At 29.9% G+C, this 109,531-nt stretch overlaps 11 protein-coding genes and 2 pseudogenes across 11 annotated transcripts; 6 read left to right on the forward strand and 7 right to left on the reverse strand.

Annotated features, from left to right (window-relative positions):
* Positions 1-23,816: 23,816 nt before the first annotated feature.
* On the reverse strand, positions 23,817-27,145 carry Eve (segmentation protein even-skipped). Its single transcript, XM_074241784.1, has 3 exons — positions 26,858-27,145; positions 26,438-26,622; positions 23,817-26,165 (listed from the first exon to the last, which is right to left on the reverse strand). The coding sequence occupies exons 1-3, from the start codon at positions 26,997-26,999 to the stop codon at positions 25,431-25,433; spliced, it is 1,062 nt and encodes a 353-aa protein (XP_074097885.1). The 5' UTR covers positions 27,000-27,145; the 3' UTR covers positions 23,817-25,430.
* Positions 27,146-38,885: 11,740 nt separating this feature from the next.
* On the forward strand, positions 38,886-40,673 carry LOC141526810 (uncharacterized). Its single transcript, XM_074241918.1, has 3 exons — positions 38,886-39,057; positions 39,132-39,211; positions 40,614-40,673. The coding sequence occupies exons 1-3, from the start codon at positions 38,886-38,888 to the stop codon at positions 40,671-40,673; spliced, it is 312 nt and encodes a 103-aa protein (XP_074098019.1).
* A 5,240-nt stretch (positions 40,674-45,913) lies between these two features.
* LOC141526683 (cyclin-dependent kinase 9 pseudogene) lies at positions 45,914-47,510 on the reverse strand (annotated as a pseudogene).
* Positions 47,511-50,828: 3,318 nt separating this feature from the next.
* Positions 50,829-52,599, forward strand: LOC141526678 (cyclin-dependent kinase 9 pseudogene; annotated as a pseudogene).
* Positions 52,600-60,302: 7,703 nt separating this feature from the next.
* LOC141526718 (histone H4) lies at positions 60,303-60,614 on the reverse strand. Its single transcript, XM_074241794.1, has one exon. The coding sequence runs from the start codon at positions 60,612-60,614 to the stop codon at positions 60,303-60,305; it is 312 nt and encodes a 103-aa protein (XP_074097895.1).
* A 282-nt stretch (positions 60,615-60,896) lies between these two features.
* On the forward strand, positions 60,897-61,371 carry LOC141526647 (histone H3). The gene has a single exon (XM_074241702.1). The coding sequence runs from the start codon at positions 60,897-60,899 to the stop codon at positions 61,305-61,307; it is 411 nt and encodes a 136-aa protein (XP_074097803.1). The 3' UTR covers positions 61,308-61,371.
* A 1,112-nt stretch (positions 61,372-62,483) lies between these two features.
* LOC141526671 (histone H2A-like) lies at positions 62,484-63,138 on the reverse strand. The gene has a single exon (XM_074241741.1). The coding sequence runs from the start codon at positions 62,879-62,881 to the stop codon at positions 62,504-62,506; it is 378 nt and encodes a 125-aa protein (XP_074097842.1). The 5' UTR covers positions 62,882-63,138; the 3' UTR covers positions 62,484-62,503.
* A 115-nt stretch (positions 63,139-63,253) lies between these two features.
* LOC141526682 (histone H2B) lies at positions 63,254-63,628 on the forward strand. The gene has a single exon (XM_074241751.1). It carries the CDS (start codon positions 63,254-63,256, stop codon positions 63,626-63,628), a length of 375 nt encoding a protein of 124 aa, XP_074097852.1.
* Positions 63,629-69,910: 6,282 nt separating this feature from the next.
* On the forward strand, positions 69,911-71,926 carry LOC141526723 (thrombomodulin-like). Its single transcript, XM_074241798.1, has 6 exons — positions 69,911-69,997; positions 70,084-70,348; positions 70,411-70,800; positions 70,872-71,126; positions 71,184-71,442; positions 71,524-71,926. The coding sequence occupies exons 2-5, from the start codon at positions 70,120-70,122 to the stop codon at positions 71,288-71,290; spliced, it is 981 nt and encodes a 326-aa protein (XP_074097899.1). The 5' UTR covers positions 69,911-69,997; positions 70,084-70,119; the 3' UTR covers positions 71,291-71,442; positions 71,524-71,926.
* Positions 71,927-72,082: 156 nt separating this feature from the next.
* Positions 72,083-76,388, reverse strand: LOC141526639 (protein Fer3-like). The gene is given in 5 exon segments (XM_074241689.1): positions 72,083-72,804; positions 74,119-74,278; positions 74,359-74,413; positions 74,416-74,518; positions 75,970-76,388. Coding segments are annotated over 5 exon segments (519 nt in total). The 5' UTR covers positions 76,018-76,388; the 3' UTR covers positions 72,083-72,651.
* Positions 76,389-81,407: 5,019 nt separating this feature from the next.
* On the reverse strand, positions 81,408-82,114 carry LOC141526640 (histone H2B). Its single transcript, XM_074241691.1, has one exon. It carries the CDS (start codon positions 81,997-81,999, stop codon positions 81,625-81,627), a length of 375 nt encoding a protein of 124 aa, XP_074097792.1. The 5' UTR covers positions 82,000-82,114; the 3' UTR covers positions 81,408-81,624.
* Positions 82,115-85,452: 3,338 nt separating this feature from the next.
* Positions 85,453-95,004, forward strand: Vps52 (vacuolar protein sorting 52). The gene is made up of 9 exons (XM_074241664.1): positions 85,453-85,921; positions 87,102-87,277; positions 87,349-87,733; positions 87,819-88,001; positions 88,118-88,243; positions 92,779-92,963; positions 93,054-93,138; positions 94,189-94,392; positions 94,471-95,004. The coding sequence occupies exons 1-9, from the start codon at positions 85,685-85,687 to the stop codon at positions 94,894-94,896; spliced, it is 2,007 nt and encodes a 668-aa protein (XP_074097765.1). The 5' UTR covers positions 85,453-85,684; the 3' UTR covers positions 94,897-95,004.
* Positions 95,005-96,169: 1,165 nt separating this feature from the next.
* On the reverse strand, positions 96,170-104,041 carry LOC141526811 (uncharacterized). Its single transcript, XM_074241919.1, is given in 9 exon segments — positions 96,170-96,925; positions 97,443-97,667; positions 97,746-97,947; positions 98,013-98,150; positions 99,253-99,368; positions 101,336-101,886; positions 101,962-103,561; positions 103,564-103,708; positions 104,000-104,041. Coding segments are annotated over 9 exon segments (3,111 nt in total). The 3' UTR covers positions 96,170-96,833.
* Between the last annotated feature and the right edge of the window lie 5,490 nt (positions 104,042-109,531).

A 109,531-nucleotide genomic window follows, 5' to 3' on the forward strand; every position in this document is an offset into this window, starting at 1 on the left:
CCGGGGTCCAGTTGCACGGTTGTGTACACTTATCTGCCTTCTCGTTGAAAATCCAATGGTACCAACAGATTCCTTGGGGACGAGGGCCGCGTGATCGTGTTCCTGATTGGGACTGGGACTGCGGCTTACTACGGTGCGGTGTCGGTGATCTGCCGCGTCTGCCTCCTGACGGTGAGTGCATTTTCCGCTAAATCTCTGTCATCGCCAGCTGAAGGTTTTGGAGCGCAGTGGCGATTGACGTGTCCTGGGATGCTGCAGTCTCGAATACGGCTCGACGTGCCGGTACCGTCTCGTGTATATTGTCTGCAACTTCAGCCATATTTTCGAGTGGCTGACCATGTTGCGCTGCCAACGTTATCCGGTAAACATCTGGAAGACCTCGTAACCAGATCGACTGCAACAGCGGGATCTCACCTTCCGGGATCTCATCTCCGATCTCTTGTAGCCGGCGTAGGTACCCTGAAGGTTTTTCGTCGCCCATCTTCTCGCCTTCTAGCAGCCTATTAGTTTTCTCCGCCTGACTGATGCCGAGCCTCTTGATTAGTTGTGCCCTTAATTCAACGTACAACGCGGGGGTTTGTTTTTTCATCACGATGTCGCGCATTTGTTTCGTGACTCGCGGAGGTAACGCTGGTATGACGTGAGTCAAGCAATCTTATTTGTCGGTTATATTATATCGCTGGAAGAGCGATTCTACCATAACGAACCACATTTCTGGGTCTTCGGCAATAAACTCTGGTAACCGTGTCAGAGCTACGGTCCGACCAATGCGCGCCTCACCCTCCGGAACTACACCACCGTTGTCAACTGGAGGATTTACCATGATTTTAAAATTATTTGAAAATACGACGCGAATTACTCACACTATTAACCACACTTCGCCAGAAGGAAAAAAAAAAAAAAAAAAAAGGAAACTGCGCGATATAAATTTACCGTAAGTCAAAATTTAAAACACGCGAATTACTATTATCACGTTGGGGTCACCACTTTGGGATTCGGGCTAGTGAGTGAGCGAATAGAAATATTTAATAAGTTTAAGTTTAATAATCATAAATGATAATGAATTAATATTAATAATTATAAATAATAATAATTGAGTTAAATTACAAAAGAGTGGTGGAAGATATGACCCCCACAAATTAAATTTTAGTGTATAAGTAGTACACTGAAAAAAAAATTATCTTGAATCAAGAGAAAAATTCTTGAACCAAGAAAATAATTTTGAAAAGTTTTATTGACTTGAATCAAGACGAAAAATTTACTTAAACCAAGAAAAATTTCTTAGTTTAAGAATTTTTCAAGTCAAATCAAGATAATGAAATTCTTTAAAATTATTTACTTGATTCAAGTAAATTTTTTTTCTATGTATGTAGCTTTTTTTTTTTAGTTATTGATCGAAAAATAAGCATATATAATATTTTTCAAAAATGTTTTTTTTTTGTGCTAGGGTTAGATTTCTTTCAATTATTCACTAATCTTAAAACTTCAAATACAATACTCAAACTGTTGTTGTTTTCAACACTAAATAAAAATTATTGTTTTCGAAGCTAGAGTTCCGGAATCAATACTTTTTTCAGAATTTTCCTTCTCTTAAAGGATCTTTTTTTCGATTTTTGATATCACTTACAGTTATTAAGTCATTTACAAAATATTCGGATTTTTATTTTATTTATGTTTTATGTTAATAACAAACTGGAATTTTTATCAAAAAAAAAAAAAAATCAAAAAACAACGTTATTTTAAGAATTCAATTCCGCATCGAATGAGTGATTGTTCATATTTTTATCAGCAAATTTACTCAAGATTCTTACAAAAATTTCCGTTACTATGAAACGTAATATTAGTTACCATTCTACATAGGAATAAGATTTATTCTTTTCTCTCCGTGAAGTCTTAATTCCCTTCCCTGCTGGGCTGTTGAAAATAAAACTTGTATAAGTTTAAATTTGATAATTAATCAGTAACAAGAAAATAGGTGTTAATTAAAATCAACTCAGCTTGAATAAATAGCATCTGTTAATTTGTTATAGTCTGAAGGTAAGTTATCACTTTATAAATTTCTCTTTCTCTCTCTTTCTCTGTGAATGTATATATGTATACGTTAACTGAATAAGCTTGGGTATCTATAAAATGTAGGGGTTGCGCTGAGAGTTCGCATAATTGGCTTTGAGCATCACCACCTGAGACCTGCTGTGTAGAATTCTCAAACAGATTGAAGCGTACCACTAACTCTGCTCGCTCTGTTACCACTTACTCTATAGATATATTATAATATATACGCTAAGCACATATATATAGCATAGTACAGTTCAATGGAATACAGTACATTTCGTATCAGGATAGCGTAATGTACTGATTTATAGATGGTGGCATTAATCTAGTGCCTTAGAACTATATCCTACAAAATATACTACTCTACTCGGGAAAAGAATGATAATAAATATTTATATGATAGAGAGGCATAAAAAAATTGATTAACTTTTTTTTCTAGTATCCTTCAAAAAACAGATAAAAAAAAAAATTTTTAGAAGCCGTTCAAAATTTTTAAAAATTTTCAAAATAATCAATAACTACTTTTCATTTTTCTTTTCACCATTTTATTATTTCATAGAATATTTTTAAGTGACTTTTAAGAATAAATTTCGACAAAATTTTTATTTTTATCTTTAAGTTGTCAATAGATAGAAATAGAAATAAAACACAAGACTCTAAAAAAAACGTAATAAAGTCAATTATTTACTGCTGTTTTTCAATAAAAAAATTTTTATCACATTGAATAAAAATTAGTTAAGTAAAAAAAATTTATTCTTAAAATCGGATCCGGAGCATCTCTACATAGAATTTCTCTAGAAAAAAAAGTCTCAGCGAGACATGTCTCAGAAATAAAAGCATTATATTTTGCTAAGTTCATGCGAGTTCTTTTATTTAAATAATAATTATCGTCTCAGCGTCTACAGAAATTTACTTATAAATTAAATTTAGGTGTGGGTCGTTCAGTGAATGATAGATCTTTTTTCGGCATTCCAAAAATACAGGAATTATTCTAAAATTCCTTGAGATTCTTTTACATAATAACTAATGCGACATACTTGGCAAAATATAATGCTTCTGTTTCTGAGAGATGTCTCGCTGAGTGATATTTCGCTGAGAATTTTTCTTTCTATTTTTCTGAGAGTTGTTTCGCTGCGAGATTCAAAATATAGAGAAGTTTATATGTAATAAAATATTTTCAGAGAGATTTTTAAATGAGGGATTTCTTAATGAGACTTGTTTTGTTTTTAGGAATTTATCTTGAAAGTTGTTTCACATAGAGATTTTTTCTGAGGCATTTTTAAATGTAGAGAAATTCTATGTAGAGATGCTTTGGACCCTTAAAATCTTACTTTTCTTCTAAAATTTTCAATTTTCTTAATTCACAAAATCGATTATGTAAAATAATGACGAAATTTTATGAGTTTATCATCTAATTCAAAAGTTAAACTGTTAATTTTTGGCGGTTTATCTTATAGTCGCTGAAATTATTTTGTCATTGATTTATAAAAGCTTATCTAGAAAACAAACCAACGAATAAAAAATTTTAAAATATTCAAACAGCTAGCCCATCATTATCCCTTCCAGAACTTTATCAAGGAAAATAACTTAATTTAAAAATATATTTCCAAGTTTCAGGTCAATAAAATTTTATTTATTCTCATTTAATAGTCGAGAAAAAGAGAAATAAGGAAACTTTTTATCAGAGCTATTATCGATAGCTGGCTGGAGACCAACATGGCAGGCAGCATGTACCGCCCTGACTACCCTTACCAGGATAAATTCCTCCTCCACCGGTTGCCAAGGCAACACAATAAAGATTGCCCTCACCACCCAGTAGCAAGGAGTCCCATCATACGTGCTATTATCGTGTTTCCTCATAAATAACAAAAGACGGTGTATACATGTATAGATACCGTACACGTATACTTATACCAGCTCATCTTTTAGCTAAATCAACTCGAAATATAATATTATATCTTAGAGCTCTTTTTATAAGTAAAGATTGCCAATAAAGTAAAAGGAGTATAAATATAATATAATATCTAGTCAACTCATCGAAGAGATAATAAGAAATGATAAGATGGGACGCAATAAATTGTCCGAAATCTCTATTTTTCTCAGCATAAATTGTGTACCATGGACTATACTATGCAATAGGGATTGTTTTATTGGCTTGCTGGCAACCCTAATCTTGTTCATCTCAATTGTATTATCGATGTTATTCTACACGCCCAGTAATACCTTTATAACATGGCGACTTTAGTTATTGAGTTTTATCACTTGTTTTATAACAATTATTTCTAACAAGCTTATTTTGTACTGACAAGTAATCCCCTTTGCTCTTATACGTCTTAATTTCTATTTTTCATTATAAGCGTGATAACTCCCTATTAAAAATTACTTTAATATGACCATAGTAGTTTTCTTGGTTCGTGTTACAGAAATTTGCTTCCCGATTGATCGATAATTGACGTAATAGTATAGTGTTTCATCCCGTGTCATATACTATATTTTTCATGTAATCTGCATTAATAGTGCGAGTTTTAATTCGTGGGTGATTTTCTGTAAGGATGTTTTTTGTTGTCCCGGGCATTTTTTTATTAGTGATTATTAATTTTTAACAGAAGATTTAGTTGAGCACTTCCGGCCAAAATTTGAAATTTCATCGGAAATGCCCAAACTAAACTCCTGTTAAAAAATTCTATGAAAATCAAATAAATCGTCTCACCCCAAAATATCTTAGGAAATGCCTAAATACAGCTTCTGCTAAAAGCGGAACTCAAAATTCTAATTTTAAAAGGTTCTTCATGGAAATTGAATTTTGGCACACCCTAATGTTTACTATTGGTGTTTTGTAACTTAAAAAAAAATTTATTATGAAAGTAAAAAAATATATCTATTTGGGGGATTGAAAACTAAAATGAAATAAATTTTGATTTTTTTGCTATAAATTTTTAAACCACCGAAATCTCAATCCTCTGGGCTGTCCCTTTCCCAAAATTGAAGCTTCAAGATTTAATTTCAAGTTATTCGTCTATAATATATAATTTTGTCCATAATATTTATGAACTTAATTAAGTAACAATTTTCTTCAATATTGTTAACCAAGCACAGTTGGATGTTTCAAAATTGTAACACAAATTATTTACTCAAATTTACTTAAAATTTGAACTTAAATCTGTTATTTTTCTCCGAAAACCTATTTAGTCCGATATTTGTCGATTTTTTATTTTAAAGAAGCAGTATTGTCTTTATAATGAAAGACACAGCGATTAAGTTTTATAATGAGTGAAAGTTTATTAACTGTTGTTACAATAATATAAATTGTTGTTTAAATAATAAGTTTAGTGGTTAAAGTAAATGATAAAGTTTATTAGTAAATTATATATACAGTTGCACGCGCTTCTACGATACATAAGTTTATACACAACTTCTAATTGTCAAGAGTACTTGATAACGAATGATTGTGAGTCATGTTCGTACATGCATTATTTTGGGACTCGTTTGATCATACGCATGTGTATCTTAGGTTTCCGTAAGGTTTATATGTGTGTCTCAACGACACACATATAAACCTTAATAAATGATATAAATGATTGAGAATACGTAATGTCCAGTATAGATCCCAATGTTATCACAAGGAAGAAATCCTTGAGACTAACTGTAGTAGCAGTGGCCCTCTGGCTTGGGTCCGATAGGGTCATAAACCCCTTCCACAATGCTAAGTACAGTATGGTGTGTGACTGTTACTGTGGGAGTGGATGCCGATATCGTTGCTATTCTAACAAGCAGTATCTATGACTGATAACCATCGTTACTCGATTCAAAAGTAAAAATTCAAAAGTTCCATTGTTTAGTGTCAAGCAAAACTATTCTAAAGTTAAGAAGTTTTTCTTAAGTCAAGAATTTTTCTCTTGAATTGAGAAAAAAAATTTTTTTTAGTGTAGCCTTAATGGCATTCTTTAAACAAGTTGTCAATATCTTAAGCCAACGTTACTGTGTAAATGAAAATCCAAGAGAAAGGAAATTCTTGGATACAGTATCTGTGCATGTATCTTTTTTGATAGCAGTAAAATAACTCGTTAGAACAACGTTTTTGCGAAAAACTTTCAATCGAGCTTTAATTTATTAATTTGTAACTAAATTATTAAATTAAGAAACATGAATATGTATTTTGAAACAAGAGAAAAATTTAGAAAAAAATTTTTTTCTTAAATCTTGCACAGAAAAAAAAATTAATTTGAATCAAATGAAAAATTCTTGAACCAAGAAAATAATTTTGAAAAGTTGAATTATATTGAATCAAGACGAAAAATTATTGAATCAAGTAAAATTTACTTAAATCAAGAAAAATCTTTTAGTTTAAGAATTTTTCTACTCAAATCAAGAAAATGAACTTCTTCCAAATTATTTACTTGATTCAAATTAATTTTTTTTTCTGTGTGTAATTTTTTAAAGTCTCCACTCTATTATCCGCTAATGCAAGTACATTATCATATCGCTGTGGAAAGTCCTTATAGCTCCGGTTAAAGCTACTAAACTCTACTGGTATAATCATTCATAGTTGAAAATTAGATTTGTACAAAAAGATAACACTAATCCCAAATTTGTGTACTACTGAAAGGAGATATAGATAAAAAAGATAAATTTAGTCACAGTTCGGCTTTGTTAGAAGTAAATAACAAGTTTATTGTAAAAAGAAGACGCCGATGGATGTTTATCCTTCTAACTATTAATGTTAATACCTTTTGACAACGACCTTGACACAATATTTTGACGTTTAAACTTGATTCGATACGCACTTACCATTAGCATCGTTTTTAGCTTAATAGTTCTCAGCGAGAAAGTATCTATCCTAGCCAGTAGAATGTTTAAGTATCGATGTAAAACACTATTGTAGAGATTTTCCTCAAAAAGAGGCTGGCTACTTCCTCTTCTTATACCTACAAAGTGTTAAAGATAATGATTTTAAGTGATTGCAAAGATTATTGTTAGCAATAATTTATTATAATTCAGAAGCCAGCTAGACAACAGTGGCTCTACAGAATAAAAACTAAATTCTAAACGTTGGGATAGGGTCACAAAAGAGTTGGGACATCCCTACGGGAAATTATTTATGTGACATTAATTTTGAATACTAATGAAAGAGGGTAAGATGGTTCTGCAGATCGAACCGATGAAGAGAGTTGATGAAACATTTAAATAAAATATGTTTTCAAATTCTATGAATGGATTTTTAGTCTTACACTGATAGAAGGATTTGTTTATAGTTAAAAATATTTGTTAATATTTAATAAATCATTTATTAGAGACCACTTTTTAGTATTAAATAAATATTTCTTAATATTTAAAATAATTTATTTGTATTTAATAAATCTGATATTCATTTATTAAATATTAATCTTTTTAAATACTAAGAAATATTTATTTAATACTAAAAAGTGGTCTCTAATAAATGATTTATTAAATATTAACAAATATTTTTAACTATAAACAAATCCTTCTATTAGTGTAACATACTTATTGTCATTTTAACTGATTTCATAGAAATCTAACTATTGCATTTGCCGTCATGATGGAACTTATGAAAAATTTTGCTATTTTTAAACTCAGCTAGTCAAGCTGATTTAGAAAGTGATTCAGAATATGGTTCAATAGTTTCTTTATGTTTGCATGCATTTATACATACACACAAGGTAAAGTGGATTGTAACAACGATAGCGTCTACAATTTTTATCGGATCCTAATAAAACCAAACATACTTATTCTTCGGACGATTCTCAGTTAACTTCGAAGAAGTGCAAAACCGGTCGGTTAGTTTAGAGATAACAGCAATTCAAAAATTTTGAAAATTTCAAAAAAATTGTATTTCTGTAGATTCTTTTGGAAATAGCTTTTCAATTCGATAACTTATCGAATTTCTGTAAAGTGCATTTAAAAGCTCGCAAAATAAGCTTTAATTTTCATAAGTTATTTTTTTACACGGAGAAAATAAAAAAGCAATGATTACTGTTTCGTAAAAATATTAGGAAAATTTTCATAGACAGTAGAGAGTGCTGTACGAGACACGACTGATGGTTAATGCCAGAACACGAGTCAGTAGTGTGCAGACAATAGTCAGTACTTTTTATATAGCGCTCTCTACTGTCTCAAACACTTTAACCTTATTTTCTTCCAAAACAGTACTGAGTACTGTAAAAAATAGTAATCAATGCTGTTTTTTTTTCTCCGGGTACCTACACTCCTATGTCTATTTGATTAAATTTTACCTTTGCACTCGTTTTCACGATTCTGAAACTTTTTGGTAACTTTAAGAAATCTACTTTTATTTCGTTTGCCAAATGGTCTTTTTGATTTTCTGACTACTCAAAAATATAAAATATAATAAAATCATCAATTTAATAGACTTATAGAATTCTAAAAAACTTTAAATTGTAAAATTCACAAAAGAGTATTTTTATTTTCAAATTACTTTTCGTGCTAATTTTCTATCTCAAGCTATATTTCGAAGCTTAAAAAAGTTTGTCAAACTCCTTCGATTGCAAAAAAATCGGTGCACTTCATGAAAAATATTACTATTAAAAAAAATTTTTAATGCACTGTTATTGTGTCTACTTGCCTCTAAGCTGCAAAAATTGAATTGTTAAACAAAAAAAATGCTGTTAATTATTCAACATAATTACTCTTTCTTCACAACTACTTCGTTAAAATGAAACGGAAGTAGAAACTATTGTGTAAAGAATCGGTCAAGGCTAACGTAAATAAAAAGACTTACAAGGTGAAAATGTGTATCAAAGCTTATTGTGATTTTTAAAAAATCTCCCATGGGGAGTGTTAGAAGGACTAGCGTGACACACGCCGCTCCAGCAGGGGGTTAAGCCTTGTGCTAAATATTTTGGAAATATTGACCGACTGGCCTACTAAGCTTACTCCTCCTTCTGCTAGAGAGATAGAAATTTATAAAGAAAAAAAAATAAAAAGACTTACACAAGTGTTCGCTCAAACCGGTAAGGCGTTTCAAGGACAGTTTTTCTTTTCCCTTTCTTTCTCTCCATGATTTCGTTGGCTTAACAATTGGACATCCTGTTAACGAATTGAACTCGGTCGTAGTCAAGGTGCTGGGCATAATCGGGAGGAGCTAAAAGCTGTAACTCCCATTTGTACGTCAATTTTAAGCTCAAAAGCAAGAGATAAGAATAAAAATTAGCTCCCGAATAGGGAAGGGCAGAAAATCCCAAAAGATGTCTTGTTATTGTGTTTATTTAAGGAAAAAGACGTATCTTCCTCATCTATTTTAAACAAAATTATTGACTTGTAAATTCTCGTTTCAGCACTTTCCAATTTTACGTTTAGTTAATACTTATGCGCTTTAAGTTATGTTGAATAATATTGGGTTTAGGTACAGGTTTGAACACTTTCTCTAATTTTTCAAGGTTATGTAACGTCTTTATTTCAGAGGGTTTTTGCCTCGAAATGTCATGTTATTATTCTACTTCTATTCAAAAGATAAAAAAAGAAGCTTTTGCGCTCCAAATACTCATAATTTTAAATTATTTAGATTATTGTACATTCCCGAGTCGAAATTTAAGTCGTAGATTCAACGAATTGAATGTTCAAATCGTAATTTGAACGTAATGGACGTTAAAAACGTATGTTGAACGTACACAACGTATTATAAATGTGAAGAGAACCAATAATGGGTGAAAATAGTAATATTAAAACTACTCACATAGCTACAGTGTATTTTTAATTTTCTTAGCGGGAACTTTAAAATTTTAATTTTTTTTTTTTTTTTTTTTTTTTAAATCCAGTGGTACAAAATTTTATAAAATTGTATAAAAAGTTATCATTTTATACGCAGATTTATGAGGCTATTTTTGGTATAAAATTATATGAATGATATTTCATAAAATTTTACATAATTTTGGAAACCATTCCGAGGGTAAAAAATTTCGATAAAGCATTTCCGTCAAAAAAAATGGTAAGTTTAAGCTAAGAAACGTAAAACCTCCCTAATAGAACTGAAAAATAATTTTTTTTGTCTATTTACGTTTCAAGCATGTGTAGTTATTTGAGTAGTTTTAATACTATTTACGTTTTTAACGTTCATTATGTTCAAATGACGATTTTAACGTTCAACGTTGATCCTAAGTTTGCAACGTCTAATACGCTCAACCTACGATTTGAACGTCAATACGTTAAATCTACGATTTAAATTTCGACTCGGGTTGTATTTTGTTATGTATAATATAATTTTTTTCAAACTATGATTGATGCGCCGAACATGAATCTTTATGCATTCATGAGTTCATATATATATCATTTTTGAACATTTTGGAACTTTCTAAAATCTGGAAGTTACTTCAATGAAAATTTTCAGATGTTAATATTTTTTTGAACCAATTGTTCGAATTTAATAAAGTTTGCTTCATTTCTTGCAATTTTTTGGGAAAAAAGTAGCATAAAGTCATCTGTACACTGATCGGCCACAAAATCTAGAAATTATTTAAAAGAGAGGAAATGATTTAATTTAAACCGCTCAAAGAATTCTATTTTTAACTTTGAAAATAATTTTTAACTTATAAAAATCAATGATGTTAAAAAATTGGGAAATTATTTGTTTCACCCCGATGTTCGAAAATCGAATTCTCAACAGATCTTTCCGTTGTGAGCTATTGATAAAAATTTCAAAAATGAGATTTCTTCCATCACTTCAAAATTTTAGGTCAGATCGTTATTTAAGCTCGAAGAGTTCGAAATTTATAAAAGTTGTATTTTTGAGCTCAGTGAGCTCAAAACTTCATGTTAAGATTTAAAGAAACATTCCGAGGGTTTTGAGTTCGAATGAAGCAGAAAGTTCCAGGGATGACCTGCATGCTTAACCATTTTCTAGACTCTTTTATTTCATAAATTGTTTGTAAAACTATTCAAAAATATATTACCACAATTTCAAATAAAAATCTCAACGCGTTCTTGTAATTTAAAAAATAAAAATAAATGATGTTAACGGAAAGTTCGAAACTTAGATTAAAAATATTCAAATTCTTTTTTCATATTTTTTAACGTGTTTATTGAATTATAAATTTAAAAAATTAGGAAAACGGTTGACCTTCAAGGCCATCCTTGCAACTTCCCGCTAATTCCATACCTACGCGCTTAAAATTGCACTTATGATGTTTATGAGCTCAAAGAGATAGCCGTTCTATATTTTTGAGCTCTTTGAGCTCAAAAGTCTGATAGAAGTTTGATAGAACACTATTTTTTGAATTTTCAAATTGCAATTACTTTAGAATGAATAAGCGATATCTCTCGAGCGAATCAACTGATTTCGACCGGCTTAGCGGCGATCGATGTGGTTTTTTAATGTTAAAAGCTTATTAGTTTTTGGAGTTGATTGATAGATACGTTTAAAAAATATTCCAAAAAAACCACATTCGAAAAAAAATTTTTTCGTGATTTTTTTGAGATTTCTCAAAATTTACCGGTCCGAATTGGTCTAAATAGAATTCAAAATCTAAGTTTGGCCAAACCCTTTTGAATGGCGTCAACCACTGAAATCATTCAAAAGTTATAAGCGGTTCATATACTGACACACAAACTCACACACATCGTGACAACATCCCAGGGGTAGTCAGGGAAGCTTCCTGTGACCTTAAAATGTCGAGATCTGATGAAAACTCGATTTTTGCCAAACGTGGTAAAACTAATGATTTCCCGATTTTTGAAAATCTTCGATTTATTTAGCGGGAAGTTGAAAAATTCGACAGGTTATTGGTTTCAGTGTGATTAAATAAAATCTAGTTTTGAATAAATATCGACATTTTAGTTAACAAGAAGTATTATTATTTTTAGTATAAGAAAAGCAATTCAATACTGCTATTTCAGTTTGAAAAATCTCCAAAATTACAACCGAGAATAATTTTTCTGTTCAGTAGTAACTTTTTCTCCATCATGATGAAACATGAAGAGTATACATTATAAGGAATTCAGTAAAAGTTGACCTTGAAGAGCAGTAGCGAAAATCAGTAACTTTTGGTGGAATTTTTGAAGGTCGAATATTTGGAAAATGAAGTATGAGGACCCAGTGAACGGACATAACCGAAGAAATGTAGCGGAGTAAAGATGAAGACAACACGAAAATTAACTTGAGGAAAAAGAATAATAAAATTTACGAAGGAAGGAAACGAAGATTAAAAAAGATCTATGGTTTGTCCGCATACAGCTACCGGGCTTGAAAAATTTCAAATGATTTACAATTCTTCTTATACTCACTTAAAAATGTCGACAGAGCCATAAGGAACATAAACAGTTTGAGTTCTAAGTTTGTCGAGACGTTTATAGGTAGTTATAGGTATGGCTGCTGCTAAGGTTCTAAATACAGTTAGAGGTATGGGTGTAGGTATAGATGTGTACATTCGAAATGTATGAAGAACTTCCATAAAATAATAAACCCGCTATTAGGGTTCTAAAGTTATAACGACCGAAGAATTTTTTAGCGTGAATTTTTTAACAGGGTACACCAAACGAATAGCTCATCGAATAATACTAAGGATTTCATCAAAATACTACCAACAAGTAGCTACAACGAAACCTTATGGGTTCCGCAACACCTCAAATATTTTTTATTTTTACTTTTCAGAGTTATTTATTACCACTGGAACGAATCTTTAAAAATTTAGCTTCTTTCGGTAAAAAAATATTATTTTTTTAATGAATTAATTACATGCTGGAAAAATTCTAAGCTTGTAGTAAATATAAAATAAGTTAATAAAGAACCTTGTAAAAAACTCACTAGGTGAGATAATTTATTGTATGGTGGAAAAATTTACGATGGACAATATTGGATCAAATGAATCAAGTCCTGATGGAATTAAAGCTGCTTTAGCCTGTATGTTGCGCTTTTTGCTGTTTATAAAGTGTTTGTATTATTATAAAGCTTCAAGGGGCAAATATTGTGCTATTAATTTTAAAAAGTAAATATTTAGATTCGATATTGAAATCTTTTGTTGTTTTATTGGTAAGAAAGAAAGGGAAAACGGAGTAAGTGCAAGAAGAATTTTAGGTTACTAAAACTTATGTATCACATGTAGCACACCGAAACCAAAAATTTTCTACAATGTACATTTGTGCATACATAAACAATTTTTATATATGACTTATTTTATCTCATAATAAAATTGAAACGAAATGTTCGTGAAGCCAATTTATTCGTTATGTGATTGATTGAAGATAACATAAGCATGAAAATGAATGTAATTCTACATTCAAGTACGTGCTTGCACGCTCACATTATTTCTAGTAGTACATATCAACCTTATGTATTTATTCTCATGTATGCTAAATATATATTAGATATGTTTGCAAAAATTAAAATTCTTTTTTTATATAAATAAATTATATATGAATAGATATATATTTAACACATATAGAAGAAATTTTCATACTGCAAAAGTTGCATTTAAGAAACATAAATTATTCTCATTTTGAAGATAAAATTGCATCTTTGAAGAAAAAAAAAATTGCAACATTATTTATTACACTTTTGATAAACAAAATTTGGCATTGATAAATTTTAGATGTCATAAATTTGTTATGTAAATAATTGGTTATAGTTTTTAGGAAAAATTTTAAGAAGGAAAAATTTCATTAAAGAAAACTGACTTCGTAAATACATATAATGGATTTAGAAATCTATTTTAGCGACAAAAGGACACCCATATAATTTTTTCATGGCTCATTTAAAATAAATAATATTTATGATTATGAATGCATAAAGTGACTTTTTCTACCCAATAAACACAATTCCATCAGTAATATTTTGAAGCCCCATATAATTAACCTTTAACTAACAGTTAAATATTTCTCTATTCAGCTATTTTTCGTTTAGTTTCTAACGCCATTAAGGTAAAATGGTGTGTTACGGTGCCAAACACAAATATTACCGGTAATGTTGACCTGCGTCTCCCTAAATGTCTTTTTTTCACTCATTCTTACCTACTCTATGGTAGATAATAAACCAAAATAAAACCATCAAAAGATTTACAACGACCAGGACTAGCCAACAGATCTTTTAAAATGCGAACAGGCTCTTGATTTGACACGACTTAAATATTCAAGCTCGTTTTTACTCTACCTCTAACCAAAACCATTTATTTTAACAGTAAAGTATCAGCATTTAATAAGGTCTAGCTAAGAGAGATTTTGAAAAATATCGAAAATATTGCATTTAATTATCGAAATATATAATTAATCTCTAATCTAATATGAATTGAAAAGTTTTTTTTTATCATTTTTTACGTTAACAATGTTGCACACTCCGAAATTTTCAATTCAATGTTTTAATTTCTAAATCTCACTTAAAATATAAAATCTAAAAAATAAAAATAAAAGTCCAAATTGAAAAAACATACACAACTATCGGTGTGCATTTGGCTACGATGAAGTTATGTGCTCTTAAAACTTATATAAAATTTACTAAAATGGGTAATTTATTATGAGATGACAAGAGTATCTGCGTAACGTTGAATACACATGTACACAATATTTTCGAACTGTCACGGTGGATGCTGTGCTATGTGTATTATCGTCACAAAAGTGTTTTTGTGTTGTGTAGTAGTCGGCGACGGTCGAAAAGATTTGAAAATAGTTTTACAGTAGACCAGCGGTATGGATAGATGCGTAACAAATATTGAGCAAGGTCGAATATCTATGCACATTCAAGTGGTTTACCTCTGTTGGCCAGATTTGTGGTAGACCTCTAACAGTTGTTGTTAAAACACCAAATGTAGTTGTCTTTTTAGATTTTTTTAATCTACTGTGTTTCCGGGTTTTACATAAACGATATTCAAGGACAAGCTGTACAATTTACAAGCTTTTACCTACTGAATATCATAAATACTGTCTTTAACTTTATCGAAGCACATATATTCTTATTTTACAGGTCTATTGTACTCAATTCTGTTAAATAGATATATACGTAATTCAATACAGCATATAATTAAAAAAAATTATAAAATCAATTGATACATCAGTAAATTATAAATATTTTCTTTCCACGACCGTAGTATTTTTAATAATTTAGTTTTTCTTCCTTTTGGCCTGCCTCGTGACATGTTATTCAAATAAATGTGAAGAAAAATATTTATATTACTAAACATCGAGACAATTCGTCTCTTCTCATAAGTTTATGCAATTTGTCCATACTAATAGGCTAGAAGTGTTGTAAATATTGGATCGAATATTATATGAATAATTGTATTGAAAATTCATTAAGAGCACAAAATTACTTAGCAACTAGATCCTTCACTTTTTAAAATTATGATTTAAGCTCGGGTTTTTATTTTTATAAAAATTTTTTTTTCCACACAGCTCAATAAAAGCGGTTGATAGATCAATAAAAAACTTAATATTTTATAAATAATCCAAGACCAAAATATATAAAAAAAAAGAAGCTATCAGGAAACGAGTGTTGATAACACCTGCCATTTTCACTATAAATAAAAATTAAATTAAGAAGTTTTTTTATTTAGTTTATTTAGACTTAAGAAAAAAATGTAAGATTATTACCAATAATAAATAAACTTTAGACAAAAAAAAAATCCTTCACTTTTTCATTTATTGTTAATTTTTATTAAGATTTACCCTAGTTCACAAAAAATTTAGTTATGGAATTGATTACAAGTCTTATAGTATGTGATCGATGTTTTTTGTAAAAAATATCATCTGACAGCTTGTGTGGATTAACTACCTTAAGCCACAAAATAAATATGTTTCTACGAAATTGGTCTAATTATCAATCCTTGAATTGATGTATTTTCGACTTCCTTGAAGAACTCGCTGATTTAAGGATGGAATAACCGTAGCAACTAACTAAAAATAAAGCTCGAAGAGCTCAAAAATTAGAAATAGATAATTTCGAGTTTTCCAGATTTTTTTCTTATGTGAAGAAATATAAAGTTGTGATAACAATACCGGCAAAATGGCGTGTTGAAACTGATGTCAAAATTGATTCTGAAAAAACACTATTGTCATTGAATTACAAAATTAGTTCATCCTTATAATGATAAACTTTTTCATCAGCTCATAATATTATCTATATACTACATAATATTTTCTCACAGTTGATAAGTTATGCTCAAATAATTTGAATAGATGGTATTGAATGGAAATAACAATCGATTTCATCTATATCTTCTACATAATATTAGTCATGGAGAATAATTTATTTCCAATCATAGATCGAAAGTCGAAAACTCCCAAGCAATTAAATCGATGTTATTTTTGTGATATACATAAGTTTATGATGTTTATATGATACAAATAATTCAAGTGATATGATATGCGAGGGGGGTGAAAATATTTATATCGAGTGACGAAAAACTCGGGGCATCACTATAGTCAATAGTAATTCTATTTATATAATAACAGGGTGATTCGATATGGACTAGCGTTTACGAGGGAAATATTGTCCCATAGGAGATCAAACGACCGATTAATTTAACAGGGATGCGTGTCTATGAAATTGATTTGAAATACTCACAGGTTTTATTGTCATCGATTCCAATCTACGATTTAATGGTTCCAAATTTTTCTCATCCTAAAATTTTTTCTGTTTTTATTTACAACTCTACTTTACAAATTTATAATTTTTACAATTCTTAAAAATCTGAGTAAATAACTTGCTGCTAGAAGCTAGTGTCATATTTTTTACTCCGTCATATAACTTTACAAATTTATCATTTTTACAGTTCTTAAAAAACTTAGTAAATTATATTTGCTACTAGAAATGAGTATCATATTTTTTACTACTTGATACAACAGAAGGGTTAAAAAATTTTGTAAAGAATGCGTTTTTTCTGAAAATATTGTATTAGTTTTTTATTTTTTAGAAAACATTTTTAACTCGAATTTTCTAGGTATAAAATACTGGTAACTGTTTTATTAGCCTTTTGATAGCTTACTCGACTAGTGCTTTCAGAAGAATTAAAAAAAAATTTCCTCCAAAATTGTTACGTTTGTTGCAAATAATTTGCTGAATTTCTATTTTTGCAAAATGATTGCGACATACGTCATTTTTTCGAATTATTAGCACTCCAGAAATTTTGAACTAAAGAAAATTGGATTGAAGTTATAACTAGAATTTTTTAAACTGATAAAAAATATTTATTTAATTCTATTCACTTTATAATGGAAGACATAGCGATAAGATTTAATAATGAGTGAGAGTTTATTAACTGTTGTTTACAATAGTATGAATAATATAAATGATTGAGAATAAGTAATATAAAGTATGGGTCACAATGTTATTACTAGGAAGGGATCCTTGGGACTAACTGTATAAGCAGTGGTCCTCTAGCTTGGGTCCGATAGGGTCATAAACCGTTTCCACAATGCTATGTACAGTATAACCTGTCACTATGGGGCTGGATGCCAGTATCATTGCTATTCCAACAAATTCAAACAAAAGTTCCCTTGCGACTTTCAAATCATTCTGAAATCAGTCTGAAAAAATTCTGGAAACGTTATGGAATCATGATGGTTCCAGAGTGGTTTTGTGCCTATTTTCCAGCATGAAACCAGAGTGAACTCAGACTAAAGCCAGAGTGGAATCAAAATAAACTCAGAATTAAATTAAAGTGGAACCAGAGTGAACCCAGACTAAAGCCACAGTGGAATCAAATAAAAAACAACTGTTACGCTCGGGAATCGAATCTGGGACCTGACGCTTGAAAGATTAATTCTTTACCAGTTTACCGATGAGAATTAATTGAATATCAGGGTTTTTAACAACTACAAGTAATGCAAATCGTATACATGATCAATGCGTAATGAACAAAATTTTTATTTCGTTTGTAAATTATTAATTATCAATATACACTGATAGAAAGATTTATTAACTATTAATAAATTTATTTATTCGAAAACAATTATTTAATTGGTTAAATTTTAATAATTTAAAATTAAAATAATTTAAAATTTAGCTCGATCAAATATTAAAAACAAATACGTGTAATGACATATAGTTATATATAAATTATATGTAATTATATGTAGTTATATAAAAATTATATATAATCTTAAAAACGAATGTATGTAGTGACGTACAGTTATATATAAATTATTTGCAATTATATATAGCTTTATATAATTACATATAATCTTAAAAACAAACATATGTAAAGACATATAGTTATATATAAATTATATGAAATCATATATAGATTATATATGGTTCTATAGAATTATATATAATTTTTTTTCAGGATCAAACTGATCCCTATGTGAATTTCTAGTATTTTCAAAATAAAATCTTTTTAAGTCATACAAAAATTCATAACATTTAAAAATTTTTAAATAGGGAACCAATTAATAATGTATAATACTAAATTCACCTGTTGACTTCATAATTTAATATAATAAAGATAAAAATAGACCTTTAACTAATTGAAAGTATTTTCAAATTACAAAATTTGTTATCTCTTATTTTGTAGAATGAAATGGTTGTTAATTATGTAGTCGAAAAATGCTATATGATTATCAATTTATTAACCATTTGTCGTCTAACTGTTAATATAATTAGGTAAATTATGAAAACTCAATACACTACACTCGTGTTAAAGTTATCATAAATATACTAAGGACAAAATTGAGAATTATTCGAATTTACTCTGAAAAGCGCTAAACCCACGTTGAAAACATTTTCAAGACATTCTGAAAACACTCTAGTTTCATTTTGAATTTACTTTAGTTTCATTTTGAATTCACTCTGAGATTACTCTGAATTCACTCTGAGATTACTCTGAATTCACTCTGGGATCACTGAATTCACTCTGGAATCACTCTGGATTCACTGTGATTTGACTCTGGAAAAAAGGCACAAAACCACTCTGGATCCACACTGGTTTCAATATGATTTCACTCTGACTCTGAATACAGAGTGATTCCAGAGTGAGGTGAAGGTTGCCAGGGTTATTAAGCTAAGAAAATCGTTTTATTAAAGATTTTAATGGTCCTAATAAATCAAGCAGAAAAGTTGGTTGGCTCAGAGATTTTATTGCTTTAAATAAATCGTACTTAATTCGAAAATTGTTCTACTTGATTTAGAACAAAACAATTCCCCAAAATGATTTTCTTGATTAAAGACTACTTCTTATGAATCAAGTAAATTTTTTTCATCAAAAATATTTTTTTTTTTTTGAGTATTTCGTCGTAACAGCTCGATTTTTGCAAATCGGAGTGAAACCGATAACTTCTCAATTTTTGAGAGATATGACGAAATATCAACAAATTGTAGTGAAGTCCCTATTGTATTCCCACCATTTTCCACTAAAAAATAGCGGAGGGGCCAGTTTACTGCCGTATATTCTCCAACTTCAATTTTTGGGACTTAGAATTCCTCTCAGTAGAAATTGGAGAGACATTACTGTAATCAAAAATTACAAAAATAAATAATAATTCAAGAGTATAAAGGGAATGTTTTGTATCCACTATTTTTAATCGTTTATTATCTTAATACATTATTGTATTAATATTTGATAAAGTTATTAATTTATTAACAAAAACAAGAAGCCAAGGTAATCAGTAAATATAATAAATAAAATAATTGACACATTAAAAACTATGCAGAAGAGATGGATGGTATGCATTGTTATTAATACGTTTAACAGCGTATTATTTTTCCGAAAAAGTAATTTTCAGTTACCGAAAATTCCTACTGAGTAAAGGTCCTCCCCTTCCCCCTTTATCCTTTATTTCCCCCAGTTCCCAAAAAAATTTGTCTTTAATGACAAATTTTTGGGAACTGGGGGAAATAAAGGATAAAGGGGGAAGGGGAGGACCTTTACTCAGTAGGAATTTTCGGTAACTGAAAAAGTAATTCGGACAGCCCAGACCGGGAATCGAACCCGGATCGTTTGGTTACGCGCCAAAGGCTCGTATATATAATATCTTATAGTAATAGAATATCTCAGTATACGCTGAGGTATATAGAATACCTCAGTAGGATTAATACGTTTAACAGCGGACTAGACTGGCAGTATGTTGGGTAGACAAACATCACAGGGGTTCTTATCGGTTATTGAAAGATGAGCACACCAAAAAAAGTAACCGTGGGCGGTCTGTTACTGTTGACTGCTGTGTTCCACGCTTTCACTAATATAATCTCTGAATGTCAGGCCATTTAGCTTCAGACTTTTATTTTTTTTTCCCTTGTTCCAGTAAGTTTTGACTTTTCAATTAGCCACAGACTCGCCTTCACCTAAATATTGTGCCCCCTGTCATGCTTCCATACTACTAACACTCTCACTACTACTGCTCGCTACACCTTTTAGGATGCATGTATATTTTTATTTATTGTTGCTTTACGTCCACTCTATACTTAAATATTTTACTCTCCACCAATAACCAAATCTAATACTACATTTTTTACGTTCAACCATTTTAACTTCATTGTTTACACTAACTCCTACTTCCGATGTTCAATTTTTTCCAGATTTTAGTTTTAAATAAATAAATAAAAATATCAACTTTTTTTTTTTGGCTTCGAATAAAGATAAAATCTTGTCGATTATTTTTTTATGTTTTGTAAATAATATAACGAATCATTTCATGTCGTATTTTTTTTTTTTTTTCAGGTATACTCGCAATAAAAAATTGTCAGGTAATTTTTTCATTGATGTAAGAAATTGTGTTTCAAGCTCTTATGATTTTATGAAGAAGTATGAATGTGAAATCCTTGAACAAACTGTTTTTTAACAATATTAAATAAACATTTTTTAGTTCCAAACAATTTCATTAATATATTATTATAATGATTACTGATAGTATTCATATTAAATTTTTTCCACTCCAACCTTTCCTTTTCCTCCACCCGTTTTGATAAAAAAACATCCGTGGATTAAATTTTCAGATTACTTGTGCCAAAATAATAATTTATAATAATAATTACGATAATTCTCTTCAACCATTCAGGTATTCAACTCAATTACCACGTACCAATCTTTAAAAACTTAAAAAATTTTTTCCTATATTGAACATGTGTCCAGCATATGTAAAAATCAAAATGATTTCCATATATAATGCATACAACCCCGATCAAAATATCTAGCTTCAATTAATTTTCATCATTGAACTCAAGTAAACCTCAATCCAGCCAAACCGAGTCGAAAAAGAATATTAAATTTATAATAAAGTTCAAAGAGCTTCAATAAACCCAATCGAGACTCTATGAGTCTCAAATAATACTAATCGAGCCTAAAATTCATATTATCGAAGTCATAAAATTATTTGTTGACTTTCGAATGGTTTGTACAAATTGATGAATGAGCCCATGACCATATAAGAATAAGAGGGTATTTTTCTATGCTCACATACCCGAATTTATTATTTTTTTTTTTTTTCAATACACATAAAATAGATATATTTTTAATATGTTTTCTGACATGTTAAAATTCTTGATTTTTCCGTAAAGGCTGCAGTAAATAGCTTCATCTTAGTTATCAAACTGAAACAAAGTGAATCAACAATTAGACTTACTTAATTTGAGAAACCGAAATATAAAAGAAAAAGTGATTTAAGTTTATAATTCGAAATCTCAACGATAATTTTTTACCAACTAGAAACTAATACCAAAGGTTCTCATAAAGGAAAAGCAAAAATGATTTTTGATCCGGATCATTTTCAACTGCTGTAAGCATAGTAGAGCACAATATCTACTCTAAACTATGCACGAATCGAACATACTGAATAATCCAGACCCAATTGTCTGGATCGTAAAACTAAGAGACATGTCATCTAAATTCTCTAACAGACTTTGGTTGATCGACATCAAACATCGAACGCTATAATCACTCTACTGCTTGTCAACTACTATTATCTCTTCCCCTTTTGCCTAAATGAGCCCAAGCTCGGTGTACCAAGCTTTGGCAAGCCTTTAGTTGTCATTATTTCGTACTACTTAGTCAATTCATGGCATATCGAACTTAGGCAATGCCAAAGCATGACGAGATTACATCCAAATGTGGAATTCTTTTCGCATACTAGTGTTCGGCTTGTCTAATTTAAAACAAGTAAGATATCCGAGTTGGGCTAGCCTAAGTTCGGAAAGCCAAGTTCGCCCCGAACTGATTCTTCGGTATGATTCACTAAAATTCTAGTCGGGTTGTGCTAAGTTCGAGAAAAAGAAGACATTATCCACCTTTGACTCGGAGTCCTTTTTATCCAAACATCGGGTCCTGATTTTGGGGTAAAAACATTCCATCCGACGATTTACTGGAAATAATACTGGGTACTCACCGTGTATCTGACTTGAAAAAAGTTTTCATTAATCTGAAATGGTGTCATAACTATAATAACATTTATAATTTAAATATTAACCTGATTAATCACTCTTCATGTTAACTATTACATTATTGCGACCTCTATTTATTTATTTGTTTGACGTTATCTGACAAACTCTAAAAATGCTAATTGTATTCAATTTAATCGATAAACAATATATATATATATATATATATATATATATATATATATATATATATATATATTTTTTTTTCTTGGAATAACAATGTCAACTCGAGTTTTAAGTCTCGGTTTAATATTTAAACTATGGCAGAAATTTGTGTTTAATTTGGTTTTTAATTACCATTGATGATTTATTTATCTGTTTTTGGTGAGTGAAATTTAAACCATTATGTAACTAATTAGCACACAAATTTTTTTTCCAAAAAAAACTCATTTACCTATCTAAAAAATTTATTTAAAGCAAATAAAAGTAGCTGTAAAAATGAAGAGGAAATTACTATAATCAACACAATAAACCCTCGGTATACAAAGGCGTTTATCCAGAATAATCTTGTTCCGAGGTTTGGAAATACTTCGCCCATATTCTCTCGTTCGCGCGTGCACCATTAAACACTAATAGGGTAAATATAATCCAGGGGTTCTCTCCACCCTTCAGCAAGCTATATATCTTCAAAATGGTCCCCAACTTGGACACGTACATAGAATAGAAAAAGAAAAAACCATACTGAGGGTTAATTGACTGGGACAGTTGGCTTATTTGGAAATCTCTCAGTATCATCCCCATTACTCTTCCATCATTTACTATCCATAACATCAACTGGTCTTAAATAAATCCCAAACGTTTCAAATTACTTAATTCTTACTGTCTGATAACTTATATACAATAATTTACCACCGAAACTTGTAAGATTAGGATTTGATTTACAAATTAATTAAAACAACATGATTCAGTTGATGGATATATGATTATTTTATTATATACAATGTCTTAAATTCTCTCATAATTATTTAGTTTATAATTTATAGAACTCTTATAGTTTTGGTTATTTTCTTGGAGTATTTAATAAATTTAAATTAAGTCTAGTATTTTTAAAACTCTTTTTAAATTTTAAGTTTAAAACTCACATTAAGTTCATCTTATATACCTAACAATAAATATTTATTTACAGGATTCAACTACTTTTAAACATTTATATTATTAAACAATAAATAAATAAATTATATAAATTACACGGAACAAAATTAATTTTGCATTGATAGAAAAATTTAATTGATTGAAGAGAATAATGTTTTTTAGCAATTTCTTACTCTTGAATGAAGCGAAAAAATTTTTTAATGAAGCAAAATTTACGTAACTAAAAATATTCAATTTAATGTTTTTTCTCTTGAGTCGAATTAATTTTTTTATCAGTATAGCTGAAGTAAAAATATTTTTAATTAAAAAAATATTTTTACCAAAAACTCTTTTTAAATAAAAAAAGTTCTTAAACCCCAAGAATTTTATTTTTTCCGTATATTACAAAGTAAAAAAAATAATATTCGTTAAATTACGTTAAACTTAAATAGCTTTCTAAGTGTCCGAGTCAAAATTTGAATCGAAGATTCAACGTATTATTGGACGTTCAAATTGTAGGTAGAGCGTATTCAACTCTTATAAATTAGATGAAAATATATCATGTAAGCAAACTATTCATAACGTGATTGGTCAAATATATCATAAACATGAAAATATATGCAAACTCTAAACTCAGACACGCGCTTGCGCGTGCAAATTTGAATTCTAGTAGACATTGAAAACGTAAGATCAACGTATTGAACGTTCAAATCATCATTTGAGCGTAATGAACGTTAAAAACGTATGTTGAACGTACCCAACGTATTATAAATGTGAAAAGAACTAATCATGGATGAAAATAGTAATATTAAAACTACTCAAATAACAACACATTTACGTTTAAACATATGTAGTTATTTGAGTAGTTTTAATAATACTTATTTGCACCCACTATTGGTTCTCTTCATATTTATAATACATTGAATACGTTCAACATACGTTTTTGACGTACATTACGTTTAAATGACGATTTTAACGTTCAATACGTTGATCCTACGTTTTCAACGTCTAATAAACTCAACCTACGATTTGAACGTTCAATACGTTGAATCTGCGATTTAAATTTCCACTCGGGTAGGGGTATGTACAAATGAGATATTTACAATATTTACAATATTTACAATATTGCATGCCTTAAGCGCGAAGCGCGCAGGTATGCTCTACTCTCGCCTAAAAATCGTGATTTCGATTAAAACGTGGTTTTCATAATTTAAACGAAAAAAATTATGGATAAAAAACATATTAAAATAAATAATAATAACTACAGAACACGTTAAAAAATTTTTCTTATCGATTAAATAAGATTTCTCAGAAAAAACGAGTTTTTTCTGATGAATTAAGTGAATAAGAGCGTGGTATTCACGGGTGCAATGGGCTTGACAACACTACAACTTTGTTAAAAACCACTTTCGCAATTTAATTTTTTTTTTTATTTATTCCTGGGGATGTTTGTCAAAACCCTTGTCAAAATTGCGTGTCAAAATAATTCCGTTTCGATACAGTTAATTTTTTTCGACTGTCAGTTCGGTGACTTTTTCTGCGATTTCGGCAGCCATTTATATTATCAACTCTTATAATCCCATAATAAAATTGAGATGAAATGTATGTGGCATCAAACTATTCGTAACGTGATTGGTCGAATATATCATAAGCATGAAAATATATGCAAATCCTAAATTCATGCGCGCGCAAATTTGAATTCTAGTATTTTTCATAAAACAGGATTGAAATAACTATAAACAAGCAGAAACTATACATACATGATGGTATAATTACTAACTGTTTTATCATCTGTTAAAATTTTTCTTTAGCTCGACCTACAAAGGGGATAATACTACTCGCGGGAAAATTCAAACAAAAAAAACGAATGATTTTTCTTACGATTTGAATAATTTGTGTATGACGTGAGCGCTTAAGGCGTGCTCATTTGGATTTTCCAAACTTTTTACATAATATCTTCTAAATAAATCTAAAAATATTCTCACGCTTTTTCCGAAACATCAGTTTTGTATGGCTGGAACAGTTTAGGTTGTTCGAGTTTAGTGGGACTCGGCGAAATATTATGAGATCCAAGAAATACGTTTTTATTTTCGAAAGCACTTTGTATCGATTGAATTTGGGACGGAATAGCATTCAAAGTTAAACCACTCGACAATTTCAACAGGGGTGATTCATCACGTCCATTAGAATTGTTATTAATATTAATGTTAGTACTTCCATGATGATGATGAATATCGCAGTCACTTGAAGTATCAGAATGAGCAGGGCTAAGCTCCGCGATGTGCGCAGGCCTGTACCCTGGAGGCGTGGGTATCTGGTGCTGAGTCGTGGGCGTACCAAAGTTGGGAGAACCAACACCAGGAACTCCAACGATTCCTGGTAGGTGCAGGGGAGAGAGTCCGTGTGGCTGGAGAAGATGAGGTTGAGCTGGGTACCCAGGTGACTGAGGATGCGGTCGAAGTCCGTTTGCACTAGGAGGGCTACTGACGGCATAAGTATTGTATCTAGCAGCACTAGCGTAAGCTGCGTAAGCACTAACTGGATAAGCTCCAGGAAATCCTCCAGGAAGGTGATAAGGTGGTTGCGGAGGTTGTGGAATTGCATTAACTGCTGCGAATATTGATGCAGCAAAATTAGGGTCGGTGTACATAGCGTAAGGCCAAGCTAAAGCTAATCTTTGACGTTTATCCTTCATTCGACGGTTTTGAAACCAGACCTAGAATTTAAAAAAGTATTATTAGTATGATATAGGTGTTTGTGTTGTTCATGCCGAAAGGCATCGCTAATTCATTTAATTGACACCTTCTGAGGTGATGAGAGGAAGTTTGTTTGCTTTCAGTGATTGTGCCAGCCGACGTTTACATACCGGCTGTGCTATAATCACCGATCAAACAAACCTGCTACTGGCTTGTGTGTTCAAACATTCATTCGTATATTTGTAGGTACACATCAATAGTTAGAATTAGTTAGATTAAAGATGATACATACCTTGATGGTTCCTTCTGGTAAATTTAATTGTGTGGCAAGTTCGCATCTACGTGGCCTACTGACGTAATTTTCCCTTAGGAATTCCTTTTCTAAACGAGAAAGCTGTTCTCGGGTAAATGCTGTTCTATAGCGGCGCATATTTGGGTCCATGTTTCCCATCGATGGCTGTTGTTTCGATGGAGAATCTGCCGGAAAGAAGATAGACATGAATGAGAAAAATGATACTTGTAAAGATCAAGAGAGTTGGAGTCAAAAGGTGACCACATGGAGACAACAAACGATTTCCGAATGTAATGGCACAAGGACAAAAGACTTTGATGGTGCCGACAATTGGTTGGAGATCAAAATCGGAATTTCAAAGGTAAAGAGAGAGAACGAGAGAGAGAGAGAGAGAGAGTTGAATTTTGAAAATCAACAAACCTTTTTCAGGAGATTTTTGCTCAGACGTCATCGGGCTATGTGGTGGAGATAGTTGGTATTGTGGAGGGACTATATCCACCACAATTGTATCATCTTTCTTATAGTGATCGTGTTCGTCAAAAGTTCGTTGGTAACTTTGCATATTTATTTCACTATTATTTTTGTTTAACTGAACAAGCACTTGCACTTAAAAACACATATGTACTGATAATTTCACTGCACATCTGACGAGCAATGAAACTGAAAGATGACTACAATCTGGAGTCTGACTAGACATCCTTGAAACTGAGGTTTGAGGCAGTTGAGGGGAATTTTATGGTTAAGAATTCGTAGTGGGGAGACAGTGGTTGGTTGAAAACTATTGGTCCAGTACCGAGAGTACTCGAGAATCATTGGTGGATTTTCGACACTCCCATTTGCTGGGTTGTATGTATAGGAAGTGGAAAATAAGTTGTTTTTTTATGCTGTTGCTGATACTAAATGGGTTATTGGATTGAAAGGCCAAACTGCTTAGTCGTGATTATTCGGAGGTGTAAATTTTTTGGAAGTAATTTAGGTAAAAGAAAATTTGATAGTTGAGATATTCTGCTGCGGAAGTCGGTTTTTTATGCTTGCAAATATTTACATGACTCAATAAGCTTGTAGAAAAATTAAAAGATTATCGGGAACGTATTTTTCAAGACGGCTTTTGTGAAAATATACCAATGGAATTTTCTAAAAATAATCGACATTCGAAAAATCATCAAATTTTTTCGATTTCCTGTTTCAAATATTGATATGAATTTTAACTCTGTAGAAATAAGCATTTCGGATCTTCTTATTCTAAGAATTGTATATTTTGTAACTTTTTATCAATTTTATTCTTAATTATAAAAAATCGTTTTTGATTATTTTTCTTCTTTATAATTATTAAATATTTTTTGTAAATGAAATTACTTCTAATAATCGCTTATCTTGGATAGAAGAGGCATTTTGACTTATTCTTAAGAATCCGACGGTAAAGACTTGGGACTATTTATCACAGATTGGTTTTCTCATTTAGGTGATTTGTATTTCTAATGATTAATTGTAATAATAGGGACAAATTTAAAGAGCATTAACTTATACTAATCACCTCATTAGTAATAATTTATCGTTTGAAAGAAATTACTGTCAGGCTTTTGAAGTGTGAATAGCTCATTATGTTTAAAATTCAATACAAAGGTTGGATTAATATACTTAATTCGATTAATTTATGAAATGGAAGAAAATTTATTTTTTCAGGTATGAAAGAAACTTTATTTTTAGTATAACTGACCTGTCTCTCATGATAAATATAGAAATGAATCATAAAATTATTATTCGTTAAAAGTGACTGAAGTAAATAACTAATATTCAAATTTTAATGTTCAAATTTTTTTTTTATAAAATATTCCAATTGACCAGACCGAAAACGTCTAAAAATCTTTAATACTATTGCGTATTTTCATTTATTCAAATTTTTTTTCTCATAAAAATGTAAGCAGAGAATTATAGTCCCTGTAGTAAAAATGTATATTTTTTTTTGGTAAAAGAATTTTGCTCTATTTTAGATATTTTTATGAGCGTCTATAAAACAGTAACTGCTAAAAATGTGTGTTTAAATATGATAACAAAGCTTCAAGGGCGAGGTTAAAAAATGTGATCCATTTTAGGTTTGCGGGCATTTTTACTAGGTTCGGGAGGCCAATAAAAATCGATAACTTAATATTTAGTTTCTAGAGTGAATTATGACGCTTTTTTCTTCTCAATACCGTTGCTCCAATTTGGTTTGACTTCTTTGGTTGGGCTGTATTTTTTGTTTGAATATCTGTGGCAGGTCATTTTTTTTACCTTTGAACCTTAAAATTTACCTAAAACATTTTTTTTTCATTTGCATAGTATAAAAGTAATTATAAGTGTGTATCCGTGAAGATGCTAACAAATTTTTTGTTTGCTTGTACATGTTTTTTTTTTTTTTTTTTTAATTGCAGTCATAGAGTACATTTTTGTCCCCAAAATACATCTCAACTGCAAAATGAAAATTTCAAAATGTTTTTATTTTAGTCTTGTTGTGTATGATTAATTAGAAAAAAATTAATTAAATTTTGTTCTTTGTCATTTTTGGGTTGAGTATTGAACTATTAAATTTTTTCGAGTTTAAAAATCTAATTTTTGAAAAATATCAAATAAATTACTGAATATAAATCATTTACAATACTACATAATATTTAGAAAAAAAATGCTCCTGAAAAAAAAAAATAAAAATTTTTAAATTCAACGATCATTTTTGGGATTAAAATAATAATGCTGACGAATGGATCTTTTTACATTCATCATTTGAAATATTTGGATATATTAAAAATTGAGAGAATTGAAAATTTAAATTCCACCAAAAAAAAAAAAATATTTTATTACTCCAAAAAAAATGCTTATAAGAATTAATACGACTCACAATTCTTAAACATCCTATCCCTTCAATAAAAATACATGAAAGTGTGAAGTTAGTTAATAGTCAAAACTCGCAAAAAAATGGGACCTGATTCCTTCTTGGTTAAAATTAACCCATACAAAGTTCGAAAACCGCCCCTCGGATGGCCCATCGACGGGCGAAGGATACTGATTGACGGCCGATCATTGGCGACTTTTAATGACCCACGGACCGCTGAATGTCCAAATGATAATTTGGATGATGATAAATGACAAAACCAAATGATGATAACAACGGCCCATTAACGGCAGTTGATTATCGGCCGATTGTAAAAAAAGTTATCGGGCCGTTAATGACTGATCATCGGCTTTAACATGAGTATGTTAAATAAAAAAAAAAAAAAAAAAAAAAACAAAAAATTTAGCCGATATGCCGCAGAATTTTTTATTCCTATAATCGTATTGGCGTTATTAAGTCAAGTAGTAGAAGATGTAGCACAGGAGCGTCGATCCTAGTCAGATATTCTGAACAAATTTTAAAGGTTAAGTCGAAGTGGGAATCGAACCTGGTTTGTTTGCGTGAAAGTCTCGATCATTACCGGCTGCGTTGCATGCTAAAATATAACTGAAAAATTCTACTTAGCTATTTGAATGATTGAAATATATTTTATTACTGCATATACAGATTATGAAATTTATTAGTACTCAGCGCGCTATTCAAATTTCTAGTATACTAAAACTGATGGTAGAATGAAGTTAGCTTCCCTGATAGCCAGCGCTTTCTCAGTAAGTGTTGACTTCCAGCAGTTACGGTTAATTTATACATCAAGTTGGCGGTAATTCTTCTCTCAACAACAGTTGTAAGCAAATTGACGGAAATCTACGGCCGCAACTTGAATACAAGTTAACAATCAAACTTGTAGTTAAATTTCTTTTCAACTTTACTACAATTTGAAGGAAATACTTGTACAGCAAGTTTTGACGTCTATTTGCAGAGTAAGTTATAGGTAACTAATAGGTAATCGCTCGCTTTGCCAACTCTTTCCGTCAAGTTTGCTTCAAATTGCGGACGTAGATTGACAGTAAGTTATAGGTAAGGTGGCTATCAGGGTAGTATCGAAATACGGAAGCCTAGTTGGCTCACCGTCCACTTACGAAAAAGTGGCGCTCCCCTGATAGCCACCTTACCTATAACTTACTGTCAATCTACGTCCGCAATTTGAAGCAAACTTGACGGAAAGAGTTGGCAAAGCGAGCGATTACCTATTAGTTACCTATAACTTACTCTGCAAATAGACGTCAAAACTTGCTGTACAAGTATTTCCTTCAAATTGTAGTCAAGTTGAAAGGAAATTTAACTACAAGTTTGATTGTTAACTTGTATTCAAGTTGCGGCCGTAGATTTCCGTCAATTTGCTTACAACTGTTGTTGAGAGAAGAATTACCGCCAACTTGATGTATAAATTATCCGTAACTGCTGGAAGTCAACACTTACTGAGAAAGCGCTGGCTATCAGGGTCCTTTCACCCACAAGTTAACTAGTGCACTTATGCACTTGGGGAGGCGACGCGACAGTATTAGAAGCGCGCTTTTCGAAGGTATCGCCATTTTGGCACGCGCAAATTAAAAAACAACGTCTTATTTTGTTATTGTTTACGCTACGCTACAACAGTGTAGACATTAATATTGGAAATTAAAATTTATTTTGACTAATTAATTGCTATTGCTGTAAAATCGCTCCACAAGTGCACGAGTCAACTAGAGCACTTGTGAACTTGTGGAGGCGATACGACAGTATTTGAAGAGCGATTTTACAGCAATAGCAATTCATAAATTAAAAAAATAAATTTAAATTTCCAATATTAATGTCTACACTGTTGTAGCGTAATGTAAACAATAACAAAATAAGACGTTGTTTTTGAATTTGCGCATGCCAAAATGGCGATATCTTCGAAAAGCGCGTTTCTAATACTGTCGCATCGCCTCCACAAGTGCATAAGTGCACTAGTTAACTTGCGGGTGAAAGGAGCGCCACTTTTTCGTAAGTGGGCGGTGAGCCAACCAGGCTTCCGTATCGAAAACATGGACCCTGATTCCTTATTAGTTAGAATTAAATCGAGCGCGTACGCGCGCAATTTGAATTCCGAGTAATTTGTTAAGAACCGTGTTTCTGTATCCGTGGATTAAAAGCAATGAAGATAAAATTGATAATACTCATGAAAATACTTATTTATTGAAAAATTCACATCGAATATTTTAAAAATCGTTTACATTGAAACATTGTGGTTTTTTGTATTGTGATCTTGCCAAAATTAAACAAGGACCGAAACAGCAATCATCTTCGGCTTCATTGCACTAGAAATAAACGTGGTACAAATAAATTTTTGATGTCAATAGTACAAGAATGTTTGAATTATGAATGATGTTCTTACAAAACCAAAAAGTTTACACTTTGATACACTAGATGAATCTGAAAGATTTTTATAATTACTTTCACTAGAATGTATGACATGATTTGTTGTAAATGTTATTTCATATATCATGATTAGAAAAAGTAATTGAGAAATTTTCTGCATATTTTCCCCAAAAAAATATTGCACAATTTTTCTAAACTAAATCTGATCGAAATGTTGATTATTTTGAACGATGTAAGTTAACCAATATTATAGTTACTATATACTGAGTGATAGCTTCATTCACTGCTCAAACACCCCACAGAATATTAGTTATTTATAGATTAGATTCCTTATATCGATATCGATAAGTTTCAATAATAGTATTTATGACATTGCTACCAAAGAATTGTGAGTAACTTTGGTCATACTTATTTTAGAAAAATATATATTGGATACATAAAATCTGAAATAAATTGAAATTATTTATTTATCCGTGAAAAAGTTTTTTGATAGGACCTGATATAGTCATTATGCCTGATATAGTATTGTACGTCTAATCGACTACTTTTGACTTTGACTCCTTTTGATTAGGCTGAAGTTGTATAATTTTTTCCTATTTCATAAAAAACATTTTTCAGAATTTTTTTACGCAACCAAAAATAAAAGTTATGAATTTATAAAAAATAAGGGATTTTATCTTAATATAAAATTGCGATGAAATGTATGTGGCATCAATTTATTCGTGATGTGATTGGTCGAATATATCACAAGTATGAAAATATATGCAAACCCTATATTCAGGCGCGCGCTTGCGCGCGCAAATTCAAATTCTAGTTTTTTAAATAACTCATTCCATTTCTGAAATCTAAAATTCACCACTCTGAATAAATTAGGGGATTTGCAGAAAATCTCAAGGTTTCATATAAAAAAAAAAAAAAAAATCAAAAATGGTAACCATCGAAATATTTTCGATTTCTTAAAAAATTTATGAAAGTTGGTTTAAATAATTTCTTTGTATTTTATTTACTTTTTATTTTTTTCAAAAAGTGCATTAAAAAACAAAAATTTTAAAATAAATTTAAATGAATTGATGATTAAACCACATCTGCTTAATCAGATCAAAAAATTAATAAAGTTCATAAAATGAAATGAGTTTGAAAGTATCCCAAATACATTTTTCTTCATCTTTCGAAAAGCCATTTACGATTTGAAAAGATTGTCATTGCTAAATTTATTTCTAGACGAAAGGATAAAAAAAAAACTACTTTTCACAAAATGTAAATCCACAATAAAGTAATATAAATAATACTTTAAAAAAAATTAACATTTTACGATGGTTTTTAAAAATTTTCGAATTTTCTAAAACCAAGACATTGAAAAAATAGAAAATAGAAGCATGGTATCGAACTGTAAAGATTACCAGATGGGAAAGGATTGAAAAAAAAGACCGCATATAAGATCAATATAATAAAAAAAAGTACAAAGGTACGTACAATGTTGTAATCTGTTACTAGTATATTTTCTGTTTAAAAGTATTACGGAAAAGGGGAAAGTTTTATAACTTTGCTTAGAGGCCTAAGTATCCCTTTTTAAGTTGGGTTCCGATTTAGAGATAGATTTTCCAGCAAGGGTTACTCGTCTTAAACATCAATAAAAGTACCCTTTTTTTTTTGCAACTGGATATCTACTGGAAAAAACCTATCCCTAATCCAAAAATATACAAGAATATTCTATAACTATAATCCTTGTTAATAACTAAACTTAGATCTTACTTAAAGCCTTATTTAGTTTCCACAAATCGACAATATATATACTTTCTAGTGTTGAGATAGGTCTTTTTCGAAGCATTAAGTTGTTTGCATTTTACGTGTAGGTACAAGCCTGATAATATATCTAAGACCATTAGCAGAGTAATCCTGTAACTTAAAACCTAAAGAGAAGTTATACCTTCATACCCGATAAATTATTTAATAGCTTATTAATAGCAGTGCCCATACTCGAAAATTTGTAGTATCTCTTGACAATATTCAACAAAAAAAAACAGGCAATTGGTTAATAAACTTAATAACGGTCGATAATCTTCTTCAATATTTTTCTTAGCTTTTCATTGCCTCTATGAGAGTGTTTACAGGTAAGATAATCATCTATGTGTACACGGACCAGACTTAGATTTTTTAAACACACAAAAAATACTCAGGAGTAGTTTGCATGAGTTTCGGAAAATTTTTAGTGAGTATTTTATTAGTGATCACTAAACACCGAATAAATTTTGATTTATATAATTTTATATGATTATATATAATTATTAAAAAAATTTTGCATCTAATTATATATTATTTTATATAATCATATGTAATTATATACAAAAATTTTTACCCGGGTAGTTTCGGCAAGTTTAAAAATTGTTACTCAGGCCTTCCAGCAATATATAGTTCCATATACTAAATAAATAATTCCATCAAAATTTTATCTCTTAATTCTGATTCTACCTCTATTATTTACTTAATTTTTAAATGATTATAAATACTAAAGCAACGGAGCACCTTCAAAATTTTGCAAAATCATTTTTGCGATTTTATGTATACATAGATAATTTCATAAATTTACATATAGATATAATTATTATATATACACTGATAGAAGGATTTTTTTACATTTAATAAGCTTTATTAATTGTTAACAAAAATTTTTTTAACATCATAGGATTGAACGAATATTTATTTACTGTTTACAAAGATTTATTTAACATAAAAAGCAAAAATACACTGAGAGACAATTTTATTCACAGCGAATAAAAACGCGTATTTGGATTTTTTTTTTATAAGTACTAATTGTCAATAAATATTAATTATATATAAATATTATTTGTTTTGCTGTAAATAAAATTTTATTAGTATTTAAAAAAATTTTGTTAGATACTAATATGTGTTTATTAAAACCACCGCCAGAGTCACTTTTGGACGGTAGCAATTTTTAATGCTTAACCCGAGGCGTAAAGTTCGGAGGTATTATTTATTTACAGCTGAATAGAAATCAACATAATTATTAAATAGTGCAGAAAGTGTAATAAATAATGGATATTTTGTTAAAAGAATGGGACTTGGAAGTATTGTGGCCAATTTTTCAACGTAAGTAAAAATAAAAATTTCTTTAAGTTATTCAATGGATATATGTGTATATTTATAACCTGTTTTTGGTTAGTCTCATTTAATTTTTTATTATTCTAATGTCAAACTTGTTAAACGTTTGAAACTTTTCCAATAAATAGATTTATTGTCGATAGACAATTCATATTATGATAAAATATTTTTCAATAATTGATCATTAGAATTTTTTCCGAGAGGACATATTAATCTAATTTAATGTTTAATGACTCTCCGGTTTTATTTTCCATTTAGGTCATTAAATAACCCAAGTTGAACATCTATCAAATTATTTAAGTAGTGGAGAAGAAATTAAAGACCTTATACCTAAGGCTGGATTAAGAACAAGATTATTGAAAAAATTTTCAGAGCAAGTGGGTTTTTTATTATTTTATCAATTTATATTCGATTGAAGTTTTTTTTTATCCAACTTGTATGTTTTTCAGTAATGTATTTAGATGTCACTTTAATAATATGTATTTAATGTCATTTTAATACTAATGAGATATTATTTTGAAGTCAACACTACCCTGATTAAAAAAATGAATTAAAAAGTATTGGAAATAACGAAATTTGAATTCTTTCCAATACTTCTGAATACTTTAAATACTTTTGAATTCTTTATCTTATGGAAAATTAACATTGTCAATCGGTTTGAATTCTTTTTTTTAATCAGGGTATTGTAAACTTGAGATAGCTTATTTTGATTGTAATTAGTGGACATAAATTAAAAATTCTTTGTCGATAAAAATCATTTTTATTTATGTTTTTACGAGTTAATTAATATTTGAAAAAAAAAAAGACAGATTATTCCCTTTTTAACCAGGCATAACTTTCCACGCTTAAAAAGCAAATTAATTTGTAACTCTGAACATTTTATTTGTAAAAAATTTATAAAATATGAATCAATATTTTCTAACGTAAATATTTTTATTTTAAATTTCAGAATACCATATCACAGTCAGGCAATTTTCCGCAATCGTCATCAGCTGCACTGACAAATTCAGTCCTGAATGTTGCTCCAGTAATTTTTTCTACGAGTGCGACTCATTCTCAGTCCGACGTGATACTTGGTGCCAACAAACAATCTCTATTACTTGATTTTATTGCTACACAAAATAAAATTAATAATTGCTCATCTCAAGAGCAATCATTGGATGATAGTGTTATTGATAATAATGTAACTGTGACCGAACCAAGTTTAAGTGACGGTCCACCAAAAAAAAAAAAAAAGTATTGACTTTTTTGAAATTTTTTTTCGCATATTGACCTCCAATATTGCTGTTGTTTTGTTTTCTTGATGTTTCGCATCATTTCTAATGGATGAAGTTTGTAAAATCAATCTATTTTTTTCCAAATATCCTTCGATAGTGGATAGTCATATGATATTTTGGAATCTCCTCACCAGGAAACAGTTCTTTTTTTTTATATTTATAGGTAGCTCGTTATGAATGAGCTCAAATAATTAGGACAACCTTTAGATACTTTTTTGCAAGCGATAATTTCAATTATAATTTTTAAATATTTTAAAAGGTTCCAATAGTAGTTTTCGTCAACAACAAAATCACCCAGAATTGTAGGAATATTGCGAGTAAAAACTATCATGATTTGTACGATTATTTAGATTGTACTCATTACTATCGGATTGATGGTAGAAAATTTTACCATAATTAGACAGTATTTTCCATTATTTAATTTTCTCTGGGTATGATATCAATATACTGAGTAATAGACAAAAATTAAAATTTTCCGATTTTTCATAATTAAAAACCATAACTTTAAAAAAATGATACCCCAATTATAATCAACTTTTAGTAATTCAAAAAAATAAACAGAACAACAAAAAGAAGCAGTGTTATTTATCTATCAACAACCTCCTATAAATGTCAAGAATGAATGGACGCTATTTGTCAAGTTAAATAAATGCTAAACATTGTTATATGTACATAAATAGATGCTACACATGTATAAACTACACTTAATTCGAATTGGTTGTAGGGACGAGGGTAAATAATTGGACGTTCACCGGCAGATGTGGTCGACGATCATGTCACTGATTAAGCGAGTTGATTAACCGTTTAATTAACTTACAGGTATATCTATACCCATCAACACAGCTATTAAAACAAAGCTCTCGCTTACGCTCTACTCTGTTTATGTAAAATCAATACTGTATTGACAATGACTATTTTATAACTTTTGCAAAATTATCATCGACGAAAAAAAGTCTTATTTACTTTTAAAAAATGCCATTTTCTTCTTGCTTTAGATTCCTTTAAGTATAGGTTCTAATGTGTCAAAATTTACTATTATCTAATAAATCTTTTTGCATCGTCACATTTAGAATTGTTAATTTAAACTTTTGTTCGTTTAAATGCATTTATACCTTCAATAGTAAATTTTAAAAATCAACATAGGAACAATAGAGATAATAAAATGAGGTATAAATTAGTCCAATTTGTAATTCAGGGGCCTATTTTTGAATTTTAACTTTAAAATTGATAAATGCAATGATTTTTTTCATTCCGTCTGTCAACAAAATTTATATTTCATCAATAAACAATGAATTCAGGTGTCCGTATGATATAAGGTGATAAAAATTCAAGCATACAGAAGAAATAAGAATTTCCTATTTTAAATGTAAAGGAAACATATATCTATAAGTTATGATTTACAAGCCAATTATCAACGTCATTACAAACAATACGAAAATTATGTTGTGCACACAAATGTCTGTGTACATATAATTTAGTGTACAAAAAAAGAAAAAAAAAATTTTGTAAGAAAATAAATACAAAAAAAAATTATGTTCGGCCATAAATTTTGGAGTTATTTGCATATGAAGGTGTTTGTATTTAAGTTAATTAGACACTAAGGCACAAATCCAAATAATTAACTTTGACAACAAAATAATATGTTTATAACTACCCTTCAGATAAATCACTGATAATTTACAATAAGTGTACTGTGTAGAAACCTTTATCTTTTGTTAGGGCAAGGATGTTTCCAGCATAAGTTTCTCAAATTTTGCCGAGAAAAATATGTGCCATATAATATATTGTATGATTATAATGTAACTAATATATTATATGGGGTATTCCATGCCAAATCGACCACTTTTGACCCCGACCCTTTTCGATTTGGCCGAAAGTTTTCCATCCTTTTCTACCCTATAAAAAACGGTTCTCAGAATTTTTTTGAATTTTTTTACCTAACTCCAAAAAGTTATGAATTTTTCAAAAAAATGGCTTTTTTATTTTCAAATAGCCATAACTTTTTCAAAACTAAACATTTAGGTACCTTTTTTTTTTTTTTAATTTTTGTTTTTAGATGTACTTTCCGATAAAAATATTAAAAAATTTTTGTAAGTCAATACATATGGAATTTTTCAGTTTTTTGACAAAAATCAATGATTTTTCGAAGTTCGACATTTTTTTAAATTTTTTTTTCTAAAATAAACTTTAATCAATTCCACAGTTATCCCTGTAGAACCCAGATTGGGCCGATTTCTCTTTCTATTTTTTTTATTCAATTGAAAAAATATTGTTAAATTTTCAAAAATGGAAAAAAATTTTTTTCATAAATTTTATTTATATAATGAGATAAATACAATTCAACGATTTCACGGCATTATATTCACAATTTAGAGGCTTCATCGATGACTGTATTTAGTAAGATTCAAATTTTAATATATCAATTAGATCGATAAACTAGGGATAACAATTATCGACTTACCTATAGCCAGTAAACTAGATGCTATAAGCTAGTATGTTTTGATTAAAAGTGCGGCTTTTTCATTTTGCGATCTAAAACATAACCTATAAATCTTTTGTGCAATCTAGTGTTTTATAAAAGATTGTCATTACATTTGTTGTATAAATAAATAATTTCTCTAGTTTATAAGCGCTTTTTTAATTTGTCTTTATGGCGTCAAAAAGGTATTTGATCGGTGTTGTAATCCTTTTGAGTTGGAATCTCATTTTAAAAAATTGGTTTACGTCCGGCGACTGATATTATGAAAGTAACGTTAGGATTAGATGATAATTATTTATTATGCAGTTCATGTCGAAAAAAGCTTCAGAGTTAGTGAAGCAACAAACAAATGCTCGTAATGATCCTAGTGCTGATGTAAGTGACCGTGAAGACAACTATAGTGACAATAATGACAACAATGATCAGGCTGATAATGATAGTAATACAACTGCCATGGATCTCCCATTATCCTTATCATTCCGTAAGTTTTTTTAATTATTTATACGTTACTTGAATACATTTCTAGTAGCTATATGTTTCACTATTATTTTTAAGGTTCCATGTCATTTGATAGCGAACCCAAAGCATCACAATCAAGCTCAGGATCCCAAGTTAGCGCTGCAACTCAATTACCCGTAATAAACCATGCATTAGAATTATTAAATCAATCACCGATTCCATCGAAGAAATTGAATGATAATCAATTTTTGAACAATAAAATAAATCGGGTATCCGACAGCTTGAAAAAAGTTTTGCTTTCTTCTTCAGATGAAGAATCGATTGATGACGATGGTGAAAATTTTCGCTCTCTAATTAAAATGTTGTATGATAAATTCAACGATAAAGAAACTGATAAGTCTTTGAAAATACAAATTTTAACATTATTACCTGTAAAATGGAGTGAGAGACGTATTTGTGAAACTATGAATACATCAAGACATACATTTTCATGCTTATGATATATTTGACCAATCACGTTACGAATAGTTTGCTTTCATGATATATTTTCATATTTTTCATATTTATACATGACTTATCTTTACAGTTAAGGAAGTTAACTATGCCTAGTTTATTAATTATTAATAATTTATTATATATCAGAGTTATTTGTTTAAAACGGCTATGTATTTTTTTGCTCCATTAACATGTGGCTCTATGCACAGTAAAATACACACACACACACACAGCATCGCGAGAAGTTAAAACTTTTTCCGCGAAATTTGAATAAGCTTTGAATTACTCGATTTACCGACCTAAAAACTATACGAAACAATAAAATCGCACCCAGAGTACAAAGGCAAATCCTAAATACTAAATATTTGAATTCTTCACTAAAACTGAATGTAGAAAATAAGTCATGTAGAAGCGGAAATTGTAACAGGAAGAAATTCTCGAAAAGAAATGTTCACTTTCAAGTACCGTGTCCTCTGGTTTAGTATTTTTTCTTTCTTTTCCTTTCCTCTCTTTTTTCTCATAGCTTATTTGAAAGTGAATAAATAAGAATTAAAAAAAAAGTAAAAAAAAAATTTGAGGAAACTTATTAAAATATTCATTCAGTAATCGAGTACTTATAGAACGGGTGTTATAAGAACGGAAATGAATGAAGATAAAGATAAAGTGCAGAAAAAATGGAGGTTATGACTCCCAAATGGAGCAAATTAAAAAAAAAGATGATGGCACATGTTCGAACTACTTGAGATTTTCGTTGCACTCTCACGTTTTTATTCAGTTTTATTTGTTCACTTTTTTTGTCATAAAAATATTAATAAGATTTACATTAACTGTGAAGTTGTTAGTGTAGAGAAAAAAGAGATCGAAATCTTTTTTGGTATGCAATAAGTATGCACTGATTTTCTAATACCTAACCGTTTACTCAAGAAATATGGTTGATTTCGGTTATAAGCACAAAATATGATGAAATGAAATGTGTCCGACCCTCAACGATACGTTCAAGGCAAATGCTCTAATGGTTTTATGCTTATACTGCATCCGTCCCATCTTCTGATGAGATCTTTCCGACGTTAAATACAATTCCAGACCCACAATAACCATAAATGGCTTAGTGGTACTGAAGAACTTATGACCAAAGCTTACTGAATTTTTTTACGCTCAAAAAATAATCAAAAAGAATATTACGTATGTAATTTGATCAACAAAGTTGTCGTTTTTGAAAAGGAAATGAATTATGGATTTACGATTTAATGACGTTTATGGAGTTAATGTTTGTTATAAGTATAAAACCCCGGCAAACAAAGTACACGATACAAAATAGATATTTATGTCATAAGGCCGTAAAGTGGCAGTTTTTTGACAGCGACGATATGAGCTTAAGGTTTGTGGCGGGAAGTTACGAAACGGGCGTAATTTTAATTTCCGTCCGAGGCATAGCCGAGGACGGAAATTTGTTCTTGTTTCCGAACATTCGGGTCACAATCATTAAAGCGAATATCGAAAAAAAGTCGTTGTCAAAATCGCCACTAAATGGCCGAATGACATACAATATTTTTTGTTACTATCGCTCCGTAAGTTTAACTTTTTAGGGATAGGAGGCAAACAATGGCATATTTAAATTTTATGAATTTTTACAAGGGCAAAAAAACTTAATTTTATATTAATTATCTTTTTATTGATATTTATTTATGGCGTGGTTGTTATTTTATTAACATTAGATCCGCTTCATAATAAACTGCCACCAGAGAAATACTTAGCGCCACTCAATATTAACTGTTTAAAATTTACTCACTATCCCCTGATAGCCACCTTACCTATAACTTACTGTCAATCTACGTCCGCAATTTGAAGCAAACTTGACGGAAAGAGTTGGCAAAGCGAGCGATTACCTATTAGTTACCTATAACTTATTCTGCAAATAGACGTCAAAACTTGCTGTACAAGTATTTCCTTCAAATTGTAGTAAAGTTGAAAGGAAATTTAACTACAAGTTTGATTGTTAACTTGTATTCAAGTTGCGGCCGTAGATTTCTGTCAATTTGCTTACAACTGTTGTTGAGTGAAGAATTACCGCCAACTTGATGTATAACTTAACCGTAACTGCTGGGAGTCAACACTTACTGAGAAAGCGCTGGCTATCAGGGTCATTGGTCGGTACACTAGAATGTGACTTTTTTTTTTACAATCTCTCTCAATTTCGTCTGGGTGTATTCGAAAAGTTCGTAAAAAAAAAGGAGAGGGTAAAAAAGACGGTATGTTAGAGTCTGTAAAAAAAAGTCCTTTTACGGACACCATCCAGCGCTCAAAAGTTGAATTTTTGGAGCGAGTATAACAAAAAGTATTTTTACACGCTTTTTTATTAGCTTCACTAGTATGTTTGTATGTTTGTTTGTAACCGACTTCTTTGGGCGCGATTTTGACCCACTTTGAACGACCAGATTTCGTTTAAACTTTGTAGATTTATCGAGGATCAATGATAATACACTAATTTGATAAAACTATTCCATTTTTCAATTTGCAAAATAAGATTTTTGTTAATTTATATAATTTTTATCTATATTCGATAAGACAAGAATTTTAATTTTAATTTTTTTTATAATTTTTCTCTATAGTCGATAAGGCAAAAATTTTAATTTCAAACCATTATCTTTAGTCGATTTATCTAATACTAAAAAATTTTCGAACATCAAAGAGAATTTTTAATTCAACAAAACAAATAATAGTTTTAAAAAACTAAAAAATCACGCTTTTATAAATAAACCAAACTAAAAAGTAAAAAATAAATAATAGTTTTAAAAAACTAAAAGACACGCTTTTTATAGAAAACCAAACTAAAAAATAGAAAATAAATTTAAATTAATAATAGTGTAAATAAAAAAAAAAAATTATTTCATTATAAAAAAAGCGTGGGGTGCATGGTGTCAATAGTTATAAATATTTTATTAACAGATATGAGTAGAATGATTATCATTTTAATAATATCTTAAAAAGCACCCGACGCTTTTTTTCAAATGAAATAATTTTTTTGTTATTTACACTATTATTAATTTATATTTATTAAAATTTTGAACACTATTCTTAATTTAAATTTATTTTCTATTTTTTAGTTTGGTTTTCTATAAAAAGCGTGTTTTTTAATTTTTTAAAACTATTATTTATTTTGGATTTGTATTTAGAATAAAAGTACTAAAAAGTATTTAGTTGGGATATAATAGTGTATTATCGATCGAGCTTGACAATATACTCAAATGTCTTTCTTCAAAACATCGATTGACGTTATCTTTGTCGTTATTATTCAATCGTTACTTGGTTGTCTAATTTAATAGCCAGATTTTCAAAATTCAAGCAACGAATGAACAAAGTTAACAAATAGAAGTATGTATCTCGCTAATGAAAATGATTTTTTAATATTATGGAATTAAAATTTTTATATACTGAAAATGAAAGTATAATGCAAACTCTAAACAGCGAAATTGGAGGGACCGTAAATCTAATTAGTCGATAAAGAGTTTTCATTACAAGGAAAAGTAGAAAAAACAAAAATATGTGTGCATACCAGAGTACACAAAAAAAAAGTAAAACTTCTTTACGACATATCATTTTTCTAATATTTACAACTCCACAAAAAGTGGGTAGATAAGGCTTGAGGAAAAAAAATTTTTCCTAATTAAATTAAAACTGTTTTATTATTATAGACATGCATACGAATAATATGAGTAATTCATTTTATAATTACATGTCTATCATGTTATTAATAATATCATATTATTTTTATACTATTTAACAGTTTTGATAATAAATCTATATAATATTTTTTCTTAAAATCGAAATTTAATAACAAAAATTTCAAAAAAACTATTCTTATCAGTCAAAATTTGGCAAATTTATCGATAGTTAAAAATCGAAAAAAATTAATTGGGTAAATAAATTGAAAAAATTTCGAGAAACATATTCAGTGGAAAAGAAAATAGACAAAAATAGAAAAAATCTAAAATTTTTTATATTTTCTTAAATAAATACGAAATTATATGACGACCTACCATCAACAATCATATCATGGTAAGCCAGCATGGTTAGTACTTGGATGAGTGACCGCTTAAGATAACCACGTATTTTTGGCATTGTTTTTTTTTTAATTTTTTTAATTTAAATTTTTTTTAAAATTAGAAAAAAATCTGTTCAAACTATTCAACAAGAAATGAACATTATATTTTCAATATTTAATCAACAATATCTCTTGAAGTTCAATAAAAAAAACATTTTTTTGAAAATTATTCGAACGATTATTCCTTAAAAAATTAAAAAAATAAATCAATTAATTCTAATCGGTTTACAGTAGTCAACCCAGACCTAATAAATAAACATAATTTGATTTTAGAATCGATTGGTACAGTATAACATCAAATTTATTTGAAGAAATCATTTTGTTAATGAAATTTAATTTTTTTGATCTATAGCAAAATCTATTGGACTAATTAAGTGTACCACAAAATATACTTCTGAACCTTGACCAATGATAAGAGGCGATTCCCTAAAAAACATATCAAAAAATTTTTTCTTAGTTTGAATTTATTTAATAATCACCACATAGAAAATTAAAAACTTTGAGAATTAAAAGGAAAAAATTAATTTTTCTCGTTGTATTAAAACGATTTTTTCTGTCTTTTAAACATGATATCATAAATCAATAAATAACATGAGTGAAAGATACTTTCTCTTAATAACTTAGTGAAGTTGATATTTGCGTTTAAATATATGAGATATAACAATAAATTCACTATTTAATAAAATCGAATCTTGCCAACGCCCATAAGAAGGGGAAGTTGAGTATCGATCCGCGACGCCGCCATTGTTTCCACTTGACTACTTTCTTTTCTTCTTTTTCTTTTCTTCTTTTTCTTTATTCTAACAATTAACTTTTGTTATTAAATCTCTCTATTTATTGAAATAATTAATTATCTCTAATAACAATTAATGATATACTTCAAATTTCTGAAGATAAAAAAAATAATACAATAATTATTTCATTATCAAAAATCATTCTTATAAGGTACTGGACTATTAGTTTTGATAAGCAAAAAAAAGTACTAGGTAGTCAGCAATAAATAAATAAAATATAAACTGGTATGATAAGAGTAGATGGAATAAGAAGAAAGTTTTACAGTGTAGTGTAAGTGAGACAGACGAAGTAGATCAGGGCTCGTAACTGCGAGGTAGCTAGACCTTATTGCCTGCCGGCTACTCCATTTTTCTCCTTAAAACTATTCTCACACAGAAGTACTTTAAACACAATATTTTACACTCCTAAACTTTTGTATATTACTTACTTCTATTGTTTTATGAGCTTGAAATTCATTTGAATATTCTAGTATTCATTTTAAGTGGATAATTTTTTATGAATTATATTAAAAATTAAAATTTAAATGGTATTAATTAAATTATTTATAAATTTATAAAACGAAATTTTTATCAAAAGATTTATTCCATAATCCATAACTCGATACAAAAAAAAATATTTTTACAACATATCAAAACCAATCAATTTTAGAAAAATATTAGATTTTTTAACATACAATTCTGCCAAGGTTGATAATCTTAATTTTAAGAAACATAAGTATTTTATGTAGCATAGAAAATCGAGTTGGAAACTCAAAATTTGACTAAAATTTTTAAAGTGATTGAAAAAAAGGTTTTTTTTTAATTTTTCTCAGAAATTCTGGTTATACTTTAAAACTGATCAATGCAATAGATGAAAGCAGGTTGAATTGCCATTCTAAATAATAATCAAAGTTTAAAATTTAAATGTCATGAAAGTTTTGAAAATGTTAATTACCCTTAAGCTTTTATGGTGAATAGTTTCTAATTTCATTTTTTTTTTATTTATTCAATAATTTAGACCCTGAAGCCAAAGCTCCCTAAGGGCCTTACAATATATATACATTTGATTAATCTATAAATTTTTTGTTTCTTAGACTCCTTTTTATAAACATACTCAAGAAGATAATGCTATAAAAGTTGATAAAATATTTTTGTTTAATTAATAATTAACTTTGGAAATGACAAAAAAATTTTTAATTTAAATAATGTATGTTAAATAATTTTTTTTTTTTTTTTTTTTAAGCTATTACTGATTTCATATTATTGTTAGGTATAGTTAGGTCAAGTAAAAGAAAGGAATGGGAACTGAAAATTGTATGTGTTGGAAAACTTGATGATTTTTTTACGTATTGAAAAATGTTGTGGTTCTGAAAAGAACCGTTTTTTTTTTTTTTTTTTTTTTTTTTTTAAAGATAGGTATTTACTAGATTTCCATTTTTGTTAAATTAAAAATATTTGTCGATATGATTTATAAAAATGTACAATAATTTATAATATATTTACACAATAATACAATTACCAGCCAATATAGCTAGGTTTATTCACATATTTACTCATCAAGTCTGTTTTCAAGTTTACTCTTCACTGTAATATTGCACTATAAATAAGACAATACATACGAATAATTTAAAAAACACGATCTTGATAACCATCAATTACACTTATAGTAGGTCTCGCTGCTCCAGAAGGTATTGGTCCAGAACGATGTTGAGCGGGTCCTAGTCTTCTTGGTCGTTCTAATAAGTCAAACATACTCTGCGTGTGCTGCGTCATCATTTTACTTAAATCAGAAGGCATTGGATCGGTCCAGAAAAAATCATGGTTTAATGCCGAATCGGCGTCGTATCTTTGATTCGGATCAAGAATCAGAAGTTTATCCAGTAAATCAAAGGCGTAGTCATTCTTAATGTATGGCTTTAATCTGTCTATGACTCTTCTTTTTTTTGTCCTTTGGGAAATTCCATTTTATTAAACAGGTGGAGACTTTCAACACCTGGCCAAACTTCTGGTGTAATAGAACCACACAATTGTGATATCAATGTCAGTTGTTTTTGTTCAGTAGAACCTCTCAAAATTGGAGATCTGGTCCACATTTCAGCCATTATGCATCCTGCGCCCCACAAGTCAATGGAAGATCCATAATGTCTGTCTCCGAGAAGTAACTCTGGTGGCCTGTACCAAAGAGTTACTACACCATTGGTAAAGCGATTAGCTTGACTAGATGTACGTGTACTGAACGCTCTCGCTAACCCAAAGTCAGCTAATTTGAGAATACCATTTTTAGTCACAAGAATATTCGCTGGCTTTATATCTCTGTGTAAGATATGATTACTGTGAATGAAATATAAGCCATTGAATAATTGCTGCATTACTTTCTTGATTTCACCCAAACTAAATTTGACATTATTATTGGCGAGTAACCCAGCGAGATCGTGTTCACAAAACTCAAAAACTAGATAAAATGTTGAATAATACCGATCGTTTGAAAAAGCTTGAGATCGACAAATTTCAATTAGATGAACCACATTTTCATGCTTGAGCAATTGGAGTATTTTTATTTCTCTTAATGCAGTGATAGGAAATCCTTCATCTTCGTTATCCAACAGAATTTTTTTCATGGCAACAACACTTTTAATATTCGATCTATCTCTAGCCTTGAACACCTCTCCAAAGGTGCCCTGGCCAATTTTAACAATTTTTTCATATTTTGATGCTTCAGCACAGTTAAAAAAATTAAACGATTTCATATGATTTTCTTTTCCGTTAAAATTCATTTTTATGAAACTTATTTACTTCTCACGATTAGAAAATATAAAGTTAAATCGACCTATCACTTTACTGATGAATTTGAATTTTTCTAACTTGTTTTGACTTTAAAATACTTTCTACTTGATCTTTCAACCTGAAGTTTCCGAATTTTAGTCCCGACTATAATGATTTTTTCAATGTAGTCAGCGAGTCAATTCTTTGTTAAAGGGAAGTAGAAGGGGTAAACATGATTCTATTAGCTTAAGAAACCAATCACAATGCACAGAACATCTCCCACCATCGAAAATTCTCGTATTAAAATTTACTTTTACTTCCGACTCGGAACTTCCGAGTGATAGTCATCCCAGTCAGTGTGGCCAGAGCGTGCGATTTTTTACCCCCACTTTGTACCGCTTTCAATCTAGTCAGATGAGAGTGTCCTATAAAGTGGAGGTAAGAAAAGAGCACGTTCTAGCCACACTGATCGTTTAGTAAGGTGAACATACTCACTACATAATTTTCATGTCTAGTTGTGAAGAAGATTAAAAACTAAAGCTGCATATCACAGATCCGTTCGGTCTACCTTTCTGCAGTCATGGAATACGTGGCCGCTGTAGATCTTCAGTAAGCTAGTAACGCCATCTGGTAACGAGAAGACCAGGATCACCCTTCGTCATCTTCTGTTAGCCATTCATAACGACGAAGAGTTAGACAAGCTTTAACCTAGAGTCACCCTGATCCAGAATGGTGTGCTATTGAGCATTCAAGTCATTACCGAATATAAAAAATTGAAAAAAAATAGATCGTAAATTTAACCTATAATTTTAATGAAAAAAAAAAAAAAAAAAAAAAAAACGGCCCTTTTCAGAGCCACTAAATTTTTCAATGCGTAAAAAATGATCAAGTTTGTAGGTAAGGAGAAAAAGGGGTTCAATAAAGCCTAAATTAAATGACTAAAATAATTCAAAATCAATCACATTTTCATTATGTTTACTGAGCTCCTTTTCAGGTGAAATTTCGAAGTCTCGTGATGATCATAATAATATGAGTGTGACGACATACTGTTATTAATTTAATAGAAAATTTTTCACGAAAATAATAATAACTATGTTATTATTACACTTCTGTGTATTTAAGGTAGTACCCTCGCCAGAGGCGTTTTCTTAGGAATTTTTTAAAATTTTGGCAGATTAATATTCATATAATTCTGCATCGATTGACGCAAATTGAAATTTTTTGACCATCTAGTTTCAGAGATATTTAATTTCAAAGTTCGAATTTTTAGAGGAGGTTATGCACTGTGATATACGGGATACCGAAAATTTTACTCGTATATTTTATTATAACTAAGAAACTTTTTTTAAGATTTTCATAAAAAACTAAACTTTTATTAAAAAACAGCTATTATTTGTTTTTTTCAAACTTTCATTGATTTTTACCATCTAGATTTTTAAATATTATTAAAAAATAACTGTATTATTCAAAAGTAACCATGAGTAGAAGTGAGTAAGGAATAGCAAGTGAGAAAGACAAAAATATCCTAAACTATACCCAAATTTACTCGCACTATATGTCGCGAGGGTACTACTTTAATAATACTTAGTTTAAAGTATAATTTTTTCAGAGAACAATTATCAACAGAAAGACAATGAAAGTATAATTGGAAAAGGAAACAAAAGAGCAGATGTTCAAATTATTTGGCCTGAATCCTACACGGAGAAAAAAACATAGGGATTTTTCCTATTTTTGAATAGGAAAAATTGCTATGTTGACATAGGAATTTTTCCAATGTTAACATAGGAATATTTTCAGTGTTTTCACATAGGAATGTTTCCTTAGTTCCATTGTGGATCCACTGTGGTTCCCCGGGTCAAAAATATTATATATAATTATAATTATATATATATATATGGCCCTATAAAATTAGATATAGTTATATAGAATTAGATATAATTATTTCTATAGAAAAAAAAACCGGGACGCGCAGGAATCAAACCACGGACCTTACAGTTGCTAGACTAATCGTTTACCTGCTCACGTACGAGACTTACTTGAAGAGTGTAGTTTGTAACAACTACAAGTATTGCAAATGGTATACATAATCAATGCGTAATGAACAAAATTTTTTATCAAATTTGTAAATTATTAATTATCAATATACACTGATAGAAAGATTTATTAACTATTACTAAATTAATTTATTCGAAGATAATTATTTAATTTATAAAATTGTAATAAATATGTTTGAACATTCAATAAATATTTTTTGGGAGGAAAGTATATTTATTAATAGCGTATTAGTATTTATTAATAATTAACAAATATTTAGTAACACAATAAAATTATCTATATAAATTATTTGGATTAATTATATTACATTATAGTAACGTTTATTGTAAAATACCTAATTCTATCAGAGCTCATAATTATCTTTTATATTTTTAAATATTAAAAACGTTATTTATTTAGTAAATTGAATTATTAGCATGTATCTCAGCTATAGGGTTTTATAAAGTATCAAAAGAAAATGGCTATTTTTGCTTTTTATGATAAATAAATATTTGTTAACTGTTAATAAATATTTATTAAATCCTATGATGTTAAAAAATCATTTATTAAGAGTTAATAAAGCTTATTAAATGTGAACAAATCCTTCTATTGGTGTATATATAACTAAAAAGTAATTTAACTTACTTACCAAAATTTCAAATACTCGAGTTAGATTTTTAGAAACGTCTTAATTTTTCGCTATTTCAACTGAAAAATTCATGTCAAAATCTCGCGTCAAACCACGGCGGATCCACGATGGAACCACAGTGGATCCACAGTAAAACCACGGAAAAACCACGTTAAATCCACAATGGGTCTACTGTGGATCTACTGTGGATCCACCGTGGATCCACCGTGGTTTTGTCGTGGATTCACCGTGGATCCATTGTGAATTCACCGTGGATCCATTGTGAATTCACCGTGGATCCACCGTGGATTCACCGTGGATACACTGTGGATACACTGTGGATCCACTATGGATCAACTGTGGTGAAATGTCACAAAACCACGGTGGATCTACAGTGTATACACAGTGTATCCACGGTGGGTCCACGATGTGGTGGTTTCACCGTGGATCCACGGTGGTTCCACGGTGGTTGCAGGACCGCGAGGGTTTATTGAACCCCTTTTTCTCCTTACCTACAAACTTGATCATTTTTTACGCATTGAAAAATTTAGTGGCTCTGAAAAGGGCCGTTTTTTTTTTTTTTTTTTTTTTTCATTAAAATTATAGGTTAAATTTACGATCTATTTTTTTTTCAATTTTTATATTCGGTAATGACTTGAATGCTCAATAGCACACCATTCTGGATCAGGGTGACTCTAGGTTAAGCTTGTCTAACTCTTCGTCGTTATGAATGGCTAACAGAAGATGACGAAGGGTGATCCTGGTCTTCTCGTTACCAGATGGCGTTACTAGCTTACTGAAGATCTACAGCGGCCACGTATTCCATGACTGCAGAAAGGTAGACCGAACGGATCTGTGATATGCAGCTTTAGTTTTTAATCTTCTTCACAACTAGACATGAAAATTATGTAGTGAGTATGTTCACCTTACTAAACGATCAGTGTGGCTAGAACGTGCTCTTTTCTTACCTCCACTTTATAGGACACTCTCATCTGACTAGATTGAAAGCGGTACAAAGTGGGGGTAAAAAAATCGCACGCTCTGGCCACACTGACTGGGATGACTATCACTCGGAAGTTCCGAGTCGGAAGTAAAAGTAAATTTTAATACGAGAATTTTCGATGGTGGGAGATGTTCTGTGCATTGTGATTGGTTTCTTAAGCTAATAGAATCATGTTTACCCCTTCTACTTCCCTTTAACAAAGAATTGACTCGCTGACTACATTGAAAAAATCATTATAGTCGGGACTAAAATTCGGAAACTTCAGGTTGAAAGATCAAGTAGAAAGTATTTTAAAGTCAAAACAAGTTAGAAAAATTCAAATTCATCAGTAAAGTGATAGGTCGATTTAACTTTATATTTTCTAATCGTGAGAAGTAAATAAGTTTCATAAAAATGAATTTTAACGGAAAAGAAAATCATATGAAATCGTTTAATTTTTTTAACTGTGCTGAAGCATCAAAATATGAAAAAATTGTTAAAATTGGCCAGGGCACCTTTGGAGAGGTGTTCAAGGCTAGAGATAGATCGAATATTAAAAGTGTTGTTGCCATGAAAAAATTCTGTTGGATAACGAAGATGAAGGATTTCCTATCACTGCATTAAGAGAAATAAAAATACTCCAATTGCTCAAGCATGAAAATGTGGTTCATCTAATTGAAATTTGTCGATCTCAAGCTTTTTCAAACGATCGGTATTATTCAACATTTTATCTAGTTTTTGAGTTTTGTGAACACGATCTCGCTGGGTTACTCGCCAATAATAATGTCAAATTTAGTTTGGGTGAAATCAAGAAAGTAATGCAGCAATTATTCAATGGCTTATATTTCATTCACAGTAATCATATCTTACACAGAGATATAAAGCCAGCGAATATTCTTGTGACTAAAAATGGTATTCTCAAATTAGCTGACTTTGGGTTAGCGAGAGCGTTCAGTACACGTACATCTAGTCAAGCTAATCGCTTTACCAATGGTGTAGTAACTCTTTGGTACAGGCCACCAGAGTTACTTCTCGGAGACAGACATTATGGATCTTCCATTGACTTGTGGGGCGCAGGATGCATAATGGCTGAAATGTGGACCAGATCTCCAATTTTGAGAGGTTCTACTGAACAAAAACAACTGACATTGATATCACAATTGTGTGGTTCTATTACACCAGAAGTTTGGCCAGGTGTTGAAAGTCTCCACCTGTTTAATAAAATGGAATTTCCCAAAGGACAAAAAAGAAGAGTCATAGACAGATTAAAGCCATACATTAAGAATGACTACGCCTTTGATTTACTGGATAAACTTCTGATTCTTGATCCGAATCAAAGATACGACGCCGATTCGGCATTAAACCATGATTTTTTCTGGACCGATCCAATGCCTTCTGATTTAAGTAAAATGATGACGCAGCACACGCAGAGTATGTTTGACTTATTAGAACGACCAAGAAGACTAGGACCCGCTCAACATCGTTCTGGACCAATACCTTCTGGAGCAGCGAGACCTACTATAAGTGTAATTGATGGTTATCAAGATCGTGTTTTTTAAATTATTCGTATGTATTGTCTTATTTATAGTGCAATATTACAGTGAAGAGTAAACTTGAAAACAGACTTGATGAGTAAATATGTGAATAAACCTAGCTATATTGGCTGGTAATTGTATTATTGTGTAAATATATTATAAATTATTGTACATTTTTATAAATCATATCGACAAATATTTTTTAATTTAACAAAAATGGAAATCTAGTAAATACCTATCTTTAAAATGAAAAAAAAAAAAAAAAAAAAAAAAAAACGGTTCTTTTCAGAACCACAACATTTTTCAATACGTAAAAAAATCATCAAGTTTTCCAACACATACAATTTTCAGTTCCCATTCTTTCTTTCTTTTACTTGACCTAACTATACCTAACAATAATATGAAATCAGTAATAGCTTAAAAAAAAAAAAAAAAAAAAATTATTTAACATACATTATTTAAATTAAAAATTTTTTTGTCATTTCCAAAGTTAATTATTAATTAAACAAAAATATTTTATCAACTTTTATAGCATTATCTTCTTGAGTATGTTTATAAAAAGGAGTCTAAGAAACAAAAAATTTATAGATTAATCATTTAATTTTTTCACCACCTTTTATGACAACACAAACCCCTAGAAAAATATTAATTAACAATTGAATAACTTTTTGGAAAATTGTGATATAACTTTTACTACTGCGGAATCATGTTTTTTAAAGTGTTGAGATGACACCAGAATTTTTCAAACTTTTTAATTAATATTTAATTGCATAAAAATATAATTTAAAAACTACGCTCACCCCAGTGGCGGCAAAACGGTTACAGGCGAGATCACTGCTAGTTATTTATAAATGATAGAAAATGCATCTGGAGCATATATTAAAAGAAACAAATCGTTGAAACCAGTGAATGCACTTGAGTCTTCATCGTTTACCCTGATGAGTGGACTCTTATGGATGATAGCACTCGACATATCGGACTGCGTTTAAACGCATTAACGATCTTGCCGACACAAGACACAAGTAGTTAAGGAACAGGAGAAACCACTGTCTGTCTGATACTTATATCCGGTAATTATGTTTAAAAAAATTTTAACACCTGGCAGAATTATTATTTAAAATAAACTTTTACTTCATGAGTCTCATCAAAGGAAACAATTTTCAAAACTCATTTCAGAAAAATTTTAAAACATCAATTAATTTTTTAAGTCGGAAAAAAAATTATTTAAATCAGAAAAAATTGAATCATAAAAAATAAGAAACGAAATTGTGTATTTTTAATTTCTATCTATTCACCAAAAAAAAAAATATGTTTTTTGAAAAAGACAAAATATGTCAATAAATTGATTTAAATATATTTTTATAACCAAATATTAGATCTCCGATTCGGAATAATTACCAAATCAATTTTTTTTTAAATTTCAAATTTTTATATGATAGGAAAGCAAAAAAATGAAAACAAAGAAAAAACTTAAAATATTCAAGAAATATCAAATGTATAATACCTACAGTAGTCCATAAAGATGAAGGAGAAATATATATAGCAAAGTGATGAAATTACGTTTTATAATTACATCTCGAGAGTTCATAATTGGTGCTCACTACGTGGGGGATGAAACTTATTAACGTTCAAACTTTAACTCTGGCATTGTTCCAGTATTATTATATTCGTGTAGAGACTTATATACACTAGTATATACTCTATTAGTATATAACTATTTTACATTCGGGATTTAAAAAGGTTATATGGCAAGAGAATTTTATTAAAATATTTTATAACTATAAAACCTTAGAGTATTTGCTTGTTTATTTAAATGAATTAATAAATATTCTAAATTGATGTAGTAGGTGTAAAATGGTGAAAAAAAAATAGTTACTGTGCAGAGCAAAATTTAATACTCATAATTTAGGTTGATCATGTAGCTTAATTTAATAAAAGCACCGCAAGGTATATAGAGATAGAGAGTAAAACTGGGTGGATAGTCGTGGGTTTAGTTTCCACGAGGATATTGTGGGTATATAAGCTGTTGGCTTGAGCTTTCATGGGATTTTGACCTAACTCAATTATAAATTTACCGGACATTATCCTTCTCACCTTTCTGTTCATCTCATGAGATTATCAACAGCTAACATCGTTCATTTTTCATTTTAACACTGATTATATGTTCAAGAATTTGAATTGAATTTTTTTCATAGTATATAATCAACTTGTACAAATAATTATTTCTAGCATCCATTGCAATACATGTATTGATAAATAATTTAGAAAGTAAAACATTTATGATACAAAATTAGCGCTGTCAATTAACGTAACCGAATTATCGTAAGCATGCAATGAAAAAAAAAATAAAAAAAAAACTTCTTAATTCTAGAATTTCTTGTCTGGATCCAGAAACTTGTTTTTTTGCTAAAGAAAAATTTTACTTCTACGATCAAGAAGTTTCACCAATTTTGGAAACTATTTGAGACTTTTTTTTTGATGATATTAAAAAGTATCTTCAATAGATGTTACCGCCTATCCTAATCCAAAAAAAAATTGTTCGATGGAATATAAGTTACCATGTTTAAATATATTATGATTTTCTGATAAACCTGAAAAATTCTTAAAAAGCAATTATTTCTCTCTATGTTTGAAAGTTTTATCTCCTTGATTCCAAAGTGAACTTTTTGAATTAAGAGAAGGGAATATCTTAAACTAAGTGAAATATTAGAAGAGAATTTTTTGTTTAATCAAGTAATAAGGTAGATTTTCTATAAATCTATTTATTGTATCGGTCCTCAGATATCAAAATTCATGTAAAATTTCATCATTTCATCTCTTAAATAGTTAAAAAAAGACTCGAAAAAAACATTGGTTAAAAAATGTATGTATGTAAGACAGGGATGGGGGGAATACGGATTATTTAAGGAACCGCTTAATTTTAATTTTAATGTTTTCAAAAAAATAAAACAAAGTTTCAGCTGACTTTAAAGGTAATTTTCATTTTTCGTGGGTAAAATACCCATGGGGTACTTTCAAGGAAGTGAAAAAAAAAAAATTCGCGAAATTAGAATAAGCTTAGAAAAAATAAAATTCTTATTGACATTGAGCTGAAAGAACTAATTTTTAGCTTAATGACTGAGGGCACGTGTTTTAAGAAATTCTTTTAAATGATTTTCTTTTATAGAATAATTTTTTAAAACTTTTTATACTCAAATTGCAGAAAAACTTATCATTTTTTAATAAATTTTGAAAATGTTAATCTAAAGTTATTAAAAAATTATTCTTTGCATGAAAAATTATTAGTACTTTAGATCTCATAAATTTATTTAACGTGCAAGAACTTCAAAATTATTTAAATCTATTTTTAGACATTTTGAAAACTCGTTTAAAAGAAAAATTTCTTCATTATATTTTTAGGGTTCCCCATTTTGCCCCGTTCCTCTCCGATATATTTATCTAGTTTTAGAGGCGGGTGGATCATCGAATTCTTCAAAAAGTGCTCTAACTCCTGCAGCACTAAAATATTTAAGTGTCGCTAATTTAAATATGATTAAACAACTAGATAATAATTCGATGAAACAGATAGAGCTAATGTCAGAGTCATATTATAGGATGGATAAACAAGTGTAAATTAATCGCAAGGGTGCACTTGAAAAGGGTTGGTGGACAAATATTTATGAATCTCTGTCAGTAAGCTACGTGTAGGGTGTGAAAACATGAAATCCCGCATGACAAAACGATCAACCTGCTACCCTAACCCTGTATTACGCTAACGGCATAGTATATACCCGTAGTTGAAATATTCCCCTTATTTTTACGACATATGCCATACTTTTTTTATTCACTCACTCACTCATTCAGTCTCTCAAAATGTATTTTAATATTATAATCCGACTCTTCTGCTTTGGATTACTGAGAACGCCTTTTTTTTATTATCACTTTATACTCACGGAATACTGAATAGTCTATTTATATTGTCCTACATGTAATGTATACATTGTCTGAAAAATTCAAGGGGCCAATCATTCTAGATTTCATCAATTTTTATATAAATGATTCCTACTATTTTGATGGATTATTTTGTATCATAATATGAGTAAGCTTCGCCTTTTTTAACCGCTGGGGAGTCAAAATTTTTTGGCCCCGAGAAAATTATGATGATAGTAATTCTATTAAGATTTTTATCATTTATCATTTTTTCATTTGAAGCTGGGCTCGAAATTTTTATGATTTTTACTTTCCACTTTAAAAACTAAAAATTTTTCGAAATTGTGAGAAGTTTCAAGGATAGAATGCAGGGTCAATGATTCAGCCATGGAAGAACTTCAATCACCTAAAATTTCAAAAGCTTTACAATTTTTTAAAATTAATTTTAATCATAAAAACTACAAATTATTTAAAAGCAATTCAATCAAAATATAAACGAATTTTTAACAATACTAGAAAAAAATTAGATGACCATTACATTTTCCATAAAAAATTGTACATGTATGACGTTCATATTTATAAGATTAAATTTTTATTTTACGATTTATTGATATTTGAAAATGAAACAAAAATTGAAAAATAAGAAAATAGGTATAAATTTATATTTTAAAACAGCGCCATCTTATTTCCTAATTCGCGGGAACGAGCGCAATAAACTGGAATCAAGAGGGTTGGACGCGCGAATGATACTCTGAAATTCCCCCAGGTATCTTTTAGCCCTCCACTCTCCAGAAAGATTTCAGTGTCTGTGTAATGCTACTGATGTTCAAGAATAAGACGAAAACAAAGATAGAAAGTATAAAAATAAAAAAATATCAATAGAAAAAAAAATGTTAGCACATGAAAGCAAGCTGAAGAAAATAAAAGTAAAGAGACGAAAATTTCATTAAAATCGGCCGGGAGGGAAAACAAATGGCCTCAATCATTCCGCTAGCGCAAAAGTCACCCTCGGCAGTCCTGTAACTTTAATATTTAAAATGTGATTTGTACCAAGCCACCGACGTCGAAGAGACCTGCTCAAAGAGAAACGATAAAAAACTCTTTCATAGGCCAATTGATTTTTCTTTTCTGAAAACTATGGGATTTATTGACAAGTGAAATATTTTTGTTATTGAAGAACTAACACGATATATGGACTGCATATGTATATTTTTGATTCAATAGATATATGTCTCGATTTATTTTCAGAGTAAAATGTAAAAAATAACAAAATAAGAATCGAAAATTTATAACGTAAATTATCATTTTTCTTCATAATAAATTAATTTATTTATAAAAATTGTTGTAAATTCGGTATTTTCTACTACTTACCCAAAAATATACAATAGTAACTCATGGTATATATACCTTGTATCATTCAGATAAATTGCAGCTGATGAAATGATTAAGAAATATTCGATTTACCGACAGTTTAAAATACTGTTGTCGATATGATAGAATTTGATCATTTTTCTAGTGTACTGTTTTTCCCTATATTACAGTCAAGGAGCAAGTGAGAGAGCGTAGGGTTGTAGTTTAGTTGTTGGTAGTTCATTAACTTGAGTGCAATTTAATTTATTGATAGCAAAATTTAGTCGACAACTACCCCAATAACCAAAGTTACAGAGCAGAAGTTGCTATATACTGATTTTTGTCAATCGAACATCAAGTTAACTGCAGATCTATACTTTTAAAATGTTGCTGTTAGATTGACGCTAATCTGCTAATGCAGCTTGGCATCAATATGCGACACAGATAGTCATCAATGTTGGGCATTCTGACAGCCTGAATGACCCATTGTTTATTGACATATTAGAAAATACTATAGTTTTAGCCAATCGGCATGCAGTTTACAAGCAAATTAAACACAAATATCATGTCCCAATTTCTGCAGCTATTGTACCACCAATCTGCTCCGCAGATTGACTCCAAACTGCGTCGACAGATAAATGTCAGTTTGCTACTAAGTTATTGGGGTATCCCTGTTCAGTTACCCGGGGTATTGTTGCAAACAAGTTAACTTCAAATTCCGGAGGCTAATTTCGTTTAAACTTGTGCATGCAACATTTTATCCAGCAACGATTATTCTGAAGTTGACATCAAATTTACTGCAAACTACGGCTAGCAACTTTGTCCCGGAGAAACTCACCCTGATAGGTATGCTAACTGAAACTTGCCGTCAATCTGCGTCCAGAATCGGCAACAAAATCAACGTAAAGGCTTAAAAAGCAGGAGTTTCCCCTGATAGCCAGAATTTCAGACCAACAAAGTTGGTGTCAGATAGTTGCCACCAACTTAACCACCACTTGCGATCAAGTTCCGAATTTGTAAATGTTGGCATCAAGTTGGCTACAAGTTTCTGAGAAAAGGAAGACCAATCTACTGCTGCAATATGTCGCGAAATTTCTTGAGAAACTTATCGTCAACTTGATGTGAAAAAGTTTCAAAAGCAGTTTTTGCTGACAACGTGGTGAATAAGTTGACACCAACCGAGTACATTTTCAAGACTTGCTGCCAACTTAGTAACAAGTTGCGGCAGTAAATCACGGAAAGTTGCGACCAACTTGGCTATCAGGGTCAGTAAAGCTGATAGTAAGTTACTCTGCAATTTGCCGTCAAGACTTAACGTGCAAATTCTTTCAGTAAAATTGTAGTAGATGGGTTGACTAAAAGCTTGATGTCAACTTGAATGCCAATTCCGGTCGGAGATTTTCATCAAATTGTATACATTTTTGATTTGGTTGCATATCAATACGTAAGCTTGTCATCAAATTGTCTTCGAAACACTAATGATGATCAATTTGTTGTTTGGTGAAGGGCAACACTGTTTTTCAGGCCGGAACTTCACATCAAACTGTTGAATGAAGCCAACTAGAAGAAATTACGAAAAAAAGTATAACTACCCTGATAGCCAGCGCTTTCTCAGTAAGTGTTGACTTCCAGCAGTTACGGTTAATTTATACATCAAGTTGGCGGTAATTCTTCTCTCAACAACAGTTGTAAGCAAATTGACGGAAATCTACGGCCGCAACTTGAATACAAGTTAACAATCAAACTTGTAGTTAAATTTCCTTTCAACTTGACTACAATTTGAAGGAAATACTTGTACAGCAAGTTTTGACGTCTATTTGCAGAGTAAGTTATAGGTAACTAATAGGTAATCGCTCGCTTTGCCAACTCTTTCCGTCAAGTTTGCTTCAAATTGCGGACGTAGATTGACAGTAAGTTATAGGTAAGGTGGCTATCAGGGTAACTGCCAGAAAATTACCAATTATTAGAAACGATGTCAATTGACGTGCAATCATATATATTAGGATGGGTCAAAAAAATCGATTATTTTTTTTTTAACTTTTGACATTAAAAACTTGATTTTTAGGCACCTCTAGAAAATGCTCACCAAATTTGAGCTCTTAATATTGGTAGGAAGATTATCCTCATCACAGTTTTACATTTTTCGTTAGTCTCTAACAAAAAAAGATCAAATCTTACTATTAATCAATTTTTGAATCAAATCTTGATACACATTTTTGTAGAAAATTGAATGATCTACAAAAAAGATCTGATACGTGTAAGCGATTACATTACCCATTTCAAAGATATCCGAGATCAAAGTTCAAAGAATTTATTCAAAAAAATTTTTAAAAATACATATTCTACATTTTTGTAAGAAATTTAACACTCTACGAAGAAGGTCTGATGTTTGATTTATTACTACAATCGTTTAAGATATTCGTATCTGAACCCCAATGTAAAACCAACCCCTAAATATAGTATAGTAAATAAATGCGTTTTAAAGACACATTGACTTCTTTTGATTCTCAAAAATCAAGATGTCATCCTAGAGGATCGTCGTAAAAATTTTTGCATTTTTTTATGTATACTCCAATTGGTAGCGAAATACAAAACTATCGTAGCGCAAATTAAAACTTATGATTTTCTTAGTATGAATAATTTGGTGGCCCTGAAAAGAGCCGTTTTGTGGAAAATTTGTTGAAAGAGTGGGATTTTTAACCTCCGAAACCGTAGAGAGTACGGCCTTGACGTTTCAATGCGTAGACTACATCCATGGCTGTGACAGTCTTACGTTTAGCGTGCTCGGTGTAGGTGACGGCGTCACGGATGACGTTCTCAAGGAAGACCTTGAGCACACCACGAGTCTCTTCGTAGATCAATCCAGAGATACGCTTGACTCCACCACGACGGGCCAAACGACGGATAGCTGGCTTGGTGATACCTTGGATGTTATCACGAAGAACTTTACGATGACGCTTGGCTCCTCCTTTTCCCAATCCTTTTCCTCCCTTACCACGACCAGTCATGTTGAGATAAGTTGATTTAAGCTTCTGAGCGACTCAAGAAGTAAACTTGGTATGATCGAAAAACGCTAAGTCAAGGCTCTTTTAAGCACATCTCCAACGTTTCCCCCACCATCGACTTCGAGTATAGCCAATCAGCACAATCCAGAAACTTTATCCCCCAACTGGTTAAAAACATCTGGAACACCTGGCCCTAGTTAACAAAAAGGCGAGCTCTTCGAGCAAACCATGCATTTTCAGTTTTACTTTACATCGTTAAAGTCAGAGTACTGTCACTAAGTCGTCATGGCCCGAACCAAGCAAACCGCTCGTAAATCTACCGGAGGCAAAGCTCCACGTAAGCAACTTGCCACCAAGGCTGCCCGTAAGAGTGCACCAGCTACTGGAGGTGTCAAAAAGCCTCACCGCTACCGTCCAGGAACTGTTGCTCTTCGTGAAATCCGTCGTTACCAGAAGAGTACGGAGTTGTTGATCCGTAAATTGCCCTTCCAACGTCTTGTTCGTGAAATAGCCCAAGACTTCAAGACTGACCTGAGATTCCAGAGCTCTGCTGTGATGGCCCTACAGGAAGCCAGCGAGGCCTACCTCGTCGGTCTTTTCGAAGACACCAACCTCTGTGCCATTCACGCCAAGCGTGTCACCATCATGCCCAAAGACATCCAGTTGGCTCGACGTATCCGAGGTGAACGTGCCTAAGTTAACATTTTTGATCAATCATAAAAAAAACGGCCCTTTTCAGGGCCACCAAACTTTTCATACTGAGAAAATCATTTAAGTTACCAATTATCTATGCTAAGAATTGTTCGCTTACCTAGAAGATCTAAGACCTATATGATAGATTAGAAAATAGAATGTCAATATCTATCTGATGTTATCTATTTCCATCTTTCGTTAAATACAAATCTTTTCTATTCATATTGAATATTTCTCCTCTTCGGACTAATGATTTTTTCTAAAATCTCATTATAGCATGACTAATATATTTTTCAGTCATTAAAGATATCTTAATGTCTCGCAAACTATTCTTTATCATGAAAGATAGAACAGTTTACTATAATTAACATTTTAATTATTCGAACTATAGAACTTTTCTGCTAAACGAACAAAAAAAGATGACATGAATTTTGGGAAGGATTATGTAGATGTTTTAAATACAATGAATTTGTCATTACTATAATACGCATTAAAAAGAAATTTTTTAATGACGATAAATATATATAATTTAAATATTTTCGATGAATAAGTTGACTACATTACCATTTATCAAATTATTACTTTAATGAATTGTTACTAATTATCAGATTCAATTTAGGTAGAATAAATTAAAATATAACTTTCAAATTATTTTTCAGACAACTGTTTTCAACACATTCCGAATATCAGATGTATATAATAAATATATTGTTTCTATATAAAACTGCTGAAGAGAATCATATTTCCAAAGTTATCATTACCTAACCTTAAAGAAATTAATTTATTGTAAAATCTCTCTCTCTCTCTCTCTCTCTCTCTCTGACTGTGTTATATCTCAAATTCCCTTTATCAAAGCCAAGGGATGTATGGCACTAGATGTGCCCATGCTATATTTTAAAATGAAAGGTGAGAAGCCTAAGACAAAGACAGCAGAGTAAACGACCTCACTGTAATTTTAGCAAATGCCAAAGATTATAATTATTTGTTGTAAGTTCATGGTAATATATTATCTTGATAAAGATGAAATAGTGCTGATAACTGTATTAATTAATTTTCAAGATAGATAACAATATTTTGATGAAGCACATAATTAGGTTGGATAAAAGGAATTAAATTAAACTAGAAAACTCTTCACGTATTGAAAAATTTGGTGGCCCTAAAAAGGGCCGTTTTATATTATATGGGAAGGAAGTTATAATTTAAGAGCTGCTTTTCTCGGTCTTTTTGGGTAAAAGAACAGCCTGGATGTTAGGCAAGACACCTCCTTGAGCGATGGTGACTCCAGAGAGAAGTTTGTTTAACTCTTCGTCGTTACGGATGGCTAACTGAAGATGACGGGGAATAATTCTAGTCTTTTTGTTGTCACGAGCAGCGTTTCCAGCCAACTCCAGAACTTCAGCCGCCAAATATTCCATGACGGCGGCAAGGTAAACTGGAGCACCAGCACCGACACGTTCGGCATAATTTCCTTTACGCAATATACGATGGATACGACCAACTGGAAATTGAAGACCAGCACGGCTTGAGCGGGTCGTTGACTTTCCCTTTACTTTACCGCCTTTACCACGTCCAGACATAATGAAAAGGTTAGAGAATGAAAAACTGATGACTTAACTTGAACGTGTAAGTTCTGACTATGCAGTTCGCACTCCGAACCTTGAATTTTATAAGGCTCGTGTGAGGAGCATGCGGCAGATGTTCTGGCAGCTGAATGCTGGAGGGGGTAAAGCATACCTTAGGTTAGCCAGCTGTGTTGAAGACGGTTACTATTGTGATTATGTTTCAGTGACGAGCCGGTTTACTTGGTGTTTATCCCCACTCTTTGTGACTGGCTTCACCGATGCTCAACTTCCTATTTTTCTCTTTTAAAAGCGAAAGCAAAGTGAGGCTCACCGACATTCGTCTACTGTGCTTCTCTACGTACGGACATACTCAACTCAGTAACCATCATGCCGCCCAAGACTAGTGGTAAAGCTGTAAAGAAATCTGGCAAAGCCCAGAAGAACATCACCAAGTCTGACAAGAAGAATCGCAAGAAGAAGAGGAAGGAAAGTTACGCTATCTACATTTACAAAGTACTGAAACAGGTCCATCCTGACACCGGTGTTTCCTCCAAAGCCATGAGCATCATGAATAGCTTCGTTAACGATATCTTCGAACGTATTGCTGCTGAAGCTTCCAGACTCGCTCACTACAACAAACGTTCTACCATCACTTCACGGGAAATTCAAACAGCTGTTCGTCTTCTGTTACCCGGTGAATTGGCTAAGCACGCCGTCAGTGAAGGAACCAAAGCTGTCACTAAGTACACTAGCTCTAAGTAAACATCTCCTCTTTGACTAAAACCAAACCAAACGGCCCTTTTCAGGGCCATCAAATTTTTCAATACGTAAAGTATTTTCAAGTTCCATTGCATTATATTTCTCATACTCACGAAAGCCTAAAAATTATATTCTTAGTTCTTATAATAAACATTTCTGTTTATTGTCTGCAAAAATCTAGAAAAAGAACAAGACACTAAAATAAATAATAAATTCTTCTCGCCGTAATTCGTTTAATTAAAGGTAAAATACTTAACTATTGACACTAGCTTAGTTTGACACTTGCAATTCTATTCTAATTAAAAAAATTAAATGTTCTCAAAAAAAAAAAAACTTTTCTTTAAGTTTATATTTATTAATTTATTAGAATTGATTTGTTTTTGCTAATTAAAAAAAATTACACGTGTCAATAATAAGGCTAGCAGCAATAACTGGGTCTTTTACTTTATAGAGAATTTTTTTTTTGGTTATGCTTTAAACACGTTAGCGCGTGTCGAGATGAAAATCAATCAATACACAAAAACATCACCCTAACATTTCTAATATTGTTTTTCACTGAAAAAATAAAATAATATAAAAATATACTTACACATATTACTAAATGATGGAATTTAACTAATTAAAGATGTATGCGTGATTCACTTAATAATTGTTAACGGCTTTCTTTGCTCGCCAACACGCTCATCGATATTATGATAAATAATTGATCACTTTTCCTCAGTGGCGTCGTGGTTGCATTCCATCTCTCTTACATGCACAAAGTATACATGCTTATTCACTTGCTTTGACAGAAATCGTTCGTTGAAATTTACGATGTTAAAGTTGTAAAAACTCATGGATAAAGAGTTATTTTTAAAACTTCTAAACATAAAAATCGAGATACTGAAAGTCTGGTCCTGGATTACGATGTTACGGTAGCAATTTGTACTGCTATTTTTTTCCGTGTATGAATTGTATCTCAACGAGTACAGTCTTGCGTAAAAATTATGAAATACTTAAATTAGCTAAAAACATATACTTTTGCGACGCGTGTAATTTCTCATTTTTTAACAATATTGTACCATGACAACTAGCTTAAGAAAAAAACTGAGAAAAACGGTTGACCCTGAAGACCATCCCTGCAACTTCCCGGTAATTCCATACCTAGACGCTGAAAATACAAATTATGTGTTATTTTGAGCTCAAAGAGATAGCCCTTATATACTTTGGAGCTCAAAAGTCTGATACAAGGTTCACAGAACATTATTTTTTGAATTTTCAAACAGCAATGACTTACGGATGATCAACCAATTTTCACGCGGCTGGCAACATTCGACGCAGTTTTTTTAGCCTCATAAAAAATCTTTGAGTTTAAATTGATCAAACAAGGAACAAACTGTTCAAAAGTTATAAGCGGTTCACATACTTACACACACACACACACACACACACACACACACACACACACACACACACACGCGCGCGCGCGGCCGAACACCTCAGTGGGAATAGTCAGAATGGCTTCCTGGGACCTCAAAACGTGGAGATCCGATAAAAACTCGACTTTCGAAAATCGGACCGAAATCAATAACTTCCCTTTAGTTGAAAATTTTCAATTTTCTTAGCGGGAAGTTAAAGAAGCTCGTTAATCATCCGAACTTTTCTTCTCCTTCTTACCCTTGGCCTTCTTGACTTTCTTACCCTTGACTTGTTCTCCCAATTGAGGGTTCCTCAATTTCAACCCTTAAGGATTTCCTCAAATGAGGAAACTGGAAACTTTCTCATCAATTCTTGCACCTGAGATTATTATAGGTTAATTAGATTATTTTACCAGTAATTATCTATTAATAGAATCGTGTAATGTTTGGAATTAAAATTCATTAAACTTTGATAAATCAATGGACACACATACTTTTATTGATGCACGGCGATAAATGTATGAAATTATGATAAAATGTTGGAACTAATTTTCAAATTAATTACTCGTTAGTGTAATTTGCAGCGTTTATTAATAAATTTAATGACGTAAAATATTAGTTTAGATTAGATTATTGATACCCATACTCGAAAGTAAAATATGCTTTTAATTACTGACGCATTTTGACAGATACGGAATAAACCAAAATCTGAAAATAGACAATCAGCTCACACGGAAGAAATATTTATGATAATATCTAAACAAATATAACAAAAAATTATATTTGCCAAAAACCTAATTTATATAAATAATTTTTTATGTTTGCAAATACAGTTTTTTCCATAAAAAAACTGATGTCGCCGTATTAAATTAATTTTTTCCTTTTCAGTTTATTTTTATATTCTATAGCTAAATAAAAGCTTTTGTTTTTTTTTTAAGTTTGTTTTATCATATATTTATTTATCTTAATTTTATATTTTGAATTTACATAAAATTTTACTTCATAAAACGTTTTATTAAATATGATCAATCATAGTCAAAAATGAATGAGCATAATTTATCATAAAGGCTCAAATACTTTGCTTGCAACTAAAATTTGTTCGATTGATTTATTCATAATATAATTAGATCGCTCTTCCAGATTAACCATTTGCAAGTTTCATTAACAGATTTACCGTGATTTAAAAAGCATATACATAAAAATTTTTTAGGATGTATTTTCACAAATTAGATATCAGATTGTCATATTAAAGATATCTTGCAAAATCCCGTAAAAATTTGCAATGTGTGTGATAGATTTAATAATCCTTAAGTTGATCATTATCATTATTGCGAATTCAAGTAACATACATATGATTCTTTAGTGTTGATTAAAATTTTGTCAAAAAAATAATCTTTCCAGGAATTTGGTAAAATCGAACAAATTTGAAAAGATAACATCAATTGACGTATTTCAAATACGTCAATACTTTATGGTATCTATTCATATAAAAGTAGACTTCGAAATGCGTTTTTACATCTTTGGACTTTTTTTCTATCAGAGCATCAAATTAAAAAACTGCCATATTTTAAATTTCTCAACCAAAAATTTGAAATAATTTTCGGGTAAAAAATGGTTAAATTAAAGACAGTTTTATTATTTTTATTGTTTATTGAAGTAGTAGTAGATTCCATTGTCGAAATCGCATCATACTCAACACCAAATCATTTCTTTTCCATCGAAAGATGCGGTACATGGCGCATCCCGGTAAGTCTGATCATAAATTTCATCTGGCATATAACGTACATACGATATTTTTTTTGCTTGCCTTATTAAACACAAACGCGCAGAGGCTATCTTTTACTATCGCCTAAAAATTGAATTGCAAATATAGTTAATTTTCTCACAAATTATTTTTAAGGGATAAACATTTTTTAATTTACCGAACTTTTTTGTTTCTTATTAAAGTGTAATCCAAATTTTCCGCAACCGTGTTGTGACTCCAATTACAAATGCATTAATATTGACCAAGATAAAGTCAATGTGTACAACTATATTTGCATAAAAGAAGGTAATTACAATAGAACCCAAAAGTCAATTAAATATTAATTGAAGTTGTTATTAACATTAAAATTTTACCCACAGCCAAACTCGGAGACAACTGTAAAAACTGATTTGATTGTGAAGCGATAATCGACGCAAAATGTTCAGTAGATGGTACATGTGCTTGTAGAAAACTCTCTCGAGAGTGGAATAGCACGATTTGTTCATATCCTACTATCAGAGAACGATTGATCCCTGAGCTAATAATTACCATTATGATCAATTTAGAAAAGAGTATATCATAAAGACCGAATATAATTCCCAATCTGGTCTCAACAGGGTATCAGGTAAAATAATTATTCATAACAAATCCCAGTTACAAATAAGGACCATCCTTAAAAAAGTCTGGCTCAAGATTCTTAATCAAGTATCTGCATTGGGTTTCGAAAACTCTATTTCAAAACTTTTTTGGCAGATTCTTGCTTCAAAATTATCCAAAAATTGCTGCAGATACTTACACGAGATTTTCGGATCAGATTTAAGTGAGAATATATTCAAGTATTTTATTCAGATCTACCAATAATATATACTTCCTTATGAATAGAAATAATGTATGGAGAATAGGGTGGGTCAAAAAAATCGAATAATTTATTTTTGACTTTATACTCTGAAAAATAGGTTCGTAGACACCTAAAAAGAATTCTCTCCAAGTATAAGCTCTTAATTATAACGGGAAGGTCCTCCGCTTTGCGGGTTTCTATTTTTTTCGAATAATCAGATAAAAAAATTTATATCTCGCTTCCAACTGCTTGGAAAAATATTCCGTGGCATAGATTTTGTGAGAAATTGAATGCTTTACAAAAAGGTCTCTTATGACTTTTTCAAAAACTCAACCGATTAAAAGATATTCATAGTTGAAGTTTGGCTATTTTAAGGAAAATATTCGTTTTTATTATGAATTTTATAAGTCGATGAAAAAAATTATTTCGGATTGCGGAACTCATGATTTTGTAGGAAATTTACTGCTCTACAAAAATGGTCTCTTATGATTTTTTGATTAAGTGAAGCCGTTACGAGATATTCATCGTCAAACATTAACGAATATCAATATTTCCAGTTTTTGATCAATAATTCGATAAATTTTAATTTAAACTATGAGTTTCAGGAAAATTTACATAAATTTGAGTTTCGATCGATAAAGAAATGTTATAATAAGTTAGATAAAGAATTATTGGAATTATCATTGATTTTCCTTGGAGAAATGCCTCAAGAAAAGATTTCTTTCAAACGTCCTGGTGCTGTTCATCATGCTAGATGGATGGCTAAGGCCATTTATAGTTTGAAAATGTATCTATTCAGAGATGAATTCAAACTCTCTCAGAAAGAATTGCATGGTCTTCGTCATTTCTGTATTTTTATAGTCACATTGTATTTAAAAGCTTGGTTTTCATCAACTTCTGCAACAACTGCTGCTTATCATGACTTGCAGTTTATGAAAAATTTATTGGAGTACAAACATATCAATCCTTTGATTTCTTCAGCTACGTGTGAAAAAATGATTTCGCACTTATGGTATTTGAGCGATGAACTTGCCATTTTATCACTGTTTGACGATGGCGTTCCATTAGAAGTAAAAAAGTATTGTTGAAGCTGTTAATACTCGTGAAGGTACAGATTCTAAAGCTAAAAGATTTGTAATTGATAAAAAGATTTGAATTCATTGGCGCAGAGAATTCTGAGTGACTTTGTGTCTAAAAAGTCATTAAATCTTTTCAAAATCTTCGATCTACCGTATGACTTTCTTGATGTCGATGTTGAATTATGGCCTACTAATGAGAGTTATCTCGAAAATAAAGAATACTTTCAACAACTAAAAGTTGTCAATGATTCAGCAGAGCGAGCTGTTGCATTAGTCAGTGAATATAATCAATGCTTGACAAAAATGAAGAACAATTCCAGTACTTATTGCAAGTTGTCAAAGAACATCAAAAAACATTCCCAAATTGTAATAAAAGAAATTATTTATAGTAATAGCGTACTGTTATGTTAAAAATATAGACAATTATATTGCAATTGATAATTCAATAAAAAATTTATCTATAAAAAAGTTAAATACTGGTTGTTTCTCACTTGATTCAATACTTTTCATATTAAATTTGACAAAGAAATATGTCATTCACTTCAAATTAAACTAATCATTGGCTATATGTCGAAAAAAATGCTCTAATTTCTTGTTTTAATGCAATCAAACAAGCTCAAGACTGAAAACAATATTAAAAAAATTGTTTATAACATTTCTTTATCGATCGAAACTCAAATTTATGTAAATTTTCCTGAAACTCATAGTTTAAATTAAAATTTATCGAATTATTGATCAAAAACTGGAAATATTGATATTCGTTAATGTTTGACGATGAATATCTCGTAACGGCTTCACTTAATCAAAAATCATAAGAGACCATTTTTGTAGAGCAGTAAATTTCCTACAAAATCATGAGTTCCGCAATCCGAAATAATTTTTTTCATCGACTTATAAAATTCATAATAAAAACGAATATTTTCCTTAAAATAGCCAAACTTCAACTATGAATATCTTTTAATCGGTTGAGTTTTTGAAAAAGTCATAAGAGACCTTTTTGTAAAGCATTCAATTTCTCACAAAATCTATGCCACGGAATATTTTTCCAAGCAGTTGGAAGCGAGATATAAATTTTTTTATCTGATTATTCGAAAAAAATAGAAACCCGCAAAGCGGAGGACCTTCCCGTTATAATTAAGAGCTTATACTTGGAGAGAATTCTTTTTAGGTGTCTACGAACCTATTTTTCAGAGTATAAAGTCAAAAATAAATTATTCGATTTTTTTGACCCACCCTAATGGAGAACCGTGCAAAAATGATAATCAATGTACAGAATTTGGCGATCGGGGCCTTGTCTGTGGAATTTCTCTTGAGGTAACGTTTGATACGTGATTTACTTTTGGTATAAATACATTCAGAAGATTAGTAACATATTTCGTTCTAAATAATATAATTTTTAGGGTCACGTACACACAGAATGCAAATGTCCAGACGGGATGCAATTCAACAAAGACAGTAGATCTTGTCTAGAAATTCCGAAGCCCGTAGAGAAAACTTGCAGTACTTACCAATTTAAGCGTGATGGACAATGCCTAGGTGGCGTTTATGCCAAGTATAATACAACCAATGACTGCTCTGCTGAGAATACATATTGTGACATGAAATCGAGCATATGTCGGTGTCATCGAGGCTTCTTACCTTATTCTATAGAAAAATATCAACTAGGTAAGCTTGCAGTAGTTTTTATAAATTAATCTATGAGTAAAGCTAATGAACAAACTTTCTAGGTATCGGAAAAGACTGCCACCAATCTAAGGAATGCAGAGTAAGAAATTCAGTATGCGATGGTTCCAAGTGTGCCTGTCCGAAAAATGATTATCTGTCTGCTGACGAAACGTCCTGCATTCCTCTTCCCGAAAAGGTGATGGGCTCTTGTCAGACGGAAAAGGATTGTCAATTGGTACCAAACACGTATTGTTCCGTTGAAGGCGTTTGCAAATGTATGCCAGGTTTTTCACTAATTGGTGACAAATGTGTTTCTACCATCGGTGGATTATGCACTGAACATTCAGACTGCCCTGATTTGAATTCTAAGTGTATCAGTCATGAGTGTCGATGCAAGCAGCACTACTATCCATTATCTACTAACAAAACAGTTTGCTTACCTGAAGCTCTCTGTAAGTTTACTCGTCATTTTTTTACCAACAGCTCATTAATGAAACGCTAATTGATTGATTTTTTTAATTAGCTGCAGGAGGTCGCTGCGAATCTGATGAAGGCTGCGTGATGAACCACACTATTTACGAGAACAATGAGTGTGTCTGCAAATCAGGCTACCGCAATTACAATGGCGAATGTCATGACCCGCAACAATACTGCGTTAAATCTATAAGGGACTGCTATCCCCGGATTGCGGACTCAGTTTGTAGGAATCATAAATGCATTTGTAACACGCACCACTACTTGAGGTCCGATGGCAAGTCATGCTTGAGAAACGCAAAAAGTAAGTTAAACTTGAAAAAATCCACTTATTGCATTTTAATTGGTTAAAATATTATAGATTTGGGAGATAGATGTGATAATGACAACGGCTGTCAAGAGTTACCGTACTCGATTTGTCGGGAAAAAAAAATGTGTTTGCGATCACAAACATGTTCAAAAGGATAAACGGTGTAAATCAATTCTAAAGGGAGGATGTAAAAGTAATGGCGATTGTGGTGTCGATCACAGCATTTGTGACCGTAATCAGAGTGTTTGCGAATGTGAACAAAACTACTATGCAAGGCCTGACAATAGACAATCCATCAAGTTTGCTGAAAGTAAGAATATCTTATTCATTGTCATGGCTGATGTTGACCACAAAAAACTGTGTACAAAAATTAATTCTATATTTTTTTCAGACCTGAACGAAAACTGAAAAGTGATACTGACTGTAGTGTCATCGACAATGCAGTGTGTTCGAAGAATCACAAATGCGAGTGTAAGCCAGGCTTCTTTAACTCAAGCAATCAGTGTCAGCGACTTATTGGTACTGACTGATGTAATAATGTAATAATCGATGGATTATTTATAAATCTACCTTCTAGAAAAGCGCTTTTTTGAAAATTTCCATTTCGTTTCAAGAAATTTAACTGTCAAGTTTCTATTTACTACACAATTGCAACAAAAATAGTATACAGTTTCTCTTAAGAAGTACGAGTATAGAAAAACATGAGAACGGTTCTTAAGTACTTCAACTATTCTAACAGACTGTAATTCTTGTAAAAAGTTTTAATTTTGAATGAAGCAATTGCCTTTATCTTGAACTTATTCAATTTTCATCATTTTTTTTACCATGCATTTTCCTTGATAAATCCCTTTTAATGAGTAAAAAAAAATCTTTGCCACGCCGTGAATGAAAAGTTTATTTATATATTATCAAGAAAAATAAAACATTCGATGAAAAATAAGCTCACTCACGCAACAGTGTTAGATTTTATTTATTAAATAATTATTTTTTAATGGAATGATTTTCAAATGCTGCCTTTCTTTTAAAAAGCACAACAAACTTTCGACATAAAAACATTTTGTAAAATCAGGAGAAAGAAATTTTTTTACATGAGATCTTTTATTGATAATACTGACACAATTATTTTTCCATTACACATCAAATTTTATCATTTTACATTAGGAAGACATGGACGTGAATAAATTATTTATTTAAACAAATAAAAAATACAGCAGTAGTTTGTACTGAATGAATTTTACGTTATCTAAACAATTATTATATTGTTCATACAGTCTTAATTATAAAATCCAAGTAGAAAACATGAAATAATTATTAGTGGATACAATTTTTTACTCGGAAGGCAAGAAAAGAGTCGAGCTTGATAATTAATTTACTGCCTTTTCATCTATATTGTAGCTTACAAAAATTGACTACTTATATTTAAAAAAATAAAATGAAATAACAATTAAAATTATTTCTTAAACTTAAAAACTTAAGTTAATACATACATTATATATAGTATACATAAATTTATAGCCATTTAGTTCGGTAAATAGTATTCCCGAGGAATGTAATCAGTTTTAGGGCTCCCAGGCTCGATACCCAGTAGTTCATCCATAAATGCAATATAAGTGATCGCAAGGCGTAAAGTTTCTATTCGTGAAAGTCTTTTTTCGTATGCAAATGTCGGTACCTGAAAAATTGATTCAGCAATTTACTTTTAAATAATAATTATTGTACATGGAAAAAAAAATTAAATAATAATTACAGCTTAGTTTTAAAAAATACTATTTCAAATGAAAAATTACTATCTAGATTGCAATCTTGAGCCACCATAATTTCAATAATCCACCATAACTTCAATAATCGAACATATAAATAACTACTAATAAAATTGGAAAATAACATTAAATTCCTTTTATCATACTCAGTAACAATTATAATCACATACAAAAAATGCACTTTTGACTTTAATAATAATAAAAATATCAACAAATATAAATTGAAAATTTCGACTAAAAATAAAAAATCAAAACATTTATTAAATATTATTATTAGGTAATGATAAATCGTAATTAGTTGTAAAATTTACATCAGAATTGGAACAAATTTCATGCAAAACAATAATGAAAATTTCATTTTTTTGTTTAATTTTATTCAATGTAGTGTAATTATTTTTATTTTAACGATTTAAATTTTATGTCTTAAGCTTTACAATAATTACAGGAAATAATACAAAAATTACTGTGATACTAAAAAAATTACAGTGACGATTGAAATTTAACTCAGGTGATACAGATATTATCATGTCGGTAAGATAAATTCCTTCGCCCAGAGGTAAAAATTAATATTTGAAATCGTAAGCCCGTGAAAAAATGCTAATTTAGTTTTGGAAACAGTCTTAAAAAGAGATTTTAAGTTATAGTCATAGATGCAAATCAACTTTTTTTACTTCCCGTACAATATGTAAGGGTCTCAAAAAATTTGAACTTTGAAATTATAAATAGTTCCAAAACTGTATTTTTAATTGCACTCTACTGTTGATTTTTGAGTAATAATACATAGAAAAAAAAAATTTCTTGAACCAAGAAAATTGTAAGGAAGAAATTTTCTTGGCTTAAAAAAATTTAATTTCGTTCAAGAAATTTTAACTTCATTAAAGAAATTTCCAATCTTCCTTAAGATTTTCTTGATTTAAGAAAATTTACTCTTGACTCAAGACTTTCTTTCTTTCTGTCTAGAATGCTTACGATTTCATAGAATTTAATCAAATTTACAACATTTAATAAAACTAGAATTCAAATTTGCGCGCGCCTGAGTTTTGGGTTTGCATATATTTTCATACTTATGATATATTTGACCAATCACGTTACGAATAGTTTGCTTACATGATATATTTTTCATCTAAATTGTAAGAGTGGATCAATCATTCAATATTCAATTATAGTTTTATGGAAAATTTTTCTCCCATTGCAAAAAATGGCACTTTTAATACGAATTTGATTACCTTTTTGCGTAATTTATCAAAAGCTTCATTCAGATTAAACATTCTCCGCCGTTCTCGTATATTAGCAGCTCTTCTTTGCGAAACTGAAGCAACCCTTCGGCGAGGTTTCTTTGATGATGATGTCGGTTGATTTGGCATCCGTCCATTGTGACTATAACGGCTATCAATATCTCTAATTATTTATTTAGTAAATTATTTGTCTCAATAAATACTTGGTAAAATTATTTAAAAACAAAACACCTTTGATGAAGCAGAGCACAAGGTTGACGATAAAAACCATTGACGTGATCGTTGAGTGTGATAATGATGGAGGTGGTGTTTGATAAAGAACTGAACTATCCCACATTGGATATGATGCCATCTCGCTTCCGACGTACTGTGACATTTCGCTTGTTATTATCTGTTTTAATATCAAGTAATTATACAGTAATAAGAATAGTCATTATTTATTACAAATTTATATCAAATATCCGGAATATTTCACCTAAATTTTCAAATTTAAACAGACGCTATGTAATAATAATAATAATAATAATGATAGAACAAAAATAGAAATGAAAAAAAAGAAAGTTATACAATTTTGTATGATTACAGTCATACAAGGTATCGATAGGGCTTTGAATGATAAAATTAAAAAATTACACTGCTAAATAATAAGGAGTTTATATTCTAAAATAGTATATTTTCAAAAACAATTTTAACAGTTTAGAATATCTTTATAGTTCAATGAATTAATAAAGTACAGTTATTTTCGATACATATGTGGTAAATGAGAAATTTTGATCTGCTTAAAATTGTGATACGAGTTTGAAGAGATGGTTCATCCTTTACAGGATCGAATATGTCATTATACATGGAAGAAAAATTGTAGAAAAAATTTTACTAGTACCATCGTAATCCAGGGCCAAACTTCCAATTCAGTCACTTTGGTAATTTTGCTTTGTAAAATTTATGATACTACATTATAAAAATTCGAATATTTACTACTTGCATAGGCATTTTTATGATATAGTATTGTAAATTTAAAAGTGTAAAATTATCAAAATAACCGAATTGAAATTCTGGTCCTGCATTACGATGTTACCATTATAATTTTGCCTACAATTTTTTTTCCGTGTACATTCTGATTACATCAAAATCTTAAGCTCGTATTGCAAATTCAAACGTACCAAAAATCCTTTGCTTTCTACATATATATAAAGAATAGCAATTTTTACCGCATAACATTGCATATCATAATTAAAAATCGCTATAATAACAAAAAACACAATCTTTTTGGTAATTTTTTTTTTTTTGTTCTATTCTACACTCTTTTTTTGTCAATTAGGATTCTACATTATGAATAAGTCGAGTCGATTATGTAGATGACATAATTTGAAAAATAATTTTAACCATACTGATCTGAATGATTGGAAGTATTCTGATGAGTATATACTTTAAGTTCCATTCATGATTATTCTCTTGGCATAAATTTTGTAAGTAATTCTTGTTAAAATTTCATTCACTGATATTCACAAAAATAACTTTATTCAAAAAAAAATTTTTTTGAACCAATATTTAAGATTCTTTATTCAGTTTTTTTCTTGTTAATAAAGTGAGTTTTGTTTGTTGTTTTTCAAAAAATGTTACAAAGCAGTGGTTTCCATCAGTCACTAATTTCTTTCGGTACTAAATTTACAATTAACTTTTCGTTATTTTCAAAACCACATTCAAAAGATTCAATCAATAAATTTTATTTAATAATGTTATCGATTAAATTGTTTAAACCTTCAAGGTAACACCGAAACTTTATTCACAATTGTTTAGATGAATAGATAAAATAAATTATAACAATAGAATGATGATGCTTACTGGTGCTTGATTTCCGTTAATTTCCCACAACGGTTCGTTGTAGTTCATATCCTAATAAATAAATAAATGTTTATCTACTTTTGCTACTTAGTAAAAAAAATCACAGCATTTGTTACATTTATTTTGCTTAATAAAAAAAAAAACCACTTCACCAAAAAACTATCTCACTAAAAAAGGTACTTTATAAATAATTGTGGTTTTGAGTCCAAAAAAATGTGGATGTTTATTAGATAATGTTCAATTTGAGAATGAAGAGCTAGAGATTATCGACGGATCAAGACTTGGACTCTGTGGTACTGTTATCAATTGTAACCACGCCTACAATTGTTCTGATTGGTAGGTTTAAGGGTGTTATGAACTCGAATTATTTTGATTGGCCACACTATTAAGCGAGGGTGAAAACGCCCTTGCTTTTTTTCCTCAACATCCATTTTTTTTAACATATATTTCATGTTTATAAATGAAACTCCAAAGTTGGAAAGATCACTAAAAATTTTTATGTAAGAAAAAATATAAATTATTTTAATGAAAGTTTTTAATTTTTTACTTCAATGATGATAAAATATTTTAAGAGTGAAATCTTCATAGATAATAAGTTAATTATTGGAGCGATAAATATTCTTATAGACACGCGTCACTACAAGATATCAAATTAAAAAATGAGAGAGTAGATTTGAAACATATTGTTGGCTGTCGATAGAAGATCAGGGTAAATGGTTTAGAAGCCAGAATCAGAGCTAAGCCAGTTAGGAGGGTAAGTGGGTAATGCCAAATAAAAAGGGAGCGAACTGTGACGGATCTCTTATTATTTGAATAGCCAGTTATGGAATTAATTAAAGACGTATTAGTCAAGTGACTCGTCTGCGACGAATCGACTTTGATATTTGCGCGCTATATTATAACGGGGGTGCATAATATTATTTATATGCTAGATAAATTTCTGTTCAATATGTGAAATATCAGATCTGTCATTTTTCTATTGTTTACTGAAATGTAAAAAAATTAAATTAATTGTAATGTAAAAATATCAAATTGTGGTTCTATAATACGAAGTTATAATGAAAAATAAACAAAATGCGCTGATAAAAAAATGTAATTTGATTGAAGAGTAATCTGATTTAAAAATTAAAAGAAACAATTTTGGAACGTACTTGGTGTGCGTTATTGTGTACTTGAATTTTTTTTAAGTGTCCTAGTAGATACATTTTAGGAATTTCATAAAAAGTGAAATATTTCGTAACTACGCACACTAAATACGTTCCAAAATTGTTTCTTTTAATTTTTAAATTTACAAAAAAATTTTTTTTAATTTTCGAAAATCATATACAACCATATCGGTTACTTGGATTTTTTAATTTTTTATTTTATATCTTTTTGTAAGAAAATAAAATTTTTTTTTCTTAATAGTCTTATGAACGTGGACTTGGCGCGATTTTTTTACAGTGAAACTGTTTTTGTTCGGATCCCAAATCAAATCGGACAGTTTTAAGGAATTTTATTTTTGATTCTTTCAATTTTTTTGGATTTTTCAGTCAAGTTTTTTTTTTATTTTAAAATTTTCTATTTAATTTATACAAAAATTGTATGTTCACGCCAGAAAAGTGAATAAATAAAAAAAACAATTTGTAAAAGCTTGAGCATAGCATGAATAATGTATCAGTTAACCGATTGAATTGATCAGCATTCCTGCTTGGACCAGAGGTAACGTGAATGACTAAGGACCCTAAGGACGCAAGTTCGAGCCCAACTCTCGACAAGGATTTTTCCGACCAATGATTTCGTTTCAATTCAAATTAAATATACTAATGAGTAATATAACATGAGTATCTAATCCTATATTATTTTTAATCTTTTCGAAGATCATAATATTTTTTCTTTAAAAATTTGGAGTGGGTTCTGATGGGGTTTTCCCCATTGGGGCCTGAGAGGGAGTGCCCAATGAGGGCCACATATGACTTTGCGTGACATCCCTATTTGGGGTCCCTATTAGGCAGCCCAATGAGGACCCAATAGGTCTTACATTAAAATTTCTAGTCGGGATAGTATCGTCAAACAACATTTTCAATTTGTATCCAGTTTTAATATGGTGCAATATTGTGTTTTCAAATTGTAATGACATCCATCAACTATCAATCGATTTGAACAGTAATTTATAAAAAAAAAAAAAAAAAGTAATTTTTAGGTCATTTTTAATAAATTGACTTTAATTTAGTTTGTGACGTTTGGCGCAGTTTCTTGAGTTCAAAAAATTTGTCGAAACGGTAGAAAAATCGAAGGATTAAAAGTCCTGAAATTATTTTCAAAAAATAACTTTTTGTTAATTTTTGAGTTATTATGATTTAATAATGTAATTGTGTCTACAATTTAGCAAGAATGTTGAAAGCGCCGAATCCATGAACATTGATCCAAAGCGTCAGCTTGCATTTACGTTCCTCATATTCCAATAATATATATAAAATACACACATATATATCCACACCTACGCGATATATCCGAATAAAACTAACGCCTATGAAAAAAAAAAAAAAAAAAAAAAAAGTTATTTCATTTTTCAACTGACTTGAAGTATAAAAAATATATCCATTACGTAAGCTAGAGACATTTATTGAAGATTTTAGTTCTAAACAATGAATTTATATAACAAAGAAAATAAATGACGATGATTAAATGCAAAAAAAAATTTTGTGGTCCATTTTGCTATGGTTTATTTACTCAGTGAAGTACAAAAATTCACCCCTTAGTCCACCGATATAACACGTGGATAAATGAACCGAGTAAATGTTTCGAAATAAGAGTATAAGTAAGGGGAGTAATCCATATCTAATCACGTATATTAACTAGATATATTCAAACTTAAAAAGACTTGTTACTATTGCTATATACTTATGCAAATATTTAAAGCTTCATGAAATGCGATTTATGTAATTAGGATAAACTTCTGGACTATCCGATGAAAAAGTGAAATATTCATAACAAAATTAATTAATTTCTTGCTAAATCCGATTTTTGAACAAGTTTTTTTTAACAGATCGGTCATTTGAGATGAAAATACAAAATAACTTCGTGCTAGTAGTGACATATCGTTTCACAAATTATATTTCATTGGTGCATAAGCGGTGCTCGATGAGAGCTTCAAAAATTTTGTAAAGAACATTATTTTAGTATGTTTATATTGACTTGATTAGATTCAATAAAATTACAGATAATGTAGCTTCTTCATTAGTAATATATGTGGTGAATACCACATAAGCAGATCGATAACCCAATCGATCTAGTTTGATAATTTTCGCTTAGTGTTGTAAAAACGAATTTTCCGTTGCCAGAAGACAAATTCTTGACCCAAGAAAATAATATATATATGTAAGTTGTGCACGTGTTCAAATAATTAAATACATAATAGTGATACAATTTTTGACGCATATCTGACACCAACGATGACAGATAGAGGGCAAAAATAATTTCGAAAAAAAAAAAGAGAAACGCGTCCACTTACCAACAGATATAGAATACAACATAACTCGAGCAGTGTAACTGTACAAATCATGATAATCCTGACCCCTCAGTCAAATCATCCGAATAATATAATAAAGGGGACAATATTGTTATGCCTCGTTTATTATTTCTCTAATCGTTTCTATTACATCACGTTTTATTGGTTACAAATTACTGAAACGAAGAAACCTAAAAAATGATTTTTAACTTCCCGCTAAGAAAATCAATGATTTTCAAAAATCGGGAAGTTATTGATTTTGCCCCGTCTTGTAGTTGGAGTATGTTTTTCATTTTGTTCGTTTTTTCGCACGCATAATTTATTCCTTCTCTAAAATTTCATTTTTTACCTAAAATTACTCCTAAGAATTTAACCTGACTCTTTGGTTCGATTACTGTATCATTCGCTATATTGATGAGGTCTTCTTTTTTTATTTTTTCCAGCTTCAAAGATTTTTATTGATTTATAAATTTATGCATGATAATATTACAGTATATGTATACAATATTCTTGATTTTTGTTCTCTGTTCTTAGGCTTACACAAATTTGAACTGTTTATAATAATAAATGAATAATATCTATATGTGTGTAGTGCTTATAAGTGTCGAAAAAAAGATGGAAAAACTCAGTTAGAATTTTATTTATTTGAAAAATGGTAAAAATCTAGATTCGTTGTAAATTTTTCATGATATTAAGTTGCAATTGTTTGTATTTACAGTATGAATAAGTTTCAGTTAGTTCACAGACGTTTGACAGAATAGTTATAGATTTAATTTTTACACGCTTTCTAGTAGCTTCATTTGTATGTTTGTATATTTGTATGTTTGTAACCGACTCCTTTGGGTTCGATTTTGACCCACATTAAACGGCCAGATTTCGTTCAAACTTTGTAGATTTATCGAGGACCGATGACAATACACTAATTTGATAAAATTATTTCATTTTTCAATTTGCAAAATAAGATTTTTGTTAATTTATATCATTTTTATCCATAGTCGATAAGGCAAAAATTCTAATTTTCAACCATTATCTTTAGCCGATTTATCTATAATATTAACAAAGTGCATGCTGGTAAGTTAGTTGCCAAATAATAGTTTAAAATTAAAAAAACAAGCTATTATAAATAAACCAAACTAAAAAGTAGAAAATAAATAATAGTTTAAAAAAACTAAAAAACACGCTTTTTATAGAAAACCGAACTAAAAGAATAGAAAATAAGTTTTAATAAATTTAAATTAAGAATAGTGTTAAAAATTTCAATAAATATAAATTAATAATAGTGTAAATAAAAAAAATGTATTTTATTTTAAAAAAAGCGTGGGGTGCTTTTTAAGATATTCTAAAAATGATAATCACTCTACTCATATCTGTCGATAGAATATTTATATCTATTGACCCATGCACCCCACGCTTTTTTTAAAATAAAATACATTTTTTTTTATTTATACTATTATTAATTTATATTTATTGAAATTTTTAACACTATTCTTAATTTAAATTTATTAAAACTTATTTTCTATTCTTTTAGTTCGGTTTTCTATAAAAAGCGTGTTTTTTAGTTTTTTTAAACTATTATTTATTTATTGTAAAATTTGGTTGTATGCGTTTTTACAATTTCATTGATATATTTAATATTTCTTCTATAGAAAACAACAAGTTTCCTTTCTACTATCAGTCGGACCGATCAGATCACTGATAGATAGTAATAAGGTACTGGTAATAATTTTTGATTGATCGAGAGTCTCTAGAACTTACAACCGGTGTGCATACGGTCTATGAGTTTGGACCAAACCCGCTATTCTAATAACGAACCTCAGTCATCAGCAAAGAAATAAATAATGAAACATATAATGCTAAAAATCCGGCCAAGTATTTAGGAGTAATTCTTGACAATAAATCAAACTATCAACTACATATCAACGAAGCGTGCAATAAAGCATATAGCATAAGAAATTAATTATTTCTACTAATAAACAGAAATAGCAAATAATCGACTTAAAATAAATTAATACTTTACATATTAGGTGAACAAATTTTTTGCAATGCATTAAATAAATGAAATAATAGATTGGGAGAATGATTTAACTTGAAAATCTTTACGTATTTAAAGATTTGGTGGCCCTGAAAAGGGCCGATTGATTTGGTTTTAGTCAAAGAGAAGATGTTTACTTAGAGCTAGTGTACTTAGTTACGGCTTTGGTACCCTCACTGACGGCGTGCTTGGCTAATTCACCGGGTAACAAAAGACGCACAGCAGTTTGAATTTCCCGGGAGGTGATGGTAGAACGCTTGTTGTAGTGAGCGAGTCTGGAAGCTTCAGCAGCGATACGTTCAAAGATATCGTTGACGAAACTGTTCATGATGCTCATGGCCTTGGAGGAAACACCGGTGTCAGGATGGACCTGTTTCAGCACCTTGTAAATGTAGATAGCGTAACTTTCCTTCCTCTTCTTCTTGCGATTTTTCTTATCAGACTTGGTGATGTTTTTCTGGGCTTTGCCAGATTTCTTCACAGCTTTACCACTAGTCTTGGGCGGCATGATAGTTACTGAGTTGAGTATGTCTGTACGTAAAGAAGCACAGTAGACGAATGACGGTGAGCCTCACTTTGCTTTCGCTTTTATAAGAGAAAAATAGTAAGTTGAGCATCGGTGAAGCCAGTCACAAAGAGTGGGGATAAACACCAAGTAAGCCGGCTTGTCACTGAATTTGCCTCACATTATGATTATTTCCCCCATTTTTCTTGAGAGGAATGGCGCATGCTCAATGTGTCGAGTCCGGACATCGAATTCCCGTACAGCTCATATTTTTTTAAACTAGTAACCTGTATTTTTGTATTAAAAAATTTTTTTTTTCAAAATTTTTTTTATCAGGTCGATTTTTTTTGCTGAAAAAATTTATTCATCCAAAAAAAATTTTTTTTTTTATTTTAACTATTTTTTAATGCAGAAATTAGAAAAACTGAAAAAAGTTTGAAAAATCCAAAAGTGCACGACTCATAATGCTCATTTAATTATGAAATATAAAAAAAAAAATAAAAAATAAAAACTTTTAAATAATAGCTGTACTAGGAAAGTGATGCACAGACGCCCCTGGTGGAATAAAATGTACATAATATCTATAGACATAGATATATCACCATCCATGTTAATTTTACATGGATATATATAGACATACAGTCTTGTAATTTTCGTTTTTTATTAATTGCAATTAAACGACACAATTAATTAATCATTCGCATTCAATGACCTACAATTGTCGATTAGAATTTAAAAAAAAAAATTTAACTCAAATAATAGATTTTTTCACAAGTTACAGTGTTTCCGGGGTTTCATACATGACGGACAGGAAAATTTTTTGAGCTATTTTGATATTTTTTTCAAATTCTATTGCAGTAAATCAATTTTTAAAAAGTATGGAATTAATCTCCATTAAATTATCTCGATAATAGTATGCAAAATATCTTGATTCCGTGAACTAACAAGGCTATAATAATAAAAATAGCCGCCAAAATGAGGCGAAAAAAATTTTTCGATCGTAAAGCACTCTATTATGCTTCGCATCATGAGTCGTGCAATAATTGTAAATAATTAAATTAAATTACAAATAAGTGAGTGGAAGATATGACCCCTACATCACCCCTCTATATACTTATATAGTATACTTGAATACTTGTATATATTATCTAAAGGGTTTTTTTACATTTTTGTCCAGAAATCTATGTCGAAACATTGAATAAATCAAGATAAAAACTAGATACTAAGAAACATAAATTAAACTGTGTATATTGTTTAAACAAATAAGAACAGATAAGTAAAAATTGTAACTCACGTGTAACATCTCATGTAAAAACAAAAGATAAATAAAGAGATTTTTAAATTCCAAAAAAATTATAATCTCCATATACTTATTCCTCGAATATTAGTCGTTATGCGTCTTCTTTTCGTATAACGAAAACTCCTTTATGACGTAAAAAAGTATCCGGTCCCTGTATTGTCGCAAACTCTCCACTAAGGAGAATTTCCGTAATTCTTCTATATGTAGTTGATTGGTTGGGAATTGGTTCAGGATCTATCTATTTAAAATAAAAGACTCGGTGTTGGGGTGAATAATTATGATTAATTTATTCCCCAATGGGAGAAAACTCTAGCAATTGCTAGAGAAAAACTCCTCGAAGATGAATACAATTAAGAAATATGTGAGTGTATATGTGTATTGATATGAATGTATATAACAATTGCACTGGTGTGCAATGAGGGGTGAGAGTTGATCTCAGCCGCCCCCATGTAGGAAAGAACAACGGGCCCAAGCTTGCCCCAGACTTGGCCCAACTCTGTACAACTCTGGCCCAAGCTTGTATACCAGACTTGGCCCAGTCTTGGCGGAAGTCTGGAATGATAACATGGGGCCAAGCTTGTATGCCAGACTTGGCCCAGTCTTTGTTGCCATGACTGGGCCAAGCTTGTATGCCCGAATTTACCCCGAGTTAACCCAAAGTTGACCCAGAGTTGGCCCAGCCTTGGTTACCATGAGTGTGCCAAACTTACCCAAATCTGCAAAATTAATTTTAAAAAGTAGGAAATCTTAATTAAATGAGCGATTCTCTGTTTCAATGTAGTACTAACGCAAGTTTGTGACGTGTAATTACTTATTAAGACTTACCCGATTTAATGTAGAGAAATAAAGTATTTGACGGAATCGAGATTCGAACCCTAGCCGCGCGCTTGCAAGCCGACGCCTAACCCATTACGCCATTAAAACGACAGGTCGATCTAAAGCTTATCATTCTTATAAGCCAAATCTATTTAGAGGTAGATTTTTACGGTTAGTTATTTATATTGATTATTTTTTTTATGGTGATGATATTTTTAAATATTTATTCCAATCAAATAAAATTAATTAAAAATTTACAAATATTTTCCTTAGTTATTGAGGCTTGGCCCAAAGCTGACGTGTCATGGATCGGCCAAGGTTGGGTTACCCAGTCCCGGGTCAAGGCTGGCGTGCCATAAAACGGCCAAGGCTGGGCTACCCAGGCTTGGCCCAAGGTTGGTTTACCGAAGAAACGGCCGAGGCTACTTTACCCAGTCTTGGGCCAAGACTGGGACACCAAGCTTGGTACCCCAGTATTGGCGCAAGCTTGGCCCCGGCGTTCAACTCTGGCGATTCCTATATGGGCCGTTGGGTTATTGTGGTTAACCGTCAACCGTTAATATCTCAGTAGAGATATAAGATGTAATTGTGTTCAGAAAGGATCGTGTGTTTGTAATCAGAAGAGAATTCAGTCCCTTAAGTTTCGTCACATAAAGTTTCCACTGTAATGAAATTCGATATGTAAACATTTAAAACTGATTAATTAATAGCTTTTATGGTATGCCAAAATGGATAGTTTTCTTTTCCGTATTATGCGGAATACGTCCATGTCCGTTCTTTCCCTGATAGCCACCTTACCTATAACTTACTGTCAATCTACGTCCGCAATTTGAAGCAAACTTGACGGAAAGAGTTGGCAAAGCGAGCGATTACCTATTAGTTACCTATAACTTACTCTGCAAATAGACGTCAAAACTTGCTGTACAAGTATTTCCTTCAAATTGTAGTAAAGTTGAAAGGAAATTTAACTACAAGTTTGATTGTTAACTTGTATTCAAGTTGCGGCCGTAGATTTCCGTCAATTTGCTTACAACTGTTGTTGAAAGAAGAATTACCGCAAACGTGATGTATAAATTAACCGTAACTGCTGGAAGTCAACACTTACTGAGAAAGCGCTGGCTATCAGGGTTTTCTTTTGTTTTTTTTATTCAAGATTCGTTGAACGAACAAGCAACTCAAGAAAAAATAATTACTGCTATTACCGACGAGAAAACACGTGTGCCGCCATCTAGCAAAACCATTTACTATGTTGTGACACACAAAACTTTTTTTTTGTCAACACGACAGATTCGGATTTTTTTCTTATAAATAATATTATAAATTATAAATCTGGTTGATATTAAATTTTATTTTTCTTAGTACTTGCAAACATAAAATTAAGTATCGTTTTTATATACAGAAAAAATAGTTAATTTTTTTACTCAGTCATATGAACAAATTTTAATAGAAATTAAGTGCTGATGGTTACTTTAATGGGTTAATTTTATTTACAAATTAGAAATGAATTTTAAATAGTAATTCTTGTTTAATATTTGATACATATCGTGTAGTTTAATATAATAATTAATAAAAATGTCTTTGGAAACTAATGATGTATTTGATGACATTGAAACTCAATTACCTCAAGATCTTGAAGATGATCTTGTCCAGGAAGTATTGAAAAGTGGGACCGATTTACGTCAATATTCTCGGCAAATTGAAAAAGAATTAAAAGAAGTTGAAAATAAATCTATTCAAGATTATATCAAAGAGAGTCAAAATATTGCTAGTTTGCATAATCAAATTGCTGATTGTGATAGTATTTTAGAGGTAAAAATATTTTATATTTTTATAATGCTTGAATTAATAGATATCTGGCAATTTTTGAATTATTACAACCACTAAATTGTTACAAAAAAATAATTTGTAAAAAAATGTATGCATATAAATTTACAAAAATTGTAAGTGAAAATTCTTAAAAATATTTTCTTGTAATATGATTTGTTATCAAAGTCTCAGCATCTATCAGATGATCTACTGATTTCAGTATCATTATATTTAATAGGAGACATCTGATGGAAAAAATTTTTTTTATCAAACGAATAACACTTGAGAATTTTTTGATTTTTTTTGAAAAATAAACTAGGTCTAGAAAATTATTTTTTTAAAATTAAATTTATATTTTTTTCTAGCTTTTAAAGATAAGATTTTTAAATGAATTTTTCTCGTTCGATTTAATTGTTAGAAAAATTCTAAAAATTAATGACATTAAATTTAGCTGTCACTTCACAATTGTTTTAATTTTTTTTAACAAATAAATTATAGTAAAAACAAATTATTAAAAAAAATGGACTTGAAGAAATTTTAATAAATTAAAAATGCAATTTTTTTTAAATAGTTTTTTAGAACAAATTTTTTTGTTAAAGAAAATTAAAAAATTGTCAAGTGACAGCTAACTTTAATGTCATAAAAATTATAAAATTTTTCTGAATTTTAGTATCATAAAAATGTGTTTATAAATATAAAAAATTAAATACACTTTAAATGTTAATTTTTTAAACATTTTTGTCATGGCTTATAAGTTAAAAAACACTAAAAAGTATTCATATATTTATGTATTTATTTCTATATTTTAATAATTATTAAAATTTGACGAAGTAGTTTAATTGCAAAGAAAAAAGAAAAAGAGATGAATTAAGGCTACACATTCAGAGTTACATTTACTTTTTAATTTCAATTGTTATTGGCCAGGACCAAAGTGCCTAAGTTAGATATATTAACAGGAGTTAAATATTGGTATTACGCAAATTAAAGATTATAATTAATAATAGAAGTTTCGTTTAATAAATTACGTAACTTTGATTTAAACCCCTAACATTCTTGTAATAAATGTAACTCCGCATATTTGTAGTGTTTAAGATTGAGCAGCGCTCTGCATTTGATTTTGACGATATATAATTTTTTTAAATTACAATAAAATATCTCATTAATTTTTTTTATCAATTTTCAGAACATGGAGTCGATGCTGATTAAATTTCAAACAGATCTGGGAAGTATAAGTTCTGAAATATTATTATTGCAACGTAGATCTGTTGCGATGAGCCAACAATTATCCAACCGTCAAGCAATCAGAGGTTCATTAAGTCAATTTATTGAAGATATGACAATATCCGAAGAATTGATAAGGTAAATTAAAAAAAAAAAAAAACAAGAATTTTTTTATTTTTGCTGACAATATTTTTCTTTTGTATTTGCAGAGGAATAATGGAATGTCCAGTTACCGAAAAAGATTTTTTAACACATCTGCAGAATCTCAACCACAAAATAAATTTTATCAAAGAACAAAGTTTCAAAGACGCTAAGTCCTGTATGGATGTTAAGGATATAGTTGAAAAATTAAAACTTAAATCCATCAGTAAAATTCGCAATTACTTATTAGAACAAGTATACAAATTTCGGAAGCCTATGACTAATTATCAAATACCTCAAAATAATATGCTAAAATATAAATTTTTTTTTGAATTTATACTTTGTAACGAAAGAAATGTTGCTGAAGAAATTTGTAGCGAATATATTGATACTATAAGTAAAATTTATTATTCGTACTTCAAGTCGTATTCTTCGAGATTGATTAAACTACAGGTAAGAATGATCATGTCTTTTATAAAATTTGTTTTATTTTATTCAAGTAAGTAATTATTCTCAAAACGAATTATTTATACATCAGTACGAGGAAAAACCAACTAAAGATGATTTAATGGGAATTGAAGATACGGTTAACCGTGGATTATTTCATAAGGCATCATTGAAACATAAAGGAACTGTATTTTCTATCGGCAATCGAGGAGAAATTCTCAATTCACAACTTGAAGACCCGATTATAGTCCCACATACGGCTTCAAAAATACGAGTAATAATTTTTTTTTCTTACAAGTTAATAACTTGTGATTTGATATTTTACTGAAACATCTTTTTCATAGACCAAAAAAAAATTAATTAATTAAATATCAAATTTTTGTTTTACAGTATCATTATGAAGCTTTGTTTCGAAGTGAACAGTATGCTTTAGTTGACAATGCATGTCGCGAATATCTGTTCTTAGCAGAATTTTTCAAAGTACGTGGATCACAAGCTATGGATATTTTTAATCAGGTATTAAAAAAACTTTTTTTAACGAAATTATTAAAATTAATTAAACTTAAAAAAAACTAAATTCTAAATTCTAAAGTCGAGAATTTAGATTTTTAGATTAATCTTTATTTATGCCAAGGCACAGGCCAAATGGCAAATTTACAAGTAAAATATAAATATACAAAAGAATAAATGTATAAAAAAGAAACAATAATTGTAAGTGCAGTGGAGATAAAGTTTCGAAACTTTTAGTTTGCTTAAATTGTATAGATTATCAATTCAACACTAACTCCACTTAATTTAAATCATATTTAGCCATATCGTGACCCAAATGCCAAAAGAGCACATATCAATTTATACGCCCTTTTGGCTTTGCAGTGCCAAAAGGGCGTATGTTTTAACTTATACGCCCTTTTAGCTTTAGGACATTGAAAATTTAGTGACCTAAAGCCAAAAGGACGCATAATTTTTTTTGCCGATTGCTTTGAATTGTGATTTATATGTTACTAATTTTGCTGCATAATTGAAAATAATATACACTTCTCACAAAAATTAAGGGAGTAGAAAAAAAATCCAAATTTTTGGGGGATTTTCAACAGGCTGTAACTTATACAAAAATGGTCGTACAGCAAAACAAAAAAGCAAATTGTAGCTCTAAGTGTTTTGTTTTTGGATCTGAGTTTGAAAATTTTTTTTTGAAAATATTTTTCGAGTAATCATAAGAAAACCACCGAAAAAAAAATTTTCGAAATTTTTTTGGTTTTTTTTTTTAATCTACGGACGTGGAAAAAATTTTTTCGACTCAACCTCCATATGGACCGGATAGCTTGTTTATTCAGATTTAATTTCGTTTTTTTAAAATCTCGATACGAGCATTTCTCGCTGAGATATCGATGTTTGAATGGAAAAAGATCATTTTGTCTTTGATTACCAATATCTCAGCAACCAATGATTGCACAGAAATTTTGAGGTTGGTTTTAAAAACTTGAATAAATTCTCTACAAGGATTGGCAATTGAATTTTGAAAAAATGTATTTTTTTCAATCATTACATGAATTTGAAAAAGCATCCAAAAAGGGCTTTTGTCGTTTTTTGGAAAATCAAGCGCCCAATCAAAAATATTGCGGAAACCACTGACGTTAAGTGTGCCTCTTACTGTTCAATATACCCACAAAAACCCTACAAAGTTTCAATTCAATCCAGCCAACCGTTTTTTTTCCCACTTGATCGAATTTTTGAAAAAATTAAAGGAGCAAGAATTTCGCTCTGAAAATGTCATAATTTTTATCAAAAATGAAAAAAATTTTTTTTTCATTTTTCTCTCAATTCTGTATTAGTGACTTGAAAAATTTAAGGGGAAAAAAAAAAAAATCGAAAATTTTTAAGAAAAAAAAAAAATTTTTTTTCAATTTTTTTTCAATTGGCCCAAATCAAAAAAAATGTAGCGACTCACTTTCTCACCGATTTTACTCTTCCGCACTTTAAGTTTCCTAGTCACAAATTAATTGAATAAATTAAAAGTTGATACCCCCAAGTCAAGTCGAATATTCGTTCTACGAATATTGGGACAATAATTTTTTCGTGCGACTTCCAACAGTGTCTAAAAAAAAAACAGTTTTTCTTAAAACTAACCTGCTTTCTTGGTAATCGAGCCAATCAACAGTTTTTCTCAAAACTACCGTATTTTTTAATTTTTAGAAAAGCAAATTAACTGAGTTTTTGCAAACTTTAGTTTTCTTTTTATTTTTTTTCATAATGCCTAGGCGGCATTTATCCGCGCCACAAGTCGCTCAGATAGTGACTCTAGTGGAAGAAGGGTACAATTACCGACAAGTCGGGGATCGTATGGACGTTAGTTCATCTGTCGTATCTCGCGCATACAATCGGTATTTGGAAACCGGTGGTTATCAACGACGAGTTGGCCAAGGTCGTCGTCGCGCAACAAATCCTCGTGATGACCGAGCGATCGTTCGGCGCGTTCGTCAAGAACCTTTCGTTCCTGCGAACGTTGTCGCCCGAAATTTTCCGAACCGTCGACAACAACAACAACAACAGCAACAACAACGACGACGACGACAACAACAACCGCGGAACATTTCAGTTCAAACGGTTCGAAATCGTCTCCGTGAGACTGGAGTGCGATCAAGAAGTGCCGCCCGAGTACCGATGTTATCACCCATACATCGCCGAAACCGTCTGGCTTACGCTCGTCAACATGTTCATTGGACCGTAAGGCAATGGAACAATGTTTTGTTTTCTGATGAGTGTCGGGTATGCCTATTTAGAAATGACCGAAGACCCCGAGTTTGGCGCCGTCAGGGAGAGCGTTTTTCACGTAACTTCACTCGACCGGTAGCTGCTTACAACGGAGAGTCGGTGATGGTTTGGGAGGAGTTTCGAGATTTTCACGAACTCCTTTGGTAATCGTCCACGAAAATCTAAACGCTACGCGTTACATTAATCAGATCTTACGACCTGTTGTCTTGCCTCTACGGCAGCAAACTAGAGGTTTTATTTTTATGCAAGACAATGCCCGGCCTCACACAGCAAACGTCACCCGTCGGTTTTTCCAAAGACACGACATAACGTTGTTAAGGCATCCAGCGGTAAGCCCTGATCTTAACCCTATCGAGCACGTCTGGGATATCCTGAAGCGCCGATTGCGCCAGAATTATCCCAATTTACGAACGTTAGCTCGTAACGAAAATTTTTTCATTTTTGATAAAAATTATGACATTTTCAGAGCGAAATTCTTGCTCCTTTAATTTTTTCAAAAATTCGATCAAGTGGGAAAAAAAAACGGTTGGCTGGATTGAATTGAAACTTTGTAGGGTTTTTGTGGGTATATTGAACAGTAAGAGGCACACTTAACGTCAGTGGTTTCCGCAATATTTTTGATTGGGCGCTTGATTTTCCAAAAACGACAAAAAGCCCTTTTTGGATGCTTTTTCAAATTCATGTAATGATTGAAAAAAATTTTTTTCAAAATTCAATTGCCAATCCTTGTAGAGAATTTATTCAAGTTTTTAAAACCAACCTCAAAATTTCTGTGCAATCATTGGTTGCTGAGATATTGGTAATCAAAGACAAAATGATTTTTTTCCATTCAAACATCGATATCTCAGCGAGAAATGCTCGTATCGAGATTTTAAAAAAACGAAATTAAATCTGAATAAACAAGCTATCCGGTCCATATGGAGGTTGAGTCGAAAAATTTTTCCACGTCCGTAGATTAAAAAAAAAACCAAAAAAATTTCGAAAATTTTTTTTTCGGTGGTTTTCTTATGATTACTCGAAAAATATTTTCAAAAAAAAATTTTCAAACTCAGATCCAAAAACAAAACACTTAGAGCTACAATTTGCTTTTTTTTTGTTTTGCTGTACGACCATTTTTGTATAAGTTACAGCCTGTTGAAAATCCCCCAAAAATTTGGATTTTTTTTCTGCTCCCTTAATTTTTGTGAGAAGTGTATTTTGATTATTTAATTACAAATAGGTATTTTTAAAGGTTATTAAGGTAAAAGACCCAGTTATTGACACTAGCCTAGTTACTGATACTTGCAATTTTATTTTAATTAAAAAAAACAAATCAACTCTAATAAATTAATAAATATAATTTTTGAATTATAGATTTTAAGAAAATTGGTTTTTTGAGAACATTTGATTTTTTTAATTAGAATAAAATTGCAAGTGTCAAACAACTAGGTCAGTTTCAATAACTGGATCTTTTACCTTATTGCAATTTTAATACGAATTCTGTTTATAATTTTAATTAAAAAAACAAAAAAAAAAAAAACAGTTGCGATATCTAACATGGTTGCTGAGTTAGAGACGTGAAATTCAACAATATTAAATGATCTGAATTTATTTTTAAATACTTCAAGACTACTAGAGTTTACTATATCACTAGGTAGTTCTTCCCATACCCGTATCACAGTCACTAAAAACGAGCATAGTTTTATAAGAAAAATAAATCTGAATTTCTATAGCTTAACTTCATGAACTGCATCTTCAAATTTATTAATCAATTATTATAATTCTGCCATTGTAGCATATTTTTTCTACCATTTTTTATGATTTATTACTAATCAATCTGCGGTTATGACATAAATGCTGCCACGAATTTTCATCTCTACTTTTTATGTTAAACTATAACTCAAATCCATAAAGTAAAATACATAAACTCACTTTTACGCTTCTTTTAACATTTATGGCGAATTTAAAACTCAGATTTCTTCGTATAAAAACGTTTTATCGCACTATTAGTAATTGCATGTAACAAGATAAATTGAATAATTTTATTTCATAGGTATTTAGTAATATGCAAGAACTTATGGGTTGTATAAATGATTTATTATTAAAACAATTTCAAAAAGTTGTAAAACAATATTCATTATAACAAAACTTTAACGTTCTAAATTACAACTAAATTGTTTTACTTTTTAGCCGTAAAAACCCTGAATATTGATTATTTTTTATTTTAGCTGACTATATTATTATTATTATTATTATTATTATTTTTTTTTTTTTAAATTGAAAATCATTGATTTTTTTAGGTGATGGGAAATACACTGACCTTGATGCAAAAAAGTCTTCAATCGTTTACGGAAGATTGTTATGATACAATAGCATTATTTTTATGCTTCCATATTATAATGAGATATCGAATAATTTGTCATAAACGAGCTGTTCCTGCTTTAGATAAATATTGGGACAATTGTACATCCATAATATGGCCAAGGCAACTATAACTTTTAATTTTATTGAGTAAAGATATCATTATTTGAAAAACAAAAATTACTAACATGTATTATTTATTTTTAATTAATAGATTTCACCACGTTTTTTCTATAAATATTCAAAGTATAAAAGCATGTGATCCACTGAAATTCAACAAAGAAACTGGTCCTCATTATGTAAGTACTATGATAAAGAAATTAAAAATTTGGTAATTATTTACAAGTGGGGTCAACCCATGCTAGGTCATGTTAAAATTTTTTTTTTTTTTTTATCAAATGGATCAATTTTTAGGTAGATTTCATAGTAATCAATCTGTTGCATTGGTACTCATATCACAATTTACTCGGAATTTTGTCGTAATATCTCTTAACTAGTAAACGTCAAAAATAACGTTAGTTAAAAATTAATATATAAATTAAAATTATAGAAAAATTAAAAAAATAGAAATTTTATCCAAAAACATGATAGCCAAAATTTTTTCCAACTTTTAAAGGCAAAAAAAGCTATCGAAATCTTAATTTTTCCCTTTTACGATATTTTTCATCATAAATGCGCCGTAAAAAAAAAAAAAAAAAAAAAAAAAATCAAACAAAAAATTTGAAAATGTTAATTTTTCATCTAGTTATGACCCAAAATGGGGTTGACCCCGCTTGTAAATAATTACCAAAAATTTATTTTTTTTTTTCTAACATGCAGGTCTATACAGATGCAAGAGCATCTATGCTAGATATTAAAAAAATTATCCTATATTATACAAAATATTTAAAAATATATGAGGAGTTGAGTTTCAAAAGGGTATCTTTTCATTTTTAATTAATCGATACAAAAAACTGGTTATCTCTAATTATAAATATTTTTATTGAACTTTTTTAATTTATCTATGAAGTGCTATCGCTTATGAAGCTACAATTCGATTCTCATTTATAAATCTTTATAATTTTCCAAGTAATTAATATTTAAAAGTTAGAAAAACTGTTCTTTTAAAATATGAAAAGATACTTTTTTGAAAATCAGCTCCTCATAAATAAAAAAATACAAAATGCATAAATAGTTTGAAAAAATACTAATATTGCACAAATTTCTTGTACTATTACAATGACAGGTTCTTAATCCAATCTTTTATCTTATAGTTTAGCGTTTTTTTACTATAATTAAATGTTTTAAGATTATTATTATTATCTTAAAAATTTTTTTAAAGATTTTATATAAAACAAAATTATTAAAAGGTTACGAGAAGGTATGCTGAATTTAGTGCTGCCGTAGTAAGTATCAGCGAAGGGTTTCCATGTGAAGGAGTGATTCAATTGTTAGCTGAATTACGTGAAGCTGTTCAATGTTTTCTTTTACGGATGGCTGCTATATTCCCTAACAGAACTCAACAACTTCTATTCCTAATAAATAACTATGACTTGGTTCTTGGAGTTTTTATGGTAATTTATTAATTCTAAAATAATAATAGTCGATTAATTGTAATCAAAAATACGATCTAACATTTTTTCTTAATTTAGGAACGAACGCGAGATAATTCTAAAGAAGCTGAGAGCTTTAAAGAACAGTTAAACGCTAAATCATCAGAATACGTTGAAGAAATATTATCACCGTACTTTGGAGGTATCATTCAACTAGTTAAAGAATCAGAGGCCTTAATTGAAAAGGGATTGACTGATGAATTGAAACGTCATGAATCACGTGCTATTGATTTAGTACAATCATTTACAAATAATTGGAAACAGTCACTCGAACAAATAAACAGTGAAATATTGAAGTCATTCCCGAATTTGGTCCTTGGAGGAGCACTTGTCCAACGAACAATGACGCAACTGGTCGAGTATTATCAACGCTTACACAAAATTTTGCCTGCGAATGTACGGACCCAGCTGACGAATATTCACTTTATTATGATAGAAATAAAGAAATACAAGGTTAATTATTAATTATCTGTTGATAATTGTTAATAAAGTAATTCCAGTATTCGAATAAAACAAATAATTATATATTATACAAATATTATGAAAGTAAATAAATTATTTTACATCTCAATACATTTATAGTTTTTTTTAATATACTAAGTACACTAGATAAGAATCATCATTTTAATTATAAATCATTAGTCATTAGGAAGTTCTTGAACTCAACTTCGAATTATTTAAAATATAAAAATTTTAATTTATCGAGATTTATATGTAAAAGCTTAGCATACACGCTAATTGAAAAATTTATACAATTAAACAATAAAGTACATATTACTTTACTGCTTAAGATATGAACGGCTGAAGACGACATTGCTGTAAAAATAGAACGAAGATATCAATAGAGATATATATCTTTAATGAAAATGCTCAATTCACATGCTAAATCATATTAAAGACTGACAAAAGTATTGATTGAATAAATAAATTGATTTTATCTATATTATTAAGAGAATAAGCAAAATATTGTGGCCAGCGTATTTATAGGATAAAACGGGTTTTTAATGAAAATTAACTTAGCAGATAGTTGATAATTTTAAGAATTTTTGTAACAAATAAATTATGGCAAAAAAAAAATTATAAAAAAATTGACATTTAGAAATTTTAAAAAACCACAAATGCAAATTTTTAAAAATAATTTTTTGGAGCAATTTATTTGTTAAAAAAAATTAAAAAATTGTCAAGTAACAGCTAACTTTAATGTCATGGGTTTTTATGGTTAAATTCGGTATCGTTGGAAAAGTCTTGACTTGGAGTTGTACGTTTTTAAGGTTTTATATCATTCTCACCGAAAGTCAATTTATGATAAGTATTTAGGCTAAATTCGAAAATACTCTATTTCTAGATACATATTTAAGAAATATATATATTATATATATTATATATATGTATATATGAAAAATATATCAAAATTTCATGAGGATACTCAAATGAAAGCTCTTGATGAGTGTAACATTGGGATGAGCTTATATCTTAAAAAAAGTCAGTAGTTAAAAAAGTACAATGCAATTTAAAAAAAGTAATTATTTAATAAAGCAAAATTTTATTTATTTACAGTTCACAAGATTGCTAGTTGTAATAGAAATTGTTAAGGTAATAATCAGATACTATATAAATGTAATAAAACCAATAAGTGAAAAAAATTCTGTACATTTATTCAAGTCAATTATTTTAACTACAAAAATAATTACACTATTTTATATATCTAGGTTCATTTTTTTTTCTTTTTATAAAACAGAGGAAACATTATTAATACTAATTTGCTCATTTGTAGCACATTACATAATTGTACCTATTATTAGACATAAATTACCATGTGATAATAAAATTAAAAAGTGATTACTTTAAATATCCGTGTATTAATAAGTGAATAATATTTTCTCTTAACGTTTCTTTTTACACAATGAAGAAAATATTATCAATGATTTATCACAAAAATTTTTGAATTTAGGAAGAAAAAAAAATATTTCCCGTCTATCATTATTCTATATTCACCGAAATACGAGGAATATTTTTTCTTTACGCAAATTAAATTTACACTGGCGTTTTTTAATTCCATTATGGCATTTTTGTGGTATATGTTTTTTTCTGTACACGATAAATATTTCAATGAATAAACATTATCATAATAATTATTTATAAAATTTTAGTAAATACACACACCTACGCACACTGTTTTAATTCAAAATAATCGTAGCAATTAATATTTAAATAAAATAAAAATAATGTTTATTCATTAGTATTAACTGTTTATACATTGACCCGTTTATTTTTTTAAAAATATTTAAAATCGAGCCACCTTATATAGTATACCCTTCATTAAATTAATAATTATTGTGCTTGTATACTTCTTTCAAACTTTATATTGAAAATCGTCAATTTTATTAATACTTAATGTAAAATTATTGAAGTACTCCGTCAATTGCTTGAATAACTCCATTCGTTGCTGGAATATTAGACGTCACAACTTGAGCTTCATTTACACGGACTCGTCCTAAAAAATATAATATAATTAAAACCCATAAAAAAAAGCCATAGGTTTCTGAAGCTACATTAATTTTATATCCGAACTACTTATTTCTTCATCAGTTTTTTTTTTTTTTTTTTTTTTTTTTTTTTTATCATAGGTCAAGCATAAATTATTTATGAAAGCATCTTCGAAATCGTTGAATATTTATCGATAATAAGAAAAAAAACTTTCTCTTAAATTATCTGGAAGTTAAAAAACTTACTACGTCCAATGATTTTAATAAATAATTCGCTTATTTTTATTTGTAATGAAAATTACTTCTTTTAATCATTTGGTACAAAAAAAATAGTTTCAAACTTTTAAAAATTGATGTAATAATTTTTTTTTTTTTTTTTTTTTTCAAAAATAATTAATTATGTAAAATGAGGACTAATTTGTTCGACATTGAAAAATAGGAAGAAAAGTGGAAGATAATAATAATACTTTTAATAATAAAGTTTAAACGAAGAGAAAGCTAGAAGAATGATAGGAAAATAATTACCTCCATTCTTCTGGATTCGGAGCGTGAATTGTGGACGAAGCGTGTCTTTCTGATGATAATACCTCATGCCAGCTGAGTAAAGAGTAGTAGGCATGATATGTTTTGACGCTATTGTTTTAGCAGCTTCCGGTCCATCAGTTTCACTCCAAACTGGTTGCCCAGTTTGTGCTGCTGTTGCCGCAAATGCCGCATCAGTTGGAGCAAAAATTGTATAAGTTTTTGTTCCTAAAATTTTAAATATAAATTATTAATATTTTTAAATGAAATGATTTAATAAGACATAAAACTTTAAATAAAATATACCTGTAAGAATTTCTTCAAGACCGGCTGCTTGGAGGATTCTCAAGAAAATTCCAAATCTTTGTTCCCGATCTGCAGCCAGTGTCTGCATTAAATCACCAACAGGAAGCGGGAACATAACTCGATCGACTGCGTGGGCAATTCCTTGAGGTATTTCAATATCACGTTTGTTTGGAGCTATTCTAGCGCCATTTATTGTTGTTACCTGTTTAAAAAATATATTACACAATAAATACATTGTTTCATTATTTTTTATTCAAAGTTAATTACCTTAACATCATTCCATTCGTGATCATGCATGTCGTAAACATTAACTCGTAATTGAGTTCCTGCTAAACTGACACCGGTCATTTCTTCTTGTAAAGATTCTGTTCTAAAATCACCTGGGATAACGTGATGTAGGAGAAGCTGGAAAAATAATAAGTTTAAGTATTAAAAATAATTAAAAATTGGTCAATACTTAGTTTGAAATTATTGTCCTGAATTCCTGTGAATAATTTTTAGTTATTTATATTTTCTGGACGTGAGCAAGATTTTAAGATTAAAAATAATTTTTGAAATCCAAAAGTGTAGACATATTTTTTACCCTCAAACAATTTTTGATAAATACACACAGAAAAAGAAATTATAAGAAAAACTATGATTGAGGAGTTGAGTTTCAAAAGGGTATCTTTTCATTTTTGATTAATTGAGACAAAAAACTGTTTATCTTTAATTATAAATATTTTTATTGAACTTTTTTAATTTAGCTATAAAGTGCTACGGGTTATGAAGCTACAATTCGATTTTCATTTAGAAATATTTATAATTCTCGAAGTACTTAATATTTAAAAAATCAAAAAACTGTTCTTTTAAAATATGAAAAGGTACCTTTTTGAAAATCAGCTCTTCAATTGTAACATTGTCATCCAGAACTAGACTTGAATATCTTCACTTTCATTGTTTTACATTTCAAAATTTACGATGTAACATCGTAAAAATGCGGATAAAGGTAATCAATACATGAATTTTTACGATTTAACATCGTAAATTTTGAAATTTAAAATTATGAAAGTGAAGATATTGAAGTCTATTCCTGCATGACGATAAGACAATTATAATTTTTTATTTGTGAAAAAATAATAAACTTGGTCTAAAAAAAATTATTTTTTACCATAACCAGTTCCTATATTTCAAAGATTTATTATCTTGAAAAATTTTAAGAATTTTTCTACTCAAATCAAGAAGATGAAATTCTTCAAAATTATTTACTTGATTCAAGTTATTTTTTTTATTTTTTATTATTATTAATAATTTCATTTTCTTCTAAAGAATTTTTTTTTATACAAATTAATTCGCAAAATAATTTCTTGAATCAAAAAAAAAAAAAAATATCTTGCATCAAGAATAATATTTTAAAGAAAATCTTTTTCGAAAAAAATTTTTAATGAAGCTTCGCATCATAAATGGTGCAATAATTAACATTAATAATTATTAATCATTAACGATAATAATAACTAACTACACTTACCCCACTTAAAAGTCGAGGGTTCTCTTTGAATTTCTGTTCGGCTTTTTCAGGTCCACCCAACTGGACTAAAAGCGCACGGAAAGCTTTGTCCGTTGGAATGAAAATTGTGTAAGGACCTGAAACAGTAACAAGTTGATTAATTTTTCAATGTAATTATTATCAATTCAATAATCATTTAAACCTTAAAATTGTATTACTTAAAAAAGTCTATTACGCACAACGGCAAGGCTTTTAATTATAGGAAACCACAACTTAATAATTAAAAATTCTAATCAATAGATTAGTTCATAGAAATCAACTCATACAATATTATAATTTATTTTTATTATAAAATAATAACAAACTGATGTAATGTGAGAAAATCGGACGACTTTTCGTAAATGAAATTGCGTAAAGAAGAACCCCGTGAGAACTTAAATAGTTTAACGAAAATAGGCTTGATATCATAAAAAACTTAAGAACAACAAATGATTTCACTTTTAAAACCATACTAAGCGATTTGCAATGCATAATAATGAATTTTGCTTCATAAGCATTTAATTGATCAATTTGCCATTATTTATATGGTATCTCGTTCAATATTTACGAATATTATAGTTCACATAATATAATATTACATGCATTAAAGTAGCACGTCGATTTTTCTTAATATGTTACAAGAGAAAATTTTATTCGGCTAACGACTTTTGTGTAATTTTAACTTTATTGCTGTTATAAATCTATAATCACAAATCACTTTTAACTTTCGCTAAAAAAAAAATATCGAGCGTTCTTATAAAAAAATTTATTAGCTTCGATTCAATTTTTGATTACTGGAAATTCTCTTTTAATTTGTTTCTTAGTTTCTTTGTACGTTTCTCATCTGACAAGTCCCGATTTATCAATATAGAGCAAGATTTTCCTTAATATAATTATTCTGATTACGATACACGATTCGTTATTTTTATATCAAAAAAATGGCTTGGTTAGATTTTTCAAAAGATTTAATGTATTTTACATTACAAAAAGACAAATTATTTTGAACAATTTAAAAATATTTTTATCAAATCTCCAGTTTTTAGTAGATTTTATAGAAATCTAACTATTGCATTGGTCCTCATATCAGAATTTTCCAAAAATTTTTGTATATTCTTACTCAGCTCGTTAATCTGAGTCAGAAAATGTATATGGTTCAAAAGTTTATATATGTATGTATATATATACGATATAACCGGCCTTATCTCGATTCCAACTCTCTCAATTTTTAACAGATTTTCTTTAAACTTAGCGTCCATATTCTACAGATAATTACCAAGGTTAAGTTCGAGGATGAGCTGAATGATCTATAACCGATCTGGTTATTTTAGAAATACAAGCTAATTCAAAATTTGAAAAAATTTTGAAAAATTCAACCTTCTTTGGCTTTACTTGCAACAACTTTTGAATGCAATAACTTTTCATATTTTTCTAAGTTGCATCTTGAAGCTAATTTAATAATCTTCAATTTCCATGATAATTTATTTCCCTCAATCAAGTAGATCACGAATAAGAACAGATTAAAAATTTCAAAAATCGCGAAAAAATTCAATTTTTTTTGGTTTTTCTTGCAATAATTTTTGAATGCAATAACTTCGTTTTTTTATGTTATATTTCTTCAATTGCTAGACATTTAGTAATACATTATGAAATCTATTTCCATTTCGACTGCCGAATGGCCTTTTTTTACATTTAGTTTTAATTGCACAAAATTTTACACCTCAAATTTTAAGAAATATTTAATCATTCTCAGAAATTAAAAAAAAATTCATTCGAGTGCCAAAATTTAAGATTTCATCAAATTATGATTTTTGTTGCCGTATAAAATGTTAACAAGCTATTTTCAACGTAAAATCTTAAAAAAAAAAAAAAAAAAAAACAACATTTCTTCTTGAAATGCAAAAAGTAAAATTGAAAATAATTACAAAGTAAATTTTTTTATATTTTTCTAAAAAAATGTATTAACTATCAATTTCGTAGACTTTGAAATCTAATTTCCAAGAACTTATAAATTTGTCGACTTTATCAAATTATTGAAACTTCTAAATAACAAAAAATCAATATTTACCAGTATCATTGAGTACTTTATCTAATCCTGATTGCCGAAGATATTTAGCCATTGCAAACAAGCCTTCTCTCTTCAAAAGATTCGCAATCGTTTCTCCGCTATTAAATTGATTGATGGTATTATCAAAGTTGATCGTATTTCTTCCTTGATGAAAATCGTCAATAATCAAATTCTCTGACGCAACACTATTAATCGAACCAATGGTACTAGTAACTGGCCTAGGTGTCGCAGTAGTAGAGGGATTCCCTAGATTCGTTGAGAAATGAACATAAGACGAGGAGTGGGGTAAAAACGTTGAAGAAGGCGTTGTTATGATTTCGTTAACTGGCGCCATGGTAGGAATGAAATGATTTTTCTGTGCAATAACTATCGGTGATGATCCAATCCTATAATTTGCCGCAGTTGTAAGTCTTTGACTCGACGGAATGAAACTCGAGATTGAGTTATAAATATTAGCAGATGGTGTTGAAGCGGATGTTACGTAGTTATCAGTTGAAATTACAGAGTTTGAGGTTACTGCCGCGTAAGGTGAATAATCTCTTGTTAGCTCACTGTAATAACGGACATCCATCAATTAGTTGTTATAGAAAGTTTTTAAAAATACATTTATTAGCTTTAATACTTACTTATTATGATATTTTGTTACATTTGGTATTTCTGCATCTGTATACTTAACAGTCGTTGTCCTAATATTAATGATAGGCCTGATAGTCGTGGGTCTAATTGTTGTTGGCTTAACAGTAGTTGGTTCAGCAGTTGTTGATGGCTTGTAGGTCGTTGGTTCTACAGTAGTTGTAGTTGTAGAAGGTGTAGTTGTAGTTGTAGTAGTCGTAGTTGTAGTAGTTGGCTTAGTTACTGTCGTAATGGGTGTTTTATCATCTAAAATAGGACTTTTGGAGCTTGGAGGTAATTTCAATTCGCCATTTTTTATCTTCTCTACAATTGTTTGTACATCAGAACTATTGTCCTTCCCGTTGTTTCCCTTCACACCTTGTACTTTGTAACTACCGTCAGATTGTTCCTCAAGAACCACAAAAGTCACCTTCTTTTCAGAATTCTGAATTGGTACTTTGCCAACTTCTTCCAATTTGCCATCATCTTTGTGCTTGAGCACTTCAAAGTCCGCGCCAGGAGGTAACACTCCCTTGGCTAGTTCTTCCAGAATAGTGCTTGCAGATTTACCAGTTGTGGGAGCACTCGTAGTCGAGGCAGTTTTGGTATCCAAAGCTTGGGTTACTGTTTGAAACTGACTGGAACCTTCATTAGGAATAATTGAAGACAACCCGTTCGGCGCTTGAATAACTTGGAGTTTCTTCCCATTCGGCAGAACCAAGTCACGGGTTGTAACATTTTTCTCAATTTCAGCCTCAGAATTTTCCGCAAGCGCAAGTTTCAATTGCTTCAGCAACAAATCCTTTTCTAAACTCTTTGTTTTCAACGTTGCCCTCTGGGTTGCCGGTTTCTCCGTTTGATAAATAATTTTGATTTGCGGTTTGTTTTTACCACCACCTAAAAACTGGGGATTTTGAGCTTGGATCAGGGACAAAAGTTCTCTGGGAATATCTTGAGTGAATTGATCTTCTTGAATACGCTCTTGTCGTGGCCGATGAGTCGTAACTTCTGGTCTTGGTGTAACTGGCTTAGCCGTTGTGGTGAATTTTTTCTGATGATTTGCAATTGCTTTTAGGAATATTTCTGATTCTGCTGGAGTGATTCTGCGGGAGGAGGGTGAAGCCAACAGTGCAGGAGATTGTGTAATAGGCTGCTGAGTTGTGGTCGTAGTAGTTGTTGTAGGCTTGGGTGTAGTTGAGGTCAAAGCTCTTAATTGCTGAAGTCTCAATAATTCTTGCTGCCGTCTCAGTTCCTGCTGTTCCAAAATCAACTGCTCTCTTTGTTTTCTCAAGAGTTCTAGTTCCCGTTGCTTTTCGTAGTAGCTTTGAAGCTGCAAAGTAGCTGTTGGGTCATTGAAAAAATTCAATTCGTCTGGTGAATTACGAAAGTTGATTAATGGTAAGTCGCTGGTTTGAAAGGCGCTGAACGGATTCAGTCCTGTTGGAGCAAAGTTCTGTCGCGGAAACTGGTACTGCGACTGTGCAGTTTGGAAAAATGGACGGTCTGACTGTTGAGGCTGTGGCTGTGGCTGTTGCTGTTGTTGCGGCTGCTGGAATTGCTGTTTCAGTGGATCCACTCGATATTTGGCTAGGGTAAACAAAGTATTGACTAAAAATCCGAAAATAAAATGAAGAAATGTAGTTTACGGAAATCAAACTTACCGAAATTGAAACGACGTTGATGCTGTTGAACATCATTTAAAATTTGCTGCTGCTGCGTTGTTGACAAGCGTGGTCGTGGGTCAATTGGCGGTTGGAACTGCTAACAGAAAGTAGAAATCATTATTACTTCCACTGATAAAATGATACCTCGTAATAATCCAATAAATTTTCGTTATGGTAAAGTATCTTTATGGTAAAAACTAATGTAAATGGTTTAGTTTTATTCTGAGAAACTGCAATTTCATTAACGCAAGAGGAAACTGACCTACAGGTCGTCTATATTCATTATTCCCGTACGTTAATTTGTGCCACGGGTTGCTGTGGTGAGTTTCTCTCTACTCCGCATATAATAACGCCAAGTAGAGCTCCAACACTCGTAGAATCTCTTTACTTGAATTAGGACCAAGATGATGGCGTATACAACAGTCAACATCTTAAGAGACTTTTAAATAATGTGAGTTATAACTGCGAGAAAGCAACTAACATTTTCATCACGATTAAAATAGTAGCATATAATTTAACTAGATTTGTTATCAGATTTTATCATCTTATATCACTTATTACTAATTATTAAAGTACTGAATTATGAATTATAAATTTACGCTAAATCAACAAAAAAAAGTAATTTCTTTCCAAAGATTTAAAGTTATTAAAAAGTTATCGTACGTTGTATGTTGATGAAAAACCATATTGTTAAAAAAAAATAATTTTGATTCAAGAATACCGCAATTTTGCACACCAATAAAAAAATTAACTTGATCCAAGAGAAGAAATCTTGAAGTAACAATACCATTTTAAAGAAATTTATTCTTTTGAGTCAAGAAGATAAATTCTTGAGCTAAGAAATTATTTTTTATTTGTGTAATATTTGTGTATAAAACCGATTGTTGCGCTTCAAAAATTTCTGGCTTTGAATTTTATCATTTTGGCTCAAGAGACCAATATCTAATTTTAATTGATTCAAGAGTATATCATTTTCATTCGATAGATCAAATTTTTTATCCATGGATCTTGCAAAAACAATTCTCTTTAACTAAAAATAATTTCATTGTTTTTACTTGAAGAACTAGTTTCTTTATTATAACAATACAAAAAAAAATTGAATTTTCACTTCAAAACACAAGAAAACGCATTTAAGATTTTTTTTATGGGATAGTAGCAGAAATTCAAGATTTTTTAGTTTTAAAGGTATTTTTTAAACAAGCCGCACGGTAAAAAAAAAAAAAGAAGGAAAAATTACATTATATAATGTAACGTGGTGCTTCATAAAAAAAAACTAGAAAAATGACAGTTTCAGATTGTAATTATTACATATTTTGTAAGAATTAGATTGTAAAATGTAAATAAAAAGTACATTGAAAACTCTGAAAATTAACATTCAAAGTTTGAATTTATGAAAATGTTATTTCGAAATGCAATTTTTCTAGTTTTTTATACACAGAAAAAAAATTAACTTGAATCAAGTAAATAATTTTGAAGGATTTTATGTTCTTGATTTGAGTAAAAAAATTCGTAAACTGAGAAATTATTTTTGGCTTAAGCAAATTTCAATCAATTCAAGAATTTTTCGTCTTGACCCAAGACAATGAAACTCTTCAAAATTATTTTCTTGGTTTAAGAATTTTTCTCTTAATTCAAGTTAATTTTTTTTTCTGTGTATGAAGCGAAGCTTATTACTGTTTATAATGTAATTTTTACATTTTTCTTTTTTGCGTGGGGTAATATTTTGAAGAAGCATTACAGTGTAATTCAATCATCAAAATATATATATGTGTATCTCATTAAAAAGCAATAAAATTCTTCCGAACTACTTTTTGCTCATTCTCGAGTTTTAATTCATTATTTTTCCATTCAATTTCTTGAATAAAAAAAAACAATACTTCTTAAAACAAGAGTGAAATGAAAAAAAAAAATACATTTATATTTTTTTCCCAAGTTTATGTATTGTATTATAACTTTCACTTATCCCTTAAAATAATGACCTTCATACGATAAAAGATTACATTTACCGTACGTAAGTTATGATTAACATCGCCATGACCTCCATGATCATAAGTAATACCCAAGACTAAAATTAAAATTCAATTTTCCTGAGGGTATGATAGTTTTAATGCAATATTATTATGATTATTGGATGAAAATAATAAATATAGATGAGTTATAATAGTAAATTTGCGTGCAATATGAAAACTGATGTGAGTAAGAAGTTAACTCGCTTAGAAAGTTTCATCAACAATCTTTATGTATAAGCATCTATTAAATGTATGTATAAATGTATAATATAGGTGTATCAATACTTAGAGAAACGCGTTCTTTGAGTAACTTCTGGTGGTAAGGAAACAATGCAGCGTGGATGTGAATTCACACGAACATCAGACAACTTTGAAATTTTTCGTTGTTTATACAACTAACATTATATTAGCGGAGAGAAAATATAATCTCAGCTAAAAATCTTCCATATGTATACCTTTATACTCTTTCTCTGCAGTAAACTCTTTAAATCTGATGTAATTTCCTTTGTTTGAAATATTATTATAAAATTAATTTTAATTCAATGTAAGCTAAAACTTTTAAGAGCTTAAACATAATAATTTTATGTGACAATTTCGAGATATTTAGAATAATTCATTATGTTTGTTAAATTAATTAATTTAATATTTTATTTTAATTGAGTTATTGTTAAATAGATGAATTATATTTTTGTGAAGCAAAAATTAAAAATTACGAGAGCGTTTTGTAGGACGAGATATTTTGGCGAAAGTAAACTGGAAAGTTGGCAGGTGTAAAAGATAATGTGCGTTTTAATTTTGTTCGAGACAAGACCCAAGAATAAGAATAAACGGAATGAAGAATTTAAAGTTAAGAAAGAAATTTTTAAAAAGAATAATTGATTTGTTTCTAAATGCAATTGGCTTTTCAAAATTCAATGTGATTTATTTAGAAGAAACGTGAATAAACATCAAAGTGACACAATTTTTTTTTCTTTTCAGTGAAAGTTATTGAAAAAATGGATCACTGACTCTATTTTCGTCAGTTTCAAACTTGGAAATTTAATCAACTTGCGAACTTTTTTTCTATTAGTTCTTTCGACAGGTGAAGTTTAGAAACTATTTTAAGATAGATTTTTAAGGATAATTATTTCGTCATCTAATATTTTTTGACAGTCGAAAGTTATTCTATTATAAAACATGACGTACACTTTCGTTTCATATGAGCGGATCATAAAAATCTAAAAGTCCGTAAAAGATAACATATAATGTAGGAATAAAAATTTGGTGTTTCTCGTTGTTTTGCTCCGCGAATTTGAAAAATATTTTTTAGCTAAATGAACACCTTATTATTTAATCAGTTTCAATTTTCTCTGCATCAATTTTTTCGCTGAGATATCCAAGACTTCATAAATAAAAATTCTTCTTTCATAACAACCGATAAATGTTCATAAAATTAAAAATGTATTTTTTTTTTTAGCAAAATTAGATTATTTATTACATAAAAATCGATCCGAAAAAAATTTTCAAAATTATGCGAAAAAAGAAACACGTTTTTTGAAATTATTTGATGACGATATCGCTTGAACGTATCAACTGATTTTAATGCGGTTTGTAACAATTGACGTTGTTATACTGAGTTTGGGAGCTGATTATGCTATAAGAGTGATTGGTATAACAGTTTAATTGCATCAAAAAAAAATTTTTTTTTTTTTTTTGAAATTTTTAGACGTCTTCTAACTTCACTATAGTAATTTGAGCTACTTTAAAAAATTTTATTTCTATATGAAGGTAATGACTAATGCTTTCAAATTGTTTTTACATTTATTCTATTATTTATCAACTACACAAAAATGAAAATTAAAAATAATTTTAACTACGCGGCATTTTGTCAAATATTTTTTTTTTCATTTTAGTTCCTGTGATAACTATACTTATATTAATTAAAAATCCGTCATTTTTTTTTATTTCAGATCAGATAGAGAGATCAATCACCACCAACCATTCAGGTCCATTTTTTTGGAGAGGGGAACTTCAGCGCCATTTTTCTAATTTAAAAATAAATTTTTTTGTCTTCATTTTCATTTTTGTGCAGTTAATAAGTAATAGAATAAGTGTAAAAAAATTGAAAGCATTAGTCATTACCTTCATATAGAAATAAAATTTTTAAAATAGCTTAAATTTTAGGCTGCTACACAGAAAAATAATTTACTTGAATCAAGTAAATAATTTTGAAGAATTCCATCTTTTGGTTTGAGTTAAAAAATTCTTACACTAAGAAATTTCACTTGGTTTAAGTACATTTTATTTGATTGAAGAATTTTTTGTCTTGATTCAAGACAAAGAGCTTCTTCAAAATTATTTTCTTCGTTCAAGAATTTTACTTTTGATTTAAATTAATTTTTTTTCAGTGTAGACCACTGGGTCCCCTTAAGATTTCTCATAATCAATCTGGTCTAATTCGTTCAAAATTTTAGAAAATCTAAGTTTGAGGAAACCCTTAGGAATTCCGCAAATGATGTTTCAAGCGGTCAAACCATTCAAAAGTTACCAGAGACTTACACCTACCCACCGATTTTCATCGCAAGAAGTTAAAAATTTTTTATATTTTTTACAAGATACAAAATTGAAATAAAAAATATTTACATCATTTTGTGTAACTTAATTGAAGTTGAATTTACCCTTAAATTTATCATTTTTACCGATTTCGAAAAAATAAGAAAAAGTTTATTTCTCCTTTTTGTAATACTTATAGAATACATCCATAAAATTTTATAGAAAAAAAAAAAAAAAAAAAGCTTAGTCTTCTTCATTAGCTAAATTTTCAAAATTTAAATTTCTTTCTAAAAAAATTTTGTTCTTTACCGCTCTTTATAAAACTATAATTAATAAGTTCAATATTCCAACTTATTGAAATAAAAATAAAAGTGATCGAAATAGGGAAACCAATTTAAAATTGAATACAAAAATAAAGACGAGCAGTAAAGAAAAAGTAATGATCGGTCATAAAACTGTTGAGTTACTTTCATAATGTAATAATTTAGATATTACCAGAAACTATTGATCTCCTCTCTCCTTTCATTTTGCAGCCTACAAACTGAGGAAGCTACTGCGTTCATTGCTCGACCATTCACTGACCCGAACGTTCATCTGATTTCAAGGAAATTAAGTGCTCGTCTACATATTACATAACTATCACGAAAAGATATTTAAATAAAAATAAAATATGGTGAATACAGAAAATTAAATTGAAAAGTATTTTAATCCCAGAAGATTTTATTGCAACATTATTAACTTGCAAACTATTTCATTGAGCAATGCCCTGAATTCGTAAAAATTAATTACTCTTACACACAATTTTATTTATTTTTTTTTTTTCTTATTAAAATATATGATGCTGGAGTGCACTTTTTATGATTGCGCTCTGATTACATCGGCATTAAACTAGTAATTTATTGAAATGCCTGGAGGAGAATCACTTTTCTCAAGAATCTTACTACACGATATAGTACTTTTTTTTTCTTTATGTATTTTCATCAGTGAAAGGGATGACCGGTTGCATCGGACTTCCCTTTCTTTTCTGGTCGATCTTCGATCCTTTTACATACTTTAGTTTACTTACAGCCAGTAGCTCTAAATGGAAATAGACTAGAGAGGATACACACCGCACTTAGATGAGTTTATTTTTTATTAACATCAACATTGAGATAATTATCTTGAGCGTGATGTCTCTTAAGTCCAGATAAGAGTAAAACCGTTGAGACATCTTCTAACCAGTAAAGAGACTTTCTCATTTTTTCACTACGGAATAATAATTACTCGATCAAAATCCAGCTATTATAGTTTTATTTATTCCAAGTTACTACTTCCCTGAAATCTTTTAAAATGGTAGTTTATTATTGAGCAAAAAAATTAAAACAATAAATTTGACGCTT

The sequence above is a fragment of the Cotesia typhae genome, unplaced genomic scaffold, assembly GCF_013202065.1.
Source record: "Cotesia typhae breed Kobodo isofemale line unplaced genomic scaffold, CoteBio_Ctyphae contig_36, whole genome shotgun sequence".
NCBI lineage: Eukaryota > Metazoa > Arthropoda > Insecta > Hymenoptera > Braconidae > Cotesia > Cotesia typhae.

Bases quoted from the DNA above. Each gene is read 5' to 3' on its own strand.
- LOC141526640 (XM_074241691.1), bottom strand. From the start codon at position 81,999: ATGCCGCCCAAGACTAGTGGTAAAGCTGTGAAGAAATCTGGCAAAGCC.
- LOC141526647 (XM_074241702.1), top strand. From the start codon at position 60,897: ATGGCCCGAACCAAGCAAACCGCTCGTAAATCTACCGGAGGCAAAGCT.
- LOC141526718 (XM_074241794.1), bottom strand. From the start codon at position 60,614: ATGACTGGTCGTGGTAAGGGAGGAAAAGGATTGGGAAAAGGAGGAGCC.
- LOC141526671 (XM_074241741.1), bottom strand. From the start codon at position 62,881: ATGTCTGGACGTGGTAAAGGCGGTAAAGTAAAGGGAAAGTCAACGACC.
- LOC141526723 (XM_074241798.1), top strand. From the start codon at position 70,120: ATGCAATTCAACAAAGACAGTAGATCTTGTCTAGAAATTCCGAAGCCC. The intron at 70,801-70,871 runs GTAAGTTTACTC...TTTTTTAATTAG, and splicing joins TTGCTTACCTGAAGCTCTCT to CTGCAGGAGGTCGCTGCGAA. The intron at 71,127-71,183 runs GTAAGTTAAACT...AAAATATTATAG, and splicing joins ATGCTTGAGAAACGCAAAAA to ATTTGGGAGATAGATGTGAT.
- LOC141526682 (XM_074241751.1), top strand. From the start codon at position 63,254: ATGCCGCCCAAGACTAGTGGTAAAGCTGTAAAGAAATCTGGCAAAGCC.
- Eve (XM_074241784.1), bottom strand. From the start codon at position 26,999: ATGCAAAGTTACCAACGAACTTTTGACGAACACGATCACTATAAGAAA. The intron at 26,623-26,857 runs GTTTGTTGATTT...TCTTTCCGGCAG, and splicing joins GCAAAAATCTCCTGAAAAAG to ATTCTCCATCGAAACAACAG. The intron at 26,166-26,437 runs GTATGTATCATC...TTTAAATTCTAG, and splicing joins TACCAGAAGGAACCATCAAG to GTCTGGTTTCAAAACCGTCG.
- Vps52 (XM_074241664.1), top strand. From the start codon at position 85,685: ATGTCTTTGGAAACTAATGATGTATTTGATGACATTGAAACTCAATTA. The intron at 87,278-87,348 runs GTAAATTAAAAA...TTGTATTTGCAG, and splicing joins ATATCCGAAGAATTGATAAG to AGGAATAATGGAATGTCCAG. The intron at 92,964-93,053 runs GCAACTATAACT...TTTAATTAATAG, and splicing joins ACATCCATAATATGGCCAAG to ATTTCACCACGTTTTTTCTA.
- LOC141526810 (XM_074241918.1), top strand. From the start codon at position 38,886: ATGTCGAAAAAAGCTTCAGAGTTAGTGAAGCAACAAACAAATGCTCGT. The intron at 39,058-39,131 runs GTAAGTTTTTTT...ATTATTTTTAAG, and splicing joins CCCATTATCCTTATCATTCC to GTTCCATGTCATTTGATAGC. The intron at 39,212-40,613 runs GTAATAAACCAT...ATACAATTCCAG, and splicing joins GCGCTGCAACTCAATTACCC to ACCCACAATAACCATAAATG.